Raw genomic sequence first — 120,393 nt, forward strand, 5'->3', positions numbered from 1 at the left:
CGCATCACTGGACGACAAAACCCCACCGCAAGACGCAGTGCCAGACTAGAGCAGCTTTGGCACGGGAGCTCCTTCGTGTAGTTTACAGGAAAAGAGGGGAGATCGTCCTTCAGCCGGAACCCTCCTGATCACCCTGGCTGTCTCGGACAAGGTGTAGTGGAGAGGAAGAGGGGACTCCACCGGTGGAGAGATCTTGGGATGCATGGACACGGTTATGGGTGATTCATGCCATTTTGCAGCTGGATATGCGCACAAAAAGTGAGGATAAGTGAGTTATCCACAGGATGGACACTGCGGAGGTAATTCTCTCTGTGTTGGTGGTTGTGATTATCATAGTGTCGTTGCTGTCCAACGTCCTGGTGCTGATCTGCTTTCTGTACAACCCAGAGATCCGCAAGCAGGTCCCAGGTCTGTTCAACCTCAACCTCACCTTCTGTAACTTGTTGCTGACCGTGTCCAACATGCCGCTCACTCTGGTGGGACTCGTCAGCAAGAATCAGCCGGGAGGAGACGGCTTCTGTCAGATCGTGGGCTTCCTGGAGACCTTCCTGTCCACCAACTCGATGCTGAGCATGGCAGCGCTGAGCATCGACAGGTGGATCGCGGTGGTGTTCCCCCTGAGGTACCACTCCAAGATGCGCCACAAAGACGCGGCGTTCGTGCTCGGGTACACGTGGGCGCACTCCATGTCCTTCTCCACGGTGGCCACCAGCCTCTCCTGGGTGGGATACCACCGGCTTTACGCGTCCTGCACCCTCTCCAACCCGAGGGCGAGCAGTCGGACGCAGTTTGTTATCTTCACCGTCTTTTTCCACTCCTTCACCTTTCTCCTGTCTTTTATAGTGCTGTGTGTCACATACCTCAAAGTGCTTAAAGTGGCGAGGTTTCACTGTAAGAGGATCGACGTTATTACAATGCAAACTTTGGTGCTGCTGGTGGATATACACCCCAGGTGAGCCCCTTTAACTGAAAATCCCTGCTTGTCTTACTCATGCATCAGACACCTCTTACTACTGTAGAGCAATCTGCAATGTAGATTCACATTTGGAAAGCAAAAAGATGGAATATCAAGATGTTTCAGTTAGAAGAGAGTATTTAGAAGAAAAAGAACAAACTGTACAAATCAACCCTCCAATCCAGAAGGAGATGAAACTCCCTGGGTGCAGATTGTGTAGTTGGTGCCGTCCTCCCTGTTCATACTGATGTTGAAGCCTCACATGACACAGTTGTGTGTGCAGCTAATGATGCTTTGCCATCCTCACACTGACATTTGAATTGTGTCCTCGGTATTCAGGGGGGATGCAAAATAGGAGTGTATTGAAATGTCATCCAGAGTGATTGCTTTGCTCTGCTCCACACAGTACAGCTCAAAACCAATATGTAATCTGTGTGTGTGTGTGTGTGTGTGTGTGTGTGTGTGTGTGTGTGTGTGTGTGTGTGTGTGTGTGTGTGCCTGTCTGCCTGTCCTAACTCACACTGATGACCTCCATTTCAAAAATCATTTTTGGGGGCAGCATGTCATCATCATGACATCATGGACAGGGCGCGCACGCAGAAAGTGTTGAAAATGTAATTCTTGAAGTGAGTGGTTCTCGAGGACAAGATTATTTTACATCAGCTCAGCCTCTGCTAGCTCCTCTTTTGTTTAAAGGGGTGGTTCACCCCCCAAAACTAAAACACATGTTTTTCCTCTCACCTGTAGTGCTATCTATCCATCTAGATTGTTTTGGTGTGAGTTGCAGAGGTTTGGCGATATCGTCCGTTCTTTGGAATATAATGGAACTAGATGGCGCCAAAAAAATACATCTGAAACACTCGACAGCAAAGCCTCTTTCCAGAAATCGTGAACTGGTTACCCCCCAAAGCTTTTTGTGAGCAGTTTCATGACGCAACATCTTTCAACAGATCTACACCGGCCAATCGCATCAAGTGTGCATCAACTCAGGCTAGCTAAGTAAGCTAATGATTCTAGCTAACGTTACAGCTCAGCCCAGGATTACGCCATTAATGTTTATGCTACGAACTTCTGTGGACCAACTTCCTTCTGGGGGGTGATATGATTGAAAAAAGTAGTTCCTACATGAAATTGCTCACAACCAGAAATCCAGAAATCATGACCTGGTTACTCAAGATAATCCGCAGACCTTGTTGTGAGCAGTTTCACACAGGAACTATTTTCTTTCTACCATATCACAGCAGAGAAGGAAGGTTGCATCTGCTAATCGATGAGAGGGTTGTGCGTAACGTGAACATCAACGGCGTCCTCCTGCAAACGTTAGCTCATTTAGCTAGCCTCTTGTCCGTGAGTGGATGCACACTTCCTGAGTAGTTTGATAGAAAGAAAATAGTTCCTACATGAAACTGCTCACAACAAGGTCTGTGGATTATCTTGAGTAACCAGGTCATGATTTCCGGAAAGAGACATTGCTGTTGAGTTTTTCATATGTATATTGTGGCGTTTTGAGCACCACTAGCCGAGTGCCATCTTGTTTCATCTTATTAGAGAGAAAGCAGACATCTCCAAAATTTGGCAACTAACACCAAAACAATCTAGATGTATAAATAGCACTATAGTTAAGAGGAAAATATTAGTAGTGTCGATTGTTGGGTGAACTCGCCCTTTAACTATGAATACGTCACACATTACATTTTGGAAAGAACTTGCCCAACACATTTTAACAACTATGTGATTAATCGTTGCAGCTTGACTATTTAGGAGTTTTTATTATTTTCCACCGGATTCAAGCTGCTTACACTGCATAATTTAATCTCATGGCTAACAGCCATCTTTACTGTTCACATCAGAAATAAATAGAGGTACATCCACTCCTTGCTGTCTTGTAAGCGGATTTTAAAGACAATATGTGGTCTTCCCTGAGTGTGTCCCACTGATTATAAACCAGCTGCACTCTCTGTTTCCAGTGTTCGCCAGCGTTGCTTGGAGGAGCAGAAGAGGAGGCGACAAAGAGCGACAAGGAAGATCAGCACCTTCATCGGCACCTTCATGTTCTGCTTCGCTCCCTATGTGATCACGAGGTGAGCGATGTAGAAGATGGGAGAGGGAGGGAAAGTAAGCCAGCACGCTTCATTGTACGCGGCCCTTTTGTTTTGCTGGTATCCCCCCAAACCTCCCTCCTCTGCTGTCAGCTCCCCCCTCCACCACCACCACCACCACCACCACCACCACCTCTCTGCTTCCTCTCCGCCCCGGCCGGAGTTGGAAGATGAGATTGGCTGACCTTGTGATAAGTAATATGCCTCTGCTCTGCTGTTGCTGCTGCATTAGCACTTTTCTGCTCAAGTTCGTCGGGTGCATCAGTTAGTCAGGTAGAAACCAGTAACATCAATCACTGGATAAAGAGATGATGTCACACAAGGCCTGGTGTGATGGATAGTGGACATGAAGAGGAGGTTACATGAGACATGAGAATATAAAAAAATATAGTGTGCGAGGAGAGGAGAGAAGCCAAGATGGCTTAGTCATCAGTTGCAACTTTAAGATAAACAATTGCTTTCTAAATGGTTTATAAAGCATTGCATTGACATTGAAATAGCTTTAAGCTAAAGTTTAATTAGCTTATGATATGTGTGCCTTGCTTCGATTGAAGCAAATGAGAAAAGAGCCTTCGTGATAATGCAACAACACTTTCGACTGTGGAAAAAACAGGGCTCTACCATAAAACACCTACTTTTAGAATGGAGTTTGGTTTAACAGTCTGTCCACTTGAAATTCACCGGAGCAGAGGGTGTTGTAATGTTAGAGGAGACCTATGATGTTTTTTCGTTTTTCCTTTCCTTCAGTGTTTTATATACTGTAGGTTCTTGTGCATGTAAAAGATCTTGAAAGTTAAAAAGGTCAAAGTCCGCACCAACCGAAGCTCCTCTCTCCCACAGAAAACACTACTCCTGAAATGCCTCATCAGTGGTCGCACCCTTAATTCTGTGACTTTGTGACATCCCACTACGTCACCATGTCACACATTTACATTATTTTTCCCTAGTGGCGAGGTTAGCACGTCAGAATTGATTCAGCACAGCTGCTCTGTTGTTGTTAGTGGTGCTGGCTCAGGCATGTGTGAGCTGACCAATCAAAGGAGACTGGGTATTCAGGAGGGGGGTTACCACATCTTAAATTGAAGTTGGACTTTTTCATTTTTCAAGTTTTTTTAATGCACTCGGACAACAAGCACCGACAGTTTTTTTGTGTTATCAGTTCAATAGTCAGTAATGAATGTCCACAGCAGCACTGTGCATGCTCTCATTCTGCAAATGGCAGTTTACTAATTGCAATCTGAATACATAGCGCTAAAAGCTCCTTCACTGCCTCCTCTGATGCTCATTTGTTGTCGGGGTCATCGTTTGTATAGTAAAAAGCCGTGCCGTGCCGTGTGGCAGCTGATTTAACCTCCTGTTCACTCCTGTGATGTGGAGTGTGTGGGCAAATGCCAGCGATGGCTACTGGCCCATATGAGGCCCGTGTTAATGTGCTGACAGAGCTTGATTGTGGACAGAGTAATCACACAGAGTGCAAGAGTAGAGGGTCAGCAATTTTTTTTCATACCTTTTATGACACCACGTACGGTAAAATATTTGTACGCTTGACAAAAATTAGTGTGAAAGCACCAATTTTCTGTCTTTATGAGCTTGACTGACATCAGCTACTTTGAGGTGTAGACAAGACTGTAAAGCTCGTTAGGAGCCCCTTTAAATATACAGTATTTTAAGTACAGAAGAGTGTTTTATTTCCACACACTGCTGGAAGAACTTATTGTACTTTGTCCTCAGTGTAATACTGTTTGTAGGCAAGACAGTAGAGGTGAATAGGGTAAGATTTTAACCAATAGATCAACATGAAACTTCCCCTGTCAATCAAGACAATTGTTTTTTGAATTAAAAGTTTTCTGAATTTCTATGTTTAAATAAGCAAATGAGACAATCTAATAAAACATGTGCTTATTTGCTTACATATCCAGAATAGAAATCTGAGCACTGGATCAATCCAGGGTCAGAATTCTTGTTTCATTATGTTGAGATATTAGAGTGTTTTTACAGAGGGAATTTTGGAGATCTCTTTTTATCACTCCATAAATATGAAAGATATGAAAGATCAACATGTTCTCACTCCCAACTTGGTCAGCGGCCTTAGCTTCAAATTATGATGCTCTACCTACGTCTCCAGCATCAGTTTTGGACATGAAGGGCTCAGTGGTCAAGCAAGCAATAATGTGCAACGTCCGGTTAGACTTTCAAAATAAAGCCTGCTCACAGTTAATTTATTATGACATATTATGAATACTGGACTATTGGTAACATTGTGAAAATGGTTGCAATTTGGTTAGGTTTAGGCACCAAAACTACTTAATTAGCTTTAGGAAAAGATTAAACTTTTGGTTAAATCAACTACATTCAGTCCTGCAACTTAAATTACACCATTTATGTACATTAACCTACTTACATAACATAACTCTTGATCACAAACAGGACAAAAACCCCAGTCTTGGAGGTGAAGTCGAGTGAACGACCTGTCCAATCACCCCATCAGAAGCATAAGCATAAGGCCACCGAGCAGGCTGCTTTATTTGATGCGTTGGGAGTGAAAGACACATGAAATCTCTTGATACAAACTTTCAGAATATAGGAATAAAGTTGGAAAGTTTGGTGTATTTAAGTGCTACTGAAGTGGAGATTACTGGCATTTAAACAAGACTCACACTGTTAATTTTTTCCAACTGATCAGTTACATTATGACAGTTTTTTTGGATTGCAAATTTTCTGATATTTTATGTTTAAATATGTAAATGATGCATTATTAATAAGTTATGGAAAAATTGACAAGTGCATGAAAAGACGTTTTTGCCTGTAGTGTCTGGCATTAAACAACAATCACAGTTATTTGGGTCGTTTACAGACATCCATTACTGCTAAGGCAGGTGTGTTTTATGCTTTATGGCTCTGCCTCTTTGACATGAAATACTGCCGTATGCAAATGAGAAATGAGATGAAAAGTGGTCTCACACTGTAATCCACATACAACAAAACATCCACAAGACAAAAAAGGACAAAACTCCATCCACAGCTACCTACATTGTATCTTGTGGCTGATTGCAAACAATACCTTAAGACAGAATAAATACCCTACAGAAGGATCATGCAGGATCATGGTCCTTAACATAATTACAGTAGTAAAGAAGCATTTTAATTCCAATAATAATGGACATATTATTGCCAACAGTGTCTTTCAAATCTATTTTTATTTCTGCATTATAAGCTTAGGGCATGCATGTTTTTTTCCCAGCATGTTGGCTTCCCTTTCCACAGCTCTCTCTATCTCTCTCACCACCCTCTCTTTGTGCTTGCCTGCAGGATCGTGGAGTTATTTCCAGCGGTGCCTATCAACCCCCACTGGGGAATTGTCTCCAAGTGCTTAACTTACAGCAAGGCAGCCTGCGACCCCTTCGTGTACTCCCTGCTCCGACACCAGTACAAGAAGACGTGCACTGACATCATCAACAGGCTGCTGAAGCGTAGCTCCTTGAACGCGTCCGGGCCCAGGCACGTGAACCAGGGCAACAGTATACCGACAGCGGAGTGACAGGAAGCGGACTGATGGGACACGGTCTGAGGGTCGACCCGGCAACTGTCAGGGAAATGTGAAGCTGATTTATCGTCGATGAAGAAGAGAACAAATATTGGGTTGTTCCTGTCCACGTCTGCTTGAATTTGGTCTGACATGCCCAAAAAAAAAGAGAAAGTCAGTACAGACAAGGGCAAATCCCTGCACAGTAATACCACTGTGCTTGCATACTGAGTGCCCAGAACAGCAGATCAGTGCAGTGAACTTGATGTGAGGACAATAAGCAACGGCAGATTTCACATCCACCTGGAGAGACAGATGTGCTCGCCCAAGAAGAACGGCCAGTTCATAGCCTCATTTTAACTAGGGTAGCTTTCAGTCTGAAGATATATAATAATTTTGCAGAATATCTGTTTGTTTTGACATTATTGTTGTATATATATTCATATTATAAGGATAAGGAATGTCTGTTTTAGTTTGTGCAAAGTGACAAGTTGATATGTTTAAAACTGTATGTAGCACTGAAAACTAGCCTAACCAAAACCTGATACAAACCGAGTCCCCTATAAGCATTACAGATGAGAAGATACAGCAGACAGTCAAGTCAATTTAATTTAAAATGCCCAGAATCAAAAGAATCACAACATGCCTGAAGAAGCTTTACAATCTGTGCAGCATACGCAGCCCGTCGTCAACAAAAAATGACCCTGGTCGTGTTTAAACTGGAAACAGTCGACTTTCCCCCCCATTGTTTCCAAGTGGTATTATTGTTGGTGCAGCTGTTGCAAAGACAACCTGGTCGTTTCTGTTTCCTCAGCGTACAACAACACAGGATTAAGAGCGAGTTATCATGCATTCAGTCTATAACGGAGATTTGAAAGCAGATAGAAACGGTGCCAGGCCAGGACATTTCGTGCAATTTTTGTGGTAGACAAAATAGTACATATAAAGCAAGGTTTATGGGGAACTAATCTAAATGTTGATTGTTTCATTATTATATTGTCATTTCATTGTGCAATCAATGTTTACTTCAGAACAAAAGTTAAAGCAAACATCTTGTCGATTGCCAGTTTGAGAAGGTTAAAATGACCCATGGTTATGTTAGCGGCGACCTCTAGTGGCCATAGTGATGACAACAGAAGCAAATGAGTAAGTCAGGTGATTTAGTATAAAGAGCTAGAAAAGTCAGCATAGGGGAAGATCGGGGGGGATGCACGGGTCAAACAAGGAGACCACTGTTCATGTCCCGTGTCTGTCAACATCAACTTATTTTAACTTGTGTATGAGAGTTAACTTACTTAACCTACTTAACTTAAGTCACGTACGTAACGTAACCATCGTAACGTAACGAAACATAATGTAACAATTTGGCGCAATGTAAAGTAACGTAGTGTAACACAGCTCAACAAATCGTAACGCAGTGTCGCATCGCGCTACGTAACGTAACATGATGTGACATATTTATTTAACCCAGACTATGATCTTTTCCTAAGTCTTACCAACTTTTGCTGGCTAAACCTAACAATCTGCCACCATTTTATAAAGGTAAATACCTAATGTAATTAACTTATGTTACGTTGTTTTGGGAGCTGTCATATATGTTATTTTGGAAGTCATTGGCAAACAACATTATTTAGGTATGAGGCACATGTTGGCATACAACACCCTCTGTCCTTTGTCCTTAGACCCTTAATTCAAGTCCCCAAAAAATAACTTTAAAGGAGGAGGAAAAGGAAGAAACCTCAGGAGGAGCAACAGGGAGGACAGGACAACAGGGGAAGGTATCCCTCAAACTACAAATAAATACAGATAAGTGTAGATTGTAAAATATAAGTAAAGACAACATTTTTTCATCCTTGATGGGGCAAGAAAAACCCCACTCCCAATTAGACAATTGTATTTTGTAGTACACTGCCTTGTAGTGTAAGAGGAAAAGAAAGATTATGTGTTTTCTTGTGTATCATGTGCTCTCAGCAGCTATTTTGAAGGACTTACCGACTCGGCCAAGCAGAGTTATAATGGGAAAAATGGGCTGCCTTTGCTCTCATGACTGACATGCGCCCCTCAGGTTGTTTAGTCAAGTGAAGCGTGATTGACTGTACTTACCCGGGTTGGTGCTCACAGAGAGGAGTAACCCACAGAGGCTGCTCCGAGCTTTCTCACACGTTTAGATGGACACGAAAGAAAAATGGTGGTAATTTCTTTATTTTGATTTCTATTTATTTTTGTATATATTTATTAACAATAACAAATTGCTTGTTTTTGGGCATTGAAAACAAGACATGCATATATGATGATAGCAATTTTTAGATTATATAGGCTAGTATGACTACTGTGAATGTGGAAGGTCAACTAAGCTAACTAGCTAATGTAGATTTCCTCAGTGTGGCTAGATCTTGAGTGAACAATATTGAGTGCAAAGACTGAATTGCATAATGTTAACCATCTGATCTGATCTGATCCATTAGTTTCTATCTCTAGATTTGATTTTTTTAAACACAGTAAGACATGTCTCAAACTAAACAAAGCAATAGATGTTGAAAAAAAAACCCTGATATTTATAGTTGGATAAGCAATTACAAAAAACAGGGTAGGCATTTGAAGTTTTTGGCAACATCACTGGGCCTGCTGAGTCCACTTGGAGGGCACAGCTTCTTCGAAACAAGACAAAATTTCCCATGAAATAAAAACTATTTCACTTTTTCCTGGTAAACCAAAGCAAAATGAGACTAAAACAAGTTCTTGCTGGAGGCATTTCCACAGTCTGAACCAACCAAATATTTTCATTATTGAAAAATCAGACGATTATCTTCTTGATTAATAGATGATTGACGTGGTCCATAAAATAAAATATCATAAAAATACCCAAAGATATTGACACTTGAATAGGGGGGAACCACTAAAAAATTACTTAAACAAACAACAAAAAAAAAATTAAACAATTCAAATTCTGGCAATGGACAAATCTGATAACTGACTAATTGTTTTAGCCCTTAGCGAAACATTAATAAGAAAGCCTAGACAAGCAACGGTGAATAATGATAATCCTTAATGAACTAGAACAGACAGAATGTTGTTTCAGTTTAATTGTCTTGTTTCCAGAGCAACTTTTGCTTCCTAGAAACATTTGTATGACTAAATCTCCATCTTCAAAGTTAAATATCTCTCCATGGTAATCAAAATGACATTCGTAGTGTTAGTGAGGAAGACACCTGGCAACCAGTACACATTTTTTAATGTGCAGAATAGCTATGAAGGAAGGAAATACAACCTTTTTACTCTCAGATTGAATAGATACACATTCTGTATACTTGTTAGTCCCATTACTTGTCCAGTATTGTAGTTTCCTGGCATTTCTTGAAGACAGGCCTAAGCCCGAGAGCCCTCTTGACTTACAAAGTGTTATCCGACCCGCTGCATATTGTACCTATTATATCAGTTTTATTCTGTATCAGAAGACAGGCAGCTCTGTATCAGAGGCCTTTTGACTGGGCTGCACTTGTTATAGAGTTGACTTACTGTAGTTAGAGGTGCTTCGACGCCTTACTTCAGAAAACAGGACACAGAATAACACGTATTGCCAAAGTTTCCTTGAAGGACATCTGATTTTTAGTTAACACTGTTCACTTGGGATTTGTGACGGATTTGGATTCACAGTGTATGAGTTAGTGCCAAAATCATCAGTGATGCCCAGTGAGCCAAGTATGAGTAGCTGCAGTTCACTTTCTGAAAATATCAGAGAAAACAATTATGTAATTACTAATTGGTATATATTTACTTTTTTATTTTGTTGTCATGCTTAAGGGTTACATATTTTTCCTCTTACCTTATCCGTCCGAAGATGTTGTCCATTGAGATGTCGGCCAATAATGGAACAAGATGCCACCTGGCTAATGTTGCTTAAAGTGCTAAAAAATTACATTTGGAACTGAACAGCAATGTCCCTTTTCCAGAAAAGCCTCACTTTAGAGGGTGCTGCAGCCCCCTCAGCGACCCTAATTCCTGTGTCCTTGGGTTGGCATGTGTAGTTTGGTAGAAAGAAAATAGTCCCTACATGAAACTGCTCACAACAAGGTCTGTGGATTCTTTTGAGTAACCGGGTTTGTCGAATGTATTTTTTGGCGCTTTGAGCACCACAAGCTGGGTGCCATCTAGTTCCATCTTATTTGAGAGGAGGCACCGATCTCTGCGGGCGTTCTTTTAGAAACTCAGCAACTCACACTAACACCATCTATATGGTAAAACTGCGCTGCAGGTGAGAGGAAAAATACGTATTTTTCATTTTTGTTTCTTTAAAAATGTGACGATTATCCAGAGGAAAAGTGGTTGTCTTGAATATACGATGCATCGTGTAGTACTGTATGACACTCCAAGACGACCTATGCCTTAAATTCTGTAAGATATAGTGGTTTAGAGTTGCTCCATTCACATATGGATATCTTGAGTAGAATCAATCATTGCCTTATTCACTTTATGTCCACTAACACACATACTCATCTAGAATCTGCCTCTGTATCTCTGCACCCTAGTTCTGCTTTCTCCATGGTAATTTCTCGCTGATGTTTTGCACTGATGTAGAGTAGTTATTTTTCTCATAAATGACGACTACTGTATGGTTATTGGTGTAAAGCTAAACATGAAACAATATGTGTTGACAGATTTAGATAAATGACAAACTTGAAAAGTATTTTTGTGTCTTTTTGATATACGTACGTGTAATTTATGACGACACAGTATTTGTTGGAGTGTTACAGAATGTGCTGCTTTAAATGCAAATTGAGTTTTAAACTGTTGTTGATAGCTGACAGTGAGTTGAGTGTAATATACCTCATCATTACGTTATGTATACCTCCTAATTTATTAAACCAACGGCTCGATGCTGCTGCTGCTAAAGATGGCTGAGATGGCGGTGGTGATGTGATGAAAGGTGACGATGATAACTGCTGTTTCCATCTGTTGTTAATTAGATGAGAATATTGGGTTTTTTTTGTTTTTTTAATGGTGATTGTAATTGTAATGTCGGTGAAAATGAGGAAGATGACTGTTTCAAATTTTGACCATGATGATTAAAGTAAATTGTAGAGTTTACCAAAGTAGTCTTGTAATGTTGTGACTAATTCTCTCGGGAAGCCTGTTCTCAGACTCTGTATTTAAAGTTAAGTACGAGGCAGAGAAACTCAAAAACAACCCCTCAGAGACACAGCTCCCACACTCTCAAAGCTAGATTCTGTTTTCCTACCATCTATTATTAGATTTTTGTTTGAAATAAAAAGATGAAACTTGTTCCAGAGGATTTTTTGCCCTTCTGGAAGATAAAAGGGCTGGAGGCCCTGTCAGGTCTTCTCGGGTCCCAGTGACTGAGTCAGTTAACGTTTCTGCAAACCACTGATACATTAACATTTATATGTGTCTAATTTTCTCTGTGATCACTTATTTTAAATGTGGATAAAGACAAATGTAGCCAATTGACTTGTGATCGTGTCCATAAAATAATTTTTTCAGCTGGGCTGTGATGCACAGCTAAGTGATTTTCTTTTGTTCTTTTGCAAACATGTCTAACATGACTCGGAAAATGCTAGTGTGGATGCAGTTTTTTTAATTTTAGATCACGATAGAGTTATTCACACTGACTTCTGGTAGACCTGGTAGTCATCTAAAATGGCAATCTTAACGTAACGTAACGTAACTTAACTAAATTTAACTTCTTGCCATTTTAACAATGGTAAAACAATGAATAAAACAATAAATAAATAAATAAATAGTTTTACTTAAAAATAAAAATGCACCCCAAAGTAATGCCACAATTTTATAATACATGTAACAAGTTTCTCTTTTTTCTCTCTCTCCATTGCTCAAACTGTGTTTTTCTAAAAATAAAGCGCAGAGGTGACAGTATGTTCAGTGTAATGAAGTAATAAGTACAAGATATGTCTTTGGCACAGACATATAAGCTACATCAGGCTGACACAGACGCTTGTTAGTGGGATAAATTCATTGCTGATTTCGTCTCTTCAGGAGGTGACCAGAAATAACAGGACAGTTTGACAAGAGTGATATAACTTTTGTATCCGCAGCCATTCTGACTGTTTCCACCTGCAATCAGTCGGAGCCAGAGGAAAGCGATTTTTCTGTTCACGCCGCGGCGCAGGTGGTAATGAAACAACATCAGCGGCTCGCTGAGATGGCCTCGGCTATAAATGCCTGAGATCCTGCACACTGATTCACACCCCGGGAGCCAGTGATTATCTTCAGGTGGGCGGCACTGACCGTAACAGGCGGCTTAATCATGGCCGGCCTCAACCCACTTGGTCAACTGACCCCCCCTGAGTGAGCAATAAACCACAACTCAGAGTGAAAAGTGGACACCTCTTTCTGTAAAACAAAGGAATGTGCGGTGTTTGTCTCTTCATAACCTTTTGACTTGGACCAGGAATCCAAAGAGATTAACTTCAAACCTATGAAAGTCAAAATTTCCAGCCCCTGAAATTATTTTAGTACTTGGAAAAACCCCAAACAACAAAACAAATAGTTGGTTTGAGACGTGATAGCAATGAATAAATGTTGAGTTTCTGCAAACCACAAAAATATCAAATTGCTAAAAAGACTCAAGTGATCACTATGAATGCTGCTTTGTGTTTCCAAACTTCACCTTGGCTTTTGCCCGCACATCTGACTTTGCGAAAATTGCGACAAAGAATCCAACATCTGTTTCGTATATAAATAAACAAAAAGCATGTGGTGCTCATTGTTCCACTTTTGCTCTTGTTTCCCTCCCATATGTCACCATAAGCTTTCTGTTTTACTGTGTGTAATAGAAAATGTGTCATGCACATTGGTACTGGGAAGATATGACATTTATGTGGCTGCTGCTCCAAAGTGTCATTTATGTGCCCGTTTGTTATTGTGTTTTTCTAGGACATCTAACTCAACAACATATTTTTAATGAACTGAAGGAGTACAAGTTAGGTTCTGGTGCACATCTGGGTTTAGTTGTGGCATCATGTGTTCATCAAGGTTGCCACACGCTGATGTTTTCATACATTTTGGCCTCTGCTCGGGACTGTGTAAGGGTGTTCAGACTGCTTCATTGACATCTCCTTTGTGAGCAAATCTGTGCCTTTTGGGTGCGTGGAGTTCAACTTTGGTGAATTTTGATATGAATTTCGCCTCGACAGGTGATGGTCACATGAATTCACATATGTGTGACTGTACCCTTATTTTTCTTTTTGGCTGTCTTTTGGATTTTGTTGACTTCTTCCAACGTTTATGTTTGGATCAGGTTCCAAGTCACTAGTTTGTGTTTACATGGACAATATTAATTTAGATTGGTTTATGAAAAGTTTTAAACTACCCCTCTGCAACCGAATGAAATCTTGTTTGGTTCGTGCCTGTTTATTTTAACTGAGGTGTTTATATGGAGCATTTCTAATATTCTGTTTGGGCTTTTAAGATGATTATAATCAGAATATTAGGCTCCATGTAAACACAACTGCTGGGAGTGTAATGTCACAGAAATACCAAAATTACTTCCACTCTGTGCAGAAGTCTAATTAGAGACAGTAACTCAGAGCACCTGTGTAAGTGTGCAGGGCTCATTTTACCACTTTTTTGCGTTATCATCTCTTCCAGCAAATGTTCTCAGGCCCTACACATCCAGGTACACACCCACAGGTGTTTTCACTGACCTGCCTGATGAGGGCTCTTCCCAGGCAGCCCAGGTGTAACAACAGTCTTTCCCAGCAGCAAGAGTTTTAGTTGCCTCACCCTAATAATTGTTTATTTTTCAGTAACTACAGTCTGTACTTTACTGACATCTTTCTTACTGTTAGTCTTGCGGCACCTCCAGCATAGCTGCACAAATTGAACCTGAGCAGAGGGCTAATCAATAGTGCACCTGTAGGCAGGGTCTTTAATATATTTGGATAAGCATGACAGTCAATGTATTTGACATCCTATATTGTTTTCTATAATCATTACTACATACCGTGCAACAAAAACATTTATACAAACTGTGAGAAATCCTGAAAAAATTGATGATAAAATAACAAATTGGGAGGATTTTGAAGCGATATGCTCTCTGTGTGTTTTCTAGTTGCATTTATAATTAATAATAATGTGCAGATAAGCGATCACTTTTCTCTAACTAAATTTTATCTGCTAAACCTTCTGTGTGGCAGCACTATCACATGCAACCTAATCCAGTCTTCCTGCTGTGTGTGATGACTCCACCCACAGTGTGTGTCCTGTGTACTCTGCTCCTCTGCTGCAGGTGGGTGGAGTTGGTTTCCTCGTTAACCAAACCGGTAACATCTGTGCCGGGGCTGCTGCAGTTTGAAAGGACTGGTTTGCTGGGCAGTCACCTCTTGACTTTGTGGCAGCCTCCCACACAATAACACCAAAGTTTTGCTCATCTGTACGCCTTATGGTTTGCGTTTGGTGCTGGTTAAGTCTCTTTCATTCTAATTCTGTATGTAAGCTCCCTTTTTGTTGCTTAAGCCAGGAGATAACAGTGGATTATCATGTTTTTCATCATTAATGAGGATTTGTTGTTTTCAGATTTACAAAGCAAGCAAATATTGATCTTGAGACATTCATATCTCAACAACTGCTGCATAGATTGCAATGAAAGTTTTGATAAAATTTACTAAATCACCAAACTTTTCAACCACCATCCCTCTCTTTGCTGATTTGTCTGTCGTCTTTGATGTCCATCGAGCCAGCGGAGCATCTAATCTGTCTCCGAGGCTCCGGAGCAGCAGAGGTTAAGAGCCGGTTTACCATCGCTGCATGGCGACTCGCTCCTGTGATATCCAGGCCGCCGCTCTTACACTTCAAAGGCTGGAGCGACTTCTGAAGAAGCGCTGGCCTTTCAACTGCTGGCAAGGTCAGCCTGCGCCTGTGCCTTCCCACACATCTGCACAGTATCACAGCTGCAGGCCACAGCGGCTAGTGTGCACACCCTGCACACTGTACAACACCACTCCCCCAACCACACCTCACCCTCCTTACTCACAGGGACTGTCTGCAGTCCATCTGGGAGAAGATTCAACCTCAATTTGTCTTACAAGTTCTAATTATTAATGAGCATCACCGCTGATTAATGGTGACACCTGCCTTTTTGGCCCAAAAGTAGCAAGTTTCTGCACTAACAAAGGTCAGCGATTGAAGATAAATCAAATATATGTATGTTGGGTTTTAACTTATTGTATCAGACTTTTACCTCTATGGCTTTCTGCCAAGCATGGCTGAGCTGGCTTTGTGTTTGTTTTAATGCTCTAGCTGTGTGTTAGCAACATAAGCTAGCAGCTCTAGGGATGGATTGCCATGACATTTTGTACAGACATTCATGGTGCCAGCACACGAATCCTAACGACTTCACTGAACCCTCGACTTCGTCTCTTGCGTCACCAGCAGATTGACATTTGAGGTCCTGTATGAAATGTTTCAACAGCTACTGGATGGATTGGCTTGAAAACTAGTACGTGTGTGTTCCCCACAGGATGAATTGTAATAACTATGAAGATCCCCTGACTTTATATCAACTTTGGCTTATGACAAGTGTAAACCCACCGTGACGTCACAGATGACAGTACACTGACGTTTGGAGGCTCAAGCCTGACATTATGTCAGTGCCCAAATTGGTTATGACCACCAGAAATGACCATATTTGGTTGAGAGAGGGGAGGTGTGGAGGATATTCTGATTGGATCCGGCTGAAAACCTGAGGACACACAGTGGTAGCGACTAGTCAACGACAAGGTAGCCGCGCCCTAAAGCATACCCTGCTTTATCGTCTGAAACCATGATTTACAAAATGAACATCAGGCTTGAAATTCGCAGTTGAGACCATAAATTAATTAGGAAACTGTTTATCATTTTCTCATAAGCTTAAATACAGTCAGACCTCCTTGTGAGCCAGACTTTCTGGAGGAATATCCGGAGTCACATCGGATTCTGCTGATTGGACCGACGGGAGGAGAGCTCAGAGATTACTTTTTAACTTTAGGGATTAAAAAGTGGATTTATTCTCACTCCTGTTTATCAGCCTGACTGTGGCAGAGCGTAAACTTGGAGATTTCCCTTGGTTTGAACATTGGTGAAAACATCTGGGATAACGCAAATACACAAATCAACATAATGTTGATTTCAGTGACACTAGTTGCTGTCTTTGACATCTAAAACATGGTATTCTTAAGATGCTCTGACATTTGTTTTTACTGGATTAAAATCCTTGTATGTAACACCACACCATCTGCATGACTTACAAATACATTCCTTCAGCTGCACGTTCAAGAGTCAGACTATGGTATGGAGCCACAGAGAGCACAGTAATATTAACAAGCTCTGATATGTCTTCTACTCTCCAGTGCACCGAGATGATGACAGGTGTGTGAGCCTCTGTTCAATAACCTTTGGAGGAGGAGATAAGAGGTTGAGGTCTTCCTCTAATTGCATGTTGGCCAGAGAGGAGGAAGGCTGCTGGTGTTGTCAGGAGAAGCCAGTGATCTGTAAAAAGCCCCAGCAGAGGGCTGATAATTAGAGCCTTTCCTCCCCGGCACTCCCGAAGATTCGATCTCACAAGTGCAGAAATCGAATGAGACGATGCTTAAAATTAACCACAGTGATTACAGCCAAGTTATGGGAATGAAATAGAGTTTATTTCCCGTTACGGATGTTCAATCAAGCAGGAGTGAGTGAGTAGATTCAGAGTTGATTTTAATCATACAAGTAAACAACAGCATCTTAGTAAATCACTTTCTACTTTTATATGCTTTTAATATGCTACAGACAAGTTCTGGTAACTACATGTCATTTAATGTAAAGGAGAGGACAGAAAGAATGATTTCTGAAAGATTCATTATATTTTATATAAACAGTGTATATCTATAATTAATTATTTTATTTTACTTCTTTAATTTTTGGTTATTTAAATACAATATTTGTGTGTATTTTTGTGCATTATTTCACCATTCTTTATATCAGTCTTATTAGTTTGGCCTCTGATATACTTTGGTACTACTTTATTTTATGGGTGTTTAGTTTCGAATGGGCTGGTAATTTTCCCAGAAAGAAACACTGTAATTTTAATTTTAATTTTTAGGGTTGTGTAATATCTGAATAATTTCCTGGTAATGCTTCATTTTTATGGGTTGATGATTTTCTGAAAATGTTTTCATAACAATAACCTACAACTTTATTTCTCCTCTATTTTTGAACTTGCCTGTTGAACTTGCAAACTGATTAGCTGCTGGGCTGTGCACTGTTTATTTTAAGTACTGTCACTTTGTCAGGTTTCACAGTGAACATGAATAAAATCCACACGCTTCTTCAAAAGCAATCAAACAATTTCAATTTGTGCAAACAGTCTTTATTTAATAAATTGCCAAAAGCAAAGTGTATAAAAAACAATCAGTGACACACAAAAGGTCAACTGAATCTAAAAGGACCAAAACTTGTACAAGTGCAGGTAATAAAGCTTTTGTAATGGTTTACATAACTGTGTTACATAAGTTAATAAGTATGTACATAAAGACAGTCTCACAGTGGTTACAATTAATTGCCTCGTCTGTAACTTATATATCAATTTTCTTTTATTTAAAAAAATAACTTCTAACGTGATTATATTCTGTTATCTGCAATGATGTCACACGGAATGATGGTAGATTATAAATTGAAAAAGAGGGGTCATGAACACAAACGTAGCCTCGGACAGAATGAAATACTTGAACGTTTACACTGGATATCGAGAAAAGATGAGATGACAACAGTGAACAGAGAGAGCTTATGCCTGGGGATGAAACAAAACCAAACAAAACAGAAACCAAATAAAGCATCCCGTTTAAATTAATCCACATTTTTCCATCTTCAAACACTAATTCCGCTGACAGCACTCTGGAGGAATCTGACACAGATCCAAACCCCGGGCTTGGAGTTCACCCCAGTCTGATCAGAGCAGATGTTTGTTTTTAATTCTTCCTCGCTCTTCCTCGTACAATCATTATGTTCCCAGACGTCTCGCTCTGGACCTGCGAGCTTGGAGCTGCCTGACGGGCAATTTGATGGGCTGCTTGTTGAATTTTTCCATTATTTCTTTGATGCGTGACAGGTTGGTGCGGCCGATGATGAAGTCGCACCTGGTGGCGCCCATTTCGTAGCCCACCTCGCACTTCTTGCTGGCGAAGCTGTAGCCCTCGGCCCTGGCTGTTACTCTGTACTCTCCGGGGTTCAGTAAGCGCCAGTAATCGCCATCAGCAGCTGGAAACACACACAAAACAAACATTTTTGGACATTAACTGTTGTGTCGAGGTGTTGCGTGCTTACCTGTGGAAATTGTGACTAATTGCAACAGCAATTTTTTAATTTGGGCCAGCACTGAGTGAGACTGCCGACTGGCTACAAGCTCGTTTCCCCCTCCTTCACTTCTCTCCCGATATTTTTAAATCCAACACTTGACTTGTTTATTCCAACCGAACCAGAGTTAGTGAGATTGTTGGAACGGTGGAAAGACAAATGAAGACGGTTTTAATGAGCTTCATTGAGTTTTTCTGTCAGGTTTAAATAAAATTACTGTCCATCAGACACTCAGAACAACTATTTCAATTGCCCTGAAGGATTACATTGCAGCCTGATTTGTGTCTGTCAGTCTCGATTGATACTTGTCAATCAGTAGTTACATTTCACTGCTGACAAATCAGCTCCTTGACAGTAATATAAGTCCAGTAAAACCTGAAACATCAGGAAATGCAGCTTCATATAAGCTAATTTACAGTATTATGTTTCAAAAGTGGCTTATGTATCAAACCAGTTCCTTCTACCATTAAGAATAATAACTAAGCATGACATTTGTAATAAGTTTGTCTGTTTCAGTTTGGTGGTGCGGACAATTTATAGTATCAGTATTTTATCATTTAAAAACACAGAAGCCTGTTGGGGTTAAAAGATACACTCAAACAAAAGTTGAGGAGAGCAGGAGTACGACTGCATATGTGAAAAAAGTACTATAAAGCATTTTGTGGCTCCAGAGGAAGCTGCATGTAATATGACAAACTGCCTCCAATGATGTCACTCAGTGACTAAGTTGCATTGTGGGTAATGTGGGCGGCAGGTTTTGAAAAAAGGAAGAAAAATACGAGGAATAAAAAAGGTGATATCTGGTTCTGCTGTATACATTTTGATCATTTGTATTTCAACTGTCTTTAATGAGTCCAACAGTACAAAAGGAGTGCAATGCCAGACCAATGGACTGCTTTTGAAAACCTGCCGCCTACGTTACCTACAATGCAACTCCAACTTCCTCTGGAGCCACAAAAGGCTTTATACTACTTTTTTTCACATATGCAGTGGTACACCCCAAGACCTGTAAACACACTTTAATGTGTAAAATTGGTGGATTTACCCTTTTAAGTTAAATGACAACAATCCTAACAGTCACAAATTACTTGTGCAATGGCAGCAATATGCAAATCTTGTCCTAGAAAGCTAAATACAAACAGCCCACTAAGCAGTGGCAAAAGCCTTCATCTATAAAGCCAAAAGTAAAAGTTGGGGAGTTCTTTGTGTTCTACTTTTGAGAAGCGAGGTGTTCTATATCCCTATTCAGAGTCTTAAAAATAGCTCTGCTTTGTCATGAGGGATTTTCTTGGTCTCTCCCTGATGAGCGCTGCCTTTACAGTATGTGACCCGGGAACACGAGGGCGCCTGTGGTGTATTTTCAGGCTTGGACTCCCTCACAGAAACCACAAAAAAATGTTGCTTCCTTCCACTCCTCTACACACACCCACCTGACACGCTTGAGCGACAGCTGAGACAAATGAAATATGATGGCAGGTCTGCCTCTGCTGCTGATCTATAGTCGATCCCAACAGCTACACGTGGACATCTGCGCTCGCATTACTCACATTCAGCTCGGCGAGAGGGAATCTAATTGTTTTCCTGAAATGCTTCGATATAAAATGTTAATCGAGCTAATGAATTCTCAGTCCAGACTGTCTTCTCTGCATGCCTTCTCAGTGACTACAGTTGATTCATCCTGATGAAAGAACTACTCCTTTGCAAATATCTCTTTTCAAATTCAGCTCCAAAGCAAATGCAAAGCAGCTGAAAAAGGTGCAATTTTCAAAAATAAATACCCTAAAATCCGCCTTGACTGCAACTGAGAGTAGCAAGGATTCTAGGAGGAAGCGGTGACTTATGCTTAGTTCCAGGAATAATAATGGCTAATGTCCTTTTGGACATTCGATTTCACGCTCTAAGTACAAAACTACTTTGGCTTTGAAGGCTGCATTTTTTAGGCATCAGCAGAGATTGCCTCCAGGGCACACAATCAATAGTCAGATCCAGAGGAGACACTGGCTATGACTGTGAATCGAGGCAGACACCGACCTGCGGCTGTGCTAGAATACATCAGCTGCTTTTGTTTTGCTCCTTGTTCAGTCTCACAACTTACTGTAAAGGTGACTCATTCCTGAGACAGTCAGAAAGGGGGTCGCCTCTGCTGCTTTGATAGCAAAATCAGAGCTTACTCACATAAAATTTCAGAGACGAAGGGAAAAAAAATATCCACATGCTGCAAAATAGCCAGACGCTGAATAAATGTTAGAAGTGAGTGTGTCTGTTTCCCATCTTTTGCCTGCTCATACGAACCATTAATAAGTGAAACTACACATAGTGTTCAATATTGTACCTGTTCGGATGTCATGGCTGATACCCTCCACAGAGATGATCGCATTAGCTATCCCACGACCTTGTAGGTCCCTCACCACGCCTCTGATCCCACGATGCACCTGCATATACAAAAGCAAGACCCATGCAATCATGTGCCAATCCTGCCCCAAGTTTACCCCATCAACATCTACTTAACAATTTAACACAGTGTTAAATGCATAATGTGATGATATGATGTATTATTTATGAGCTTCAGTTTAACAGTTAAACATGTTCATCTTCAGTTTTTAAATACAAGCTGCGTCCTCTGAAGTCCACATCACTGGAGAGAATACGACACAAAAGGGCCGATAAGCTTGTCGCATTTCAAAGAGAATGTAGATTGTTGTTTTGTCTGAATTTGGAGAGCAAGACTTTTGGATCGCTTATCATGTTCTGTGTAAGAAAGGCAATCATTAGTGATGACACTTAAGCCTGGTTTTAAACACTGCAAAACTGTCTGAGTCTCTAATGTTTGTAGGTATGGAGTTCCCCATACTTCCCCGCTCCTGTAATCAAAAAAAGCAGACTGACCAAATGCTGTCCTTCTAAACTGTGGTACCCAGTCACCCCTAGTGGATGTTCTAGTCCTACCAACTCACACCACAGCTGGGTTGGGCTACACAAGTGGATATAATGACCATTGGAATAAATTTTATAGATGAACCACACAGTGTTTATTAGTCATTTAAAAAGAATTATAAACACTAGTTACATCTTTACAACAAACAGTTGATTAATAAATGGTTTATAGAGTATTTAAGTGTCTATTAACAGTGGAATAATAAAGTTTAATTAACTATAAATGTAGATTTATTTATTATAAATTGCTACCATTAATGTTTCTGTCAAAAGAGTCTGGTGACTTTGGAGAGATAATAGATGGATATAAACTTTAGCTACCCATTGAAAGGAATGCTTTAGCTCACTGCAAGGTGAAGCATTTGAAATATCCTAAATATAGTGTGATATTGATGTTTCTAGGTTTCTAGCTTCCTACACTGGTAATCCTGCTGCTTCTCGAAACTGGGGGCATGACCCACCATCTACTGAAGGTAATACACTGACAAAGTTCATCATACAACCCCACGTCAGAAAATCAAACTATTCCTTTAATGAAACTTCCAGGTGACCCACATCAACTTATAAAAGCCTGGAATTCATTTTTTGGTCCTGCATTGTCAACAGTTATTGGTAAATACACTCACACATACTGACACAGACCAATAAAAAGGAAGTAAATAATAAATAAAACTTCTCTTCAGCACAGATTGTGATCAGATTTTATAGCACTGTTGAGTAAATACTTCAGTGGGAAGCATAAATAGAACAAATATAGACTACCATGTTCCCAAAATATCTCCAAAATATGACAAAGGAATGTTTTTATGTGGCTTGCTTGCGTGCAACCGGGTTTCCTTGTGTGCATGTGTGAGTTGCGGGGGCTGCTTTGCCTCTGTACCTGCTCCATGAAGACAAGAAGAGACTCGCGATTGTTCTCCCACTCCTCAGGCAGCTCGCTCTCATGAGGGAATTTGTCACAACCCACGTACATCGACAACTCAAAGCAGTTGGTGTGCAAATAGCTGAAATCGTTCATACCTGCCAAGAAAGAGAAACATATCTGAGTACCTGCGTCAACTTCGGTCAGCATTTTTTAAATTATTGGTTTGTGGCGTTAATTAAAAGTGAAATCGCTTTCAATTTTGTTTTCTCTTTATTTGTCTGCCTTTGAATTCTTACATGATGCTTGGAGCTAAAACCTAGAAGGCTTTGAAACAGGCAAAAGGGGGTTCAGTGCTGAATATGCAGATGCGCTCATGGGTGCTAAACAAAGCTACAGCTCAAGGGCTCAGAGCTGAGCAGAGAAATCCTGCATAACACGGTATCAGGATCAGTTAGAAAACACCCCGGTAGCTATGGACACTAACTGCCAGCTGCGGTGTGCCAGGAGGCTCCGTTGATGGTGCCGTCCTCCTTGGCGAAAGCCTCTGTGTGGCAGACCCTTTGGCTGGCATCAGTCATCAGGCGGTGGGTGGAGGCGTAGGAGAAGGCCAGCCAGCGGAAGACGTGGTCATCCGGGGTGGGGGTCGGCTCCCTGCTCACCCCTTGGGTGCGAGTTTTGTCGTACGGGAAGGTCACCACCAGCTCCCCACCCTGGAGGTTACCGCCCAGCACAAAGGGCATCTTCTCCATCCACGCTATCAGAGCCCGGGTCTCCACGGCAACCTGCAGCGGGGACACAGGAGAGGCGAGGATAATGCAATTTGTGCAATCATCTCAGTACTGTGTGGTTGCTAAATTAACTCCCTCATGCTGAAAACAATTTCGCCGCAATGTGCTCTCAAGAGGGAGTGATGAAGCTATGAAAAAGGCTGTTCACACACTCCCATGCTGGAAACTATTTCCACTAATATTTATTTAGAAAAGTGAACACATTTTCATCAAGAGGCTGCTAGCATCCTGCGGCTTGTATTTGCACATTATAATGAGGATTCTGATAAATGTGCCCCTGCTGTCTGGGCTCATATAACTGAACCAGCCCTCTGATCTCTAAGCACCGGTTGGTCCGGTCAGCGAGGCGAGTGGGGACAGTTTTCACAGCTCCCTGAGCACAGATGGGGATCCCAGCTCTGCAGCTGCAGCAGCTATTCTGGAGGCTCTGTGTGACTCACTCGTGGTTCTCAGTAACGTCAAAACACTCGTGAGGATGAGCTTTAAATAGATCGCTGGGTGTATTTTAGCTCACAGCCTCTGTCGTCACAAACAGCGAGCGCAACCGCTTCTCCCAAAATAGACGCCGCTGTCATGCCCACGTGGCTGCTTTAGCCTTTTCAAGAATAGGATGCTTTTCACTGTGGGGTTTGTTTGTTATACTGGAGAAGGTCATCATTTGTCACCTGTAAGTGAAGTCACAGGAAACTGAATGGCAATCCAATAACAAATCAAATGTCATTTTATATTGTAAACTGTAAAAACTGTCACTTTAAATTGACCTATAGCACAAAATCCGACGATTACTATGAAATGCAAGTCTTTAAATCACTCAACATTTGCAGATTTTCCATAAGCACACATGCGAAAATTGCATACGTTTACACATGAGGGGATTTTACACATGAAATGACTTGAAAATACATTAGTCCAGTGAAGGACTCAGGTTGTTTGAGGGCCGAAACAATAAAAAGGGGCACCTCATGCATTTATATTGAAGGGAGGGCACTTCACCATGTTTTGACCACTGGAAGGGCACCCTAGAGGGCACATAATCATGTTTCATCTACCATAGGGGCATCCAACAGGAAACTTTCACTTCGTTTTTTCAGACATGGGGGCACCGGGGGGGGGGGGGGGGGGGGGGCTGAGGTAATCAGACTCACTGAAGCATTTTTGGAAAGGTACCACTCTGGGATGGGCACATGGTGGTTGAACATTTTGCGAGGGATCCACTTCTTGACCTCGGCTTCCCACAGTATGGAGTTAAGATCGGGGAAGTTATGGTGGATGTCTATTCCATCATTGCTCCATCGACCCAGAGACCAGCCGCTGAGCTCTGAACCCTGGGTAAAAAGAAAAAGAAAAAATGATGGCTTGATGGGATGTGTGACAATGTCTTGATCTTTTAAGAGAACCTAGTTGTAACAGCTCAAGGACAGGTGCAAAGTGGACAGTGATTTTAACATATAACTCTGATGGCAACATTTGAACTACTCACAACACTGCTGACCTCGTACTGCTCACTCAGCAGTCCATGCAGAAAAGCTGTTCAATAAAGGAAGTCAACACTGGCAGCCAAAAAGCAATTGAAGCCGCATTAAGTCATTTTGAGGAGGCAGAAAATCTCCAAAACAAATCCACTGAGAGAGAGCCTGGATATATTTTTGGCTAATCAAATTGTTATGGCTAACTTTTAGAAAAACATTTCTCATGTACACACTCATTAGATCCAAGTTTTTAGCGTGTCAGAGCCGGCCACCATTTACCTTGAGTCTTTTCCATTTGGTGCTGGTGAGGTAGTGTCCACTCTGAGATTGGCTGGCAATGATTTTATATACATAACCTTAAAGGTCCCATATTGCTGAAAGTGAGTGTCCGTGTCTTATATAACTATAAAACAGGGTTAGGTGCTGTACTGTGAAAGTAGCAAACCCCTCAATCCATGGAGAAATACCTACATTCAGATACTGTGCAAAAAACAAGCCTTCAGGACTTTCGTAATGTTATGATGTCACTGTGCCTGCTCAGGCTTGTGAGGGCTGACCAATCAGAGCAGACTGGGCTTTTTGGGAGGGAAACAGGAGCTAAAACAGGGTGTTCAGACATATGGTGAGTAAAGGTGCTTCAGCAATTGGCAGAATGAGATAAATAATGGGTTTTTTGAACATTAAAGCATGTAAACATTTTCTAATAAACACCCAAAATAAAAGTCTGGACCTGAAAATTAGTTTTATATGGGACCTTTAAAGTCTATGTGCAGCTAGACAGTCATAACAATGAGCCAAAAGAGGCTAAAAGCTGCTAAAGTGTGAAGAGAAGCAGCATTAGGTGCATCATTATTCGTGATTACCCCCACATTATAGCTCAATGAAGCTTCAATCCTTGCATCAGCCATGATAAAATGTGATTATCTGAGCTGCCCATTCAAGACCTCTTTGGGTTGAATAGCTAAATCTCCTTTAAGTGCGCATGTACATGCAAATTCAGTACAAGCTGACATGGAAATGAGTCATTAGGCATGCTATTAGCTTATGTGAAACAGAGCGTTACAGTATGTGCACTGCACTCACACATCAGGTCACCAAATGACATGATGTCATTGAGTGTACAGAAGCCAACCACTGTCAGAACAACTGTCATAACTTCCCTTACTTGTATATTTTTGTTTCACTAATCTTGTGCCTTTAATCTAGCAGGCCTGCTTCTGATTTAGGACCACACCCAACATCATGTGTTTCAATGATATCGTACAGCTGTCCAGGCCACTTATTTTCACTCATATAACACATACATTCATTGTATATATTCACAACAGATCTTTCAAACCAATTTTCTGGCATGCACCTGCACCACATGCGCTTTTATCAGATGGAGACCTGCCAAGCAGATATGGTGCTGTTTTTCGCCAGAGGCCAGTGAGTGGTTATGAGGTCACTAATGGCCGTCTTGCAGACCTACCACTTCAAAGGCTTTATCATACCCATCGGGGTTGACAGATGGCAATAGATGGATTCTGGTCTCTTCCACCAGGTGACGTATCCGCGGGTTGCCAGACAGATACTCCTGACACATGAACTGCATCAGCAGGAGGAGCAGCTCTCGTCCCAGCACCTCGTTACCATGGGCACCCGCTGTGTAACGAAACTCCGGTTCACCTGGTCAATTGGTTCATACGAAGGGGGGAGATGAGGGGAAGATAGAGGGAGGTTTAAAATGCAATCGCTGTAACTGTACAGCCATTCTGAGAAAAACACTCTGAGGAACACAGTGTGATGCCTCTGCTGTTGTTATTATCGTACATTACACTGAACAACCACGTTCTGTTGCATTAAATATACTCACCAGCTTCGTGCTCTCCCGGGTTGTCAGAAATTTCAATGGCATACAGCTTGAGGCCACTGTGGCTCTTTCCTATGTTATAGATCCGGGTGATGTTGGGGCACATTTCGTTTACCACTTTCATAAGCTGTGGAAATAATAAACTGTCACGCTCAAATATACAATAAATTAGTAAAACAAATTAGCTGCCCCTGAATTAACTAAAAGGTAGAAATGCTGGTTTGTCAAAAATGTATTGTTTCATTACTTAATTCATTTTTTACCAGTTAATCAATAATTTAACGGTGTGAAATGGTCTCGTCTTCATTAGTGCTTTTATTGTTTAACTTTTAAAGGTCCTGGAAATCTATTTCCTTAGCTTCTCACTATGACCAATGTGCTCCAATGAACCATTCAAACATTTTTGGTTATTCCACCAGAGATTTTCTGAATCTTTTATTTCGTCTTTGCTTCTTCTTGCATGTTTGAAGTGGACAGGACTAACTTGAAAAAAAGAGTGATCACAGATCTCTTTGCATGTGATAACTGCCAAGCCCCCCGAAGGGCCAGACTGGAAATCTTTTGCTTTATCTCGTTTTGTTTTGTGTTTCACAGAGAGAGTCTGAGCTGCATTATGATATGGCATTATATATTTTGCTGGCTGGGTACTTGTGGGCTCAAAATAGTACAAAATCATCTTCATGTTATTGGAAATTTTGAAAACAATATCACCAGTGCTGTGTCACAGTCCTTTTTTAATAACTCTCCAGCCAGTGAGGGGAGGAGGAGGTGTGAAAAGCAGTCAGGGTAATTATGAAGACAGGCTTGCAGAGGAGCTGATTAAAATAGCACAACCATCATTTACACATACAGGCTTGAGTGGAAGAGGAAGTGCAGCAGGAAAAGGACTAACAAGCTGTCAAGTAAAGCACCTGCACTGATGTCATTAACCAGTCAGGAGAGATGGGGTTTTAATTAAGTCTGAGTTGCATCTTGACTATCCAAGAAAATCATTAAACAAACATCTGGTTTTGTTCATACAACGAAGGATTGCAAATTTGCCATGGAATTCTTGGTCACGATTTAATAAAGCACAGCATTCCCTTGATAAATATACCTGGACCGTATTGGAATAGATCAACGCAGATCCCACCCCCTCCAACTTTTGAGAAACATGACGTTACCCCACCCCCACCCCAACAAAACTATTCTCTCAATAAATTCTGTAACTCTAATGTTATAGAGGCCGACGCAAATTTAAAAAAATACACACTTAAACACAACATTTTTCAGGGCCTATGCTATTAGACTAGTCGACATGTTACACTTAATCGTAAGTTAGTTAATGTTACTGAGTAAATGGCCGAAAAACACGGCCCGACTATAAAACACCCACTTTTAGAATGGAGTCTGGTTTAGCAGGATGCAGAGAGTGTTTTGATGTCAATGGCTCACATTAATCGAGCTGACCTATCTTCTATTGATGAGCCTTGCAAACAGCACAAAGTAAATGTAGGAAGCGGGGCCTAAACCAAACTATTTTGTCGGCTTTTAGTAAAAAAGTTATATGTACAAACGGCTTCATCCAGTACGCCACTGTCACCCCCTAAGTTATAATGAGATCTGCACCATGACACACTGCCTGCCACTTAGGAGTATTTATTACTTAAAGAAACCGAGCGCAACCGACTGTGGAATGCAGAAAATTTCCACCCATAATGTCTTTGACATGTCCTCTGCCCTACTTTCAGTTATGTAAGAAAAGGAGAGTCCTAAAGCAATTTAAGAGATACCTCATGGAGTATGTACCTTATTTCAGAAGCCACAGTGGGCTGTTTCCACTTTGAGGTTCTGGTGCAGAACTATTTAAAGCAACAATTGGCATTTTGTGAGATTTGGTGCCCCCCACAGTTTCTGACATAAATAGAAATCCCACGTTTGTAACAATTACAAACAAAACTCATTATGTCATAAAAATGTTATGTGTTGAAAACTAGTATCTTGAAGGTAACATGTATGTAATGTTGTGATGCTACTCTCTCACTGAAGCTACATAGTGCAGAAATCAGTCATGGGGGGGCGGAGTGGTGGAGACGGAGACACCGATCACCCTGTTACAAGACACTGTACCATCAAAATGATTTTGAAGCTGTTATTCTGAGGTAAAAAAGTTACATAATGTTGCTTTAATGAAACCAAATAGAACCGATTGTGGAAAGCAGAAAATTTCCACCCCTACTATCTTTGTAATGTCCACTGCCTTACATTTGGTTGTTATGAAAGAAAAGCAGAGTCCTTAAGCAATGTAAGAAATATCTCATGGGGCATGTTCTTTTTCTGAGAAGCCACAAAGGACTGTTTTCCCTTTGAGGTTCTGGCACAGCGCTATTTAAACTGCTGTGGAAAAGGGGGGCATATTGTACCAGGTACTTGCACGGAGAAAAGAAATGTCAAGAGTGAAAAAGCTTTAGAAGCTGAGTTTTAAAAATAGTCATTTCTTCTTTTGTGAAGGCATATTGAGGCTGGACACCCTGCATGACACACATTAGCCTGAAAGGTTCGGATAGAAAGGCAAGAAAAATACTACATTTTATTATGGTTTTATGGCAGTTTCAAGGTCTTTTATAGTGCGCCATACGTTTGGAGCATTAATTGTACTAAGTGTCATTGTGGGTAGTAACAGCAGCTGAGGACACCTGTGATCGACTGTGGCACAGGGGAGCCGCTACATGGCAGAAGATTATGATTCACAGCACTTGTACCTTCTGAAGTACTCAGTCACAGTGTAAGTAGTGACAAGTACAGCTGTCTTCCTCCTCAGCACAAACAGGCTACTGTTCATGACAAATAAGTAATGACACAACCCAGGAGATGCTTAATGCATTTTCATGTGGCTGGCAGCGCTCGATTCATTTGTTACCGTCGCACACTTTGTTCTTGCAAAGGACACAACGTGTAGGGTATTGGCTCACAGTCGCACAAGATGTTTTATTGCTACATGCTCTGGTGTCTTTGCTGAATGAGAAATAAGAGCTGTAGCTGTAAGTTGTTTTCAGTTCACGGTGACTCACCTGCCTCATCTCTTTGTAGCTGTGGTGCCTGAAGTCCAGGTTGTCTGTTGTTATGACTTCATTGCGTCTGTGGTAATAATTATTTGGATCTGTCGGGAATAAAAAAGAAAAAGGAAAAAGTTACTGATATTCAGAAATTAGAGGAGGTGGAGTAGTTACTTTTTAATTGCAATGATACCAAAAGAAAGGAATGACTAGTGATGTCAGGTCTGTCTGCACACCTGCTCTCTTTCCTCTACTTTAGATTCAGTACAGCCAAATTACAAAGAAACCCATTTTCTCTGGAATCCAGCCATACAGAAAGTTTTGGTATTTTGTGCCAAAGTTTTGAGATATATCTATCTTTGAGGTTTGTGCTGCCACCCCAACACAAGTGAAATATAATTCAATTTGTTGTGCTCCAGGCACTCAACAATTACACATTAATAACTCAACAGCAACCTGTCCTGCCACAAGCAACTGTGGATAAACTCACTGTGGATTTTCCATCGGGACTCTTTTTTCTGTAGGAAGTATTCCAGTAAAATTGTCGGAAAAAACCTCAGCACATAAACCAAAACTGTCAAAATGACTGGATACCAAAAGAGGAAAGTGAGGTCTTTCTATCAGACCATCAAAAACAGACAATTTGTCATGCCCCTCTGCGTCTCATACAGATGCACATATTTCCACCCTCCAGTGGCAAGATTTATTCATGTGTCATACAAACCCGTCACCTGGCATAGGACAGCCAAGGATCTCCACTCTCATGCAGATGTTGCCGCTGTTGAACCAAGAGCGAGGGTTGACTCGAATGTAGCGGCCGATCACTGGCACTGGGAAGATGTTCCGGACCGGGATCTCCTTTTCTCTGTTGCCACTGAAGATCTACTGAGGCAAACACATTCAACTAGATGGTGAATAAAGAACAGGATTTGTTTGTGAACTGAATCTCAGTTGATTTTTGCTCAGTTATTCATTAGGGTGCCTCTGATCAACAATGCCTTTTGATCAACAGCTGTACAGTAAATGTGCCAAAAGTAGCCTGCAATGCTAATTGTCATCCCTGATGTTAAAAGGCACCCTGAAAATCTCATAAAATTACAAAATCACCTCTCTTAAAGGACAGAACATGCAGTAAATGTTGAAGAAGCTTTTAGAAAAAGAATAACAACCCGATCACCAGAATAAAATGTCGGTATTGTACGTTTGTACTGAGCTGTGCTGTGAAGTATGGCCAGAACATTTTTTGTAAAACATTATGATGTCACAATGAAGTTGACCTTTGGATATAAAAATGTCATCACATCATCATTTTATCTAATGAGACATTTGTGTAAAATGTTGTCATAACTATCACATTAATTGTTGAGTTATGGCCAACACAGTGACCTTGACTACAAATTTTACACATACAAATACAAAAGTATTATAGAAATGTTAAGATTCTATGTATGAAATGTACACATTTAATGTATCCGTGGTTTGCTAAAACTTTCACTGCCAACAACGCCATCATTATTCCGGCGAGTGGGCTAATGCATTCAGTTTTGTTTCCATGGTTCGGTCCACATCACCCTCCACACCAACACACATTCACGCACCTGTAGAATGTCATTAAACCTCGATACTGCTGGGAGTTTATTGTAAATTTTAACACCCACGGTTAAACCTCTTCTCTGCACCTTTTGGCATTTTGAAAGACAAACAGTGCAGTTTGGCATTTGGCATTAAAAGGTAGGCGAGTGGGTGAGAGGGAAGCTTGTAGCGGAGACTAAATTACTGGAGGGGGTATTATCTCCCACATGGATGACATCAGCAACCAAGGGAGGGTACAGTTACACCAAAATTGTATTAGCTGAGACGTGAACCACAGCGGGGAGCGACGGGGATATGATTTCACTTAAAAATATCACCCTAATCTGATCTGCATGTTCATTGATAATATTAATGTTGTTATCACTCCACAGCCGCACGCACCAGTGATCAGTTGCTGCTTTAGTTTGTTGTCAAGGTATTCCTGTATTTGGTTTCTGTCTATTCAATTACACGACGTGCCCAAGTAAGAAAAGAGACCCGACTCTGAAGATGAGCCAGGATGAGGTTCCCATCTGCTTGAATATCATCATTATTTACTACTGCCTCTCAGCTCATTAAGCTTGGAAATGAGCAGAGATCTAAATCTTCTCCTGTAATTGCTATCAAGCAAGACTTCATTTTTCCATCTGGTTCCAGTAAACCAGGGACACACAAAACAAGACTCTACATGAGGCTAGTTTACACGGAGTACACATAATAATGCTTGAGCTCAAAAGCCTCGCGGTGTGATAATAATTACCGACTTTGTAGATACAGCGTGTGAGATACGTGGCTTAAATGTCACGACTGTTACTCACCAAGTCCTCTGAGCCGTTCTTCAGTGTTATCCACGTGTGACTGTCATTGCTCACCATGACCTTGTACGAGGTCACCCAGTCACTCCTGTTAACGTCAGCAGGGGAAGAAAAGAAATATGAACTCAGGCTTAATTCAACACAAATGGAGCACTGAGGTGAATGTGAGGAAGCAGCTCAGCACACATCCTGACACGCTTAATTCTCACGAGGTGAACGTCTGTTTAAAAATAGGAAAATGGGAAATTAGGTCAGAAAAGTGTCACTTAAGCCTTTTATTACTTAAAGTTTTGTAACGTGAAGTTTGCATGTTTTTATTGGGTCGAGTTTTAAGTCTCTAATTCCTGCCAATCAGACTGAATTGCCATTTATGTATAATATACTGGAGAAGTGCAACACACTGGTATTATCCTTTAGAAGTAGCTTCGGTAGTGCACAGAGAGGTGAAAACATCAGGATAATACAGTGTTTCTACGACTGTTGGAAAAACACTGATGACTTAATGTCCCATCGTGCCAGACAGAGCTCTTCCCAGTGTGTGCAGTACGTAGGTTGGCAGTGACTTCCATGCTTCTGGATAAAGACATCAGTGCTGAGCTGGTCCAGTCTGGTAAGAATTCCCAGTTCTGCTAATTAAAGCGCTGTTATAGACAGAAACCCCCCAGTTTCTGCACCGCAGACAGTTACATGCCCTACAGAGCTAATTGCAGAGATATTCTGTCTCAGGCATGGGTGTCTTCTGCGCCCTTAGATCGCGCTGGCCTGCAAGGAAAATTACAAACACAGCCTGATGAAGATTCTCCCCATGCTCTCTAACTACACAGCAGTTTCCAGAAGTCTGTGCCACCCTCTCCAATTAAAAAGAACAAAGGCCAACAGTTGTCAGATATTATTACAGAGCAGAGTGGGTGGTAAGGAAAAATCTCAACAGTAGTTGTGGGGATTCCTTGATGAAAAAAGGAGTATTTTTAAATGAAAAAACGCTTCTCTTCAGTCTATCACTTTAGTGTTGCCACAAATCATTTTACATAAAGGCATATTAATACTAAGACTGATGCTACTCTCTAAGGAGCAGATTTCATTTGCCACAATCTGGAGGAAAGGCAGAAGATTACATTTTTGACACTTTTATTCAAGTATGACTTTTGAGAACCTCCTTGTAACGCTGCTTGTAATTCCATGAAGGTCATGAATTTTGTCTGCTTGACACAAAAATAGAAGAAAATCAAAAATCATTCTATATAGTGACCATTGGCTCTGCTCTAAGTTAATAAATCCATTATTGATGCTTTACAGATTAGTAATGATCCTGAGGAGAGTTTTGATGTCTTTAAACGTAACCTAAAACCAAACTTTATAGCCTGGCTCTCTGCTTTGATTTTTGAAAATTCATCTTGTATTTTTTTTTCTTTGTTTGTTTGTTTTAAATTTTGAATTGTCTTTTATCTATTTTATTGTTTTTATCCATTTTGTGTCACTTTGATTTTTTTGTATGCATTTTGGTTTTATATATTTACATTTTTATTCATAAGTGTGCCATTGTTTACCCGTTTATCTTACAAGCATATACAGTAATTAGTCTTTTGAGTTTGTCAATCATCTGTAAAGCACTTTGAACTGCACATGCTACACAAGTGTAATTGATCGATTGATTATTAAACCTTTGACTTTCCAAGCAACTTGATTGATTATTGTTGTGGAAGAACCTTTTACTAATGACCCACTGCCATGTCATGGAATACTTAATAGCTCATGGACTTGAGAAATGTATTAACATGCCGCTATACTGGACTTAAAAACCCTAAAGTTGTTGTCATGACTGGATTATCCTGACAGCACAAGTAAGTGATTTTATGAACATGAATAAACCCATTAACTAGAACTTAAAAACTCATTATAAAGTTTTGTGTTTGTTTGTTTGAAAATGCTTCCCTCAAGCCATTAATAAAATAACATTTTGGGCCAAGCCTGTTCAGTGAGGACAATTGTCTGGATTGTTCCCCAATGTAATAAGAGCTTAAAGTCAGGTCTGGCATTATGGAGAAACCAGGGTGAAGTACTATGACTACACGTACTGTAACTTTCTCCAAAACAAAACACAAGTAATATGGGGACGTGTAGGCGGGTTCGAAAACGTCTTCATACTCTAAATAGACCCAGCAGACTATAATGTACTGATGAGCTGAGGCAGTGGGAGGTGAGATTATACAGGTCCCTTTGTATTTTGAAGTTATGTACACAAGATACCACAAAGACTTGATGGCACTGTAAGTCATATTTTAACAAGCTTCACAGACACTGTTAGCAGCACGCAGCTGGATGACTCATCTAAAATTGTAGTCAGTAAACGTTTACTGGAAAATATCATTAAAGTAAAACAATTTGTACAGTTTAAAGAATACTCTCTACTCGTTATATCCCATTTTTTCCTATCATTTGAGTGTGATGAACAAGCTTACAGTGCAGTTAAATCTCTTCCCTCCAGTGTTATTTTTATAATGTAGTGACCTTTAAAGAGAGATGAAAGAATGAGGCTTGCACTCCAATCGATCAAACTCATAAATCCTTAATCCCACAGCGATGGGATCTGAGAAGACTTGTGAAAAGGGCCAAACACCAGTGAAGGATCGGTGCCATTTGGACGAGCTTGAAAAGCTTGTTTGTTTGTATTTGCGAAGTCAAATTTTCCAGTTTGGATTAGAGGAAACTTCAAGAGTCATTTAGCGTTATGGAACTTTTATTGCTGTCTGTCTACTTCCCGTCGTTTGTTTGGACGGGTTTGTTTCCCTGATGTTTCCTTTAGCGCCGCAAAAAGATCCACATTTGTTGTTTTGAGTAAAATGTCCAACAGCTATTGGATGGATTACTTTATTAGTAAGATATGCTCACATGTTAAGATGGCAAACATGGTGTTATGGTTCCTACTGTTTTGTTGCATGACCTGCCTCTTGTGTCTATCCTTTTCATATTTCCTTTCCATATAAAAGCTAACATTACTAAGGGAAAACAAGGAGTTTTAATTATTATTATTATTTTTATTTACTCGCCTTTAATTTGATGATATGCTATTTGCGGCTGAGCCTGACTGTGTTAATGTGTAATGTTATAATTGCAAAAACATTGTTTAAAATGTGCTGGATTATCAAGTTAATGAATGTCCACTAGTTGCTTAAAACAACCTTCAAACAGACATCATCAGATATCACTAGGATTAAAGGCAACATAGAGAACTGGCACAAAATCCACCCCCGACATTTATCCTTTCAAGCTTGGACAAGAAAATCCTCATCCTCAACCATCTGCAACTCTCTGTGTGTGTGTCTGCAGGGTTCCTACTCACGACCAGAGGGAGCTCCTGCCTTGTGTGATGACCCCCGTGAACTTGGTCAGCCTCCTGGCATCCACCTCGAACCACTGCAGCGGGTCATCTCTCCCAGCGCACCAGGCCCCGTCATAGAGGTCATCTTCATAAAGGCCAGCCTGCAGGCCAGGAACAGGATTTTATCCCAGATGTGGAAACACAAATACACAAGCCATGTATGGTTCAGCTGGTGATGCTGACGACCTCTGCCTTTTCTTGTTTATGTTACAAATTCAATAAAGATTTCTATTACAGTGTTCACAGTGGTGAGGCTGTAGTACGCAGGAGCCAACAAGGCTTAGATATTAATCTTTGACAGTCTAAAATATGTTCCTTAGATAAGAATGTGGTCTAACATGATAAATACGGGTACAGGATACATTACTCAAAGTTGACCAGATCGTATTTGAAGTGAGTGAACAAAAGTCAAACAAAGCCAGTGAAGTTACGGGAATGAACGCAGGACACATCTGTCAGACAGAGCTTTCCATTTCCCTGCATTCCTGATTTTTCTGCACCAGTTTGAGTGTTTCATTGTTGTAACGTGAAGACACACTTTCATGACACTTGCTTGGTTCAACAGATGAAAATGTTAAACTAATTATAATGCATGAAATGATACTATCTTCATAAAGCCCCGACCGGCTGACACTGTCGGCTCATGGCGAGATGTGTGAACAGTCACATCATATGCTGACAGACCACATCGTTCATCATCTTCATCCAAAATGTAAACATTATGATGACATGCTGCACTGTACATGCTGAGTGCAGAATGTCACAACCTCTTTATCATAACTGTCAACTCTCTTTGATGTACAATACGAACAGTGTTGTACAATATATGGAACAGCTAATTATTTCAAGATAAACATGGAAGAGCTCAACACCTGCATTTCCATATTAAAGGTACATACTGTAAATTAAGATTGGAATTGGGACAATGTCATTATTAATTGATGATCTATCACATTTATGAAATAATGTCAGGTTTTATGAACAGTATTAGGTTAACATTTAACATATTTTTTCACTTTTAAACATGTTTCGTGTTTAGTGGAGCTTTCCAAGTTGCTTCCACTGAATATGACTTTATGGACTACACTCACTGGCCACCACATACTTGAGTTAAAGTAAAGATAACATGTGAACATATTACTTTAGTAAAAAGTGAAAGTCACCCATATGAATAGTACTTGAGTAAAAGTATCTGATATTAAATGTAGCAGAAAATGGAAATACTCAAGTGCAAGTACCTCAAAATTGTACTTAAGTACAGTACTTAAGTAAATGTACACAACATACACCAGTACGATGTAACGCAATTGAATACAACATTTCTGCCTTTACAAAGATAATAATAATAATGTTCAGAGAGTTTGATTGACACTGTCAGAGATGTATTAATTTAACTGCATGTTCATTATTGAGGTTGTAGTTTGGACCAATCAATCAATCAATCAATCAATCAATCAATCAATCAATCAATCAATCAATCAAACAAATGTAATACAAAGTGCATTACAAATGATTGACAAAGGACATAGAAAAAAAAATAATTTGGAGACCAAACAAAAAAAGTTCATCAATAATACTGCAATAAAAGACATGTGGTTCATATTATAAAAGATAATACAAGCAATAAAAATTAAAATTAAAATAGAACTATAAAATATTAAAGTAGAAGTTGTGGCAGAGCTGTTATATTGTATTGCATTACATTACACAGGTGTACCTAATGAGATAGATAAGTCTGTGTTAGAGTCTAGCTGTCATTATATTTACACATAAAGAAAATCAAAAGCTTGATTTGCAAGGGGTAAGTAAAGGAGAAGTGCATAAAACCCTCCGGGGGGCTGAAAAGAAATGTAGTATGTACAAGTCGTATGCATCTATAATGTTAGACCTTGTAAAAAGCAGAGACATAGTTTAGCGTAGTACTTGGCAACAGTGCATCCCATAAACACCCGCATGTATAATAAATCAACCATAGTCATTAGACACACACACTTAAGCTGATTGGTTGATGCGTTCTTGTGTGTGCAAACGTCTCTAAACGATACCCACATTCAATTACTCGCAGAGAGGAGAGGCATGCTTCAGTCATGAGAAGCAGGTGTTCAACTTCAATGAAACAAATACCTTAAACAAAAATCCACGTCTATTTAGTCGTTGAATTATTTGTGTTATCTGAAAATTATTCCGCTGAGGAGGGCCTGTTTTATGTCCTGTTGAATATGAAACCTCTCAGAGGAGAGATCTGAATGGAATATGGATATGAGGTTTGGCCGTGGAGCAAGTGATTCGTTTTTTTGTGCCAATCCAGGTGCAGACGTTTGAATGAAACAAATCTGGCACATGTACCCATAACTTACATAAATTACTATATGTATTTTCACTGCAGGATAGGGACTACAGTGTTTAACTTTCTAAACACTTCTGGAGGGTTTGTGCCATTTTGTTCATGTTTCCTGTCAGTGTGCATCTCTTAATATCAAAGGAAAGTTAAATCTGCCACAGAACTGTTGGTGTCTGGAATCTAAACAAACTGCAGCAGCAACAAAAGTGGAAATAAACCCAAGTTCACTGGCCACAGGCCTGACTCAACAGGCTACATCTGCTTTCCATGTTTTTTCTCCTGATTTACAGATAATTGTTCTCTCGAGCGGACACTATCTCTGTCCCTCTATGATCCCCGACACACAGTCATTCACGGAGGTGCACACACAACCCAAACAATAAGCCTTTTGTTTTGTTGATTTCCTGAAACATAATGCCTCGCCTCAGTCTTGTCTGAATTAAGAGCATGTGTGTGTGTGTGTTTCATTAATTGTGCAGTGCGGAGCAGAAGACGAGGCTCGCTGCAGACCATACGCGGGCTAATACCCTCACAGCACAGCTTGCACTAACAGGAAATACCTCTTCTCCCAGATGCCAATCCTTTTTATTAGGTTTGGGGATGTGCCTTTGGTTTGATGGCAACACTATTACTTTCTCTGTTGAGTAAGCCTTGAAGTATTAAAATACGCTGCGAGCTGAAGCAGAATGATAATGTCGTCCACGTCGAACTGGAGCAAAAAGCCGACATCTTTCCAAAGATGAACTTAAACTGATCCTGGAATTAAAAGATACTATCTCTCAATTATTTTTGGCTTTGTCGAAAAATACGCCTCCAAGCTGTTATGCAAGCCCCGACATTTCTAACAAGCGTGCCCACGCTACTCCGACACTTTACATTCTCGTCTTACCTGAATGTTAAGACGACCTCTGTGTGCGCCAAGGCCGTAGCGTTTCGTAGTCGAAGCGTGGAGCTGGAAATCATCAATCTTCAGTGTCTCCAGTCCCATTGGAGGGCATTCTGGGTAACAAGAATGAAAAATTGGCCTGTGTTGGTAAATGTTATGTTTCATGTGTATTGCATTGCTTCAACAGCATTCTGCACAGCATTCACAGCTCCTGCGTTTGTTAATAGCCAGACTCAACAGTAATGAGCAAATGTGTGAAGCAAACAAGACAGCAGCTGCACTCTGTTTGTTACTGGGGAGATCTTATAAAAGGAGCTCTATACAGAAAACCTAAAGTAGTCAACACATAGAGGATAGTGAATTGTGTCATTCTAATAATGTGAAATGCACAAATAAAAGCAGTTTGTCCTGATATCGGCCATTATCAGCATCGATGCTTCTTCTTTCTGCCTGCCGAAAAACAACAAAATGGAAAGTCTTTCATCAAGCAAGTCTGAATCTCAGCTAATTTGTTCGCCACCTCAGACTTTAAGCTTGAATTGAGACAAATAAGTTCCTGTGCATCAAACATTACATACTTCTACGTATAAACAAATCATAAAAGGTGAGTCTGTGTGAATAAAATGGAGTTTAATAGCACGTCACAGGCTTTGAAATCTAATCTGCTGTGAATTTCAAATCAATCTTCATGGTTGATTAATGACTGTATACTATGAACGCTTCCTTATTGTAATTTCGCAATGCACACCTGTCACAGCCATCTAACTGCACCATGAATACATGATTAAATTGTGGAAATGACTAAAGCAATATCATGAAAGAGAGGAAATGGGAAATTGCAGCAGCTACAGCTGCAAACCTGACAGGCATGTTTAAAGGTAAAAAGATGTATAATGTTTTGATTACATTATACAGGAATGTATTTAAATGTCAGAAAGGCTTTTTTTCAGCTCCCTCTCTCTCATGGTGATTTCAAATTTGGTTTTCAGATGTTGTGAATCCACAGGTTGTAGGATCAAAAAACACCAAGGTTGTATCATCTTGCTGACTACATTCAATGTGTTCATTTGCAAAAACAGATGAATGAACAAACACTGGTGTGATCTATATTTGCTGGAGTGCACAAAAAACCTGATTTATACAATTTAATCAAAAGAGAGATATGTGCTTATATGTGAGCCGTCATTTACGTGTGTGTATGCCCACTGTATGCTGAAACAGCGGTATGTATGCTAGACTAACAGGGTTCCAGTGCAAGTCCGATAAACGGGTCAACGCGTGAAAAACTGTGAGATCCTTCATAACTTTTTGCACAACATATCTCTAGTTCTCAGCCATGTCCTCAGACTTATATGTTGGCATTTTACCATAGATGCGTTAAAATGTTTCATCCCTATCCAGGTTCTCACCGACAATGCAACAAATCCAGCCACCTGGTCAGGAGCCCTACGCTTCACAGTTTGATGCCATACCCTCTAGCGTCACTTCTTGAAGCGCTGCTGTAGCCCAGTAGTACAAAGAGTGAGAAAGTCCAGGTCAAAGTGTGGTTAGACAGGTCATTCACTGGACTGTTCCTCCGGAGACCGGGCTTTGCGTTGCCATTGTGACCAAGAGTGAAAGTCAAGAGTGATTTGTTAAGTAAGTGAATGTACCTAAATGACCTTACTGATTACTTACATAAGAAACGTTAGTTATGTCAACCAAAAGTATGATTTCCTAACCATAACCAAGTATTTTCTTTAGCCTAAACATAACCAAACTGTGACAGTTTGAAAATGTTAACATTCCAAAAGTGATAATATGTCATACTATGTGAACTGTTTGTCAGCACGCTTTATCTAACCAGATGTTTCATATAATGCATTAGTGCTACCTTGACCACATAGCCATTCACATGAAAAACTAATGCAAGAATTGAGGTAGAGCATCATAGTTTGAAGCTTGAGGGCACTGACCGAGCTGCCAAATTTGACTTGTTGGGAGTGAGAACGTGTTGCCCAGTCATCACCTCACATCAACACTTCTTTGTTCAGATGACATGTATGAGGTGACTTTTATGTCAGGTTGAGGAGAGGGTGGCGGTAGTGTGACAGCTCGGCACGATGGCTGCCCAAGTGAGAGACAACTGTCTTTCAATAAATGTAAGCACAAAACCTCTGGACACTTTTAATGAGACGGCGGGAAATTTTCAAGCTGTAAGTGACATGAAAACCAGATCTTAACAAGGTGATGGGACAATTTCCAGTCGTGTTTGTGGCAACAGAACCAGGCAACCTGAAATGTAATCTTTTCCTCAACCTAACATATACCTACCCAGAGCATAAACACAGCGTTGTCACAACATAAAATTGAAATTGAACATAAAGATAATCCCATAATGCAACCTAGTAATGTCTTTTTGTCTGGTTGTCTTGTTGTTTATTGAAGTCTCTAAGCTGAAATAATCCAGATGAAATCACTATGAGCTCATCAGATTTGTTTTCTCAGACGGAGGCTGAATGCTCCTGAGGACACTGATTGTGATGTCTTATCAGTGGAGACACAGCTGTGAAGCGCAGCGCCGCACTGTACGTGATGCCGCGGAGTTTGTGACCTTGACGTCTCACTAAAGGCATGTTGTACAGTATGGCTCCATGTTTACTCACGCAGACATTCTGCGATGTAAATGATACTCAACGTAACCTTGCAGTTTTTTTAAGTCTTACTTTGCAGAGGCATTTTTGAGGCATGAAATCAATATCAGCTTCTTTTCCAATGTAAATTACATTGTTCCATGTATGAAGGTGTTTCCTGTCTTAAATGCTGAAACAAACAAACATGTTGTTCAAAGGTTACGTTGTTTTGAATCCTTTAATTTATTTGTTTATTGTTCCTGTTTTATGTTGGAAGTGCATTTTAAACCACATGTCATTACTCTCAATGATGATACTATAATAGTACTGTTACTGTGCAGGTATCCTCCCATCCCAAACTAAAGGAACTGCGTGATCATATGGTGGAAATTAGCAATCATCAATATGAATAACTATCTTGTAATTAACTCCACTTGCATACCACTTATCCATCAACACCTGCTGTTGCCACATCAGCGGTTTGGCAGGCACGCAGCAGTATTCAAGGCACTCAGACTTTACTTTGGGAAAAACATGGTCTTTAAAAGAAAAAGCTGCACATCATTTAAAAATGTTCTGCTTTGATGCTGGAGGGAGTTTGCAGTTCATTTGAACAAATGCCTGTCTTTAAGTAATCGCAGAAACTGAGATGGTGTTCGCTATAAAAAGGGGTCTTTGTGTGAGATTGGCTCATCTTTTACACTACAATGGATATCACCCTGTGAGGGCCAAATGGGCAAATCAAGGTTGACGTGTGAAATCCCCTGTGCCCAACGGCTCTTTGGGTCAGATCAAGCTGTTTGCAGACTTCCCTGGATCAAAGTGATGGAATTTCAGCGCAAGAATTTCCGATTGGGCATCGGTCTGTTTGTACATGCAGCATATGCTGCACATGTCGCTGTCATAGAGCCAGGTCTGCCTTCACAAATGAACACCCAGGAGTTTAACAGGCACGAAGGAATTTTCTTACTGTGGATCTGGGCTTTTTGCTTTCACAGCATGTGAAGTTGGACATATAGTTGTGCAGTAAAAAGTAAATTTAATCCATAAAGGAAGCTGGCTTTGCATTGAATAACTGTTCCAGCAGCCTGATATGTATGAGACGCTGAAGACCGTCAATCAAATGCAGAGGATTGTCAGAGAAGCCAGAGACAAAGAAGATCAGCATCCAAAATCCACACATGCATGACACAATTTATGTTTGGTGCATAAAGCAAACATAGCTTGAGAGCAAATTAATTCCTGCTGTAAAACTGTTGTTTAACAAGCCGGAGGCGAAGAACAGTTAGTGTAGTAACAGCAACTCTATACAGCGGTAAAACAAGTGTACAGCTACTTGTTCCTATATTTAAAATCATCTTGGAATCAGACACATACTGCAAGTCCTCAGGCTCTCTGAATGCAGCGATCACAACATATTAGGGACAAGCCGGCCCTCGAAGCGGCCCAAAAGGATAAAGGTTAGCGGGGCGAAGAAATTGATGGGTGCCTGCCATGTTGCATAGCCCTAAATCATTATCACCATCTGCATGCAGTGCTTCTCAAGAGGACCCACACAGGAACACAACATCTGGCTTCAACAATAATGTGTAGCAGAAATGATAAAGCAGGCGGTTTGAGGCGCTGTATGTTGCTATTTAGGCCACGTGCCATGAGAGACATGCTGAGGCCAAAAAACAATTTCCAGGATCAAAGTTTGGTCATGTGTCACAAGTTCTTATTTCACATCTGGTGGTACAGTATTGAAATACTTGAAGTGTATGATTTATTCATATCATAATGCATATGGACAGTAAACAGCTCTCAAACAAAGAGCTCTTGGCCCTTTTTTATACCACATTAAATTTTTGAGGAAACAAGCTTGAGGAGCAACAAGCTAAACAGGAGTTGTGTCTAAATATAAGATGTTAAAGTGAGATCAGGTAAACTTTGGCTCAACAGTGCCGGTAATATTAGATTTGAAAAACATTAGCTAACATAAGCCACAATAAGATCCTGTTTATACCAGACTATAGGCTATAAAGGCAAATCTTGTCTGTGTATGTCATTTAGCAACAAGATATTTTATTTTTAATAATAATGAACTCATCTTTTCATTTGTAAGAAGTTGCATAGTGTCTCTTTAAAAGAAAAAAAATCCTTCAACATCTTGATGTGACTCATCCTCTGAAACATCATTACACATCATCAGCTGCACATCAACCTATGATACAATTTTTACTTTCAACAGGCCAATCTGTCAAAAACTCAGAAGTATTTGGTCCAAATCAGCCTCTGCAGCTTGACTGTGCACATGTTACAAACTGTGATATCCGCGCGGAAACATCTTGTTTATGGTCGCGTCTGATGGGAACGATGAATGAGCTGTTAGACATCCGCTGAATCAAACTTTGACTGCTGGTCTCAGAGACCCCGTTTAATGAATTCCCTATTGATTCGGGTGTGTGTGGATGTGGCAGGCACTGGGTTTCTGCTACACCTTCAAAGACGGCTTTGTAATTTAAAAATTTGGAGGCTAAACAGTTTCTAAATCTGAGTAATGAACTTGTTACATTGTAGGTGTATGATTTTTGTGACCTGGATAAATCAGCTGCTACCAGGAGACGCTGAAATAAACTTGGAAAACAGATTGGTGTTGAGTCACAGTCACAGCCGTGAAAACATGATTTTGGGAGCCCGAGCCTTCCAGACTTTGACTGTGTGGGTGTCTTTGTGCCAGGCGTGTCGGCATGTCGAGTTCCCATTTTCCAACATGCAAGAAAATCTAACTTTCTGTTCCCGTTCCCAAGTGCCAAATTAAAAATGGCAGCCTCTCTGTCTGTCTCAGTAGGTTCCTCACAATAGCCTTAACATAAACACACAAATTCACAGTTGGACACCACAGCCACTCTTAACCTCCCTGCGCTATTAAATACAGCTTCCCTTTAAGCAAGAACTGTCTGACACTGTAAATAAGTCTAATAAGGGCGATATCAGTGCGTTCAGAGCTGTGGAAAGTCTGAGGTCAAAGCACATGTGCTTTGCCCCGGAATCACGATTTAAGTCGAGCAAGTTTAATCTGTCATCGACGTGACAGGAAGGCTACCGGGGCATCCTGGCTCTGGTTTAGCAAATATACTGTGATCCATGGAAACTAAACACAATGCTTCATAGGCAAAGAGGACATCAGTGCTTCTGTGGCTCCACTCTGAATGGATCATTTTTATCCTGCCAGACTTTTGCTCTCAGGGAAAATCTGCTTTCTGAAAACTCTTTTCCAAAATATTTGTCATCTCAACTGCTCCCGTGAAAGCGGAGAAACGATCGCTGCACCTCGGAGGGAAGATGAATTTCATGAGATCATGAATTTCACCATAACAACTGAGAGCGACATCGATTGTTCACTCACCCTCTTTTATCGCGTTGTAGTGTCCTTCTCCTTCTGAGATGCTGTTCGGGGTTTTCAGGGGGCTCTTCTTGTTCTTCTCGGCCTTTTTGTTGGCTGTTTTCACTGGGGAAGGAAATTACATTAGTACAGGAATGGAAATTACACTGGAAAAACTAATGAATGAATACAAGGTGTTTCTTGCGTGTTATAAGTAAAACATCTGCAATGGAACAAGTGAAAATTGTCCAAAACAAGACTCATTTATGGGGGCTTTTACAGGTCGGGTCACCTTTTAAAACTGCTGATTCATTGTTGTCTACATAGGGAGGGAAAACGAATATTGTTGACACAGGAAAAAAAAAAAATCTTTGGCTGGATTCAGTCCAGCACATATGGATAGATTCAAGATTGGGGACTGAACCAAGAGACAATCTCCGGGCACTGAATTTAAAAATGTTTAACTCTTGTGCTCCTTACATGCCATTACAGTCAATGCCAATGCTGCTTTTTTCAATTTGCGCCCTCATTTCTTTTAATACAGTAATATATAAGAAAAGTGCCTCCAGGTTTCGAATCAGTCATGGAAGTGTGCTGTACAAGAGGCGGGGTGAAGGCAGGGAGTCACATTGCAGCTGAAGATGGAAGAGAGCAATATGTGTGTGTGTGATTTTTATTTGACTGAGTGTCAGGTCAGGATAGGCCCCACGTGATAACAATCCTTCTCACATCTGAAAGACTTTATCCCTGTCTCATTCTAGGAACAGGTTAAATCCTCAACAGCACTCCGAGCTGCAGATGTGGTCCAGCGTAACGGATATAGGAGGCTGTGAGATATGATCATTTAGACGGTGGTGAGGTGCAGGTGATACTCATGGCTATTTCAGATTGGCCAAAGTAGTAATAACAGAGTAAACACAACAAATACATGCTGAAAAACTACTTAAGTTAAACATATTGAAGCAGTAACATGCACTTAAATATGAAAACATTTCAGAGATTGAAGTCTTAAGGTGCTGTAACATGTTCGAATCAATGTAAAAATACTAAATTTGGAAGGTTTTTTATGCTTTTTATAGTAATATTGGAACGAAAGAAAACCTACAAAATTGAAAAAGTTAATGTTTTTTCACCATAAAATTAAAGGAAAACTAAAATGGTTCTCAGTAGAGTGCATACCTCCGCCAAGACCCAACAGACCCCTTTAATTCCGCATAGCATAACCCAATATTCAAATAAAACATATTTAAATACGCTAGATCCAGTTTTTATTTTACCTGCATCAAATTCTTCTCACTCAGATACCAGCCACCTAAATATACCAGACGTTTTTCATCAAGGTCCGCCCTATCTTGCAATGTTAAAGAAAGTGAGCATAAACTCCAGGAACCGTCCCTTTAACTGGATCCACATCAAAAGTTAATGCGGTCTATTCTGGGCCGTGACCCATCTTCCACCCAAGTTTGGTTGAAATCCGCCAAATAGTTTTTGTGTAATCCTGCTGACAAATCAACCAACCAAGCAACCAACCAGGCAACCAACAAACAAACAAACAAATAGATACTGGGGGACACACTGATTGTTTTTTATGCATCTATCAAACTGTCACTTTGGGGTTAAGCAGAAGTAGCTGTAATTGCTGCAATTTCCTTTCAGAAGGGACACAGAGCAACATAAGCATTCATCTGAAGTGAATATATATCCAATAATCACTCTTTTTAGCTCCGTTTTTGGTCTCCACCAACAACTGCCAGCTCCAGCTGCTAATTGCTCACCTATGTTCCTCACCAGCTAGTTGCCAACTATGTCTGTGTGCTGTCCCGTACAGAGCAGGTAGCAAACAGTGGGTTTATCAAAGTTATTTGCTGAAAACAGCGGTAAGAGTGAACCAACGCAGTATATTTGTGGACTGCAAAACCAAAACAATGAGCATAAAGGTGCTAAAATGCTCTGTAGCGCTGAGGAGGACTGCTGGGCAGCGTGATAATTCTCTCAGGGTTTGTCACTATGATTGACCAATTTAAAATTATACAGTTATTTGATCAACTGTTAATATAAAAACATTTATGAGTCCAATGTCTCCATTATATATTTAGTAACTTTCTGCCTCTGATTAAGATTTCTCACTTTTTGTTCAACCATCCACTGGCATGATTTAAAAATAATTTAATGATGATTTTATTATGACTAATGTAATATTAAAGTCCTTGCAGTCTATATTAATGGGCCTGTAAAAATAACACTTTATCTTGTTAATAAGATGCAGTGTGGTGGAGATAAAACAAGCAGCTCTGTGTGGCTGTGTGGTTATCACTGTTATTCTTCTCCGTAGTCCCACCTGCAGCAGGTATCCCTGCTGAGACACGTGAGTCCACATGCCTGAGACATGAGGTCACTGTCGACACAGCTGCTCTAAATTATCCGCCACCGACCAACCAAAGGCCCTCACGCCTGTTACCGTCCTCCAATCACCCTGCAGGATCTCAAACATACCTACAAACCTGCTACTGCATGTGCTCAGAGTCCCACACAGGGAGCGCTCTCTGCATTTTCATGTGAGCGAGACAGCACCGCCGCTGCGTCTCACTTTGGAAAAACGTGGATTTCACGTGCTCAGGCTCCAACACGTAATGCAGTCCTGACCTCGGGCCCTGCGCGAGCCTGTCGAACCTGCTGTTGTGCAGGAGATACATGGGAACATGGCTCTGATCTATGAGGGGAATGAGGAAGGGGGCTACCTGTGGAGGTCAATGTTGATGTTTTCACTCTGCACATCCATCACCATGTGAATTGGATTCAGCTGCTCCTCTGAAGTCCCTGAAATGTTCTGTTTGAACTCATCATCGTGCAGTGTGAGTTTATGAGTGAAAAAGCAGATCAGCAGTAACTTTCTAGACGCTAACCTTCAATATCCAACTATCAGCTTTATGTTGTGTGACAAATTTTACTTGAAAAGCATCAGCTGACACAAAAAGTTGCACAACCAGGTCTTATTTCTCATGACTTTAGCTTTTTACTGGTTAATGCCAAAGCAAATCCTGTCATGTTTATTTTATTGAAAAAGATATCAAACACACACACACACAGGCACACATACACAAACACGTGTACTACAGTCATTAAATCTGTGTGCGTGCAACTTTGCAAAATAAAAATGATCTGTAAGTCCCCTCAGATGAATTAAAAGTAAAGTAACAAGCCTGTTTTTTAAATGTAATATTCGAGTACAGTACAGATACCTGAGAAATCTACTTCAGTACAGTAAGTTCCTTCGCACCTCTGGATATCAGAAACCTCTGGATAGAAGAAAAAATACCCCAAAACAAAATTTAAAAAAAGCAGGAATTGTGTGTTTATTTACTGCATTGTGGTGTCAATTTCACAGAAATTGACAAATGAAATAAACCAGTGTCCAAAAACAATACACACAGTGTTAGCTTAGTGCCTCTTTAACACGCACACACACTGTCTGCAACTTGTCCACGTGTGCCATCATTCCAATGTAAAATGGCCATAAACTGGCGAAAGCCCGTAAGCAGAACAGCTCTGGAGTTAAAATTCTTAAACATAGGACAAAACTATGCCTCACTAAAATCTATATAAATTCAAATGAAGTTCAGGGATTTTACACCACAACTAAAGTCAAGTTAGCAGGTGGGATCTGCTCAGAGCGCCAGCATGTTTCAATAAAATTATCGATATCTGGCATCAGTGGTGATACGATATATTGCCCTATTGATATTTTGTACCACCTGTGCTCATAAGGTAACTTCAGAAGTTTCAGCACAACTTTTCAGCTTACGTTGCAGCACACAAACCCCTTCTGTCAGATTTTTTTTAAATCATTATTGCTGATTGATTCCCCTGGCACTGGTAAGATGATTTTTTGAGGGATTTCTAGAGCAAGAATAAAGTTTTGCTACTGAGAGCTTCAGACTGAACACTTTCTCAAGAGATGATAGTTCTTTTACCTGATTTTGTATCATCTGTGGTCTTATCCGTCTGCCTGCTGCCCTTTGCCACTTTCTTGCCAGGGTTTTGGCTTGGGTGCTCATGCCTGTCAGGTATCGAGGCCACAGGCTTCTCCAGCATTTGGACCTGGTTGTACTGATCTCTTGTCAGCAGCTCCTGCATGTAGTAATCCTCATCCTCACTGGCATGGCTGAGGTCTGCGAGCCCCACGAGGAGTCCCAGCAGAGCCAGGGGGGTTAGGAGGCTGAGGCGCTGTCTTGTCATGACCCGGGGGGGATTATCTCCAGCTGTGAGTCGCGGTGCCGTCTCCAGAGGAGCCTGCTGCTGCTGCCGGGCTGCGTCCCATCAACTGCTCCCCTTCCTCTCCCTTCCCACTCCGACACAGAGAGTTCACAAAGTTCTCAGAGCGCTCCAAGTCACTGACGAAAGCAGCGGAGCCAGAGGGTCCATGGACGCCTCAGCCTGGGAAAAATGCAGTGAGGGAGGGAGACACACAGAGGGAAGAGGCAGGGAGACAGACAGCGCAGATCTCTCCTTTATAGATGCTGGCAGGTGACTCAAAAAGAAAGCATTTTTTCGTTCCCTTTTTCAGATTCAAACCAGTCCAGGCTGCTGACACAATGCAGAGTCATTTTATTGGTGTGAGTAGAAGTGAAATGGGGAAAGAAATCTCTGTGGATAACATATATTGACACATTCAGGATCTGCTTTCATCTCCATCTCCTCCCACTTTGTCTGGGGCAGGCGAGGCTCTCTAAGCAGAATAAAGTTTCTTCTTGCCTGCAGGAAAATCAACACGGAAACAGCTTCAAACCAGTTTGTGATTCTGTGTATCCAAAGGAGAAGCAGAGGCGAGTCTCCTCATCCATGCAGGGGTGTGTTCAAAACCCCAAGCTGGCACAAGCAGTTGCAGTTTAAACAGTGAATCTCGCTGGGTGTGCAGCTGTTGGTTAGTTAGTTAAAGTGCACTGAGCTAACACCGTGTGATATCTCTTCACCGGGAAGGACAATTAACTTGTTGCTCCTCTTCAAGCTGCCTCATTTGCCGAGGCTGTTCTGGCTTGCAGCCGAGCCCTGTTTGGACTCTGCAGTAATTTACACATTACCAGAACAAACTCTCGGCGGAGCGTCCAGGCATGTTCCAACGCAGGGATGGAGCGTTGCCCTGTGTGTCACAGCTCATCACGTCAACGCTGTCTGTTCCTCATGAAGCTCTTTCCCCCCTTTTGACTAATGACGACAGCAGCTGATGGAGCCACACATTCACGGGAAGACAATAACAGACCCCAAAAGCCAGCAGTCACACTGACAACCTCCTGATTGAAACCATATTCTGTCAGCTCCAAAGATTTATCTTGGTAAAAAAGATAAAGGTTTCATCACGAAGATCCCAACCGTTGTTTAAGATTCATTTGGACTCATTGCCAAGCAAAGAAATGTCTGGCCTTGGGCTTAAAAGACTCATTCATAGGGAGAAGTGGGATTTCATGGAGCCATTCGCACAACTAATAAGTACAGCTTTTGACATTTCATCAACCTGAGGCAAGACAAACTAAAGCAAAGATAATAATCCCATAACAAGCGCCCCTGCCCCGCCTGGACTCTACCCAATTTAAATGCACTGGTTCATTACACATAACTGATGTGGAAAGACATCGCATACAGAAAAAGTCCAAAAAGGTTGTGCAGAACTCCGACTTTACACCTGAGACTGAGCGAGCTTAAAGGAGACTGAGGCTGCAGGCTAATCACAGAAAAGAACAGGATCCGGAGTGGGTGGACAGCTCGAGGCTCGGCTGGCACAGTCGTTCTCCAGCAAGGCAGGCATTCGCCGCTCGCCCACTCTTCGTCCAGACTACACCCATCCTGATGTGTCTAGGAGGGAGGGAACAGAAGAAGGGATGAGGCAGCCAAAGAGAGCTGTGGCGTTTTACCTCAAAGGCTTTGAGACACAAAATATCCCCTTACTGCCTCCCTGCACACCTCAAAACAAGCGTTACTCTCAGAGTGTCAGGTTTCTCTGAGTGCACGACTACACTGTGGCTGCGATGCCTCCAGAGACAGGTCTGCATTACAGGAGCGATTACTTTATGGCATGGTAAGGGATTTTGAAAAACAGTGCCCGAACACAAGCGCCTCTCTGCCTGTTTTAAGATGCTGACAGATTTGTGTGTTTGTGGCTCGAGGCTGGGGTCTGAATGAGTTGTGATGCGGCTCATTTCTAGGAAGTTCTGTTTGACCAGGATCTTAACTCTCAGTCTCAAACAAGTTCTGTTGTCCAATACCCATTACTCTCTTCTATAAATGTAAAAAAAAAACACCCAAGCATTTACTACTTCCTGCCCAGGCTACTCTGACTCAGTTTTTTTCGGCCCTTAGTCATAAATTTCTTTCCTGTTTTCAGTTTAAAATTGCTGCAGCCAGAAGAACCACATCAGCATCTGTACACTTGTTACCAGTGCATTTTAGAGCGGATTTTGAAAACTTTGCCTTCGCTTCCTCCGGTTGTTCCAACAAGTCATCTTAGATGTTGTTCATTACCTTCGCAAAAGGCCCATGTGACCGATCAAAAGACCACATATTCAGCCATTTTCATATCTGCCGCCTCTTTGGTTGAAGCCACTACAAGGAACATTCATAATTTATTGATTCTGGTGGCTCCTCTGGAAAAAAAGATGACAGTGATAAACAAAGTAAACTTACACCGTCTGGGTGCCGTGCTGTACCAGCAGATGAGCAGCTTCTTACAGCCAATTTTCTCGCTGATGCCCTTGTTTGCTCATGTAGGTCAAATAGAGGCTCATAAGGTGAAAATCATCCAAGATGCAAGTCCATATTGGATAACTTCACAACTGCAATTTATATCCACTGCCATCTTTCACAAGGCAGGAGGAAGTGTGCCAATTATGGAGCAAGCAGGACTACTAGGTTGGGGTGTATGGGCATGTAGTTCATCTGACTTTTATACATGCAGGGGCCCATTTTTGATTAACCTTATCCACAATCTGTGTGTTTTAGTTACCTTACCTAATCGTACCCTAACAATAACTGTACAGTAGCTGCCAGGTATTGCAGACTTTTTAAAATGCAGGCACTGAGCCCAAAAATGTACAGTAATTGAACATAATCTGTATCTGTATCTGTACTTTACTTGAAGAAACCAACCTGATTGATGGCAGGAGACCAAAGTCAGCTGAACTACCCACTTTTGGAGGTTTAAACTTTAACAATGATTCTTATTCTTCTGAGGGGGGACAGTCTTCAATTTAATGACAAGAAGCTGTTTGTCAGAAAAACAAAAGTCTATATAAGCACTGGAACAAACAACCGATGCTGAGGATAAAAGGTTATTACACCTTAAATCTCAGACTGTTTGGAAAAACATGCAGTATTTCTTCATTAAAACCTCTGCTTATATTTCTTGCTTGATTTTTGTTTGATATATATTTCATCTTCTTGTTTCCTTTTTTTGGCTTTGATAAAAATGAAAAAAACAAAGAGAAACCCTGAGTATGGACCATATTTATCTTTTATTTACATATTTACGATTTATTTGTCTGTGATCTACGGCGCCACACACGGCTTTCACAGAATATAAAATATGTAAAGAAGAAGAAGAAGTTACTGAGGCACAGTCAACATTTATTAAAGCATGAAAACATTTCCTACACTTGCTGTCTGAAAAACAGCCAGAACGTCCACATTAAAATACCTGCTACGGTCTGAAACAGGCACATCAAACAGTCGCTTGTCATGCTGTGGAGCGGAGCAGCTTGAGGCAGGGATGTTGTGACAATTGCTGTCTTTCTCAGTGAAGAACACCCAAGGTGGGAGAGTGATGGCTCCTGCCTCTCTTCATAATCTCTTAAGGAGGGGGGGGATCTCTGGCTGAATTCTCATTAATTGGACATCAGTGCCCAGAGTGACAGGTTAGAGGCTCCCTGCTGCTCCTTTGGCAGCTTGTAATTGATGAAAAAAAAGGGACTGGCTTGAAATTGAGAATGTGAGGGTGGAAGGAATAATACATAATGGTAGTGTACTGTTCAGCAAGGCTACATTTTCCCCTCACAGACAACAGTAGTTAGTGACAATCTGGACTGCAAAATCACACGCTGACTCAACGTGAATTTAAGTCGCTAATGGATCCGGAGTGGCCTAAACATGTGGAGCTCTTTGCTTGGGGAATCTGATTAATACGCGCAATCTCACACGTTCTGCACACACGCAGACAAAGAATGGATGCATGCACGCACATTTTTGCCATCATCCATCAGACACAACCTTCAGAGTGTCAAACTGGCCTGTGTCCAATATTTCTAATGAATTCTGATGGTAACAGTTCAATGCGGACAAACAGGTTGACAGGGACGAACCCGCCTTGTCTTATTTATTTATTTATTTAAGTATTTACCCGTCCAAGGTATTGTAATGTGACACATTTATGGATCTGAAACGTGGTATATAACAACCTTGGATTTTTATGCATGTGCATTTCATTATGGATGAATGTCAACTTCTCAAAACAGGCAGAGAAACTGAATCTGCAAGCTGGATCTTGATTCACCTTAAAGACAAACGCGTTGCCCAGTTTCTCCACAAGAATGACATCGCAGCTGTCAATGTTTGACTTTAATGCAAATTTAAGTGACATAGACGAGGAGTAATTAGAGCCAGCTGCACTTTTCTTCCTAGATTTTTTTTTTGAAGGCATGTCAGATCACATTATTTGCAATCTTCTTATAGAGTAAATCTATTTCTGCATGATTCGAGTTGTATATACTTCCAAAATTGGCTTTCTGATCTCTGTATGATCAGAGAAGGAGCTAAAAGGCTGGTGTTGGATCGTACCAATATTTCTCCTGTGTCCATGGAAACTGTGAAACGTGGTGATGGTCACTTTGCTCGGCCGGCACACATGCAGAGCAGTGTGCCGTGAGCCTTGAGCAATGTGTCGGTTTTATGTTTTCCTGGTGTCTTTGTTGGAACTCAGCAATCCCACCCTTTTTTTATTGGTGTGATAATAGTCAGTATATCCAGTGCTGATTGAAATAGCGGGATCGCACCACATAACAGTCAGATGGTGTCGAAAGCTCTGGCAGAATTCAGATTTTTTGCAGATAAAGGTCAAGATCAGATATTAAACAGTTCTTTTGTTTAATCCGAAGCAGGTTCAGTTCGTCCACTTTCAGTAGAGTTTGTTTAAGATGTTGTGCTACAGCACAGCAAGATGTTTTTCTCCCTTTAAGTTTTGTAATAGCCGACAGAATCAAACCAACTTCAAAATCTGATATGTTGTTAAATCGCAGTTCTGGAACTGAAACTCAACAGTACAGCCAATGATGAATCACTGTGTGATATTGAAAGGGTTTGAGAGATATATGAGTTATATGAACTGGAACTTCCCGTATGATGGCACGGATATTCAAAGAGCCCACCAGCCTTTTTTTATCATTCATATATATACAGTATATATTATTAAATATATACTGTTTTTACACCATGGTATGTGCAAAATGATGCATAACAGTGTAAGAATAGATGACTACGGAAGCAAATTGCCTTTATGGATCTGGAACTTTTCTCTTTTTCCCAAATATTATACACATTTAAGCTGCTATAATCAATATATCTACATTTTTTCAAGTTTTTTGAGTCAAACAACACAAGACAACATAGTTCAGTAAATCAACGAAAACCAGGTCACAAAGACAAGCCACACACTATAAAGTGTAAATAAAATACCACATGACTAGAACAGAATGTGTCACAAGTGGCACATTTTCAACATAAAAACGCAGCAGGATTGTTTTTTCGTCTTTATATAACTTAGAAATGAGAAGCAGACTTCATAAAACATCCCTATGTAATAAAAAATTCAAACGAGACTATGTCCGTCATTAACCATCCAGCAAGAACAGGCCTCGTCTCACTCTTCCAATGATGGAGAACAATCCTTGAAGGACGAGGAAGCAGGAAATAGTTTGGGGGCCACAACACTGTCAGCTGTTCAAAGACTTGTGTGTTTCTTTTATGTTCTAGTGTGTTAAAGGTACAATATGTAAGAATTTTAGTTAAAAGGAAAATATACAAAAGTTTGCTAGACTTGCCCATCCTGTCTCATAATACCACTCCAAGCTCCCAGTCCAAAACACTAGCTGCGTTGCTAACTGAGCTAACTAGCTAACAGCAGCTAAAGCTTGCAGCAGTTAGTGGTTTCTCTGGTGATATGCTGCCCCCTATTTGTTTGAGGTATGAATTTCACTGGTTGGCCAGTTTTCACATATTGCACCTTTAAATGTATAATGTTTTACTGGTCACAACAGTCAAGACGTCAAGTACCCGATGCTCTTTTTGAATGTAGCTCCTTTTGTATCTCTGTGTAAATGTGTTTTAATGTTTCCTGTTCTTATGTCATATGTGGTGGTTTTTAATGTGACTTTTTTGCACATGCAAGCAAAGACAAATTACTGGGGGTTTTTCTCAATGCAAATGATGAACCTTATATAAAGATTCTGGCAATGGTTTATGCAACCACCCTCCTATACTTTTCTATACTTGTTTCCGGAAAGGAGAAACTATAGAAAAATAAATATTTTTACATTATCAGTGGATCATATGCTTACATGCAAAAGAGGTCACCTGACGTGGTGAACTGACAGAGAATCATCATCCATTACAGCAGTCCCCCTCAGCTGTACGGAGCATTTCAGTGTCTTTTCGCTCATTGTTTTGGTGTAACAGCTCACTTTACCAGGTTAGCAATCAATGCTAACGTGTCTGCTATGTGCATAAGTTTGCCTGTCAATGTCAAAGGTGATATAGTATGTCAGCATTGTTCGATTCTTGATTCTGTTTTTTCCTACTGGCCACATAAAGGTCACTGACTTAAAGTCAAAGTCGCTTGAACTCAATTTTTTAAACAAATGTTTCCACTGGTATGTAGATAATAACTTGTCAAAGTGCACAGTAAGCTGTTTACTCAGGCCAGTTGAGACAAAATGTACCTTGGACATCTGTGTTTTACACTGGCTACAGCCTACTTTCATGGTTTTCTCCTTCTACATTTATTATTTTATGATCCCTGCTGAAACTATTACATTTGTCGTGGCCATATAATTTTAGACGATTTACTGTTGTTTGTGGTCCGGAGAGGTAGTGAAGAATGTCTCTCCTTTGGAGACCCTCGGGTGATGAAAAAGCTCTTTATCTTTTCATCACACACGTAGACCTCAAGTTGCTCGGTAACAATGACAGTTTTCCTACTCGGCGGCCTGGATCCTGGTGCGTTTCAGCACAGCCGCCCTCAGCTTCCTCCCTGAAAACGCTCCCTTCCTGAACACCTGTGTTTCTAATTCTTTGTCCACATTCGCGGCAGCTGGGACAGGTTCCAGCTGGATGTGACCGAAACAGGCCAGATGTTTGAATCTAATAACGGTGACAGTTTAATTTGAATGTCAGGAGAATCCTGATGGAAGCATGGATTTGCATGGGAGCACAATCAAATGTAATTAAAGTTGATGCAACATTAGGCTGTTTCTTTATTGCCAAGTTGTTTTCAATCATTCACTTATTTCGTATTGTCTCCTTGAAAATATTACAGAGGGCTTTGTTGACCCACTTAAGGCAAAATGAAAAGGTTATCCAACTCTAAAACACCGAGGATCATCAATGATTTGACAATGCAGCTGCTGTACACTGCAAAAAGTTCTGTTTAAGATTAATTATCTTGTTTAAAAAAGTTAGTAGTATCTGTCTTTGAATTCATAGATCATGAACATGTCTTTTAAGCCTCAATTAATCAGGAAATCTTAAATTGAGTAATTCAACACGCTACGCTGATGGAGTGAACCCACATAGCTACCACTCTCCTTATGTCTTTAGCAAAAAAGGACCCAAACCCATGACACAGAGGCAAGTAGGTTTGAAAAGCAAAAATACGAGGAGAGAACAGAAACCAGCAAAGAGTGAGGGAAAACAGTGACTTAAATAAACAGGGTCTGATTAACTAACGAAACGCGGGTGCACACAGAAAAAGAACGGGAAAAAGACAAAGACAGGAAGTGGGAAGTACAACAGGACACATGAGTTGAGAATCTTCAAAATGAATCAAGAGACTACCTCGACCTTGAACAGACTTGTTTCAAGATTTGTCATCAAGTTAGGTTATTTTCCTCCATGGACAGATTATTTCACTTATATTTAGTTGTTTTTCCTTCAAATTCCATGTTCATTTCTTGTATTTCAGATGTCCTTTGTTGCAGTGTGTTCAGGATATTGACTGTAAAGCAGCGGTGTACGTTCTATGACCTCCCCAGAGGACATCCAGCTGCTCAACAGCCGCAGGTGTAACCGCATTAGAATTCTGTACTGTCTCTGTTGAGAAATGCTTGGCTGGAGTCTGAGATTACAGCTAATGCAGAGCACCGACCCTGCATCCATCGAACCTTGTTGAACAATGACAAGACTGCAAGAGGCACAAGAGGCCTGGGACAACAGGAAAAAAACAAAGAAGAGACATCTGGTTTAGCACATCCTCCATTGTTAAAGGAAGAGTTGACAGGCTCCATCTACTTCAGTTTTTTTAGGAGAACGCTGCAACGCTGCTTTGCTGTGAAGCTCCAGAAATGTTTTGTCGACTACAAAACTGCACCCAGCTTTCCACCAACATGCGGGTGAGCTGATATAACCAAATTTTCACTTTTGGGTGAACTCGTCCTTTAACAGTGGAGGATGTGCTTTAACCAGATGTCTCTTCTTTGTTTTTTCCTGTCGTCCCAGGCGTCTTGCAGTTGTGTCATTGTTCAACAAGGTTCAACGGATGCAGGGTCGGTGCTCTGTAATCTCCAGCCAAGCATTTCTCAATAGGAGATAATGACTGAATTTTCACTTTTGGGTGAACTGTTCCTTTAAGGGTTTTGTCTGATTAAAAAAAAAAAGCGGAATTGATCAATTCAGCCTTGCGAAAACCTGCCGACGCTAATCAGAGCCATTAAACCATTAAAAAGAGTTATTGAGGTTTTAAACATCCCCAAAGATGTTGACTTCCCATGACTTTGGAGGTATCAGCTAACAAAATTGTTTTCAAAAGAGCCATGGGCAGCAATCTTTACAAGAGCATGAAAAAAAATCACAACAGCGTCTTAGCTTAGCTTTGCAGACTGTGTGAAGAAATAAGCAGGCCAATCAGTAATCACTAGCCCTGCCAGGGACCATTTCTGTTTCTACAACATGTGTCCAAAAGAGATAAAAGTGCATAGCAGTGTATATCACAAACAGATGTTTTGGGCTGAACCCTGAATATCCCACAAATGCTAGGAGAGAGAGCTGAACGGGACTGTTTTGGATCACTGTGTGCAATATAAAGGAGGAAAATCACTGTATTTTTTAAATTTTCTCTAACAAATCTCACCCAATGGAGATTACAGTCTTCATAAAGATCTGTTTGTTTCCTGCGTTCCTCGCTCACTCATCAGCAGTGGGCATGACTGGGCCTCACACAGCCTCTTCAAATATAACTGGCAGGCTATCAGAGCACTCAATCAGCGTGATGGATTGCAAATGTTTGTTGCATAAACTTGTTTATCCAGATCTTTCTTTCTTGTTATCGCAAGAAATGTTGCATTAATCATTGACAACACAGAGCTGTGATTCAAAGTGGATTCTGTTTTCGTTTTCAGCTAGTTTGGAAGGATCGTGGGAGAGATACGAGCTGGAGATGTAGTGATCGTCACTTGGTTGGTGGTCTTAAAAGCATTTTCTGTGATGGTCAAAGGTCTTAACTTAAGAGGCCAGGAACAGACATCCTTCACATTAAGAAGTTCCACACCATAAAGCAATTTCATTAAAGTATTGTCCGACAAAGAGGCTAAAGTACAACAAGAAGGAAGAGCAGAGGAGTTAAGAGAGACCTGATGAGGAGTGAAAACTGGGTAAGGCGCTGGAGAGAGAGGCCTCTCTGCTAAAGCTCTTCTTATCTAAACTGACAGAGGAGAATTGGACCCGCGGACAAAGTTTCTCACAGACATGTCCAACATGCTGCTGTGAATCCGATAAATGTGACCTGAAATGCCCTGCCTCCATGTTACAGGTTCAGGGGGCTCCGTCGTCATGCTGCCGGCATCTTCTGTTCAAGCTCGAAAGATCCATACAGCAACAAGGGACGACAGAGCCAGCTCGCCTTATTCAGAACGGAAGTGGCAGTAGTTTACAGCAGCTGATGGATGTTAGCGTCGGACAGGATTATGCTAGATGTTCTTTTAAGAGGAACAGTAAATTGTTTTTAGTAAGAAAAATATAGAATATCATCAACTGTATCCTTTAAAAATGTGTCTTTCCAGGGAGAGTATGCCTAGTTACTTCAAATAATCCATAATGAAAACTTTTCATTGCACAGAAGAATAAGGAATATCAGGCTATGGCTACACAGGCAATTAGCAGAATCAAAATAATTGTTAGTTAATCAACCAATAATTCATCAAATGAAACCCAATAATCCACAACTTGGTGGTGCTTGGTGACCAAAAAAATAGCCATATTGTTTAATACAGTAGGCTATCTTACTGAGTCTGATAAATGTTATTATAATCAGAACGTATTTTATATATTGTTTTAGGTAAAATTGATGTTTAAATATCCCTAATTATTAATGATTTGGCAGAGTGAAAGTTTGCAGAGAAAGTCAGGGAATTAAGGGAACTTACTAAAATAGGTGCTTGGACCACCATTAAGATCCAGTTTTGTCCCTCCTGAGAAAAAAGTTTCACACCCTGAATGAATCTACTCCGCCATTTCTTTTGTCTCACTTAACAGCTCTTTTGCCAACTTTGCTCGAAACTAGCCGCTACACTCACAACACACAAGCAAGCTCGTCTGCTAACAGTCACAACAGAGTGTGTGTTGCTGCAGATAATGCTCAGGTGCTCCCTGCTGCCAATCAAGAGAACCTCCACAGGTGTTGATGCTATCAGTAATTAAGCCAGCTCCCTGCACCAAACTTCATTGAAAACTTGGACATTTTTTCCGTCCTGTAACCATGCTAACTCTGTTCCCAGGGAACTTACCTCTGCTGAGATGCCCGACACAACACTGGGAATCACTTTATCACTGCAGCAGGGTGAGTTTATGCTGCTAATGCTACTATAAATATATTTCTGGATGCCTCGGCTCTGTTGGTGTTTTTGTGCTTGGTTAACCATTAGGCTGCGAGGTACACTGTGAGCATACCTTCTCGCTTACTGTTTAATTCTTCGCTGCTCATTCCTGTTTCTATGTCACTGACTTTAATCAGCTATTAACTATGAATCACTTGGCCTACATGTGATGGCTGAACTAGTTTTGTTTTTTCTGGCATTGGGACATGTACTGCAATGTTTTCAAGTGGTTTGTTCGTGATGATGAAGACATGGAGGGGTCACTGTCACTGATGGTAATGTGTATTCGCTATCAGTTCGAAGCACACTGTCTATTTATTTAATTATTTCTGTTTGATACTGAATTAATGGGAAACGCTAATTGACTTTTCTTCACACAGAGGCGTAGGTAGTCACAATGACATTTTCTCCACCCACTTCATCAGCATTACAGAGATATTTCAATTAAAAACAAAGGCTTTCGGTGTCTTTACTATTCATACCGTCATTTGTTTCTGATAAAATGGACTTATCCTTGAAATTCACAAGATAGTTTACTCCCAACAATGGAGGGGGGCAGTGAAGCTAAAGGCCGGGTGCCAAGTTTGCACACTGACAATGCTCAATGGACAGAATAGACTTTTTCTTATAGTTAAACATCCCCCAGAGGATGGGCTGGGCGCCCTTCTGCTGTTACTGCTTCAGCTTCTGCTGCTCATATAGCGTATCATAAGCTCCGCCAAGCTCTACTGTGCTGAGCTTGTAGTATCCTTGTGCCTATAGATGCCAAATATCGACTCTTTATTACCATTATAAATCTGTTCCTCATGAGTCGGTCAACTGAATTATGCTTTTATCCAACCGAGAGCTTGAGTCTTGTCCTTTCCCATGACATGAAGTTGTATTTTTGGGATGCTGAGGCCAGAATTCATCACAGACAGAAATGCACAGAAATATGAAACTGCAGGATTTTCTCAGCGGGAGCAGTCATCCAGTTTCCCGTCAGTGATTGTGTTCATGATACAGCACAGACTAGGATGAAAGGTAATATTTGTACATTCCAAGAAAATTGAAATTGGTTGGGAGCTCTGATTGAAGCAAGACGTCTTCAGCCATCCAACTCCAAGCAAAATATGCAAATGACTTGCAGTCTTCTGGCATAATGATATTGTACAGTGAAAAGAGCTGCAGTCCCTTTTGGAGACCTCGACTAGAACAACGGGATCTTGTGTTGTTCAATAAATCTGTGTGATTGCAGGTTGTCATCTTAATTATGAAAGGAGGTTTTCCAGTGGTATTTGGGTCAGTTGTTCTTGATGTGAAGGCTGGGGAGACGCTGCCAGAAAAGAGAGACATGACTACTGACAGGAAAAGTGTTGTTCTTTTCTTGTTCTTGTTTCAACTGAGACACATTTTTTGTGTTTAAAGCTCACTAACTACTCTGGATGATGTCGATGCTCCAGTTGCTGCAACTTAAGTGCCTCAAGTTGTAACTATACAGTATATGGGTTAGCTCTTTCTGCCCTCTGGTGTGGAGAAGTGGTATGCTCCAGACTTTATCAGTAATTTCAATATGTCAGATTATCATATTCTCTTAATTTAAATTGTTCAGCAGGGTTTGACAGGGTTTTAAAACACATGTAATTGCTGCTTTGTTCATTGTTATCTTTCACCCCTGGCTGGCTGCGTTTTTCTGTCTGTTCAGAAGTCTTTGTTTCAGTTGCCAAATTAATTTGCCGGATTTAATAGCCTCCAATCTAACAAGTGTTTTAATTCAGCTTCCCTTCTAATTGGTAATTATTCAGTGTTTGTGACAACCTTTCAACAGAAGCAGAGGAAATCATAATGACAGCTTGATCAGAGTAATTACATGGCTGCTTTTTCAGCTGACTGACTGACTCAGGGAAAAAAAATATTTGCATTTAGATTTCCTTTAAACTCGTTTAATATCAGATTACGGGACATCGCCGTCTGATGTTTGCATTTAAAGACAGCAGTTATTCCATTTGATGTCTTTGGTCTGCTGCTATTGGTATCAGCAGCATTAGTGTTGGATGAGGCCTATTTCAAGACTGCAACTATATGCGGTGTCCAGTAGATGGTGATGTAGTTTCACTAAACCCTCACGCTCTGGTCCCAGACGACTCCATTCAGCTTGTTCTCTCTCACTTTATATAAATAGCACTTTCAAAACTCTGGATTATGATCAAGGCACAAGGTACTGTTATCTGTTTGGATGTATTCCAGCAGTGTCGGACAGAAAAGGACAAAACTATTACAGTAGGTCTCATCCTCTCCGTTCTGCCAGGCGGGCTATCTTTTAATTAATCAAACCAACCTTAAAAAGACAGCACAGGACTCTGCTTTAACATCTTTGAATTCACTATTTAATTTTGTACATCTGTTCACAAAAAAAAAACAATCAAGACCTGCCGACATCTCTTTCTCTCACGAATTCACTCACTCTCTCTTTCACACACACACACACACCACAAAAATCACCACACTCCCCTTGTGCTATGTTCTATCTTTGATTCATCTCTGCTTTTATAACTTAAAAAATAATTTAGATAAAAAAAAAAAAAAGACATTGATTTCCATGGGCACTTGAGAGAGATGAAACTCAAACGAAAAGGGCTGGCTGACACATCAGTGGTTTCTTTTTTTTTTTTTTTTACTGAAGTAAAAGGGAGGTGGGATGTTCAGAGTTTGGAGTTGTTCTCCCAGAGGAAGGAGTCATTCCGCAGCACTTTGGCCAGTTTCTCGTTGAACGGCGTGTAGAAATCCCGCAGGATCTCTTTAGTGATGGGCAGCATGGGTCCCAGGTTTTTGTCAGCCGGCCTCCTCGTGTTTGACGCTGGACTTCTCGTGATCTCCGACTCTTTTTCCTTTGTCAGCGGCCCTGTAAAAACACACACAAACACGCTTTTCACATCCACCTCTTTCTGGGCCACTTCAGATTTTGCCGCAACACTAAACAAATGGAACAAAACATTGAAAAGGGACTCTGAAATGTCACTGTGTATCTGCAGCGCTCTGAGCAGGAGATTTGACTCTCTGGGAGGTAATCGCACCTTGGCTGATGTTGGCAGCTCTTTGAAGAGTCATGTCTGAGCTTTGGGGCAATTTAAACTGCAGGATGAACCAGTGAGATAGAAGTAAGGGGGGCTTCAGGACTACGGGGCAAAACTGTGTTAAGTGTCGCACATAAACACTGGCCTGTTAGTAAAAGAAATCTACTTTATATTGCAAGAATAGGTTGGCATAAAGCAGTGAAGGTGTGAGGAGGTTCAGAACTTTATCTCAAGGAAATTATTTTTTCTAAGTGCACAATTTAAGCACTTTAAAGTCTAGAGAATTTTCTATTGCAGTACATGAACTGCTCTTTGTTAACGTGCAGAAAACCATCATCTCTCTTGAGAACTTTTAACTCTACATGCAGACATTCACAGATTGAGAAGGGCTGCAAATATGTGGCGTTGTCGGTCGCTCAGACCAAGACAAGTAAGAAAACGAGCATTTTCTATCACGTGAAATTTAACATCCCTGTGACCACACCGTCATTTAAATAAGTTACAAGGCAAGTTACCTTGTATTGATTGGTTAAGGCAGATAAAGCATATTTTTGAAGCGAAGTGTTTACATTTATAGTAGATGTTGTTCAGTATATTCTTTTATCTAAACCAAGCCATGTTTGCAGTTAAATATTACATAGTGTTTTGTTTACTTTTTATGTATGGTACACTATGTAGGAATTCAAACTCAGAAAGGTTGTATTTACAATATTAATAAGGTAATATTAATGCAAACTCGGAAATGTATTCATTTATTTCCATAACTGAATAAACAAGCCGTCCTCAGAGGAGAATAAGGTCCCCAGAAAACAGTTTGAAGCTCGGAAGTTGGCTGCTTAGAAAGGTGCTGGAAATATAACAAGGTAAAACGGGATGAAAGTTTGTTGTCCTTTGGGGACAGTTTGTTTACTCATTTTATTCAGTCATGAAAATCAATCAATAAAGGGTTTTCTCTGCTGATTAAAATACCTTCCCCCAAAACTACAAGTCATCATCAGGATACTCTATGGATAAAAAATGATTGCGATCATATTTTTCGCCAAAGTGCTAAGCCCCGTGAGACACAGCTCTATCTTTCAGCTGTAAATAGAAACAAAATAGAAACAGGATACAAAGCAGCTGCACACCAAGCCTGATGTTCAAATGGGAGTCAGATTGTTTATGTATTGACTTTGGCAAACAAGTATTTTTGGCTGATGCCATATGCTGATCTGACTTTCTTTTTCAATGTCTCAAACCTGTCAATAATTTTTTTGATAAATCAAAACAATGTCAGAAAATGATGAGAAATGTTGATCGGTGTCCCTCAAAGCCCAAGATGACATCCTCAAATGTCTTGTTTTATCCACAACCCAAAGATATTTAGTTTACTGTCACAGAGGAGTAACGAAACTAGAAAATAGTAACAAGCTAGAATCTGAGAATTTGTAAATCAAACTGATTGATCGATTATCAAAATGGTTGACAACTAATCCATTAATCGTTTCAGCTCTATTCAAATCTCTCACTGTGTGAAAAGGTTGAGGACTAGACATCAGTTCTTTAACAATAAGTCAAGCTTTTGATACAGCATCAGCATCATACTCGACATTTTAATATGACAACAGCTGATATTGACTTGTTTAAATGCCACCTGCCATCCTCGTTGCTAACAATCACAGTCAGTGTCAAACATTTAACATTACACGTACTAATTGCCTTTCGTGATCTAGTTAGTATTGATCAGAGTCCCCAGCGGTGAATGATTACAGACAAGGCCACGTTAGGATGTGTTGCTTACTCACCCAGGTTGAGGAAATCAAAGACTTTGTGCATTGTGTATTTCCTATTAGAGGCATGGTCTTCCAACCTCAGGACCAGAATCTGTTCCCTGCTGAAGACGGTCAGCCAGTCCATTAAGTACACAATGTACACGCCAACTTGCAGTCTGACCTGAGGACACAAAGTGGGAGAATCAATGAGAGATAACTGAGCCATTGCCAAGAAATGTCCTCCTCAGCGGAAGGACACGATACTGTATGCATGGTTAAACTTCTTTAAAGTAATGAACAAGGGGAGGGTGGGAGGGGAGGAGGGAGGGAATTCCACTTCCCTTCCCTTCATCTTCCCCATGCATTCAGCATAGGGTAACGCCAGGCAACACCAGGAGTTGTTGAGGGATCTGAGAATCAGAGACCTTCATCGCCACCTGCCACTGGACGAGATAGTCACTTATACCCCTAAACGATGTTGTCACTTGGTTTCAACCCATTATTATGATCCATCAAAGTGGGGACTTTAAACTGAATATGTTCAAATGTTCGACTGTCGGCCAGAGAAAGCCTTTTGAAAATGACATCCCGGGCTCTGGGATCTCGTAATGGCCATTTTTCTTTTCCCAAAAACTAAATCACCCAATGATTTTTTTGTGAGATTTCAGCAGAGCATTTTTGAGGTAGCCTAATTGTTGTTGAAATGGATTTTTAGATTCCCATGTGACAGTTCATTGCAGAACTGTAGGCGTAAACAAAACACCTTGTTACTGGGAGAGGAATTTTCTCTGTGTCCCTTTGCCTCTTTAGCAAAACTGAAAGGCCATTCAGAATAAATGATTACAAGCCGGGCCAGCGACTCTTCCTTTGTTAAATCAATTTGGAGCAGCAGCGAAGGCCAGTCGTGTTCTCATGCTGGTGTTTATTCATCTTTTCTCCCTCGAGTCTAATCAGAGCTCTGAAACTTTTATCGAGGAGCCACAGGCATGAGGGACCGCTGTAAGGACAGCTGTAATGCTTTTCACATGGTCTAATAACTCTGACGAGATATTAGGGGATGGACAATTAGGCCAGCGGCACAGAGTGTGCGTGCTCCCAGAGGGCCATAAAGCTTGTCCCTGGCAGTTGGAGTCGAGGACCTTTGAATATAAGGCAGCCTGCAGGGGGAGCCAAAAGAGGACGGGCCGCTCTCCTCCTCCCCCTGTCAGCCAGGCTGCCCCAGGGCACTGTGGGAAAAGCTGGATTGGGGCCCAACACTGGGGCCCTGCACCGGCTGCCACTAAGACTTGGTCTTTTTGTGAGTAAGAAGCAAGTTCACACCACTGGTAAACTAGGTCTTCAAGTACAAAGAGGCTCTAGAAGCTGCCCTGCTTGGTGGTTCAACAGTGTTGCCAATCCCTTTCATTAAGTCTGTCCTACGCGCTATAGCATGTGCTAATGAAGTGTGGATTTCACTCCATCTGTCTTTCTCACTCCTTTTTTGTTTCTGTCTTCCCACCAGTTAATTCGCTGGTCGCTAAAGTCTGTTGATCCGTGGGGTTGCGAGACAAAAGCTTGAGGGAGGGTACACTCACTGGCATGGCGTTGTTGACAGTAGTGTTGTACACACAGGAGCGCATTGTGTACTCCGTAAGGCACCCCTCGAATAACTGCAGCGACTCGGACACCTTCTCGTGGAAATCCTCTGCAGACTTATTGGCAATACCGAAGTAAAGGTAGTCGGAGTAGAGCCTGAAAGACAAAAGAGATGATCTATGAACAGTTTTGAACATGAGGTAGACCCTGAAATATCATTTTTTGTATCAGACGACACATTGTTTTTCAGGTTACAGATGCTCAGATTGTCACTCATATTTTGTCTCGCATCAAAATTATCTGTTGTGCAGCAATCACTGTATTTGTAGTAAACAAGTCGTGCTGTCAGATAACACAGCTTACCGAGGTGGTGAACCAATAATCACAAGTGCTTAGACTAATAGAGCAGGTACATAAAGTCTTATCAAGAAGAAGGACAAAAAAATTTCAGATCTGGATTGACATGGTGACGATCTAGAGACATGTATGGATGATTCGATTCGTAAGCGGACATGAGGGACAGAGGGGACTGCCCATTGTTCCGAAGACCAATCATTCTGAAACCCCAATAGTCCAAAAAATGTCCCATTCGACCAAAAGTCTGTCATACCTCAAAAACAAAAGCCTAAATCAATGCCGGCTGTTCTGAAAATATACACTCTTCCTGGATTTGTTTGCCCCTTAATATCTTAGTGTATTAGGATGCAAATTAATGGATGAAGTGAGGTGTCCTTCGCTCTGTTGGTAAAAAAGTTCAGGTGACCTTCGGCGTCATGATAACAATAAGTATGTGGTTGACATTATTAAAGAAAATGTGAAAGTTTGGGTAGGTTTAGGCACCAAAACTACCTGGTTAGGTTTTGGGATGGGTCATGGTTTGGATTGAAATAAGGACATCAGAGTTAGGGTTGATGTATATTCAGAACAATGGGCTTTGATGGGCATTCGTTTTTGGAATAACAGGCTGTCAGACAAATTGGCTTTCGCTCCAATAGGATGTTTTTTGGACGGCTAGGGTTTGGGAATACTAAACATCCACCCTCACATATACAAACCTATGCCATTCCGGCTTGTTATACACTTTCTTGACAGGACAGTAAGAGTTATTGTTCTCCTTTTTGTGAACAGATAATTAAAAACTGAGATACTGAGCCAGGCCAGAAATTTACGGGTGATAGCAGTGTACCTGAATGAATATCTAACTAAAAGAACTCATATAGCCAGACAGGCAGACATCCTTAAAAGCAAAACAAACTACAAGCAATGTAGACAAGGAGCTGCAAAGTGTGGATAAGGCCGAAGGGATCGACGGGCCAAGCAAAAGTAATAATGGATAGAGAACTTACCGACTTTAATAAACAGAAATGAGTAGTCATTGTTGTTTGGAGGACTGGATAGATATTGCAACAATATGGATGTTTACAGACTCGGATTTATGGATAAATTGAGCCACGGTACCGATCTAATGTGCCCACAATGACACCAATATGCATGTGGGATTGGGTGTTCTCCTCGGGATCACTATCCATAAGCTGAGTAAACAATATTTGAAAAAGTGGATATTAACAAAACAGCTCATGAGATGTTTTAACAGAATTCCGCACTATCACAACAGTTTTATAAGACTGCGAATATGGATGAAGTCACATAGAAAATACATTTCAGTGGTACATTTCAAATGTATAGCAACAGCAGTTACCCAGATCCAGACGTTCTCTGAGGTAAAATAAAGCATTAAGTACTCCCAGTTTAAACATAATGCCTCACAGGCAAGCATTCATCTGTTAGCGCTCCACACCTCTGATAAAGGTGTCAGAATGAAACTTATTTGACAGCCAGACTGAGTAAAAGTCAACACATCTTCCGTAACGACAGCTTCTTTGTTTCCTGTAAACAGGGAAAGTATCTGTCTGTGTGCACAGTGTAAACAGCTATGATAGAGGCACAAAGGTGGCGACGTGCGTGTCAGAACTGTATCTGCATCACCGCTGGCATTTCAGTGCAGATATGCAGTGGGAGGCAATGAAAAAGAGATTACTCCCACCTTTCTACTGGGTCCCTGAGCATGACGATGAAGCGGGCGTTGGGCTGCAGGGCGTGGACGAAGTCCTGGATGAGGAAGGGAGGCTCTCCCTCTGTGGTGTTGTCATAGAAATACACCCAAGCGTTGTTATCCCACATGGTGGACGCGCTGGCTTCTCCTGCAAAACACACCCACAGCGGTTCAACCAAAAACATGCACACAGACCGTTACACACATACAATTATGCAATCAGGCAGGGACAAAGCAAAACTGTTTTTTTCACTCTTTGGTGTCACATTTGGCATGTGTGGTTGAATGAATGCAAGGCTCATTGGTTTTGGGTTTTAGGGAATTTCACCAGAGATATTTTCAAAGCAGCAGATTGGCTTTAACTACAACAGAAACAAAAAAAAGGCAGCAAATCCTTACATTTAAGAAGCTGGAACCAGCAAAACTTTGACATTATATATATTACATTATCAGTTATCAAAATAGTTGGCAAATAACATTATTTCAATCGATTTTAATTAATTGATCGGCAAATCACTGCAGCTATTATCAATACAAAGATAAATTTCCCGGTTTGTTTCCTCTGCAAACACGGTAAGTCATCAACATGCTTCAGACAAACCAACAGACCCAGCATGCAACAAGTCAGCAAAATAAAAGCTTCTGAAGCAAGTGCACAAACAAGAAGTAAAGATGACAGTAATTACTTCTCCAGCTGCGAGCAAAATTGTGGAATGACTGCAATCCACACTGCGATAGTACCGGTGCTCATAACGAGTCAGAGGATGTGGTTTCTCAAACAATTTGGCAGCAGAAACTTTATCAGGCGGAGCTGAGAAATGATACCCAGGATTCATTAGGCTGTCTGTGCCTTCATTATCTTATCTGAGGAGTGAAGCTGTGATGCATTTGGAGGGAACACAACATGGGCCTTATCTGCCTTCCTTCCTCCGAGAAAAGGGATGATAGCCAGGACCTATTTTCTGTGATGACAACGGTGAGAGCTAAACAGGATCGCTTGCTAATGCTGTTATGCCTAAAATGATACACACTGTGATCAAGTCTATTTAAGGGTCTCCGTGTCCATTAAAAGGGCTTATTTTGCTCCGTGGGGAGAGGCCGTAATAGGGCAAACAAATGGCGGAGCCAGACCGGCGTGCCTCTGGTGTTGGCCGGCGGTTGAAGAGAGTCAGAAGACCGAGATCCTGGCCACAGGCCTGCACCTTGCTGGGCTCTCCCAGGGCATGGTGTGAATACTGAGAGGAGCTTTGGCACACTCGCCCCCTCTTACAAGGATTATTTATTTAAAGAGGGAAACAAAACAGGGCGGCATGCTAAGCTGCGCTCAATGCAGCAACTCAGTCCAGTGTGAAAAGGCTATTGTTGAAAACTTAAATCAGGTTTTCTTCACAGCTGAGCAGCTCTTTGAGATCGTGTGTGGACGGCGGGAAAAGACAGAGACAGATGGAAGCAGAGGCACTGGGAGCAGGATATGCAGATAGAGGACGGAGGTTTGTAAGACTTCTCCACCCCACTGCGGATATTATTGCCGTCCTGCCCCGAAAAGAACAACGATCCCTTTCTGTGGCACTTCAGTGAAGTGGCTAAGTGAAGCAGAAGGAAGTCCAGTATTATTAAGCTGTTACAGACTCTCTTTAGGGCTGAGTCACAGGCTCTCTTAAAAATCACAGTCACTCGCTGGAGTGAGAGCGGCTGCTTGGGAGGAGCTGCTGTGCTCCAGCCTCGCTACCTGCTGCGTTGATAGCAGCTTTGTTATATTGGAGGCGAGATTACAAGTGAAGTCCCAGGCAAGTGTCAGGTCACCCCCAGCCAAACGCTATTGGCTTCAGCCTTGACGGGGCCACAGAGTGCTGTCAGCCAAACGTCCCACACACAGACCACAGCGCTGATTCATGACAGGAGTAACTAATATGATGCAACAGAGGCAGGAGGTGTCTTCTTGACATGATGTGACGCTGACAGAAAAGGAAACAGAGATTACACCGGGCAGGAAATGTTTGTGCAACTGAAACTACCAGGAGATCTGATTAGGAGATGGTAATCATCATTTGTGCGTTGTTCTCTTAGCCTCCCTCTTTAGATTTAGATCTTCTGTAATAGATGAATAGTGATTTATTGGAATAGACATAAGCTGATGAGAAACTTCCTGCCACAGTGTGCCACTCAAAGGAGTTTCACATCGTGCTCTGATTTGCTCGCACAGTGTGAAAAGGTGTGTTTGATATTTCACGTCTGGGTTACAGTTCATCTTAAGACTAGAGTTAATGTTATAAATGGAATTTAAAAACTGGCTCAGGGATAGATTGGGGTCAGACAAAGGTCCATGTTAGGCGGTGGTTGGTTCATAAAAAATTTAAAAGGGGACTGATGGAGTCTCAGCTATGTCTTTATTATCCCTCAGGCACTGGAGTAAGGATTTGTCCCAATTAAGTTGTTTTGGCCCCAGTCAGGATCCAAGTCCTTTTAATATTGGATATCTACCACTTCTTGGTCCGACTTAAATCCTATATTCTCCTAAATGTTGATTAAATATGTATCTGACACTTTGATATAACAGGTATAGCTACTGAATCTGATGCAACTTATTTTACTTAATTCAAATTATTGATATGATTTGAGTGTCTATCTGTCTGTCTTGATGAACTACAGAGACACTCGGGCCCAGATACGCCAAACCAAGAAGAAGGAACTAGTGGCAACAAAGGCCAACAGTCTCACTTCCCCTTTGTCTTGGCTAATATGGATGGAATCACAGGGCTTTCCCTCTCTTTTTCTGTATTTTCTTCTCATGTCGCAATCAGAGTGAGAGATTCAACATGCTCACTTGGCCACTGACAAGGGCTGACTAGTGGCCAAAGTGTGGGACACACTGCAGATATTAGGGCCGCAGATGCTCACGATTGTACAGTGGTGTAACAGGTAGCCTTCCTAAAGGATGCTGCAACAATAGCAGGCTTCAGTGGGAAAAAATACAGTAGAATACAGTAAAGAAACAATGGATACTTGATCTGCTTTATTGAGCCAAAACCGGTCTATTAAAATATGACTGGGTTGCCTACACATTGTGATAAATCCCTACCATATAAATGAAACAAAAAGCAGCATCACCACTATTTAAAGGCTGCACATAGACAAACAACAAGCACCACTCCTCTGTTAACTTTTCAAGCCAAAGATATCACAACCTCCAAACTGATCATAATAAATCTAAATCTAATAATAAATGCCTGAGGACAGACCCTTTTTTTTGGTGTAGGCTTGAGTTATTTTAAACAAGCATCGAGGAATTGAGCATAAGTCAGCAAGTAAACCGAGGTGGATTGCGGAGACTCTCTCTCTGAGGGGATGACCACAGTCTGAGCCTTCAGTAACCCCCTAATAAACTACAGCTGAGATGGAAAGTGTCAAATTGGATAACTGTTACGAGAGCCTATAAAGACACCACGAATAGTGACGCGTTAACTTTTTATCACCACTTATTGCAGCTCACTTTCATTAATGTGGCTTGGACCGGTGCATGCCTTACTTTCGCTTGCTCTTAACATCTCAAATTTATGATTCTTATGCTTGAATTCTTCGCTTGCCATACATTCGACGCTAAAAGTAACATGCTAAAAGTGAACTAGGTCAAAAACTTTCAAATTTAACCATACAGTATTTACCACCACTGTGAACTGACTTACCTATGATGATGTTAGGTTGGTTGGGGCTTCCGCTGGCATTTGCTGTGAGGTTGCCTTGGATCTGGTAAGCTGCCTGATCAAACAAGTCCAGGTAGTCTTCCACTGGGTATCGATCGTGGAAGCCCTCACTCAGACGGATGATACCTGGTGAAGGGAGAAGACAGGGATGGTAGATACACTTCCAGGGGTAAAATTACAACTCTGGGGCATGTTAACTTGTAATTTGGTGGGAATGGAACCAATCACAATGTTTGTTTACAAGTACTACTGGTTGTCAGGTTGGTCTGTCTGGCAGATTATTAAGTTTCCATGAAACTTGGATGGATCAGAGTTTGTCAAAGATGCTAGCACACCAACACAGTACATAAAACAAGCAAGTCTGCATAGCTTACATATATCTCTTTAAGGATTACAGTTACGGCTGAAAGTGACAACATAAATAAGCTGGCAATGCAGATGAACCCCTAGTCATCTACCCGAATGCGACTGTTGGTGTTGTGCAATGTCACGGTGGTTCATTCCATAGAGACGGGCTGTGTTTGTCTTTATGAGGCTTCACATTTTCAGATTATGGTTTGGGTGGGATGGGAGTGAATCCATCAAACATGCTTGTGTTCCTGCCCTCCCTCTCCCCTCCATGTGTTTCTGTGATCACACTAAAAGCAGGTCATTAGGGCTTCTGTGTTGTCCTGACTGAAGGGTGACCTAATAAAATCCAAGTTCAGGTCCAATCCAAATTCAGCAGGGAATACTGTCCCCTGCTCATTTTCCAGGCTTTCCAGTTCAGGGCCAATGTCAAGTAAATGCTTTTAAATGCAGCACCAGCAAATGTGTTTTCCATCCGAGCTGCTGCGGTCTGCGGTAAAATTACAATTTACTCGGCAATTGTGGAGATTCAGGGGAGGACTTAGGAGTATCCATGCAGCATGAGGATAATGAGGTAGCTCGGGCGTCTGTTACTCTCAGTGATGCTTTGATGGTGTCGCAGTAAAACACCTCACTCTAGTTAGCGTGAAAACATGATTAGAAAAACTCTGGTAAAGTCTCCAAACAGCCAGCCTGCATCATTATTAATCCAGAACGGTTACACTTGTATGAGGTGTGATGACACTGGACTGTGTTGCTGCAGGGCTTTTGCTTTTGTCCTTTTCTCTTTCCAACCCTCTTGCTTTTTGATATGAATGAAGCGTCACGCAATTTCCAAATAGTTTCACAATGGGTTACTGTATTCTGCAGACGCATCTGATTAAGATTCAAACTGCTCCCTCTAAGAAAGTTATGTGGCGCGGATCGCATCAAATCACCTTTTCAATGCATCGGATGAGTGGAGCCTTGAGGGGAAAGAAATAAATAAATACAAAACAAGACCATTTGAATTCAGAGTGTTCTCAAAGGATGTCTTAAGAGAAAAAAAGTCCTGATTACCAGAGCATGGCTCTAAGTGCAACACTAGAAGGGATGTGGAGAGAGAAAGTGGCAGCAAAGATGAAAGGATGAGGATTGAAGGGGGACAATAACTGAGAGGGACCTATGTCCTTGGGAGGCCGCCGTGTTCGCTGCTACGCAACATTGCAGGCTGCGGAAAACACAAGCAGGAGGCAGACAAATTAAGGGCAAACAACTCAGCCGCATCCCCGCAGCTTTATGAGGTTCAAATAATTATCAACTCAAAGTGAACACAACACATTAAAATAAGTATTGCATGCAGTCTGATCAATCCACCAGTTAGGTTTTGTGAGTCTTAGAGGGATTAGGGGCATAGTCAGCAACTGGATGAACTTCAAAAGGATGGCTTTGGCTGCCGCAGCTAAGCCTGCTTTGATATTTGTGGTTAGAATTTGGATGAAATTTTCAAAAATCGTGGCCAATCCTGTATCGAGCTCCCTCAACAAGTGCCAGAACCCCGGGTGAAATTATTCAAATCATTATTAAAGTCATTTTTAGACAGATCGCCCCAGGCAAAACAAAATGTATCAAGTCACTGTCGGGCGGAAGAATAGCACTCATCCACAGTGAGAAATCGCCATTAAAAAATTGAGTCCTCACGCTACGCTGATGAGATATCACAGCTTCTGTTCTTAAAGGAGAATTATGAGATTATCCACACGCCGTACGCAAGTGTCTTTCAACTAGAGTCATTATCTAATCTGCTCTCGACTTCGTAATCGCGGCTGACTTTGAACAGATCGCTGCCCCACAGTTTAACTGCTGCTCTTCACATTTATTATTTTTTCCACCACTATTTTCCTCTCAGATGCAGAGACACACACTCTGACTCACACTCCCGATGCCTGCCTCTTGAGCTGCTGAAGATCCTCCATTATTCATGAGTCTTAATGGCTGTTTTCGGTTATAAGAAAACAAAAAGGATGTCGGTGCTGGGGATGAATTCTTTCGGGAGCAAAAACAAAAGACAAATTTAGAATCGTAGCTTCTTTAAAGTGTTGCTGCTATCTTGGACACTAATTATCATAAATGAATTTGAGATATCTGAGGGGGAGAACAAACTCGAGATGCTTTATTTAGTGTCGTGGGGGGAAAAAAAGGGAACTCAAACTGAAGGAGCAAAGCAAAAACCATAAAAGTAAAGTGAGGATTCGATATGCGAGTTCAGCCAAATACAGATCTCACATTGGCGTTTAATCCCATCTGTGGTGGTGGTTCTTTTAACATCACAGATGCACATGGGGAACCGAAAGACACGACGCCATCCACACATTTAGATGACAGAACCGCCATACGACCAGATGTCTGCTGTGAGGCGGCTCTTACCTCTCGTTTTTTTTTTATCTCTTTGTTTGAGGAAATGACATATCACCGCCTGTTCAAACTCCATGACAACCAACGGTGTAAGCCTGGACTGTGTGTCTTAAAAGTGAACTGAAACAAGCCAGTGATTGCATGATAAGTCTCCACCAGCTAAATAAGCAAATCTCCCCCTGAAACTAGAGAGAAATAACATCCTGAAAATATGCCTGGAAGAGTTTGTAGAATACGCAGCAGCTTCCTCATAAAATGAAATGATTTGCGCTCTAATTAAATAAATGTATGATTGCTCTGTTACTCTTTCAAATGAGGGCATAAAACCCACGGTGTGCACAGAGGAGAGGGCCACAGAGCTGTAAAATAAAGCAAGAAGCTGAAGGAAGAAGCAGAGTACATGGTGGGGAGAGGTGCTGTAAGACGGGAGTGCAACATTGCTAGGTTTGCTAAACAAGTACAGGAAACAGTGCACCCCCACACGTGGGTTCAAAGCGCTAAGAGGCTGCTTCCACGTGTTCTTTTCAAGTGGTTTCCCACCACCAAGACAAATCTATGTCACAGATGATGGTGGAGTAGAATTCGTCTACAGCCTAAGTCCTAGTTGAGCCGTTAATGAGCACCGTCGCCGCATGAGCCCAGCCATCAATTTATCAAGATGGGGAAGTTGCAGTGGCAAGGGGCTGACGGGAAGAGACGATTGGCATTCAGATTGTCGAACGGCGAAGGCAATAAAGAAACTAAATACACCATTAGAGCTGTAAATTTGGGGCTAACAATTCTCAGGTAGAAAATAAACAGTTTAAGTTCATTCTCATGCGCGGCACATGATGGGTCTTGAATATTCATTTCTCGGTTAATTGCATTGGGAGATTGAACTGCGTGCGTCTGAGATACTTAATTCATGTCACATTCAGGGCGCACATCCAACTAGGTTTCACATAAAAAACAATTAAACAATTGTTTTTGGTGTATTTGATGTAGATTTTCAGGTTGACATTATCTGACTACTGGAAATGTATGGAAAATTATCCTAAAATGCCTATCCCAGTCTAGACCAAAGTCATTTCAAAGCTGTTGTTGAACACATTTTTCTCGCCTACATTTAAGTGTACAGATGACCTGTAACTGCCCCTGTTAGCTGGAAAACACAATGTGTCAGCATCATATCGTCTTACATGGTCCAAGTTCAAATTTAATAACTATCGCTGAAAATGGGCACTTAACACTTGCTTTTCTGAGGAAATATCCAGGTGCCTGGCAAAAATGGCAATTTGTAACCTCAAAATACCCCTGCCTGAGAGTAACAGTGGCAAACACTCATTCTAGTTCTTTATTTCCTCATTTACAATGACGTTATGCATATAAAATGGTCAAAAACTTGGAAGCTTTGAAATGTCATTGTCTACACGATGCATCAGGAGGCTATCGTGTAAGTAGCTTAGGAGAGGAGAAAGAAGAGAGAGTGGGTCATTTGTCATGATCCCTCATTGGCCGTTTTAGGCTCTAGGGCGGGCTTAGGGGCTCCTATCTGCTCAAATGAGCTGTCAATCAAACGGCTGCCATCTCACAATTGCAGGAGTAGAGGTATAATGGTGTCTGCTGTTAAATGAGTGGAGTTTTTTGACAGGTAAAAGCATGAAAAAGCATCTGCAATCACAGTTTGTTTTTGTTTGTTTTTTTGCCATTTTGTCACCATTTAATATGCAAAGGACTTTCCCCCCCAATCAAGTACTGAAATGTTTAGGAATTATGGACTCCAGTTACCACAATCCACTCCTCTCGACAATATGATGACAGTAAGAATACAGGAATTGAATTTAATTATGCTCATGAAACAGACAGGCCTGCCTTAAAGGCTGAGACCCCTTCAAACGCCTGTCACTGAGTGCTTCTCTGAAGCCCCCTGAGGTATAGTTCTGCCAAAATGATATACTGCAGAGAGTCCCATTATACTTTTAATGCTCTTGGGCTCTCATTATTGTGTACCAGCCTGGAGGCCTCGACAACTGCAAATGACAGTTTTCTTTACTCACCGAACCTCTTGCGGGTCCACCAGTGTGGCTCTTTAAAAGTAGTGAACTTGACATCAGGGTGCAGCCTCAGTCTGTCATATAGGTCCGTCGTGCCACACTTTGGTTGGCCAATGATATAGAAATAAGGAAGGCATCGCATGCGGTAGAGTCTCCCGTCGCGGTGAAACAAGTGTTCTCGGAAAGTGTTCCTCAAGTGCTGAAACACCGTCCGGAAGCGCCTCGAGTAGCGTGCATACAAGTTTGTCCTGTACGGGTCCGAAGTGATATTCCCAGTGTATTCCTCGTACCAGCAGGGGTTCTTGACAGCAGGCAGGAATTTGCGGGGGACAACAGAAAACATCTGTAAAGGCAAAGAAAGCAAAGCTCCTTCAGTAAACCCTTAAAATTATCATTTCTAAGGCTGCACAATGGAAGATAAATACATTCCAGTCATTTCACAAATCCATTAAAGCAAGATTAAAAACTTTTTGGTGTGTGGGCTACTGTTTTGGCAGGTGTAGGAAAACACCATCTGTGTGGGATCCAACTGCAACGTTCTCGACTAGAATGTGCAGGAGGATTCAGGCTCCAGAGGGGCGGACTTGCAGTAAATTGGCTTGAGATGCATACACACATTGACACAAGAGAGTGCCCATATAAATGCAGACAGGATTTAGAAATAGATCTGTTTTGTTGTGTTGGCTCTGAACTTCACAGATTTGTTATTCGAGATGGTTTACTTCCACGTTAGATGACAGTGTGGAAATTGTAGCCATTTTCACACACAGTCCTCAGGTTTTAGGAGAGTGTTTAGGTAAGGTCACAGAAATGTTTTGTATCAAATCTTTCTCATTCAGCATCTGAAGGCTGCATTTCAACAGAACTCAGCAGACGCCCTTGGCATTTTTCACTGTTGTTGCTCTTCACTTTTTCCTCGTTTCCAACTTGGCCAGTCAAAAAAACATTCCACTGTTTGGCCATAAAGCAAAACAAACTTGGATCATTGTTTTGATGGGCTGACCTAGAGAGTGTTTTACTGGTCAGTAGAGCTGCAGCTAAAGATTTTTTCTTGAAAAACGACTAAAACAATGAAACAATTATCAAAATGGTCGGCATCTAATTTTCTTTAGCTCGGCCAATCGATTAAAGGACTAATGGTTACAGCTCTGCTGGTCACCCAGAATGGATGTGCACCCTCCCCCAAAATGCAAACCTTTGTTTACATTCACACAATATTATACTTTTCCGCTCTTCTTTCGAAAAAGACAATATTCCGACTAAGCTGTTTACATGGCATATATAAATGAATATTACACTAATATTCCCGTTAACATGCAGCCGTGCATACCCAAATTAATGTAATGACGCACGTCCTATTTAAGCGCGTTTATAACCAGAAAATGCTACCCTCTGAATAAGGCTTTATTAGGAATATCCAAATGGTATATGCTGCTTACATGACCTGTATCAAATTCTGAATATTGTCATATTCTGAATAATAGTAAAAAAAAATGTGTGCACGTAATCGTAGCAGTGAAAAATACAAAATAAATAGCACACGTGTCCAATTACTATGCGTTTGTTGGTGAGCAAACACAATCTATGGCCTGTGTCACTGTGACTCGCTCACTGCCTGTGGGACACAGCTACTTTAAGGACAATTAATGCCGGATCCATCCGCAGATGCCGTATTGATTGTCCCGCGGCCACACTCCTCCTATTCATTAGCTGGTTCAATAAGAAATTAGTTATGTTGCAAATAGCCCCGGCACAAGCCATTATCATTAGGATTAACAATTAATTGAACCAGGCTTTGAGGTGAGACGGACAACTTCGAGAAAAGCCACGGGGCCAATGTGTTGGAAGACTGTGGGATGACTTTGAGCTTTAAATCCCTTGCGAAAACAAAATTGGTAGAGACGTATGCAATTATCTGCTGTGACATGAAGTGTTATACAAGGTTTTCAGAGCAGTTTTATCACTTATATATTAAATTACAAACTGCTTCCAGTGGGGAATTGCAGCGGCGTGGCTGTATTGAACCCTGTGTAGTCTGCATGTAGGGACGAATACTGATTGGAATCACCTTTTCACTTCGCATTTAATTAGGCTTCAAGACACACCTGTGATTGTCAATTAAATGAGATCAATATCAGGCTGGGCCATGGTTGTGACATGATTAAAATAGAGGGATAACATTTACACTATAAAACACTGAGGGATAAAGATAAGACAAATTAGGGGTGGGCGATTTGACAATTTTTCGTTGTATTTGATCTTAAAGGTATCCAGAACTGACTTTTCCAGGGAATTGTGGTATTTAATGTCTGTAATGTGCTTCCTGTTCGAGACTTCACATTTCCTAACTGACCCTTCCTAGTCCTTGCTCCTATTGTCAAGCTTGTCCAACCTAACGACAGCAACTAAGGGCGGCATGTACAGGTACAAACCAATAGAATGACGTAGCCAACTAAGATGGCGATGCTGGTTGGACAAATTACTTCATGGGTGACACATTGCAAATAATCCCATGTGAGTTACTTCAAGCAACATAACTGATGAGGAGCTTGTGCCAAAAAACGTTGATGCAATTTTGTGTTTTAAATGGGGAATATTAATAGGCTATTTCAGGTTATTATAAAATACTGTGTATACTCACATGTGGCTCACTGTTTACCAGTGCCTTGAGCTCCGGGAGCTGCCGACTGCTTCGAAACTCCACCTTGGATGTGATCGACTTGACCACCAGTTTGATATGTGCGTAGTCCTTGACTGATGAGAGGTTGAAGGCAAAAGGTCCCGGGCTGACCAGGCTGCTGAAGTGGTAGGGCGAAGGTGTGAGGAGTAAGCCTTTCTTGTCTCCGGTCAGAATGTAAGAAGCCATGATGAGGAATATGACGGTCAGGCCGAACAGGAAGCTGTAGAGCCGGATCTTGCGGAAGCAGCCCAGGGTGGACCAGCGCCTCGGCAGCTCCCGTTTCACCTCCAGAACGGCAAACAGGTTCATGGGCGTGTCGTCCACCTGTAGGAGCAAGGGCCTCTTGCGGTAGTCGTCCACCGTGGAGCCCAGCAGGCTGTATTTGTAGTCCATCTGCGTCATGGTGTCAACAGCTCAGACGCAGGGAGGCGTTATGGAGCAGGTGCCAGCCAGACAGGAGGTTTCAGGATGGGGGATTGGCCCACAGTTGATATCCATGATGAGTTGTGGAGAACAGCCCACATCATCCACTGACATCTGCCTAGCAAAGGGAAAAAGAAAGAGAGTGACCAGCTGTCAACAGTGACTCACTGCTTTTATGCCTGGGCTGATGCAGCAACTTCCAATACCTCAGAAATATTTGACATAACCCTTTGTTACCACCAACGCTGTGCTGTGTGTAGCTGAGTCACACTGACATCCTGTTCAAGTGCTGACTTTCATTTCTGTATCTGCCTCATTTGGGACCCGGGTTGCTATCAAGGCCAGACACTGATTGAATTTCTTTCCATTTTAGTTCCGACGTACATTTAATACCTCGAGAGAATGTCATCTGATCCTTTTGTCTCTCCCGATGATAAAATAATGCTGCTTTGTGGAAACAATCAAAGGATTAACCTGCAGTTGTAGAAATATCACCTCGGGTAAACAAAAGAAAAAATGAATTGATAGTAAAGAAACAATGAAATAAATCTGTCTTGCTGAAGGAAATGACGAGACACCCTGTAAATGTCAGCTCACTTGAAAGTGTCACACTCTCTCGGAAATTGTGACTAATTATTGAGCAATATTCACCAGACGCAGGGTTACAGTAATATCTCTGTAACCCTGAGAACACTTGCACTTCCTGTTTTAATCAAAGGGCACAGCATCATCCTCGCAGTCCATCCTCCCTGAGCATCGGAGTCACAATATGGAGGGAGCGATAAGGACGGGGGATGCATTCAGCCTAGCAACTATGGCTCTGCGTGTCAGACTCTCCTGGGGAGAGACAGGAATATCAGAGATACCCGGCCTGGACGGGAGAAGGGATTATATTATCAGAAAATGGTATTCCTTACTGTGAAGTCACATGGATCAACAGCCGCCCACAGATAAAAGGAGGGCCGATGTCTAAAGGGTGAAAGAATTGGGGATCTTTAATGATAATGCTCCTGCAGCAGCGATGTCTAGTTTTATCCTTGAGGATTTCTTTGTGTCTGGAGCTGAGCCAACATGATGGCGGTGAATACAATACAGCATAATGACAAAAAGCCAACAGAGCCCAGGGTCTAGGACACTTTTCAAAGGATGAGTGGGGTGTTGGCGAATATGCCTGAAGCCTCTGGTAATGTTTCAGACCTTCACACTTGAAACAGCATGGATACAGCCATGAGGGTGACGTAAGTCCTGCTCCTGCTCACATACATCATAAGATAAGGGGCACTATGGAAGTGAGTCATCGCTCCTCCTCACGGTATTGTCTGCCCCCCCACCACCGCCCATCGCCCACACCCTTTGCACAATTTCTGTATTCGCGGAGCTCGGAGATGATAAGAGGGCGGCTGGAGAGTGCCTGCCTACCTGCTCAAGCAATGTCATTTACCCCCAGCTGGGCCCTCAGCACCGCGCCACAGCAACAGTCTCTCCAGGGGACAGGTGGAGAAATAGCAACCCCGTCTCTGAAAAAGACCGATTTCCAACAACCCTGGAGAAGTTTTCTGACTGAGGAATAAAAGATTCGCTTCAAGAGGCTGAAGCCACAGTCGGATAATAATATGTTTTCGCTTTTGAACTTTTGGAGCGGGATTATTTTTATCACATCCTCTTCCCAAAAAAGAAGTGAAGAGTAGTGGATTGTAAATGACGATAGATAGTTCAATTAAAGTTTGCCCACATGTCGCAGATGGTGTATCAGTGCTTGTCTTGCATAATAGTTCACCAGAATAAGTAGTGCTCATGTGCTTCTCTCTACTTAAATAGTCTGTAATGATGTGGGGTCCCATTTTAAAGATTGCCAAATTTCAAAATGATGAGCGCTTCAAAAAGACTAAGAGGTTCGCTTTTAACAGAAATGTAATTACCGCGGGTCAGATGTCCACCCCATCAAAGAGAAGGACGCTGCTCTGTGTGATCAAAGCGCTAAGAGCAGGATGACATTTTCAGGATTGTACTCGTGACAGTGTTCGAGACTGATGAGCATATGCGCTCATCTGTAGTCGTCATGCCATTAGCGCCTATCGATTGTCTCGTCCTTCATCGAGGCTGAAGTCAACAGGCTCCTTGTGCTCAAGGTTACAAGCAAGAAGAGGACATCAGGGTTAAAGGTGGAGACAGGGGTATTAAGAGAGTAGAGAGATGAAGAGAGAGAGGGAAAAAAAGGTAATGTATGTCAAACCTCAAGGGAACCTCACATCTAAATCAATCAGTCAGCTAACTGTAGCAGTGGGCGACTGGCAGCTTGACAGATCTGTTCTATTCATAAAGCAAATACGTTGCTCCTGTCCATCAGAGATGATGAAATAGCTTAACTCAAACAGAAATATGGCTGGAGGGGCAGCGGACAAAGAAGACCGGGGGGTTGCATCATCCGACTTTTTCAACTGACAAACCTTCAAATAACAATACAAAGTGTGAATCTGAACATTTCCCACAGGGGAAATGGATGCTGACTGCTTTATTTCCGAGCCTCCAACACGATTTAGTGCCTCCAACCGCTGCCTGAATTAAAATGTGCACCTGTTCCTAAGTTATAGCTTCACTGATAGGTGATAATAAGTGTTAACAAGTTAATAATTTGGGTTGCCAGGTTGTGAAAAACCCTTTTTGGCTGGTGTACATCCACCTCCAACATGATGTGCTTGATTTTTTTTACTTTTAATGATATCCATAACTTTAGTATTACTGTTACATCCGGACTGATGCTGGATTTTAATATATAATGTATAATTTGAATTCAGTTATTGAAGTAGCAGGATATTTTGCAGCTGAGGAACTTGTCAGTGCTCAGGGCTTTATTATTACAGTATATAAATGTTTTAGCTATGTGAACGGTTATTAACAAATGATCAGCAATTGATCTGACGGATTTTCATTGTGGAATAATCGTTAATTCATGATAACGGCCCGACAGATATTGGATTTTTCAGGCCTATACTGATATCTGAGAGATTGAATTATCTGATAATAAAATAATTTCCACCATCATCTCAACAAACAATCCTGGGCATTTTACTGTGTAAACAATAAACTCATAAGTGCTCCCTGAAAGACACTCTTAGGCCAATAACTTGACTGGCTAACTTATTAGATGGTGAGTAAGTCGTTAAGACTCATGGGTTTCTTTTCTAATAAGCCATCAAGATTAACGAAAGAGCAATCTGAAAGACGAGCTGCTCGAGTCAGTTATTACTTGCCCCTGTACAAATAGTTTTATTTATTAGCAGTTATAAAACAACAACCAAGGTTAAGGTTAACTGTCATGTTTAATTTGTATCACCTTGCTCACAAACAGTGCGCAACATAGTGTGCACACATCATTTAACCTCACTCAACCAAACTGCTGTTTCCTCGATAATTAAATGTTTGCTCGCACTTTAGCTCATAAACGTCTTTACCTGCTGTCATTTTTTTGCGAGTGCCTGACTGGCACTGCTCATGTGCAACTCTAGACACAAGAAGGAAGCGAGAAGGCTCACTCCATCCTCTGCTCTGGAATAAACAACTTGTTAAATTCTTTTTACCACTTGCCGTATTGAGCAAGCGAATTGCTAGATTTACTACCCCAACAAAGTACTTCGCAATCCTTATTATTGAGCTATGTCTATAAAGCCGTAATAAATTATTTACCAACAATAAATAACATTAAGTACAAATTAATAGAGTATGCAAGAAAATCTCACTCAGGTTGTAAGTCCGAAAGTCCAGAGTAAGTGTCATCTGACTGGAAAGATCAAACCCATTAACCACACAGATAACTCAAATTCGTAAAGATTGTAATTAACTTCAAAGACGCTGGCATCAGTGGTAATGGCCTGCATGCTGTGCTGATGGTTCCCTCCCTGTGTGGTGCAAATGGAATTGCCTCGGCCTTAATAACTCATCAGGGAGAGACCTCTCCATACTGTCTCGCCTGTCATTCACAGACAGATCAGTGAAACAGGCAATCAGGCAGATTTGTTTAAAGTCTGCCGTCTACTCCGCTCTCGGCTGTCCGTCCTCGCTCGGGAAAAGCCAACAAATCTCACACACCGGCAGCTAATTGCTGTTCTCTTGTGTACCTTTTTCTCCTGCGCTTTCCTTTCTTTGTGTTTAGTGCTCTCATTACAGGATGATTGCTTATTTGTGGTAAGATTATCTTTTTTTTTTTCTTTTCGCACTTTAAAAGCACCAATTGACATCTGTTTTTGTTTCGACCACCATTAAGTCGTCTGCCGTAGCAAACCAAATATCAAACTGCTTTTCTAACACTGTGAAGATTTGCTCTCCATGGTGACAAAAATGGCGACACATACATCCTAGACCTGCAGCGTAGGAATATTGTTCTGCTTTTTCCTTTACTGTCCGTGGATTGCGGTCATATTTCATAGCGCTATGCTCTCAGACAATAGGAATGACAAAAACACTCCACAGCCCTATAATCACTCATTCCTCAAACCGCAGAGACGGACGATCATTATACCTGGCTGGAGAAGCAGCAGAGAGCACACTGTCCTACTTCCTCGGCTCTCTGGTATTTCAAATGGTGGAAATTAATTGCATGGCCTGCTGATGGGCCCCCTGAAATGCCCTTTTTGTTTTGATTCAAAGCACACCGCCGGCTCCCTCTCTCTCAGACTACAGAGAACTCATTGCCCCATATCACAGAAAATTGTTAAAATAATCTTAGTAATCCTAAAAGACCTACACAGACCTGTGCTGTTGTGTGCATCTTCGATTCCTGGAGAAGATTAAAAGCCTTGTTTTCATTTTTTATTGGGCATAACAGCAGCCCATTCACTGAGGAACTTAATAGTTTCCTGCTCGTTTTCTCTTTGAAAGATGGTGCAGGAAAATCTCAATTTGCCTCGGAGTATTTGTCTGTCCTCTGAGGACCAGAGGAGGGAGGTCTACTCATATGTCAGAGTATATTTTATTATTCAGTGCTGTTTGCATAACACGACAGCTTAAACTTCACTTATCTGCCGGAGCAACAGGCAGATTAGAAGTTGTGTCGACACAGCGGAAGTAAGGCAATAAGCTCAAGCAAGTCTGATCCATATTATCAAGAAGAGTTGATGAGATATGGTTAAATTCTCAAAGACAGATTGTATCACTGCACATCCAATATATAACCATGAATAGAGATTCACCTATTGCAAATTTTTTTGGCCATTAAGATTTTTTTAAAAGTCTGACTCATGACTGATTTTCTGTCTTTCTGAGATCTACAATTAACAGCATATACAAACATTTTTGCAACCTTTTTAATGGAAAATTCAATGCTATGTTCTTAATAAAACACTGACTATGAAATAAAAATAACACATTGAATGTCTAAGGGAATTTTAGCTCCCTTATATTAGCACTTTAACTGTGTGTACTGGTATATCCAGGACTCTTATTGTGAAAGGTCAAAACAGAAGGAGTCCGTCTGTCTTGACACTTGAGCTGGATAAAAAGTTCAGTCCACGGAGCCTTCTCCTCAGAGTAAACACACAATTCATAACCTTCTGCTACAATGTTTTAGTTTCCCAAAAGAAAACGGCATCAACACATTGTGTCTTCAACTCGAAGAACGTTCCTGTGTCTGTCCCCCTCACAGAAAAACCCCTTTCATCAGGAAACTCTGTACATCACGAGGGGTTCAGGCAGACCAGCCGGAGGACATTGGCTAATGGGTTTTACATGTCATCCCATAGGTTTCACATGTAATTCATAGGTTTCACATGTAATACATAGGTGTCACATGTCATCCCATAGGTTTCACATTCAATTCTATAGTTTTTCACATGAAAAGTTACATGGGATTCACAGGTTATATCATGAAAATTTTACAAAACCAGGTTTAAAATATGCAAAGTACATGTTTCACTTGTGTAAAGCCCACATTCCACATATTTCACAAGTGATTTTAACATGTTTTCACATGCAAAAATCTGTCCACATGAGTTTTTGCCCATGTGAAATTCAAGGGGTTTTTCTGTAAGGGTCTACTCTCTTAAACAATTTGACCTTAAAAAGGAAGAGTGCACATATTTTGGGTAAATATTTAGTTTCTTACTTTCAGTTCAGCCTGGCAATCCCATTGAGGGGACTTGCGGCATGTGTGCAAATGTGACCGGAACAGAATCGGATACCGGCTGGTCACCAGTCATGGCCGGTCGCTCAGTGCATCTCTAATCATGAGTTAAATGAAAGATGTGTGGCTCATGAAGGAGGAAATCATGATGATATTGGACAAAGAGAGGGAACATGTTCACGCTGCCTGGATGCAAATTATGCATCACAAACACTGAAAACAGTGTTACGCAATGCTGACTCACAAACAAATGTAAACAAGTGATTATCTCTGATTCACTGTGCAGATGTGCAAAGTAATGCACGCACCTTGACTGCAGATCTGCTCCCACCTTTACAGACACAAACATGGAATTTTCCTATAGACTCTGAGTTACTGTGACAGTAGTCAGAAAACAGATTACCACAAGTGGAATGTGCACAGCATAATTAGGAATCTGCTGCTAGCTTGCTTTCGCAACCTCAGAGGCAGAGAAAAGGTACAAAGCACGCAAGCTCGGTACTTTTGCTACATCCAAGGTGTGGAGGAATATAAAACATGAGCACAAAATGACAGAGTGGACTGAAAACCCCGTGATGGAGATGCCTGGGAGACCTTGAGAATAGAACGGCACATTCTGTCCGCAGAGTCCTTGTGTGCAGCTGCCCAGGAGTGCTCTCGACCTACTCTCAAAGACTGATTTCAACCATCCACTGTGGTACCGAAGGAACAGCTTGTCATTCAGGGAAACAAGCCCATCCTCATAGCATTACCAAGCCATTTCCCCTTTAGCACTACTTAGAGATCCTCCACAGCAAATTAGCAAAAAAAAAAAAAAACAACTGAAGAATAGAGTAAACAGCTAATGAGTTCAGACTGTAAGCAGAATGTCAGTATCGCCTGCAGACTCGGGGCAGTTCCCGTTACGGCTTTTTCCAAACAAACAGCTGATGAGCTGACAGTAAAGGCCGATACTAGCTGAAGGGCTGTAAACATGCGCTTAATGTACTGTATTCTGAGAAACCATCTGCTCATCCTCACTACAGCGACCTCTTGACATTTCCAGAAGACGGGAAGTGTATTTTGGTTAAAGTCCACCAAAAACACAGGAAGCACTGTTAAGGGGTAAGAGCGTGACAGAAGCCGTCAGAAGGAGGAACAAAGGATGTGTCAGCGCTGTGTCAGCTCGGGAAAAATGTTTTTTTTTTCCACAAGGCCACTCTCAATAATTAAAGTTCAGCAGTTCAAGCTACTGCGAGGGTGGTTCACCCATGAGCGTCACCTTGCGATCAGCTGAAGGAATGGTGATAAATAGCTGCTGATGACACTGACACGGCTTCCTCATGTATCAAGGCTATTTTAATTTGTCAGGGGGCATCGTAAAGGAGCTCCCTCTGGGATAGGTGTCATATTTACATGTTAATACGTATTTTGATCAAAAAGTACTCTGATTATTTATGTTTTGTTCATTTTTTAGAGCAGATATAAAGCTTTGTTCATCAGGATATCAGTCCTGTGCAGTTTTATACTACAGCAAACACTTCATGAGCAGCTACTTAGTCAGAAACACAGAAGAGCAGCTGGTGTCTGTTTACAGTCCAGCCAAACACATTCACATTGTTGTAATAAATAAATCAGTCAAAAATGCAACAGCGATCTGATTTCGTGCTGCACGCGTCATAAGCAGCATAGGACACTGTAAAGTAGGGCTGCGACTAACGGTTATTTTGATTCTGTCAATAATTTTCTCGATTAAACGATCAATTGTCTGGTCTATAAAATGTCAGGAAATAGTGAAAAATATCGACCAGTGTTTCTTAAAGCCCAAGATGACGTCCTCAAATGTCTTGTTTTGACCACAATGCAAAGATATTTAGATTACTGTCATGAAAGAGTAAAGAAAAGCAGCATATATTCACATTTAAGAAGCTGGAGTCAAAGAATGTTGACTTTATATTCCTAAAAAATTACTTAAATCGACTAATTGCTCATTAAAATAGCTGGCTATTAATTGAATAGTAGAAAACTGATCGATTCATTTATTAATCTTTTCGGCTCTACTGTAATTTTGGTTAAAAATGACTGTTGTCTTGTTTTTGTCAGTGCTAACTTCTGAGCGCCTCACAATAAAAGCCATTTTTAACACTTTTAATGTAAAGCAGCTGCAGTAGGAAATGTTCGGTTTGCATAAGTCAGTGAACAGTGAATGGGGATGTTATTAGCAAGATAAAATTAAGCTGGATTACATACATGCTTCGTTTCCTGTAAATCCCTCGTGCATGCAAAGGCAATCTGAATCGAATAAGGGGAATGGCGGACCCAGCCACCGCCAATAATGTAACTATATAGATATACTGAATGCAAATGCATTAAATGGCTACTGCATAAAAATACAGATGTTAATAAAGTTTAAATTTAATGTCTCCAACACACCCTAACATTGATTCCTGCTCCAGGAACATATTGATAACTGTAGTTGAGAATAAATGAGGTCTCATAAAATGCTTCACGTAATGGAACAGAAAGAGATAAAAGAAAAAAAAACACTGATTAGCAGTTGATTATGCATCCGAGTTCCCCTATACACACAGAAAACAGTGTCATGGCACCACATGTTATCTTTAAAACCATATTTTTGTATTATTGATTTTTCTAAATCCCATTTTAATCATCGAAAGTAAATCCTCATAATAAATACATGCTGAAAATGGAAATGATGACCCTTAACTGTGGAGTATCTATTTAAATAAATGAAATCAATTGGAAAAAGCATAATTTGTTGGAGTAAATGAAGCGAGAGCCAAAGCAAGTTACTGACGCGTGAAATTAATCCTTACAATGGCTTGGGAGTACAAGAGAAACATCTGGAAATAGGATTGCATCAAGCTGCGTCTCTGCAATGTAGCCGACTGATAATAGAGCGAGCAGGAGCCCTATGACCTGTGAAATATGTCACTTCCTTCTTCAGCGCCCCTGAGGGGCTGCAGCCCAACACAATCATGTAAATCATGACCATGTAACACAAGCAAGAAGGAGACGATCGGTATTAACTTTGGCGCGGAGTGGATTCACTCGTCATATTACCCCGGGGAGGAGTCATCCGTCACATTCCCCCAGATCACACACACTGTTGACCAGAGATCAGAATCTAATCTCCAGGAAGTCATGCAGCAGGGCCCCCCCCTCACCCCCCAGGAGACCAGAGGACCTGACCGTGACCCGACCGATGGAGCCGCCGGGTCAAATTATCCACACAGCCTTCGGACACTTTCACTGCTACGACGGGCACCGCGAAACATGGCCTCTGCCCTGGATTCATAACTGCTGCTCAGCTGGGATCTCAGTCCCAGTTCAGCACTTTTCTTCGGTCTTATCTTTTATTCATTATTTTAATTTCACTGGCAGCCTCCCACAGCCAGTACTGCCTGTGAGGTGGATAAGTGCTCGTGATGGTGCAATTAAAAAAAGTGCAGAAAAACAACGGCTGCCATTTAAATTATTGATTGCGGTAATGGATATGTTTTTGATAAACGCTGGGTGCTCTGGTATCTACACAGCGAGGCTAAACTGGGACTGAAAATAAAAATTCAGAGATGAGAGGAAGAGGTGAAAGGTCACGCGTCTCATCTGTGACGAGAGCCTGCTTGACATGGGATTATGAATAAACAAACGAGGGAATGTTTTTTATGTGAAGAGCCGCATCTTTAACACAATAAACAATCAAGGATCTCTCTTGTGAATGAAAAGGAGCCTCAAGTTTGAGGGGCATATGCAAAACAGTGCTGTGTTCACACAGCAGCTTCCGATGAATAATGTATCAGGATGAACTTAGATGTGATGTGTCTGTAAATTATTATCTAACTTTAGAAAAACTTATACTCCGATGAATTAGAATAATTCCGGAGACACCCTTGTGTGTATTTCTATATTTTCCTGTGGCTCTCGGAGGTCGTTATATAAGATCTTTCTAACAGTGATCTTCCAGTCACTTTAATTCACTTTCTCTGTTTTATCTTTAGCTAGATTTTTGTGTCAGTGGTCAGATGTTTCTCTCTGTTCGCATTCGTGTTTGTGAAATATTAATCCGTCTCTGCGACAGTTTTCAGGATGTAGGTTAAAATAAAAGACAAAGGAAGGATGCCGTTAAAGCAGCAGACTGACAGGGGCAAACTTTTTGGAAGTAGATTGTGGGGGGGGAAGCAAAGAGAACGAGAAGTCGTGAAATATCTCTCCAATTCATGGACGCTCGGCGCTGCGTAGGAGGACTAAATGTTTTTGGGATTTGTGAAATATGTGCCAATCGGTTTCTCATCCCCTTAAGGTCCATCTCTCGTGTTTTAAATCGCCAATAATGTGGGTGGCAACTGGAGCCTGTAACATTTATATCGAGCACCATTAGCAACTCGGCATCAGAAGGTGGATAAACAACGAGGCCTCCCACCAGCGATCCAACTAAAAAGTGAAAGTGTCAATCTTGGGATTACATTAATGCATTTTACCAAATACGAAAATAAAAGAGTTAGTGCTAGAATATGGCCCCGACGACCGCTTCTTCATTTGCTCGACACTCTCCCAACGCCTGCTCCTGCTCACCTCCTGGCTCTCTTTATAAGAGCTGACAGGCTGGCTCTCTACATGTGGACCAAAGTTCAATCTACTGTTAATCTTCCTTTTTCCCTAGAAGCAGACGGGCCTGGGGAAAAGCAGTTGGTAATTAATCCAATGGGAATGTTTACTATTTCCAGTGGAATTCCTCTGAACCCACAGTGCAGCATAAATGGCTCCGATTGAAATTGCTCACAGAAAATTCGGGGGAAAACCGTAAGACTTGTATAAAAGGAGGAAAATATGTCGCGGTGAGACTCTCAAGACTATATTTACATTTATAACAATATCGCTGTTTTAAGGGGTTTTTTTCCATCCACAAGTTATTGCCCGTTGACACCCTTGACATTTACAGGACACATCTGTAAACGCTTCTATTCTCTGGAATCGCGCTGCGCTTCAAGTTGGTAAACCGCAACTAAAATGTGCCTTTATGGCACATCTGTGTAATATATAAATACAGTATTTTGGTAAACACTCAATGGGACTATCATGAGAGCCAGTAAAGTCAAGAAATGCAAGACACACTGAAGATCTAAGAGCTCAGAATGTGTTCTGTTCCCTACAGGAGGCCATACCAGTGAACATAAATGTTCAAATGGCCAAAAACATGCAACAAACATGAGAAGAAATGGAAAGACTGATTTAAATTTGGATGAAAAAGTGTCTTTTAAGGACGATGGTTCCAAACTTTTAGGGTAAAACAAAGCTGTTTATTTAGGACCTATTGTTGTTGGTTGGTTCCAGTTTCTCCAGGCAAGAATTAGGGTTGTTCCAACACTGAGTATTGAGTACTGAGTATCTGACATGTCTCCAATACAGCCTAAAATGCTGGATCTAGTATCAGTGAGTACGAGTTTATGTCAATACCAATTTATTAGCACCGAAACAGGACCCTGCTAGTGTCCCATAAAACTTTTTTTACTGCAAAAGTAGCCAATAAGTCGTAAGTTACTTGCGTCATTTCAAGCACTTGTCAGAAAACTTCCATTTAATCATGTGTAGTCTGTTTTAGTTATGACTGACTGTCAAACAAAAGTTTTCTGGCATTCATTTTCTGTCATTTCTCTGACAGACCATATAATGATTATATCACATCCATCCAGTGTTAGTAATAAACAGCTGTTAAAAGATATTTTTCCAGACTTGAGGAGGTCGTTACCTTGGAATTCACAAGAAAGAATAAATCTAATTTTATTGAGCGGTGCATGAGACTTGGTTTTCTTTTCTGTTAAAGGGGCTCTGTGAACCATTCATCCACGGGCTTGTATAGGCAACCGACAATGATGAGGAAGGTCTAATTTTTCACTTCATTTCACAATCTGTTCACATATGGCCAATAAAAAAGTGATACATACATGTAAATTGCTACAAATTGTTATTTAGAGGCTCTTTAACTATTATGCAACTCCTTAGATTGATCTGGGAGCCACTTGCGAGGCCTAACCCCTAGGTTGGGAACCACTGTTTTAGACAGTCCGAAACAACTTGACAGCTTTGTCTTAACTTAAAGCCCATAAGTTCTTCTAATTAATTTTTCACTTACCTTACCTTACACTTACCTTTTTAACACTGAAATAAGTGCTTATATCGGGGTTTTTTTGCATGCAAGTAAACCCGCTAAAAGTGTTTTTTGCCTTTCTGTTTTGTGTTTTTTTTTTTCCTATGTTGCTGCGGTTACTTGCTGATTGAATGATGATCAAACGCTACTTGAACGGAGACAGATGGACAAGTAATTACGCACCAACATTCTGAACTCGAATGCACGTCTTCCCGGAAAAGGGGCAAAAATTAGCGTGTCCACCCGGGCGTCATGTGGACAAATACCCCCCACAACTGCAGAGTCATTTACCCAGGAATTAATGCTGATTGTACTCTTTCCCACTAAAAACAAAAGCCAGATGTTGATGAGGTTTTTTTGTGAAAGGAATAATAGAATAAGAAGGAAGAAGTAATGTATCAAATGAAGAAATCACAGTCATCAAAAGTGGAGATAGATAAAATTATTCTCAATGGTGATTTATTTTTCATCGGCCCCAGCTCGGGGACTTCAATTATATTATAACTTTATTGTTTAAAATCCACCACACTTAAGCCTCATTAGCAAACACTTCACAGCTTGATAGCAGCCAACCGTGTGATTATAAAAAAAATCCTGAATTAAAGTCACTACTACATGTAATACTTTGGTTAACACGATGGTTTTTGTAACGTGTAGAGCCGCTCCTAGACTTTCATTCATCACCACAGAATGAAGGGGGCACCAGGGATGTTTCATGCTGCTTTTAATTCATTGTACTCAGTAGACGCATAAATGTATACTTTAAAACATCAGCAGTTGCCCAGCAGACAGACGATGATGATTATTGTACCCTCGACTCGTTCAGTATATAAGTCGACGGGCCAAGAACGGAAACTGGGAGCTCATTTGTTAAATCAAATGAGGCTTGAAGCCGTTTCTTCTCAACTTCCATCGAATAAACTTGTTTGCTGATCAGACTATAACCAAAGCTGAGGGAAAAACTTGAGTATCTGCCAAAAAAACAAACCACCATCTTTGTCAAATCCTGCAGATGTGAGGATTTCCAGGAGTAACTCTGCACAAGATACGACTTGGATGCTGTCGCCCACCCAGCAAGGCACCGTTTCCACTCAGCGTGAAAAAGTCAGCCAAGTTATTAAAGACTACAGCTTTCCATCTGTGACTATATGCGACGATGAAGAGAGGCACCACAGGCTGTGATGTTTCCCGAGCTGTTTCCTGCTCCGTCTATAAATCCCTGCTTTCTCAAGGTTCTCCGGGAGACGTATAGTAATCCTTTGCTGTAGCGCTTCACACCTAGTTAACAGTCAGAGGTTCATCTCTAACTGCGCTGAGCCTCCTGCCAGATAGGGATATGTGCACGGATTGAGTGTTAGCCTATGACTGCCAAAAAAACGTGCGAATTAACAAAACGACGGCTATTACCGAGTCGACCGGCTCACTGCTCTGCCGCTCGGGAGCAGGCCTGATGCAAACAGTTTTAGGGAGGCTACTGGAGGGCATCCCAGCGGATCCATAATATTAACTTGGCCTGTGGATTTTCAACTTATAAGATGCTGCACTTTATCTTCTCCCTGCTACATTATGCATGTGAGTCCACAATAATGAAGGCCTGGACAAATTCGCCAGGCTTAACAGACAGGCAGGCAGGTTAATTCTCCAAATTAAGGGTGAGCGTAAAGAGGTCTCATTTTTAATATGGAGGATTAATTGCATGGTATCTTAATTTTTAAGGGTTGCCAATATGTTCCACCTCTCCTCGCTCACAGAGGGATCACTTGCACTGTAATTTGAGGGTGAGGTTTTAGCATAAATCAGAAGAAAAGATCTTTACTGTTCGGTATGTTCTGGAAGTAGATTGTTGCAGGGGAAAAACAGTTCAATCAACTCTACCTGCTTGGACGGGGAGAGACGTTCAAAGTACAACACATCCATCTTGAAAAAGTGTAAACATTTCTGTGGTTCGCCAAAGGTTCAGATTGGCAGCGGCTGCCTGCACAGATATGAGACTCCAAATTATCTTGGCAGGGATAATCCCACAAAATGATAGCTGCAGCGATGAAAATAACATTTGTACAAATTCCTTGCGACCCGGGCCAGGTCGGAGTGTGTCTCCTCGCTGCCAAAGAAGCCTTGAAAAATGCAACCAGACCCACAGATCAGGTGCGTCTGACACTTCTGCAGGACATTTCGAGGCCGTCTGGTAAACGGAACTCGATGTTGACCTTTGAACTCCAGCAGACCTGCAGCGAGGTGGCAAGTGCATGCAAGTTTTTTGTTTACCAGTCTCAGCTAGTAAAGACTAAATGAGCCCCGGGGCTGCTGCTGCTGCTGCTGCTGCTGCTGCTTGCACTCACAATCACCACCTTAACCGTACGTTCAGCTACATTACTTGGAGTCAACAGAACACTGGAAGCAAAAAAAACTGTGAGAAATGGTTCCTCATTTAAAAGGAGTAGCCGGAGGTAATTGGAAAATGAACACACCTCTCCCCGGCGTTGTGCATTGTTGAGGTCCCCTAGGTCTGTGTTGAGGCCCATTAGAGTGACATCTGGAAGACAGATAATTGTCTACACACACACACACACACACACGCACACACACACACACACACACACACACACAAACCACTAATACTAGGGCTTTCTGCTAACCTAGGGGATTCCATGGCAACACATGAAAGCATCCATGACCCAGTGGTTGCCTAAATATAGATTTTAAAAGTTAAAACAGAATCATGAATACTTTTTACTCAATGTTATCTCTCTCTGGAAATGTATGTGTTTAATTAAAATGCAAAAAAAGGGGAACAAGTGAAAACTTGGATGAAACAATTCATAATACAGGAATTGGGATGCAGAACCTCTCTGTAATTCAATTATTTCTTTTGATTTGAACTTTACTTTGGACAACTCTGGTACGTATCTGACAGCTAAGTTGCCTTTTCTCCCCATTTTTCCTTCTTTTTCACTCACATTTATCAACACATCTTCATACCTCACATCAAAATACGTCATTTTTCAAGTGTTTTCCAGAAGAAATGATTCAAAAGCGATTAAAGGTACAATAAGAATTGGCCGCCTGTTGAATTCATAACAAACAGAGGACAGCATATGACCAGCTTAACTGCTAACTTCTGTCAACTGTAGCTGCTGTTAGCTCCGTTAGCTGTGCAGCCAGCAGTGCTAAATGCTAAAGCAATGCTAAACATGCTTTGCAAACACATGTAATCAATACTGTAATTTCAGTGAGCTTTTGAATGGTTTTAAACCAAATTCTTACATTTTTGCACCTTTTTAATATGAGCTCTTCCAACGACTATGGAAAGATCATGGTAATAGACTTTGTATGCCCGACTGTTCATCCTGAAATGATTGCAGGAATTCTTGTGCCAGGAAACTGTGGGAAAAATCGAATCATTATAGGTAGGGTTTTCAAAATTGGTCTCTTTTTTTTGTCATCAATCTTGGTTGCTAATCATGGTCTGTGTTTTGAAATTACAGTTCCCATAAGGGTGAGACGTAAACAGAAAGTATAAAATAATTACTTAGCTGTGGGCTACAACTCAAGCCTTTTATTTATTCTATATTTGTTTACATTTTGACAAATAGGTTCCATCACAAGTATGTCGAATTTGCTAGTAGCAGTTCCTGTTTGCAATGTAGCCATGGATGTGCAAACAACTATCACTGGGTTACTTTGACACTGAAGTAAACCTAAAAATGTGGTGATTCTCAGGCGGATTTATGGACCTTAATTCGAGATTTGACTGAGCTATGACTCCCAGAAGGAGTTCAAACTTTGATGGGAATTGCTAAGAGTTATAAAGTGCTATAATTAAATTTTCACCTCATGCAGCTAGAAAATTCGATGAAAGCCGAAAACAGCCTTGAGCCTTAACTTTACAATATTTTTCAACCATTCATATGCTGATAATGAAGAGATAAGACCAGTGGTGTATTTAGCAAACAGGCACATTTGCATAATTGTAAACACACAGTTTTCTCTGCATATCCCCACAACACACAGTCCCATAAATCAAACCACTCGCTGCAAAAAGGGGGTCGCTCTCATTTGCCAGACTCTCATCTATACAACACAACTGGGTACAGATGGTGAGGGAAATAAAAGCCAGTTTAGTTTCCCATGCGTCATTAATACAAGCAATGACCCCCAACTTGGCAGCGGCGCACAGCAACTCTGGGATGCCAGATTTACCTTCTTACTCAGCATCTCAAAGTCCCAGCACGATGTCCACACTTCACACAGTGTTTCATGTAACTGCGGAGAAGTGTCCTACAGATATGTTAATAATGTACATGTGTGAGCATGTTGTGTTCTCATATTGTGTGTCTTTATTTCTTTTTATTTATTTGCCTTATTTAGGATTCAGCACCCAGTTTTAAGCTCTAATCGTGAGTTGAATGTGTCATATTTCACACATCATATGTTGCAGTTATCACTTCATATACATTAAGAAAATGTGTTTTTCCATGTGTGATCATTTTGTCACCTTACAATACATATCGCAGCGCAACGTTTTACGTGTAACTTCACGCGGAGAGACGTGTCACGTGATTTTTTTGAAATTTAGCACATTTGCGTCTGAAAATCAACATACCATATGCTGTGTGAATTTACAGGCACATTTTTATATATAGCATTTTAAAAGGATGTATCTGACTTATAAATGTCTCAAGTGCTGCATGCATTGCTGACCTTCCAGCCTATGAAAAGACAGACCACAACCCAGAGAGAGAATGAAGCATGCAAGACGCCGCCACGCGTCCCCTTGTTTACTACAGCCAATAACATTGGATGAAAAAAAAAACCCTCCATGCAAGTCATTTAAGAGATAAAGCAGATTAATGGCTGTCAGCATGTTAGCTTAATCACTGGAGGCCCATCAGTCACAATGACAAATAGCCTCGGACCGCCGCTTCAGACAGACAGCATCTTCTAGAGTGGTTGCTCCTCCGCGGCCACATAAATCCTGTCCGGTGATCCACTGCTCTCATCAGGAATACATAACATAACTTCATCGGAGGATCCATCCATCAACGGGCTCCCGCATGCACCATTATTTTCAAAGTCCAACTCCTGCTCTTGAGCACAGCTGGAAAGCAGCCGGATGCTGTCTCCATGTAGAGATCATTCAGTCTGAAACTAGAGCCTGCTGTCACTTAGACGGGAGCTCACACAAACAGCAGTCTATCTGCCTATGAAACATTTATGCAACAAAGGGTTACTGGCGACAGGCGTGAAGCTAAAGACGGCATCTTTAAGAGCTGACGTGTTTTGATAGGCTACTGAATGGCCTAGGTTTTTAATTTTTAAATAGACACCGAACAAAACAGCATCTGACAGTCGGTTTGTTTATGTTGATGCAAAAACTCCCTCTGCATACTGATGATGTGGATGTACGTGTCCACTATGGCAGTTTGAGGATGTGCATGGTTCAGTTTGTTAACCATCAACACTACACATCCATGAATAGTGCAGAAAAATATTCAATTTATAGCAATACATAACATATGAAGCAGCAAATCCTTGCATCGGAGAAACTTGAACCAATGACTTCAAAGCATTTATGGTTGATAATGACTTATAACCAAGTATAAACCCACCATGACGTCACCCATTGGTTTGTGGATAACCGTTTCGGAGCCTTGAGTTTGTCATTACAGCCACTGACATCTTGTTTTTTTTGGAGCCAAGGTTCTTATTTGGATGAGAGGGTGAAGCTGGGGTGGAAATCCTGATGGGTCTGACTGTAAACCTGAGGAAACCATGGTAGCGACTTGACAATCACATGGTAGCCGCACCCTAAAGCATACCATGCTTTATAGTCTATTTTACTTTTGAATGGGATTGGGACCATAAACTCATTAGGAAACTGTTTACTGAGGTACTAAATAAGAGTGAGAAGTACGGGTAATTTTCTCATAGGCTTACATACAACCAGACAGAAAGAATGCAGGTCTAAGGCACTTAGATCCATAGTTTATATAGTCAATGATTATGACGCTTAATTGGTAATCAAAAATTGTTGTCAATATTCTGTTGATTATTTGACTAATTGTTTCAGCACTAATCAATAATCTCTAAGCACTGAAAGACTACAGAGACTATTTGATCTTGTGTGACTAAAATGACGCCATGAAGTACAAGTTATGATGTATGTTTCAGAGTTAGCCAACACATCCTCAGGCCAGATGACAGAATAGGTTGTTTGCTATTGATTCCCACAACAACATGTATGACAGTTTGGACAAGCATCATGCACGCATACTCACAGAACTTGAGTTACATTGAGTAACAACTATTTTACGTTGTGAAACTGTCGCAGTTTGGTTAGGTTTGGTTAGGTTTAGGGAGCAAAAGTAAATGTTTTATGTAAGGGTTAGTTAGGGTTATGTATGTTTGTTTTGTAACTACCTAAATTACCTGACTTCCTCCTTTGCACCCGTCATAATTACTGAGAGGTTTCCCCACACCAATAAAATATGGATCGTAGAAAGCAGCTTGCACAAATGACATGTACGGCCGTTTTTTTATTGTCGGATTTTAGAACCAAAATGTGGTAGGCCGATCGTGACCCATCATGCATTAATGTTCTCTGCACACACATGGGTTGGAGCTCCATATGGACAGTCTGTGTGCCCTGTGCCCCAGAGGAGCCCTATTGAGCTGCACACAGCGGCCCCCGATGCACACTTGACACTCAGCTTCCTGCAGCAGTGACCGAAATAAAAGACCCCTAAAAGAGAGGTCAAATGCTTCATTTGAGAAACACAGAGTGTTGCTTCAGGCTCTCAGACTGAAAAAGGAGATGTATCCCAAAAGAAAGATGGAGGGAAAAAAAAGGTGTCAGAGTTATCAGAGCAGGGCCAGAATGTGTGAGTCACTGGGAAAACGAAGGGACTGTGTGGTATCTAAAGGACTGGTCGGAGGTTTTTGTGATGAGACACCGAGGCGCGGGGACAGACAGTTGCCCCGTCTGGTGCAAAATGTCCCAGACGATGCTGCGTTCCCACAAAAGACAAAGTGGAGCAAAAGAAAGTTGGCAGCAAGTCAGACCACGCAGCACAAATTATCATTGCCTCTGATTTCTAGTTAATGTTGATGAATCATAACACAGCCACGGCCTTGACAAACTATGAATATGAAGATTTATGGATGCCAATAAAGACGGCGGTCTCCTTTCTGAAAATTAAATCTGTTTGAATAAACAAGAGCACCAGTTTGTTAACTCTGTGTGGCATTAAATGCAGGATGGCAGAACAATTCACATGAAAGTCTTCATTTGGACCCAATTGTCTGGGCTAATAAAAGCCGCTCCGCTGCACAAATATTCACCGTGCATGTTGTACAAATCACACAAAGACAATCCTGTACTAACATGGGAACAAATGTTTAAGGAAAAAAATCTGCTTTGAAGAAACACTTGTTTCATCTTCTGACTCATGCAAATCCGGTCTGTGGTTCTATATTTCTCCAGACATGAGGATGTGTTTTATCACTGTCGGCCTCTAATGACCTTAAATCCATGAATCTGAAAAGGCCAACAGTCCTGTGCATGTTTGCTGCCAAACTCTCCCCAGTTTTCATGATGAAGTGGCCTTAAAAAGGCCATTTAAATTGAGTTCCCTGAGATCCCTTTAGCCAACTCCCTTCCCATGAGAAATCTCAAAGAAAGAAAGATTTCAATAACAAAGGCATTCCCTCTTTGTCTGTGTTGCAATAATTAGGAGTCTACAGCTGGTCTATTACTAAGAAACATTATCACTTGAATTTCTAATGAAAACCTTTGATGGAAAATTCCTCCTAAAAGCTTCCCTTCCTGCTGTGATTGCATTTACATGTAATCAAAGTCTGCTTGGAATGCCGTAACATCTCGTTTTTTCATAATTGATTAATTATGGCATAAATATTGTTCATTCATAATTCTGTCTCTCTTTGCACAAGGCGGCTGCTTCACATGCAGATTAGACAACGTGTGGCAGCGTGATTCATTGTTTATTTACTTTAAGTTCTTTTTAAATGAATACTTCATCAAGCCGCTACAAAGAATCTCCATCTAAATCAACAGCGATGAGCCAGAAATATTACAGCCCAACTTATACCGGACAGAGCAATTCATCAAAGTATCTCAGTCACTTCTCGGAAAAACTGTGGTGGGGGAGATGAAATGAGCTCCAACAAAACAGAGTGCCTGCTAGGGGCCACGCGCGCTACACCCCGTCGTGGCATTTAAATCATTCTAATCATCCATCCCACTCGCTGTATAATAATATATTGCAGCGAGAAAGAGAATCCCCTCCACATTTACTACGCCTACATCTCCGCTTCCCACAGAGGCTTTGTGTCAACTAGTAAGCACACGGCTACAAACGCCTGACATGGCACACACACACACACACACACACACACACACACACACACACACACACACACACACACACACAGTGTATAGCCATGCAATGTAAACATTATACATGTATGTGCTTTGAAACTGTGAGAGCTTGTCAGGGCTGCAAGTAAGTATTATGTTCATTGTTTTTAGATTAATTATTGTTTTGGTCTATGAAATGTCAGTGAAAAGACTGAAAAATGGCCATCTTAAGGTCTCACAGCTGAATGATGTCTTAAAATTGCTTGTTTTGTCCAAGCGAAACATGAAGCCGTGCATGCAGTGCTTCAAATGGCCACTTGAGGCTTGCTCCAAAAGCGAGTCAGTCCCCGTAAGACCCCGTGTGAAAATGTCCAACTTTACAACAGAAATAAACACGTTTACAGCCTGGTACAAAAAATGTTCATGCAAATATCAGACAAATAATACAGCCTGCTGTGTGGTTAATTGCACTGGTTAAAATCTGGTTAAAACAGACGGGAGGGGAGGGACAGACGCTGGTGTTTTTGGATTAAGGACTGACCCCTTTTTAGTGTTAACCAACAGACAGTGGCTGGAGCTGGAGGAGATAGACGTGGGCAGAACCCGGAGCTACTGGAAGAATAAACCCTCAGAGTTGAGGACAGCACAGAGCTTGTACACATTAAGTTATTCTGGCTATTTGGGGTGAACAATGCCGCAGACAACCTTGCATGAATAACGTGAGGTGATTTGCTTTTCTAGTTTGTTTGTCCTAGCTAACCTAGTAGCCTCCAGCTGGGTGGGTGTCTTTCAGTGTCCAGGCTTGCCTCAGCTCCAACCATGCTCCACCTGTTTGCCCATTCTTGATTAACTGAGATCAGCCTAGACAGAAGGCTGCAGCCACCCATTTAAAATTCTCCCATTTGAGAAGCTAGAACCAGAGAATATTTGGCCTTTTCTGCTTGACAAACGACTTGGACGTTGTAATTGTTGATTTATTTTCTGTCATCTGACAAATCATTTAACTGCTCTCCACGACATTTTTTTTTTGTATTTTCATCCCGTTCGCCTGCTGCTTTTCTTCCGATTTACTTCACTTCCTGTTTGAAAAACTCTGTGCTGGCAAGCAGCTACCATGTGCCTAATTGAATGCTCCAGTACAGTAATTAAAACCCTTGTGTTACTCTGCACATTAACTTGAACTTGAAAGCAATGAGGGGAAGAGAGAGGAGGTTAAAGTGATGGGATGCACCCCCGGAGGGGCATGTCTGAACCATTAACCAAAACTTATCAGGGCTCACATGAATCCATATTGCAACAGCATACTGCACAGTAAATGCTTATGTCTTGCGATGCATTTAAAAACAGAGAGCGAGAGCCCTGATGTGTAAACTTAAGGATGCTGTGGTGTGAACTGTTGGAAGCTTAATTAGGAGATACTTTGATGGCTCGTGGAGATCCTGGGCACGCAAGTCTTCATAACATTTAATGATCTGAGCTGTAAGATGCATCTGTGTGTGTGTGTGTGTGTGTGTGTGTGTGTGTGTGTTCAACAAGGCAGAATTTCTAAAAACTGATTAAAAAAATCAACCAAAGCAGAACATTTCTCTCACATGGGGGATCAGCCTCATGTTGCCTCCAAGCAGTGTGTGCTGTCTCAGGTAGTATAGGACAAAGGGAAGAGAGGACCACTCCGTCACCCCTCCGCTCCCCAACTCCCCCGAGGCTTCCCCTGCTCTCATTGGTCAGCGGGAAATCCTTTTGTTTTGGCTCTCACGGCTGAAGAGCGTAACATCTCATGAATGGAAATCACAATCACAAAGAAAAAACGTGACAAAATATCTGATATCTGGATGTTTTTTAAGATTGGAATCAGCCCTTTTAAAGAAGTGATGGCGACGTGATTGGATACCCCCGATAGCATCTATTGATTGATTAAAATCTGCCCTGATATTCCTCCACGACGTGCAGGTAACTCCACAAGCAGCGGGCTCTTCCCACCTCTTAAAAACCGAAGAAAACTGAGTGAACTCTGGGGTTAGATTAGAATACATAGTGACCCATTCATTCTCTACGGGGCAGCGGGCGCCTCTCCACCCCTGAAAGGAGCCCGTTATATTGGCGATGTCTCCGCTTTTATACAGGGCACACACACAGTCAAATCAGCCGCTTAAAAAAAAAAAAGAAAGAAAAAGAAACTTTTCCATTTCTGCAACCTCTCGTTTAAGAGTCCGAAAACCGAGGGCATGAACTTCTGCAGATCTCGCAACAAAAACATTTAAAAAAAAAAAAAAAAAAAAGGCGGAAATGAATGCACTCACAGAAATCAGGCTGGGGGGGAAATAATACAGTGTAAAATATTATTAATAATTTAAAAAAAAAACCTACCATGAGTTTCTTCTCACAGCCTGCAGCGCTCACACGACCACCCGGATCAAACTACTTCTCACTGCCGGCTCGTGTATTTCCATTCCGGTCACCGGTCACGGGATTAATGGCATTTGTAAGTCCGCGTAATAATGATTTCTCTTCTGCTCAGCCGCCGGTTACATGCGAACAAGTTGTAGAGTCTCCGCTTTGCTGTGACAGCCTCTCTCTCTCTCCCTCTCTCTCTCTCTCTTTCTCCTCTGTTTCTCTTTCACACAGGCTCCCCGATATGAACGGTGGGAGTCAGACTCTCTCTCTCTCTCTCCTCTCTCTCTCTCTCTCTCTAATGGTGGGGTGGTAAGGGTGAGGGGTGAGGGCGAGCAAAAAGGGGGAGGAGGGAGCAGGGGTCCCTTCATAAGACGAGCTGTGATCTGTATAGAAACAGGAAAAAAATACCTCTACCATCATATAATGGGAATAAACAGCATAAAATGCACCTTTAAAGGGTCAGTTCACAAAAAAACGCATTTTCTTGCTATAAATTAGGTATATAAACCTGAGAGTTGTGCAAATAGTTGTTTAAAGAAGAGAAGTTAATCCCCTTAATCTGTATACAAACAGGAAAAAACTACCCCTACTTGAGTTTAATTGGAATAAATGTCATAAAATGGACATTTAAAGGACCAGTTCAGGCAAAAAAACACATTTTCTTACTATAAATTATGTAAATCTGAGAGCCAATAAGCAAATAGTTTTATAGAGAAGCGAAGTCCCTCCTCTTCATCTGTAAGAAAGTAAGTAAGAAACTACGTCTACCTTAATATAATGGGAATAAACATAATAAAATATACATTTAAAGGGTCAGTTCACACCTAAAACACATTTATGTAAGCATGAGAGTTGTGCAAATAGTTGTTCGAAGAAGAGAAGTTCCTCCCCTTAATCTGTATACAAACAGGAAAAACTACCTCTACTTTAATATAATGGGAATAAACAGCATAAAATGCACATTTAAAGGATCAGTTCATGCAAAAACACTACATTCTTACTATAAATGCATGTATTTCTATCATGTTGAGTCGATGTTAATACATTAAATAACATTAAATAACTTGCTGCTTAAATCAAGTCAATGCCATTTTTCAAGTATTATACATAAAAGTAATGCATTACATATGGATTACTTTATGTAATGGAATAAGATGAGAATTGTAGGCATGATTGAAATACATAAAGTCGATGTTTTTGTGTGTGTATTTGTCTGTCTCCATTGACTACTGTGCTTTTTTGTTTCCCAACAGAAGGTCCAATATGGGGCAAACCAGAAGGGATGAGACTTCGCCTCTCTATGGGTTTTTCAGGCATCGGTATCAGATTTCTGACTCCAGCCCAAATACAAAGGAGGTAAATGGAATTTCATTTCTGGCGCTTGCTGTGTGCCTATTTAAAGCTTACATTAGCTAAATTCAAAGGACGTCCCAGTGGCCTCCTGTTTGAGGCTCATGCTACAGAGCTGCCAGCATTGGATTCCTGCCTGAGCCTTTCGTTGCATGTCATATCCATCTGCATCTAATTAAAAAACTATTAGACTATTACTTTAGTAGAAAGTACTTGCATCATTTTTTTTAATAATTTTGACTATTGCCACCTACTAACCCTTATATAAAGAGAGATTACAGAGAATTGTGTCAGTTACATAATATACTGTACATATGTTGTTAAATTGGTTAAAGACAGCTGTAATCCCGTGAAACTGTTCACAATTATTTTGAGTAATCATGATGTTTCTGTAAAGACAAGTTACTATTCAATTCAAGCCTCATGTCACCATGACTTTCTCGTTGCCATCAAATCCCATACAAAGACCAAAAGCAATATTGTGTTAATCTATCTCACAATACGTGACTTAGAAAGTCTGCAAGCAAGTCACTTGGTTCCTAAAAGGACTAAAATCTTTTTTAAAAAAACAGGTCACAAATATATATTTTCATTTAAAAAAATAAAATACCTTAAAGGAGCACTATGTAGTTTTGGAGAAGAAATTCAAACTCAGAATTGTAATATTTACAATATTAATGAGGTGATGATACGAAATTAGAAATATGATATTTTCCATAACTGAATAAACAAGCTGTTCTCAGAGGAAAATAAGGTCCCCAGAACGCTGTTTGAAGCTAGAAAGGTGGCAGGGTCCGCCACATGTAAACAAAGTAAAACAAGTACGAACTTGTGTCATCCTTTAAGGTCAGTTTGTTTATTCAGTTTATTCAGTCATGAAAACAAAAACAGTTTGTTTAGGCATAAAGATCTTTCTCTTCTGATTAAAATTTCTTCCCCCAAACTATGGCGTGCCCCTTTTTAAACAATTTCCTAAAATGGTGCAGAGACATAAGTTAGGAATAACAGTCTTTGGCTGCCCATGTAATGCTGTTGGTAGAATCATTTCTTTTTTTGGCTTCGGTCTCTTTATAGGATTTGTTGACTGTAAGAAAGTCACAACAGTAAGAGTAGAGTAATACCAGCGTTATCCTTTAATGTTATTTTCCAAAGCTTTAAGCACCACAAACACTCCATTTATGTTTACTGGGCTTTGGTTGAGGCAGAAATCTCAAAGACAGATACCTCAAAACAAGTCAAATCCAAACTATTCAACAGCAAATGAAAAAAAAATATTTCTAATCTTTCTTTCTTTTCTTATTTGGGTGAACTGGCCCTTTAAGCTCAGCTTCAGCTCCTGCACTGAATGCACTACAAATCTCTGGAGGAACTGAATAAATATAAAAACACCATAAACCTATTATTGCCCAAGTCTCTATAGGACCATCATTGCATTATTGTGGTGCTCTCCTCAGAGAGTATATAGAGGGGTTTGGTAGTGTGGGGGGGTGACAGTGGGGGAGGGGACAGAGACCAGCGAGACAGCTGCTGCTCACTGGCTGGTTATTCAGACCATTAAGGCAAAGACGGATTTGTAGGAGGAGTTCACATTACGTCTGTGTGTTTGATAGGTTTCCTTTGCTCTGCTGTAACCTTGCGGTGAGTTAGTGGTGTCTACAATAAAGCTGCCAGAGCTCAATATTAGAAAATTTAGACAATAACAAGGTGTTTGCCTCCCAGACAAAGAAATATAACAGAATGCAGCGCAATTACCAGGGAAAGCAAAAAAGCCAATAATTTCACATTGACTTGAGAACGTGTGTTTACCGAGCAGCAGACAGGCATCTCCGGTACCCCTGACTCTTTCATGATGAAGTCCAGCGGGGGAGACGGATGCATGTGGACCCAGAGATGATTCATTATGACACATCTGGACGATTCGGCAGCTCCACAAATTGGAAGCTTGACCGCGGTGTGGCCGCGTGAGGTGGTTTCAGTAAGAGGCCCGCTCAGCTAGGAAGTATGTTGTCTCATATCACGTTTCAGTGATGCCACCACGGGTGCTGTCACTGAGTCAGTCATCATCGTCATCATCATCATCATCATCATCATCATCATCATTATCATAAGCATAGAAATGGCTACCATTAAGCCTTCAGTTGCAGTTTTACACATGCAAGTTCAAAAGCCTCCATCATATATATTGCCAGCATACAGCCTGTGCTTTGGTTTATTGCAATAAACAACTAGCCCAAGGGAGATTATAGATTTTCAAGAATTTCATCTTCTCACAATATGAATTTGTGTGTCTGCCTGCTGTATATTAGGGTTGTTCCGATACCGATATGAGTATAGGAAATGCCTCCAATACTGCCTGAAAAGCCAGTGAGTACACACGATTATAAACCTATCTGATACCACATAATTTATTTATTCGAAACTGGATCCTGCTGTCCAATACACCTTAATGCAAGTAAACAGATTTTCTATTGCACAAGTAGCCAATATCCATAAACTGCAAGCGACTTATGAGCTTTAAGACCATCCATCACATTCATACCGGTTATTGTAGTATACAGCTGTTAAAAAATAATATATGTACAGTGGGGTCCAAAAGTCTGAGACCACAGAAAATCTCAAATGTTATCACGTGAATCTGGAAATGATCTGAAAGTTTTGAGGATTCAAAAAGTGAATAAAAGTGTCTGAAGTCAATACAGCAAAAAGGGGCTTTCAAAGTGACAAGTCATGGCGAGACTAAAGGTTTCTAAGGGGGAAGTCGTTAGGAATTTGATAGTTGTATCCAAAGCACGATCAGGCAGACTAACCTCAAAGCTTTGCAGGAACTTGAATACCAAAGAAGACCAGGAAGTCCTGACTGTCATGGACTTCTCTCCACAGTCACTTGACCTCAACCACCGTTGAATATTTATGGGCACAGTTCAAGAATGAGTCCTCATCACAAGAAACTTTGTGGGACACTGTCAAATCATGCTGGGATAACATGAGTCATCAGGTTTTTCACAAACTGTTGGAGTCCATGCCAGTACAAGTGCAATCTGTCATTAAAGGAAAAAGGGAACAGAAGTTCCCAGTTTTAACAGCAGAAAGTTAAAAAGACCACACCAACGGGAGCCCCTCTCTCCCACAGAAAACACTGCTCCTGAAACACCTTGTCAGTATCCCCGCCTTTAATTCTGTGACTTTGTGACATCACACTACATCACCATGCCACACATTTGCATAATTTACGCCGATATTCAAAGTACAAGTGAAGCTAACTGGAGAGTGGGAAATACGAAAGAGCCAACCGGAGACACGGTGAGCGGTGCTGGCTCAGGTGTGTGTGAGCTGACCAATCAGAGGAGAGGGAGGCGGCCCTTAAAGAGACAGGAGCTAAAACAGAGCATCTCAGACAGCCAGTGCTGCAGTATGAGAAAACTGATCCATTTTTTGAGCATTTAAGCATGTAAACCTATTCTAGAAGTAACCACAGATAAAATTATGCGCCTGATGATAATAATAATTTCTCCTTTAACTTAATTGTTAAGCTGATCATTTGTCATCATTTCATCTCTACTGTGTATATTTACTGGTCTAATCGACAAGTAAGTATTTATCCTCAAAGCTTCTGATGGCAACAACAGCAGTAATGATTATGATGATGATGGTGATGAAGTGATTGCTAAATGACTGGTTGTCTCCTCAGCAAGTCGTTCATAGCAGGAGTCACTGCCTGCAGTGTTCCCCATGTCTGCAGCCAGACATGCCTGTGAGCAACAAGCCCGTCTCAGCCTCTGTCTATACAAAAGCCCCGTGGAAATAACAAAAAAAAAGGCGGCACATACCAAAAAGTCGCTGTTCTCGTTTGTTTTTATCCCTCTGTGTGTTCTGAGCTTAGAAAAATGCATACCTGCGTTTGTTTTGTTTGTCTCCTTTCATCTACACATTAGGACGGCAAAGGGAGGGAATGTGTGAGTTCCCGTTGGGGGGCTGCTTGTTCCCGAGATCCTCGTGTCAGTTTTTCAACCTTCCAGCCAATTTCCGCTGAAGTGAATTACTATATATTTGGACCAGAACCTCAGGTGATTCAGTTCAGCCGCGGCGTTCAATTGCTCATTTCGTCACACGCGTTCTGGCATCGCTCTTCTCAGAAACAGCAAAGATCAAAGTGCTAATATTTTGACAGCAGGCTTGAAATTTTAACTTAAGCATTACTGTAACTTTCAAATCAGTGTCACTGCGACACAGTGGTGGTGGCCAGCAAATCCAATTCATAGTGTGGCAGTTTCCCACTGCACTACTGGGTTTGTAAGCCTCCAAATTTGATCAAAGAGCCACAAAATATTCTATGAAGTTTGGTTGTCCTTGCTTTCATATGTCCTTGTAATTGGAGTTACAGGAAATCAAGTTGAAAAGGTTTTTTTTTTTTGGAGTTTGAGTCAAGAATGATTCTGTAGCATCAGGCTGATTCTCTGTTATAAACTGATTTGTGTTGATGAGAGTAATATTCATCCGAGGATTTGTCATATTTTAGTTAATATGTCACCTGGATTGAGAGGAAACTGTATCCACCCCGATTTAAATCATGGAAAGGAAACCAAAGAGATTCTGAGTAGAGCAAGACCCCCCGCAGTTCTTCTGTTAAGGAAGATTTTTCTGAACAGCACAGTCAGTCACAGTCAGCTCCGAAACAGTCTCTTTGAGTTTTTTTCCCCGATTCTGCATAATGGGAAGTGTTTAAAATGTTGCAGCAATCCCCAGCAGGACAGTCAAATGAGATTAGAAATAATAGCTTTTACACGTGTCTGTTAGTGAGTCGGGGTGGAAACGATGTCTGATAAAATCATGTTGGGGATTTCTAAGGAAGGAGCGAGGCTGACCTCATGCTGGAGTGTTTAGCTGTTTCCAGTGAGTGCAATATGTTTCCAATATTTGTGGCCATGAGAAAATGAGAAGGGGATGAAATGTCTTCATTTTGTCCCCCGAGCAAATGCATTTGTTGCTAAGTCTGGTTTGAACTCCCAGGAGCTCAGGCAGCTGCTGTTGTGCCGTACTTTCCAGCATTACTCATCTCTTTTATTCCATGTTGTGTGTGTGTGTGTGTGTGTGTGTGTAAGCGTCATCGTGTGTGTGTGTGTGTGTGTGTGTCTGTGTCAAGGCTGAACGGTGATTACTGCCTGACCCTAATGATGTTTGCACAAGCAATTCGGCACCAACAGAAGGGCTGAACAAAGCTCGTAAGGTGTAATTTGAGAGAGAGGAAAACAGCTTTCTGAACAAAAAGACACTGATTACGACAAGAGTTCAGTATATACAGAAAAATAATGTTAAAGACATTTTCTTATCTTAACCAAGTGAAAACCTTACTTTAAAGGGAGAGATCACCTCATAATCAAATATACATATTTTTCCTCTTACCTGTAGTGCCATTTATAGACTTTTTTTGCTATGAGTTGCCAAGTTTTGCAGATATCGACCGTAGAGATACTAAACTAGACGGCACTCGTCTTGTGGCACTCTAAGCACCGAACAAACACGTTCGAAAAACTCAACAGCGATGTCTCTTTACAGAAATCGTGACCCAGTTGGTCAAGATAGTCCACAGACCTTGTTGTGAGCAATTTCATGTAGGAACTATTTTTCGACCAAACTGCACCTGCCAACCGAATCACCACGCAGAAGGAAGCATACATCTACCCATCTCTACTCCACTCCAAAGTATGTAGGTTATTTTTGATTTTTGAACTGTCCCTTTAATTCTTCAGAACTTTTCTGAATCTTAACACAATTTTTGATGTTTAATTTAAATTGCATTTAAAGCATAAGGCTGGCCTAAGTCTATATTTTTCTCGTTGTCAGCAAATCTCCAGAATATTTCCAAACCATCAATGTGTTAATCCATTTCTCAATATTGCGGTGCACAGCCTGGAGTCGATTTATTCCTACTTGGGATGAAAGTCACAAATATATAGCTTGAACATACTGGATTTGTTTTCCCTTCAGTATCTGCTGTTGCAGTACAATATCTATAAGCAGAAACTAAAATATTCCTCATGTGGTTATGCTGAGGCACTCACGACACTGAAGGTCAGTGAAAGAGTGTGGTCTTGCATGAGTATTTAAAAAAGACAAAAGTGACATAAAGTACAATAGAAGACGTGTTTATTGTATTGACATTTCATCAAAATCACACAATTTCTATATCATTACTGTGCTACTGCAGAAAAATGTGTAAAACCTAGAGAGAGCTTTACAAAATCTAATTAATCACCTCAAGGGATAGAATTTATGGCGAGGAGTCTGCGAGATTACAACAAGAAAACAGTCATTTTAACAGACTGCTGTAGTCTGCTCATCGTCTCTGCTTGAGGCTAACTGCTTCAGGCTACATTTGCTCTTACAACATCCAAATTTTCAACGGAACTGTTAGCGGTCAGGTTGGAATGTGGTGAGTTTATGCCCCAGGCTTTTATAAGGAAGAGGAATGTATGGCATGAAAAAGAAGACATCTACGGTTCTTCAACAGAACCCACAGTTCACCCCCACCGCCTTTATATGTCTTGAATACTGTATAAAAACACAGTACTGGAGTATTTGCACTTGCCACTGAATATAGCAGTTACAGTGAATTTCGCTCAGTTTAGCAATTTGGCAAAACAAATTGGGAGTACATAAATCAGAGGTGTGCGCTGGACTTGAATCGGCTTGAGCCATTGTTTCGATGTCTTGTAACTTTACTTGACAGAAAAAAATGACTTGAGACACGACTCTGATTTGGAAGTTAAAGACTCGTGACTTGACTTGAGGCATGATGACCGGAATGACTTGTCTTTGTTCAGTTTATGTTTCTTAACTTTTTACATTTTCTGAACTCTGAGGCTTACTTGACACAAAAATAACTTATCTGCCCTGGTAGAAGAGACACTGACTTTACACAGATCTTACATGAACTCATCATTTTTTCAAGTCTGGTTTGATATGGATGAACATCATTTGAATAAATTATGCAAAATGCCCCTATGGCATGACACGGAGCAGGCTATATTTACCACAGTCGGTGCACACTCGTCGTAGGCTACAGGGGTTCTTCTAAGTTCAGATGATGAAAGTCGATGTGCGTCCTTAGCGCAGATCAAAAGGGAAAACATTATTGCGTGTGTTAATCTGCTGTAATCTCTCAGAGATATTTGACTCAACAATCAGAGGGAGACATCAGTACCTGACTCCACCGAGAACAGTGCTGCGTAAGCACCTCAGCAAACAGGGACTTTCGATCGAAGCTGCCACACTCCATCGTCTTCGTCATACCTCTCTGTGCTTAGGAGGCTGCTCCTCTCACATCAGCGGATGAATGGAAAAATTGAATATTTCTGTTGCAATACTCAATAGAATCAATAAAGCACATCACACTCAGACTGAGCTGAGCTCAAAGACTTATTGGAGGGAAACCAGAGGAAATTTTTCCTTGAAATACACATTTGATTTATGGGGGCCTGCTTGTGATTGTAGCTTGTGAGAGAATATATATATTTATTTGTTTCCTGAAGAGGTCCTGTCTCAGGAGAAAGCCAATTGAGCTGATTTCTGTAGTGCTGGAGAGGATGCCATACATCATCGGATCAGGCAGGGTCAACACCCTTTTTCCCATAACAGTACACATACACAGTTTCCACAAATCCATATATATACACATTCCCTACGGGTATACAACACAAGATGGTGTAACATTGAATAATGCATGCATGTACGCTGGACAATATGTAGAATAATGTATTTGTTGATTGACAGTGGAGTCAATTAATTGATGACCTGATTAGAAGACAATTAATCATCAACTGTATATTCTCTGCCTTCAACTTCTCAAATGTGACCATTTTCTGCTTTTTTTGTCACATGATAGTAAACTGAATGGCTGACTGAAGCTGCTCAGAGCCAGCTAGCTCTGCAGGAGGGAGTTGGGTACATAGTCAGGATTTCTGGAGCGATAAACACCTGGAGTCACATTGGATTCTGCTCTGATCCCAAGTCATTCGGATGGGAAGAGAGCTCAGAGATTACTTTTAAAATTTTGGGATTAAAAAGTGGATTTATCTTCACTCCTATTTATCAACCTGACTGCAGTAGCAGTCTGCGGAGGTGATTTCCGTTGTCGGGTGTTGATGTTCTGTAATATTGACTGCTGACTGGAGCTGGAGGGGAAATATACTGCAGGGACTACATTACAAAGAAGAGAGAGAAGTGGAGGACTAAACACCTGGAATAAACACCTGGCGTCACATCATTGAAGCTGCTCAGAGCTGGCTAGCACTGGAGGAGGGAGTTGGGTACAGAGCCAGACCTTCTGGAGAGATAAACACCCAGAGTCAATTCAGATTCTGCCCTGATCCAGAGCCGTTTACAGATTTAGGGAGAGAGTTTAGGGATTACTTTTTAACTTTTGCGATTAACTCCCATTTATCAACCTGACTGTAGCAGCGATCTGCAGAGGTGATTTCCGTTGTCGGGTGTTTATGTTCTGTAATGTTGACTGCCGAGTGGAACTGGAGGGGAAATGCACTTTACTGTTGGATCTCTCTGGGTTTGATAATTGTTGGAAACATTTGGGATCATATAAGGGATCATTTTCCTTGATATTATATCTTTAAATGTGAGGATTTGCTGCTTTTCTTAATTTTCTTTCAAATATACTAAAATAAACTAATAACTGCGAGATTCATCCCAAGAAAAAGTAATCAGTAGTTGCAGCCTGAGGCACAGTATCCTTTTATCATTCACACAACATTTCAGCACAAAAAACATCGTCACCCTGACTGCTTCTCAGCTTTTTAAATCAAGAGATGAAGAGGCTTTGTGGTGTTTCAAGTATCACAGAAAACTGAAGGCCTCTTCCCTCGTTTGTCCTTTAAGACTGACGTATTTAGCGAGCTTTAAAAGCCGAATAGAAACGGTCTAATTGTGAGCGCCTTAACCTTGAAGATCACTCTCTTTCAAGAGTTTAATTGCGTGTTTGCCGAAAGAGGAAGGCACATTTGAGTTTCCAAAGTACAAACTGTACAGAGAGAAGACAGTATGAGAGGGAGCTCGAGGAATTGGCAACGATAATGTCTTATTTTCCTAGCATTCACGACTATTTTAAAGGCTCCCCCTGCATTTGCATTATATATTATTGTCACGTCCTATGATAATTGGCACCAGGGGTTTGCTAATGGGGTGATAATGTTATTGGTAACGTCAGTTGTGTAGTTGTGTTGCGGTTATTGCAGGGATATATTAGGAAACATGGAAATAATCACATTTCCACGTTCTTATAAGCGTTACTTGGGAAATAAATAGTATTTTCGTGGATAACCTTCCTCTAGCACTCCGCGTCTTCCTGAGGAAAAATTTTAAACATGCCAGGAAACAAACCTCACCGGTCTGAGACTGAAAGGTTTTAATGAGCCGACAAAGGAATTCAAATACCAACCGACACACAAACACGAACTGGAAGATGGCTGGAGGTAAATAGAAGTACACATCGTTTGCTCCCATTTGCATTTTGAGGGGATTTAATGAGATTTTTAAATGGCACGGTCATGTAAATAAATAAGTCATTATTAGAGAGTAATGGAAACCTGTCAGTCAAATCTGGTTTATTTTAAGCTCCTGGATTCGGCATGTTTCTTTGCTTGTTTGACAACAGCAACCCTGTGCTGTCGGTTCGGTCGCCACAGACGCAGCTTGAGGAGTGTATTTTTGTGATGTTTATGTTTGAAGTGAGGGAGACCACATCTGAGCTTTTGAAGTGTGAATTCGGCACTACACTGCCGTGTGCCAGAGCACCGATTTTTCATTCAGCTCACTTCAAATCTTGTGCACAGCATTGCAGCGTGCGCACCACGGGGGACCACATTTCCTCTGCCTCACATGAAACTGTTTGATAGCGTATCCGGTTTTGATATCCTCACCTTGGCATACCCCTACCCACCCTGATGGTGGAAGCCATGCTCGGGGGGTGGGACGTGCACACTGTTTGTTGTACAGTTTTAGCTTCAGAATCACGTTTTCATCTTGCTGATTGTTGTTTTCCCTGAGAGAACAGAATAAGGAATAAATGAGAAATGTTGTCAGCGGTACAGCAGTGGCATAGCTGTGCGGCTATTTCCGCCAATCAATATCCATTTCCATGCAAATAAGAGTGATTAAAGCTGATTTCACAGGCACAAGACCTCGTCTGTGTCCCGGTCACAGATCAGATATACTATCTAACTGGATTAATGCAAAAACATTTGCACCTTGCATTGTATAATTTACTGCGTGATGACTTGGGAGGTGATTAACCACGGCCGGTTCTGATGGGTTAACATGCCTCTCTGAACCAAAGCACGCAGAGATACCGAAGCCACGTGGTTAGCAGCAACAATTTCATTAAACCTCACAGCCCTGCGTGAGGAACATAAATTGGATTTTTTCTTAGCGCAGGATCGCAAGAGATTTTCAAAGAGCAGAGGTCATAAAGCCCATGAATTTCTTCAAGGAAAATAAAATATGCAGATTGAGCATGAAGATAACTTCCATTACAGTAGACCGTGTGTACTTATGAAGCACGGCGGGCTGTTATATCTCTAAATAATGAGTAAAGTGAGAACAGGTGCTGAGACTTTTGTGCACAGCAGCGCATAAAATTGGACAAGCTCAGGTTCTTCATAACAGGACACTGGGGTTTAACAGAGAGTGAAAAAGTTAGTCTTCTGTTTAATGCAACGAAATATCACATATTACATAATATATATCATATAATCAAGTAATATATCTGATTGCTGAATGAAGTGCTTATACAAGAGCTGATTAAAACATTTTACAGTTGTAATCAACTCTTAGTTAAAGGGTAATGTCGCCAATTTTTCACATTAATGTATGTTTACAGGTCTTGGGGAGGACTACTGCATTATGTAAAAAGTAGTTTGAAGCCTTTTGTGGCTCCCGAGGAAGCTGGACGTAATCAGATAAATTGCCTCCAGTAAATATCCCTCAGTGGCTAAGTTGCATTGTGGGTAATGTAGGCACCTGAATTTAAAAAAGGTGATATCTTTGGTCCAACGATGTGATGGAATGCAATGATAGACCAGTGGACTGCTTTGCAAAACCTGGTGCCTACATTACCCACAATGCAACGTAGCCACTGTGACATCACTGGAGGCAATTTATCTGAATACATGCAGCTTCCTCTGGAGCCACAAAATACTTTATAATACTTTTTTCACATATGGAGTCGTACTCCCCAAGACCTGTAAACACACTTTAATGTGTAGAATCAGTGGTTTGAGTACTGTTTACAATAGTGGTTAATATTACAAAAACAGTAGGAAAAAATGCAGAAATTCATTTGACATCTTCAGATTGCTTGTTGTGTCCCAAACCTGAAGGTATTCATTTTACAATAATATAAAACAAAGAAAACCAGCAAATCCTCACATTAGAAAAGCAAATGTTTGTCTTAAATAATTGATTTAAAAATATTGTATGTGGGGTTTTTTTGTCTATCAACTAATCATTTCAATGTTTCAGCACTTTAAACTTTAGCTCAAAGGGGCTTGATGTAACAATTTGTAGCAATTTACATGTATTAATCACATTTTGATTGGCCATATGTGAGCGGATTAATGAGACCTTCCCCATCTCTCTCTCGGTTGCCTGTACAAGCCTGTGGACAATTTTTTAAAGTTGTTTGACGCTGCTGGACTGTGGATTTCTTTGTGAAGGACTCAGGTCGGATTTTCCTCGACACGCCAAAGGATGCGACTTTATGCACATACTGGAGTGCCTCGTCTGAGTGCCTCTCTCCGCTCCAGTAGCTAACGTTAGTTTAGAAATGGAGCCGGCTTCCAGCACAACACAGAAGTTCCACTGAGCCCCTTTAGCCTCAAAAACACTTTGACTGTATTTGAATCAAACAAGCCAAGACAAATGAAAAGTGACTTGGGTCAGCAGGTTGACAGACAATAATAACAGTAATGCATTCCTGAAGCCATGCACTGTAACTTTAGATCACAAGCAGACAGCACGTTGACTGAGAGAAAGCAAACACAGCCATTCATAACCATACAAAAGCCAAGATCAACCTCTGTGCAACAGATTAGTTGGTCAGATTGCAGCAGAAATACATCTTGCTGGACTTAAGTTATGAGGCCTGTCAAATGTTGATCTGTTAAATTAGAGACTCAGCTCTGTGTGTTTATTTCAGCATTCCAGCTGAATTGTCAAATCATTTGGACGTGCGTCTCTGCTTCTCCTCGGTTGTATAAACGGAAAAGGCGGATATTGTCAAACTGGGCTCCACTCCACTGGTCTGGAGTGGGAACACAGGTGAGTAAATCTGCACCGGAGCACTGGCTGACTCAAAATGGCTGTGAGGCTGATGGTGGTGGAGATTAATTGAATGGCCTGTTTCCAGGTCGCGGCTGTGTGGCTGCTTGTCCGGGTTCCCGAGCTGCAATCTGTCAGTCACAAACAGCGAGACAGCTGCTCCGTCCAGGTGCCAACCTGTGTTCCTCTGCCAAGGGGGTGACTTCACATCCTCCATTAACACTGGGTCCCATTCATTCACAACTGAGAGAATAAATCGAGCAGGAGGGATGGGAGGATCAGGCAGGAGTTAAAAAGAAAGAGAGAAAGGAAATGGAAAGTGGACGCCGAGTACTCATCACAAAAATATTGGCAAAAATACGTATTGTGCTCACTCGCACCTGTGAAAACACTGGTTAGGCAGGACTCTACTGACCTTACTGAGGAGTTAACAAGATTAAGGCTGCGACTAACGATTACTTTCATTAATGATTAATCTGTTGACAATTTTACCGTTAATTACTTCCGCCAAGGAGGTTGGTTTTTGCCCCTTGTCCATTTGTCTGTCTGTTGGTTGGTTTGTCAGCAGGATTACACAACAGCTACTCAACTGATTTCCACAAAACTTGGATGGAGGATGCGTCTCAGGCCAGAATAGATCCCATTAAATTTTGGCGTGGATCCCAATAAAGACTCACTTTCTTTAAAAATCCTATTTGCAAGAAAGTTGGTTTTTGAGTCTCATTCCCAGCTTGTCAAATACTGAAAGATGGCGGCCAGCCCGACATTTAGTTAGCTAGCCAATAGATTTAAAAAAAACTCAACAACTCACACCTAATAAATACCGTATAGAGGGATGAATAGCACTAAAGGTAAGAGAAAGCAAGATATACCGGTATAGAGGGATGAATAGCACTAAAGGTAAGAGAAAGCAAGATATATATTTTAGATTTTCGGGTGAACTGTCCCTTTTAAATTGCTTTTCTTTTTCAACCAACTCTTCAAAAATATATTCATTCCCAAACAGGAAAAAGAACTGGTGAATAAATGTCATTGTGGCTTAATTTTTGTCTTAAATGCTTAATCGATTAAGATTGATTGAAGATTCAAAATCTTTTGATCGATTAAGTGATTAATTGACAAGCAGTTTAACACTAAAGGCAAAACAGAACCATAATAATACAACTAAGAAAATGTTATACACTCATGCAACATGTTCCATTTTCTGGGGTCAAAATGCAAAATCCCAGCTGAAGTTATGTTCGAGACAATGACCTCTGACAGATGTGACTCCCCCGGGGATGATAATTAAAAGCAGCTCAAATTAGAAACCACCACAGGGGGGTTACTTAGGCTTCTCATCATCACAAACAATGTGTCTCGTTTCATTCTGACGAGGTTTCGCATCAGAGCGAGTAATTCTGAGACAAGATTTTATGAATCTATTTCTGAGAACTGGCTGCGAGATTCAAAGCAATGCTCCCATGCCGTACCAAAACCCACATCAACACACACCCACACACACACACACATCTCGTCTCTCTCCCGAGCATTATTGTGATGGCTTGCTGTTTCACACTCATTCAGGTGTTGTAGCAGCAGCACTCACAGCAGCAGCACACAGTCTGCTGACTGAAACAGACGTGGGCACATGTCCAAGGTCATTATTCCCCTCCAAGCTGCTGTTTCCACAACACAGGTTCTTGCACACTTCCTGCCCTGATTAATTCTTTTGCCATTATCTCTCTATCTTTATTTTTTTTCAAAGTAGTTTTTCTTGTAGGTGTCTGTGTACATTTTTAAAAATAGAATATCTTACATGTAAAATTATAGCAGCTTTTTTTACAAGCAATTCTTCTCAATTCATCTACAAAAAGAACCCCCTGAGGAATAAAATATGTCTACATGAAACAGTCCTTGATGACGAGCTGAGTCTGATTTGGAGTCTCCAAACATCTAAATCTTCCACCAACGTCAATTTAAATATCTTGTCAGACTGATTTATTATAAGACTATAAGCCTATCACTAAGCACTAGTTGAGATTCTTCAGATATGTTCAGATTAAACATAAATTGTAGCCTAGCTTCTTCTGCACGAATTTGACGGCTGGACTGATTGTGCCGTCTGGCTTTATTTGTTGCAAACAGCCATCATAATGACTGTACAGACAGTGACTTTTGGCTAGTTAGCAATGTACACATCAACAGTGTGTTTGCAGAGTGTGCCTGATGTGTTTGTGGTACAGCTTGTGCTCAAACTTAATGTTCCTCTTGACACTGAGTCATAAAGCTCCAAGAAAAACATAAATTCTCCACTCAAATTGAAATACTCACATGGGCATCCATGCATGCAGTGTTAAATGATTATTTATAATTGTGCCCTATTGGATGTAATGTTTGTAGACAATGATTTGTGCTCTGTGGGAGTCTAAACTGATCAGGTTCAGTCATGGAATTGTTCAACATTTTGCTTTTTGCTCTCTTGGCGAGAGTTAAATCAGTACCACTCTCATGTCTGTGCATTCAGTCTGAAGCTCGACCAGCCAGCCAGGAAACCATTGGCCTATGGTATTTTGCCAGAGGGCCTTTTATTTTTTGTGATCATTGCTGTCTGTGTCCCCTCAAGTCAAGTGAACCTTGACTTATTATTTTTTTATCTAATCCATGCTCTTCTCCTAAACCTAACCAAGTAGTTTTGTTGCCTTAACCTAACCAGGTAATTTTGTTGCCTTAACCTACCAATTAGTTTTGTTGCCTCAATCTAACCAAGTAGTTTTGTTGCCTTAACCTAACCAAGTAGTTTGTTGCCTTAACCTAACCAGGTAGTTTTTTTGCCTTAACCTAACCAAGTAGTTTGTTGCCTCAACCTAACCAAGTAGTTTTATTGCTTCAACCTAACCAGGTAGTTTTGTTGCCTAAACCTAACCAAACTGCAAATATTCTTATTAAATACTTTAAAACATTCAATTCACTTAGTCTAAAAGTTTTTTCATAAATACTTGGCAGAAGATAGAAGGAACCATCTGTATATCATCATCTCTAATGGGCTAACTTCAACCAATTAAGATCAACGAACCATATGATGTGTTGCTGAAGCCAATTAGGAGAAGAGCGAGAACATTTTGTCCATCAAGAAAAGCCTTCACTGTCGCTCTTTTCTCTCATAATGTGCTCTCCACTTCTGACATAACAGATGCTACAGCAGCATTTACGCGAACCTCTTCTGAAGCTGCCATTGTTGTTTTCAGACGAACAGATTGCTTCTCTCGCTGGTTGTCACGTCTAAACCCCACTCGTAGCTGCCAGTGTTACAGCGCATAACTTGAAACCTGGCCAGAAGGATTATCCTGATCTCGCAAATACAGCTGCCCCGCAAGGTGAAGAGAGACTGGAGGCCTTGGGAAACAGCTAGCCTGGCTCTTCCCTATGGTTAAAAAAGGCCATGTTTGTACCACTTTAGCTTATTGTAGGCTATCTCGTTGTTTTAATCTGTACAAAAACTGAGTTGAGGTTTACAGGGGCTTAAACACGGGAACAATTTCTTGGCTGGGCTAGTGGTATTATTTATCTTTGGACAGAGCTAGCTGTGTCCCTCTGCTTCCAGTCTTTATGCTAATCTAAGCTAATTCCTCCACTTCTGGTTCTAGCTTTAGTGGTATCAATCTCACCCGAATACACATATTTCCCAGACTGTTGAACCCTTCCTTTAATGTTTTGCGTCACACTATATTGCTAC

The 120,393-nt window shown here is 41.2% G+C and overlaps 3 protein-coding genes and 1 long non-coding RNA gene across 4 annotated transcripts; 2 read left to right on the forward strand and 2 right to left on the reverse strand.

Moving 5' to 3' along the window:
- The first annotated feature begins 284 nt into the window (after positions 1–284).
- LOC141016075 (G-protein coupled receptor 26-like) lies at positions 285–6,592 on the forward strand. The gene is made up of 3 exons (XM_073490329.1): positions 285–952; positions 2,923–3,036; positions 6,364–6,592. The coding sequence occupies exons 1-3, from the start codon at positions 285–287 to the stop codon at positions 6,590–6,592; spliced, it is 1,011 nt and encodes a 336-aa protein (XP_073346430.1).
- Positions 6,593–17,964: 11,372 nt separating this feature from the next.
- On the reverse strand, positions 17,965–49,130 carry cpxm2 (carboxypeptidase X (M14 family), member 2). The gene is made up of 14 exons (XM_073489670.1): positions 48,809–49,130; positions 44,862–44,963; positions 38,865–38,974; positions 35,596–35,735; positions 32,259–32,343; positions 30,600–30,750; positions 29,884–29,972; positions 26,837–26,960; positions 26,453–26,649; positions 24,658–24,837; positions 23,209–23,506; positions 22,740–22,879; positions 21,258–21,357; positions 17,965–18,829 (listed from the first exon to the last, which is right to left on the reverse strand). The coding sequence occupies exons 1-14, from the start codon at positions 49,071–49,073 to the stop codon at positions 18,573–18,575; spliced, it is 2,238 nt and encodes a 745-aa protein (XP_073345771.1). The 5' UTR covers positions 49,074–49,130; the 3' UTR covers positions 17,965–18,572.
- Positions 49,131–59,843: 10,713 nt separating this feature from the next.
- LOC141015151 (uncharacterized) lies at positions 59,844–116,842 on the forward strand. The gene is made up of 4 exons (XR_012180544.1): positions 59,844–59,922; positions 104,255–104,357; positions 116,557–116,678; positions 116,767–116,842. It is a non-coding gene; the product is annotated as an uncharacterized lncRNA (long non-coding RNA).
- Positions 62,303–103,152, reverse strand: LOC141015649 (carbohydrate sulfotransferase 15-like). The gene is made up of 8 exons (XM_073489793.1): positions 102,975–103,152; positions 79,509–80,088; positions 76,871–77,210; positions 72,075–72,218; positions 68,383–68,539; positions 66,338–66,494; positions 64,797–64,944; positions 62,303–62,840 (listed from the first exon to the last, which is right to left on the reverse strand). Exons 2-8 carry the CDS (start codon positions 79,947–79,949, stop codon positions 62,641–62,643), a joined length of 1,587 nt encoding a protein of 528 aa, XP_073345894.1. The 5' UTR covers positions 79,950–80,088; positions 102,975–103,152; the 3' UTR covers positions 62,303–62,640.
- Positions 116,843–120,393: the final 3,551 nt, after the last annotated feature.

The sequence above is a fragment of the Pagrus major genome, chromosome 20 (genome assembly GCF_040436345.1).
Source record: "Pagrus major chromosome 20, Pma_NU_1.0".
In the NCBI taxonomy this organism is placed as follows: Eukaryota; Metazoa; Chordata; class Actinopteri; order Spariformes; family Sparidae; genus Pagrus; species Pagrus major.

Bases quoted from the DNA above. Each gene is read 5' to 3' on its own strand.
- LOC141015649 (XM_073489793.1), bottom strand. From the start codon at position 79,949: ATGACGCAGATGGACTACAAATACAGCCTGCTGGGCTCCACGGTGGAC. The intron at 72,219-76,870 runs GTGAGTAAAGAA...TCCCTTCACCAG, and splicing joins GTGGACCCGCAAGAGGTTCG to GTATCATCCGTCTGAGTGAG. The intron at 66,495-68,382 runs GTGGGAGTAATC...TTTGTCTTTCAG, and splicing joins CTCAGGGACCCAGTAGAAAG to GCTCTACTCCGACTACCTTT.
- cpxm2 (XM_073489670.1), bottom strand. From the start codon at position 49,073: ATGACAAGACAGCGCCTCAGCCTCCTAACCCCCCTGGCTCTGCTGGGA. The intron at 30,751-32,258 runs GTGAGTAACAGT...TTGCCTCAGTAG, and splicing joins AGAACGGCTCAGAGGACTTG to ATCTTCAGTGGCAACAGAGA. The intron at 21,358-22,739 runs GTACAGAGGCAA...TTGTATATGCAG, and splicing joins TTCTTGTCTTCATGGAGCAG to GTGCATCGTGGGATCAGAGG.
- LOC141016075 (XM_073490329.1), top strand. From the start codon at position 285: ATGGACACTGCGGAGGTAATTCTCTCTGTGTTGGTGGTTGTGATTATC. The intron at 953-2,922 runs GTGAGCCCCTTT...CTCTGTTTCCAG, and splicing joins CTGGTGGATATACACCCCAG to TGTTCGCCAGCGTTGCTTGG. The intron at 3,037-6,363 runs GTGAGCGATGTA...GCTTGCCTGCAG, and splicing joins GCTCCCTATGTGATCACGAG to GATCGTGGAGTTATTTCCAG.